This window comes from Furipterus horrens, unplaced genomic scaffold, assembly GCF_987537825.1.
Source record: "Furipterus horrens unplaced genomic scaffold, mFurHor1.1.pri manual_scaffold_1, whole genome shotgun sequence".
Lineage (NCBI taxonomy): Eukaryota > Metazoa > Chordata > Mammalia > Chiroptera > Furipteridae > Furipterus > Furipterus horrens.
The window spans coordinates 27,992,030-28,136,208 of NW_028327171.1; positions in this window are offsets into that span (position 1 = coordinate 27,992,030).

The following is a 144,179-nucleotide window of genomic DNA, read 5'->3' on the forward strand; positions in this document are numbered from 1 at the left end:
TACCTCTGAGCAAAGTAAGTGAACATTTTCAAATTGTTAATTTGAAGAGCTTAAAATTAAACAAAGCTAGAAGTGAAGACACATATCTCTGCCAAGTTCCATTGATAGACTTTGGGGTAGGGTTTGGTTTAAAGTACTTGTGTGATTATTATCATAGAGTACATATGCACAATAGCAATATATAATAATAATAATTACAAAAAGAGAACATTGTTTTCATTTTACCTTACTTCTTTCAAAACTCTGTCCCATAGACAACTACCTCGTTACTCCAGGTCTTGGTCAGTTGACAAAAATAATGCCTAAGATACTGCTCCATAGAGTTGTGAGGATTGAAGGACTTATAAAACATTTTTTTAATTGAAAAATCCTTTATAAATGTAAGATATATTTATATTTATAGTTATTTTATTTTACATTTATTTTATTTTTATGCTATTCTTTGCTAGTTTAAAGAAGATTCTTATTCAGTATTTGGCTAAATGTAACTTTGACAAAATTGAACTCATGAGCAAACCTTCTGCTTAGTAGCTGGACTTCCAAAACTAAGCAGAGAATTTTAAGTGTTCTTAAAATGTATCTTCTCTTACACATGTAAATTTGATGTATAAGCAAATATTAATTGAACTGCAAAATGTTATATTTATTCCTTAAGGTTCTCAAAAATTAACTGGAGAACTTTCCAAGGTAGAAAAAAACTTCATTAATATGAAACAAAATCTAATTGATAAGCTTTATTTTGATAATAGTGTTTTTAAGTAAAAAAATACTTTTCTCATTAAATAAAATACTGTAATATTATGGTATGCTATGAATAATTATCGTATTTCTTGTAAAATCACCAACAAACAAATCTTATACAGATATAATAGTTTGCTATGTTTCCTATAACAAAGTACCACAAACTGAGTGGCTTACACAACAGAAATTTATTGTATCACAATTCCTGAGAATAAAAGTCCATGATTAAGATGTCAGCAGGGTTAGTTCCCACAGAGAGCGGTGAGAAAGGACCTGTTTCATGTCTCTCCCTTAGCTCCTGGTGGTTTTCTGACAACCTTCAGTGTTCCTTGACTTGTACACACATCACCCTGAACTCGGCCTTTATTTTCACATGCCGTTCTCTCTATGCACCATGTTTGTACTTTTTATGAGGATGCTAACCATATTAGATCAAAGCCCACCCTAACAAGAGTCTAAATTGATTGCCTCTGTGAAGACAAATAAGGTCACATTCTGAAGTGCTGGGAGTTAAGACTCCATCATATGAATCTGTAGGGACCCACCCATAACAGCAGATCATCACTTTAAGAACTATGATACTATGAAATAGAACCAACATCATTTTAAATAAATTGTCAAGATTTATTTTACAAAGTGCAAAAAATTGTTGGAAGGCACAAGAGTTCTAAAAATGCTATCTCTTTGTCCCTTTTACTTCAAAATAATAATTATTTTATTTATTTATGAAATATTTTTGAGCATTTACTTTGTATCATGAACTGTCTAAGTACTCATTTTTATCAGTAGCAAATACAAAAATGTTTTGTTTTTATCCTCATGGATCTTATGTTATGGCAGAAAATGTTTGTTATTCTAATTTTGAAACTTTGAAGTTTTGCTAGAAATTGAAGGATAGGTACTAATTTTTAATGGTGTGAAACTATTTATTCAGGATACCAATTACCCATGCTCTTTTATAATTGTCACATAGAGCTTTAACACACATTGGTCCAGATGATTTTATTTATTAGGATGTCAAATAATAAAGACTGTGCTTTAATAATTAATTTTAGATTTGGTTATTTTTCTTTGTTCTCGTATTTGTACATCACATGTTTTTATGCTTTACAAATTAATATTGGGAAAAAATAGTGATTTTCCAATTATACCTGAAGCCATTGCATGATAATGTTTTATTGAAAATTACTCCCGAAACAGACTCTTAGGCATTTACTCTTAAACCTGAAAAACAAATACGGAATGTGTTTTTAATTCCCTGGTGAAGTTTCTATAATATTTCCATTGCTGCCTTTATGGAAACTTCAAAGATGTATTTCACCTCTCAAGCAATGACAGAACTCCTAATATTTCCTTCTATTACTAAGGCTGGGGCTAGATGAGGTGAAGTAAACTGGCTGCCTAGGGAAATAGCATCATAAAACATGGGGGCTCAGCTCATGTTCTAGTCCTTGGTATTTTGAAAGCTTCTATTATCATAGTTGTCCTTAGCACAATATTGAAATTCATAGATACAAAGATAAGAATGTAGGAAAGAGTCAACTGGGGAATAAGGTTACTTTTCATTTTATATCTCACCCATATCTGTACTTAAATACCATCTCTTTCTTTCTTTCTTAATCTTCACACAAATGTTTGGAATGACAGAACAATTAGAAGGAAACCAGATCGCAGTATCTATATCTGTCACTGTAACTAGACCTGGGCTGACATAAATTCCCTCTGATTTTGCTGCAGTGTATTAGCTGAGAAGTAAGCTAAATCTTAACCTAGTTTTATCAATGTAGCAGTGCATTTAAAAAAAAAAAAATAAAACCTTCTTTCTTCATCCTACTCTGAAAGTTGCATTTTTTCCCTACTGTATGGTAGATTTTTGATGGATAAAATTTTACTTATTTTGTTACAAAAAGTTACTATATACAAAAAAAAATGTAGAATGGTTGACAGGCAACTGTGCTGCACAGTGGACTGTGTGAAATTGACCAGAAATGTCCAGATAATTTCAGAGAACATGAAGACAAGTTTCTGGGACAGTGAAAATACCAGTGCTCTCTCTGGATCATTAGTCTCAGTCCCATTTCCAAAGGCAGTGGCTCCATTGGCTATTGTTGCTGCCATGATGCCAAAGTATATTTTTATCAGCTTATACATAATATTATGACAGCCCTGCAAACTGAGTTAACTAAAATATTTTTTTGCACAAATATATATAACTCTTAATCCATTGGAGCCAAAATTAAAGTGAGCATTTTTGTATGAATATATTAGTAGATATAAACTTAGAAATCTGTGGCTTCAGGAAATAACACAAGATAGCCTTTTCTGTGTGCCTTAATTAGCTGATTTAAATTTGTCATAGGTTTTAAGAAAAAGTCATCTCCCTCATTTTCCACTTCTCATCATAACATAAATTAAATGTGGTTTGATTTTATCGTTGAAAGGATAAAGGTGATTACTTTTAAACATAATGAAAGCTATGGGAATCAAAACTGTTCATCAGACATCAGGGTACACAATGAATATTTTTGATCCTGCAAGTTGGATGTCCATAGCTAAAGAGCTTTTCCTAGTCATCCAATTAAGAACATAGCAACTGTTCATAATTTACATATATCTCATGCATCATCAAGTCCTTTGTTCTTTAGTTGGAGGTATTTGTTATCTTGTTGTTTATCTATTGCTTTGGATTGAATATGCTTCTATGTTTTAGCTTTGATCAATATTTCTGACCTCTTCCCAGGAAATGGCAAGTAGAATTTCCAGGCGCTTTTTCTTGCTACAGAGGTCTCTACTGTCAGCTGCAGCAGGAACATTAGTGCTCAGTTAATTGGTGCAGATGGCTGCAGCGCTGATTCTACCATTTCATTCAGCAGAGATCTGCAGTCTGGAGCTCGAACGCAGATGTCAGACCAGGGGCTTTGCTGGTATTAGCTGGTGTTGCTTTCAAAAACCATTCTCTCTCTCTCATGTCTCTTCCTGTTTCTCGTGTATCATTTCATCAATTTAACACAGGAATTTACATGCTTAGAGATATAGATATGGCTCATATACATCCATAAATGTTTTTTAAGTATACATTGATTTCTACATTTTTTCAGAATATTCTAGATATAATAAATATAAATTAAACTTTTACAAATTGAAAAATACTGTGGAGAAATAAAGAACACAAGTTACAAATGAAGCAGTCCCTAAGTATAAGGGAGAGATTCAGTAATTTGGAGTTTAGGGGTACACATTTTAGAAGTAGTGAAATATTTCAAAAGATTAGTTAACATTTAGAGCCTTTAATTCAAAGAGAGAAAGAAAAAAAGAGAGAGGGACACATGATTCATGGCAGAACGTCTCCTATGAAAAGTGCTAAAACATAAAAAAGGAGAAATGTAATAACTGGCCAGAGTAAAATACAGTCACTCAATAGAAAGGAAAGTTTTGGAATCAAGAATGAAGGGATAGGGTGGGCTTTGCAAGAGAAAGGGTAGGATGGCAAACCCACTAGACTGGTGAGGAGTTAGTAGTTAATGGCTTAAGAGCTACCACTGTAAAGCTTGGTTAGTGTTAGTTTAGAGGTTTTGAAGTTCTTGGTTGGGAATTGAAACTTTTCCCTTAAGTCATTAGTAATTCATTGAGGGCTATGGAAAAAATTGAAACACGGAAAGAGAGGCTCTAAAGAGAGAAGCTATAAAAGTTATAATATGTATGATAGTTACATTTCTTTTTTTAGAGGAAATTACTTGTTTGATTCGGTCATCTAAGCAGGGAATAGGAATTCTATCTGTGAAGGACCAAGTAGTAAATATTTTTGTCTCTGTAAGCGATACCGTCTCTGTCACAACTACTCAACTATGTAATTACAGCATGAAAGCAGGCACAGACAAGACAAAATGAATTGCTCTGACCGTGTTCCAATAAAACTTTTATTTATTACACTAAAATTTAAATTTTATAAAGTATTTCTTTTGTTTATTATTTTAACCATTTTAAAATTTCAAAATCATTAACTCATGGGGCTGTATAAAACTAGGCAAAATGCCATCCATTGCTGCCCCAAGCTAAACAATAAAAATTCTTCTCTTTCATTATATTTCACATTATACCTAGTTTTTTAAGAAGACGTAAGCTTTCTTGTTTTGTAATAATACTATATTTGTAATAAAACATGCTTTGTAATAAATATTAAGAAAATTTCTTAGAAAATTATCTTTTATCTTAAATTTTATTTAATTTTTGGATAACCTTGATATAGTTATTAATTTATTTTATTAAACTTTTTTCTTCTGTACTTTATATAGCTCATATATACACGTATTTGCCATGAATGTATGTTATGGAGGTCTATTTCACTAATGAAAAATCACTTGGAATGCAGCAGGTGAAATGCTGGCAATATCTCATTTAACTTCTTCCTAAAACATAGTTTTGTTTTGTATAACTAATGGCATAATTAATTGCATTAGAATGCATTATTAATGCTTTAAAACGAAAAAAGACTCATTCTCATGCCACTAATATTTTGAAAGTAGTTAACTGTTATTTACGATCAGAGTCGCTTTTCGTTTCCTTACATGGTTCAATACAGAATATATGAAATGAGTTGGTTAGAAAAACCAAAACAAATAGCTTATGAATCAACTGATACAGTCACTCAGAGAAAAAGCTGAACTTTTATTTATTTCATGCAATAATGCTGTCAGTGCCTTGAAAGCTCTTCTCACCCAGAAACACTTTTTCTGGCTCTCTGACATCGATACAGGTAGCTGATAGCATCTTAACCTAACTACATTCACTGAGGCTCTTCCATTTGTTAGCTGTCAGAAGTTGAATGAGTTGCTTAAAACAAGTTTCCTCTACTTCATATGTAGGATGGGGATGATATTGGTGACTGCTAAATTGTCATTTTAAGAAGTCAATGACATAATACATTCAAAGTGCTAAACATGGTGTCTGTTACATGGCAGCATACAACTGTTCTCTGTTGTGTTTATTCTGTTGTTACCACATATATTCATTTGATCTTTTTTAAAAAATATATTTTATTGACTTTGCTGTTACAGTTGTCCCATTTTTTTCTTCTTTGCTCCCCTCTGCATGGTACCCCTCTTCTCTTCAGCAATCCCCCTCTACTTAGTTCCTGTTCATGGGTCATGCATATAAGTTCTTTGGCTTCTACATTCCCTATACTATTCTTAACATCCTCCTGTCTATTTTGGATTCATCACTTATGCTGCTTAATCTCTGCACATATTCCCTCATTCTCCTCTTTCCCTCAACCAGCTGATAACCCTCCAAATGACCTCCATATCTATGATTCCATTCTTGTTCTGGTTGTTTGCTTAGTTTGTCCTTTTAGATTCAGTTTTTTATAGTCGTAAATTTGCTGTTATTTTAATTGTTCATAGTTTTTATCTTTTTTTTTATTAAATAAGTCTCTTTAACATTTCATTTAATAATGGCTTGGTTATGATGAACTCCTTTGGCTTTACCTTGTCTGGGAAGCACTTTATCTGCTCTTCCATTTTAAATGATGGCTTTGCTGAGTAGAGTAATTTCGGTGTGGGTGCTTGCTTTTCATCACTTTGAGTAGTTCTTGCCTGCAAAATTCCTTTTGAAACATTAGCTGACAGTCTTAAGGGAACTCCTTTGTAGGTAACTCCCTGCTTTCCTCTTGCTGCTTTTAAGATTCTCTCTTTATCTTTAACCTTTGGCATTTTAATTATGATGTGTCTTGGTGTGGTCCTCTTTGGGTCCAACTTGTTTGTGATTTTGTGCTTCCTGGATTTGTATATCTATTTCCTTCACTAAATTAAGGAAGTCTCTTTCATTATTTTTTAAAATAAATATTCAATTTACTGCTCTTCCTCTTCTCCTTCTGACATCTCTATGTTTCAGATGTTGGTATGTTTGGAGATGTCTATACTATTCTTGATTTTTGAATTTTTTCTTCTTCTTGCTGTTCTCATTGATTTTAATCCCAGATTCCTCCCCTTTGCTGTTGGTTTCCTATAAGTTTTTCTTTATTTCACTTAATGTAACCTTCATTTCTTCCTTATGTTCGATGAATTCCTTGAGCATCCTGATTACCACTGTTTTGAACTCTATATCTGAGAAATTGGTTATCTCCATTAAATTTAGTTTTTTTTTTCTAGGGTTTTGTTCTGTTCTTTCATTTGGGCCATATTTCTTTGTCCTCTCATTTGACAGCCTCCCTGTGTTTGTTTCTGTGTATTAGGTAGAGCTGCTTTGACTCCCTGTCTTAATAGTATGGCCTATTGTAGAAAAGGTATGTGCAAAATGTGTGGGGCAGAGCCTTAGGTAATAATCAGGGCAAGGCAACCTGCTTCACTGCTTTGAATCTCTGTGTGGGGGAGGGCTTAAAGAGGGGACAGTGCCACTGACTGGTATGTGGAGGTTTGCCTGCACTCGTCCTGTTTCCAGTCACTTCAACCACTTCCCTTGTGTGACTGGCACCCTTCCAGCTGTTGCCCTGGTGATGAATGGCAGAGTGGGTGGGTTTCTGTACACTCTAAGACCATGCGGGTCTTTTAAGTGGAGTCTCCTGAAAATCTGATAGTTTCTTCTGCCACTCCAACCCCCACTGGTTTTTACAGTCAGAAGTTATGGGGATCTATCTCCCCAGTGCTGGAATATCAGTTTGTGTGTTTTGGCCTGGGGCTGGGATTACGTGTTCCCTCAGTATCCCTGCCATTTTTTATCCACCACACGTGAATGTGGGACTGCCCATTACACTGCCACAACCACCTCCTCTCTGTGCCACACTGTATCTCCTCACCTCTCTGCCTGTCTCTGTTTCTGGATGAATGTGGCTTCTTTAACTTCTTGATTATCATATTTCCATACAGTTTGATTTTCTGACAGTGCTGGGTGTTGTTTGTTTTTAGTTTTAGCTGTAATTCTCTCCGTGGTTGTGTAAAGAGGTGAAGCATGTCTACCTATGCCTTCATCTTGATCAGAAATCTGATCTTTCTTATGTGCCTCAGACAAATACTCTAAGTGCACCCTGCCACAGCTTTTGCTCTGCATCTGGAAATGAATCTTAGAAGCTCAAGTGCTTCATAAAATTTTTATTAAGTGACAGTAAAAGTATAGTCATTCTATGTTCATGTTATGACAACATGTACAAATTTAAATGAAAACCACACTTTCAAGGAAGTCAACGACTTGAGTGCAGGATTCATGTGTACAGACCCTAGGATAAAGTCATCACACTGCTGAGGACATTTGATCAATTTTATTTTGTTAAGTGTATATACCCTTTCCTTCAGGAATGCCTATTATCATCTGTGAAAATATCGGCCTAGAGATATAAATAGTTAGAACCCATGCTGATCGTTTGCCTATTTGCTCTCCAATCCATTCCTATCTCAACCCTTTCCTTCTTGGTATCACAGTGCATAGTAGCACTGCACACTATCTTTCCTGCCCAGTTACTGGATATTGCCAATGAAATAAATGGCAGGACATTGGAGGGTAAGAGGAAGGAAAAACCAGAACATTTTTTCCTCTCTTGTTTTGTATGGCATTTTCCACAGCAGCTAATTACTCCTTGATTCTATGTATTTCCCAATAGTTCTGGTCTTTACTGTTGCAAGCCACACTAAAAGTGGTCTTTCTTTCTTTCTTTCTTTCTTTCTTTCTTTCTTTCTTTCTTCCTTCCTTCCTTCCTTCCTTCCTTCCTTCCTTCCTTCCTTCCTTCCTTCCTTTCTTTCTTTCTTTCTTTCTTTCTTTCTTTCTTTCTTTCTTTCTTTCTTTCTTTCTTTCTTTCTTTTTTCTTTCTATATTTTTTCCCTCCCACCTCTTTTGTGACCAGATGCTCATACCAAATGCCTCTATTAACTAACTGGATTGTGACTTATAGCGCATCAAAGACAATGGGTCACATTGGTTCAAGCTCAATTTGAACTTAAAGACATCATTATCAATCAGCCTGGATTCATTACTTAAGGTTCCTAATTAACAACAAATACATGGATGATGACTTACATTTTGAAAATACATTGTATTTGTCTATTCTGTCTTTCAGAAGGGAGATACAAGACTTACATTTATTCATTGACATGGTGAGCCAATAAAATACATAAACAATCATGCTAAAATCAAGAATTCTATCCCTCCAACCTATCATCTTTTGTTTAAAAGATATAAGAAGATGACTTTTTAAAAAGTTTTGAATACAAACGAACTTCACATCAAAATTCAGATTTCTGATGCAGAAAGATTTCTTGTAATCTAATAGTATACATTCAAAAAGGAAGTACTGGATTATTAATTATCAAGATATAAAATCTGTATTCTTAAATGAATTGAAAATCCTTGAGTTATTAAAATGAAATGTTTCAAAACAGAAAAGTATTCTAGAGTTTAGTGTATCTGCATTAAAAATGATAGCTCCAAGGTCTATAGAGGACACAAAAATATCATACAATTTCAAGGCAATATAAGGAAAATATTAAATTGTGAATGTATATTCATAATTGCTATTTCCATAAATATTTTAATTAGCCTTGTGTCATTTCCCTCCAGAGATTTCTATTTCCATTAAGAAATTATATTTTGTTTTATTTTTACACAAATGTTTTATTGTTTAACATAAGTTATAATTTATTTAATATGCTTAGTGTTTCTGGGGCAATGTTAATTGTTAAAATAGTTACATCATGTTGGCTATTCTTCTTCAAATAATAAATATGCATCTAATTAACTATTATAAAACATGAGTAAAAACTTGATTCATTAGTTGTTGCAGTAAATTAAATACTGTTACTTTCAAATGTGATATATGAAATGAAAATAAGAACTATGGAATTAATAACTGTGTATTTGAAATCTTAAAAGAAATTTCTAAACAATTAAAGTGGAGAAAGAACTTAAAAACATAAAGGAGAATAATACTAATTTCTACGGCTTAATATTATTATAGCAGATATTAGAAATTCAACATCATTTTTAGAAAATAAAGACTCAGGCATAAAGGATTTTTAATTTTTTACTTTTAAAATATATATATATATGTGTGTATATATATGTGTATGTATATCTATTTCCTTTAATTAAAAAAGATTTCTATTAAAGTACCCTTGCTTTGAAGAGTTTCAAGGCGTAAAAGAACAATTTCCTTTAGATACTTTAGTAATAATAATATACTATATGCAATGCATTTTTTTCATCCACAAGACATGCTATTGTGCATCAAACTACTACTCTTAAACACATTGGTTGATTTTTACAGAGAATTTTATAATTATAATTTCTTTTTACTTACACAAATTTCTGGGAATATTCAAGATTACCATATATAAAACATCTATACTAATAAGTAGGTATGTTATTCTCTATAATTGAGATTTATATGGGTGAATAAATATGTGAAATAGATGAAGGGGTAAACCAAAGAAATGATTTCCATGCTATCTTTTTACATATTTCTAATCCACACAAGTTTAATGCCAAAAGCACTATACATCACTCTAGGCTTTACATTATAAAAGTGCAATAACTAACTTCCGCAGACATTTTATCTCAAAGTAAACCAGATGCTTAATAAGAGAAAGTAGAAGAGAAACAAAGCATTCTGACCTACACCCTATTATATTACTTTTTATTTACTTCTAGTTTTCTAATAGATTATAGTTTTCTCATCTCATTTTCAAATTCTTATGACCCTTGCAAGAAATCGGTGAGGCAGGTGTTATTACCATTTCTCATGTTAGAAAACTAAAATTCATTATCTTAATTTTTCTATCGTAAGTTAACAAACTGAACAATGTTTTTTACTACAGGTGACCATAGCTATTATATGTTCAGTGTTTTCTATAAATTACACATTGTGCTAATCCTGTTATATAACATTTAATCCTCCCAACAGTATAAGTTAAATTTTAAAGTTACCATTTTACAGATAAATAAATAGGAATTTAGAGACATTAAGTGAAGTTTCTCTTCTTATAAGTGGTAGAGATGTTTGGAATTAGATCCATCTGACCAGAGAGGAGTTTTGTTAGATCTATTTCTAAATAAGCTTTATAGTTTGTGGTCTTCTATTTTTTGTATTTGATAAAAGACAAATACTTACAATCCAAATATTAATTTTTTTTATTATGTTCTAGGACCTGAGAACTTATATCATGACAGATAGTACTACTGACTTTGAACAACTTTGTTCTGATTTTATAAATAAGAATTTATAATAGAGTAGTACAAAATGTATTTTTAAAGATCCCAGTATATATATGATTTGCTCAACTCTGAGAGTACTTTGGTAATAAAAGCTAGATCATTGGTCACATTCCATATTACTTCATGGACATGGACTGTGCATCTAATTTCAATTCAACTATTTAGAAAATGCATACACTTGATTAAGAATGTAAATGATCCATTTCATTTATTTTTATGACTTGGGAAACATTCTAACTTGAAATACCTATTGATGGTAGATTAATATTTTTTCTACATATGAAAAACAAGTTAGTTTAAGCAAGAGGAATAATCACCCTCCATAGTAGAAGTTACAAATGCAAGTGCAAAACCACATAACTACCAAAGGAAGTGTCATAAGTAGAGATTTACACTATTATCTACCCCAGTACATACAGAAATTAACAAAAAGATGCAAAAATCGTGGAGAAAACATTATATATTTTGAAACTAAGAAAAGGTTTAATTTGCATTGCAAATAACAAATGCTCACAGAAATGCAGAATTTATATCAAATTATTAGGGAACTTTGGGGGCATATGAAAAAATTATAAGCAACTGCTGTGAAGCAGGAAATGAGGAAACTCAGATGGCCCTACTAATTTTTACCAGCACAGAGTGGTGAGAGTTGATCTTTTTTTAAGGAGAACAATAAATGCCCTATTTCAATGCAACACTAATGATTAACAAAACAATGGGCTGGACAAAATCTGTGTGTTAAGCAAAGGTTGGAGCTGGTTGATCTGGTAAAGCAGAACTTTGTTGCCTTTTTTCATAAAGCAGACTTATTGGAAGGCTGGAGAATACCAAGAACCCTTGGGAGAACATGACAGTCACAACAGTTACCTTCAGGCTTCATTTGAGGCAGTCAGCCTGCTGAATAAAGGGAGACTTCATTGCAAGAACATTGGCCCTTCCTTATTGTTCAGAGGGTCACAGGTAGGATTGTCCTGGGGAAATATGACGAAAATCTAAACAATTGCTGACAAGACCCATACTAGGTGGAACAAATATAATTATTCTACACCTTTATAAATATGAGTAAATAACAAACCTCATTCTATCCTGATTTTTATTACTATTACCATTGTTATACCCTGGCTGGTTTGGCTCAGTGGATTGAGCGTCGGCCTGCGAGCTAAGTGTCGCTGGTTCGATCTTCCAGTCAGGGCACATCAGAGAAGGAAAACTGACTCCAAAAAACCTCCACTGCCTTGCGGCATACCTCTTCAGGGGAAAGGCTAAGGGAGTAAACCCCGACAGAAAATCCGGAGTCGGAGTCCCTAAGGCGGTTCGACGTTGTAGTCAACACCGGCAACTCCTGCGGCGCACCTGAAGCCAAGCTGTATTGACTCTGTCTTTCCCTTGGACCCTTCAGCTGCGAAGAGAGGGGGGGTCTGCTGCATGGGCAACAGCAGACCCTCCATATCACCCTGCCCAGGCTCTGTAGCTTCAGCTTCACTGGAGAGGACACTCCAGCGTCATCACAAGATGTCGATTCAACACGGGAGGAGACAGATACCGTGTCACTTCCGAGTTGGACTGCACAGCCATTCTCGGCGGTGCAGATAGACTCTTAAGAAGCTACACCATCGTCTCTCGAGACGGACGGCTGCCAACAACAACCATTGTTATATATAATAGAAATCAGTTAGCTGATATTTTCTTTAGGATTTTTACCTCTTTGATTTCAAGTACAGTAGCCCTGTGATTTTCTTTGTTCATACTCTCTCAACCAAAGTAACAATAGTTTTTAAAAATAAATTGGGTAATTATTTCTCTTGTATTATTTTCTGTATTATTTTATGTGAAATAGAAATTGCATAGTCCTTATGCTTTCGGGAAAACTAAAGTGTAAAACTATCTCAGTTTGGGCATCTCTTTGGTATGTGAAGTGATTTTTGGTTACCATTTTAATTTTTTATTTATGAATCTATTCAGCTATTGTTCTTTTATATTTAAAATTTTTCCGTTTTCCATTTAATATCAGTTTTCTAACATTTTATTGATTTTTTATAGCAATGTTGTGATATAATTTGTATGAAAGCATCCATTTTAACTGTAGTTTGTTGAGTTGTGAGACACACACACACACATCCCTAAATAAATACCTCCACGATCAAGAATCCTTCAAACAAAAAAATTCTCAGTCCTACTCAGCCTAGCCAACTCCCACCCCAAAGAAGGCCTAAGAATATACTGAACATTTTTCAACCATCACCAAATCCCTTTGTCTTTTCCAGAGTTTCACATAAATATTATCATATAGTAGGCATTTGCGGGCTTTATTCTCTCTCATAATGCTTTTGAAAATTATACAGATTGTTGTATGTATATATATTTTTCATTTTATGGCTAAAAATTCCATTAAATTGGTACAGCACAATTAATTTATTCTTTCCCTTGATGATAGACATTTAGGGGGTTGTCAGTTTGGGGTTATTAGGCATAAAGCTGCTATGAGCATTACTACATAAAGATTCATGTGTGTCTTAGTCAGTGTGGGTTGCTAAAATAAAATACCATACAACAGACAACAAAGTAGGGAAGTGGGGTTAAACAACAGACATTATTCCTCACAGTTCTGGAGGCTGAGATATCCAAGATCAAAGTGCTGGCAGATTTAATTCTTGGTGTAATATACAGTAAAGTATCCTCTTTATACCACATTGGTAACTTGGGTAGTCCTTTTTCTTGATCACTCTGACTAGAGATTTACCTATGTTACTGATCTTTTCAATGCCTTTTGATTTCATTGATTTACTCTTGTTTCTTTACTATCTCATTGATTTCTGCTCTAACCTTCATTATTTCCCTTATTTTATGTAATTGGCTTTAATTTGACTTTTTTCCTGATTATTGGTTAAGAATATATTTAGTTCAATTATTTCATTATACAACTTTTAATTTTTATATAGTATTTTTTATAAGTATTTATTTTTTAAATTTTTTCTAATTATATGTTCTACTATTTTATTCATTGGGACAACTCCATAGTAATGATACTTAAAATGTAGGCAGTAGAAAGTCAGACTTCTCTAAGATTTTAGAGGTTATTTGATATACAGTGTGATAATTATGGCCATATTTAATTGTCTAATATATGAATAATTGCTTGTTAAAAAAGAAAGAAAACACCTGAGAGTTTCTGGCAGTTTAAAATAATGTTGAGTTTTTGTTTTGTTTTTTTTTTCACCTTAATATTTACTTTAAAGTAATGTGGCAGAAACATGAAACTTAGGTCCAGAAAACTCAAAAATCAGTCTGAATATATTTTTGGTGCCTTTGACTCTTTTTAACTCTCCATTATCACTGTGAACAGGTATAATATACTCATTTCGTTTTTCCAATCCTGTCGTTGTAGTCCACTAATAAAGTGATAAAAGGATTAAGAAACTGCATGTCTCAAGGACAGTCATGATTAATTAATTAATTAATTTAGCTTTTGCTTCTGGGATTAATGGCTATAAATATATAAAATTTATTTCTATTTTTTAGACCATCAAATATTTTATCATCAGATAAATTAAAAACATATATTTGCAGTGTATATTTTCTATTATGTTATTTTAAGCATATATGTAAGTCAAAATTTAGATTTTATAATTCAACAAGTACTTATTTTGTGTAGTGTATGGTTGGAGCTGTTTTAGATACTGGGGCTACAGTAGCAAATTAAACGATATCACCCTGGCCCTTGTGGAGCTCAAGTTCTAGAGGAGAAGAAACATTATCAAACACAGTAAATTATTTAAAAAAACAGACTGGTTTAGAGGGTGAATAGTGTGTGAAGAAAAATAAAATAGGTGATAGGCACGAATGGTGAGGGGAGATGAGATCGCAATTGTTCATGAGGTGGTCAGATTCGATTCCATTGACAAGTGGACAATCAAGAAAACACATGAAGGAGTGGAGAGACAGAGCTGTGTGCATATCTGTGAGAACACACTTAACCAGAGGAAGCATTAAGTTCTGTCTTTGAGAAAAAGCTATAATGCCAATGTTTCTGGAGAGAGTGAAAAAGGGGTCAAGGGAGTAGTAGAAGATTAAAAAATGGGCCAGCTCTCTTGGGTTATGTGAAATTCGTTGTGTGCTTTTGGACCTGATTTGAAAGAGATTAACTTAAGTTAAAAGAATGGTAATAAAAAAGGTAGTCAAATTAGGAGATTCTTGAGTTATTACCAAGTATGGTCACATATTTTTCTCCATCCAAAGTTATTTCCCCAAATAAATGTGGATGCCATTCTGATACTAAAAGGCTCTTGAAAGCTATTGTTATATAATTCTTTGTAATATCTGTCAAGAAGATTATCTTATTTTTAGATTTTATTGGCTTTTTTATTTTACATTTTTATTTTACATCTTATTTTTAGACTTTTATTGGCTTTTTTATTTTATATTTACTTGTCTATATCTGCACTGTCCAATGAAGTAACTACTAGTCATCAACTACCTAGGGCAATTAAACACTTGAACTATGACTAGTCTGAATTGGGATCTGCTTTAAGTATAAATTACATGCTAGAGCTCAAATATTTAGTATAGAAATAATTAAAATATCTCATTAATAACTTTTTATATTTAATTACATGTTGAAATGCAATTACATGTGAAAATATTTTGGATATGTTGAGTTAAATAAAATATATGAATAAGGTTAATGTCTTTAGCTTCCTTTACCTTTTTAATGAAGCTATTAGAAAGTTTAGTTACATACATGGTTCAAGTTATATTTCTTTTGGATAGTGCTGGCCTAGGTCCAAAGTAGTTTTCAAAAGTATGATACTAATTTAAGAATAATAAGTGGAATAAGATGCAATAATAAATAGACATATTTGGGGATTATGTATATGGTAATGACAGCATAAATAATTGGGAAAAATAAATTTCTCAATTAGTGATAAAGGGACAGACAGATGGATAAGCATATGTAAAACAATCTGGATCTCTATATGAGAATCAGAGTTTTCCATAGTATAGCAACATTTAGGGAAAAAAAATTAAAATGACATGTCCTAAGGAAAGAAACTTGAGACTGACATATTTTGGACCAAGAACAATTTCATTATAAGCTATGGCAGCAACAAATGGTTTCTATTTTTTTCACAATTTCGTTGGTATCATCCTCCATTTTTATATTTTAATGCTTCATCATTTTTAGAAGTCATATCAATGATCTCAAAGGACTGCCTTATTTAAAACTACATGCTGAATTAAATTAATGTTATATCCAGAGTGGGTCAAAATATTCTATTGTTTACCTTGTATCACCTAACAAAGCATTTATTTAAAAAGTAACTTGAATAATATTTTAAGATGAAGGACTCTATTTTATATCTGTGCACATAACCCACTATGGGATGCAGTTATGGGCAAGATGGAAGTGAAAAAAGTAATAGAATAAAATAATGAATACAATGTTTAATCATAATACCAATGTATGACAAACAATAGGGGGAAACTGGAACTGACTAACAAAGGTTATACTTCTCACTAAATGGAAAAATCAGTGGTAGACCTAATGTTACAGTGTTGGAGAGACAGAATTGGGGCATAAACACCAAATTCTGTCCAGAACCTTGTTTCTGTCTTACATTGGAGTTTATCAAATTATTCTCAGCTTCTTAATATTCTGGCATCAAGTATCCCACAAATATTGGGTTGGCCAAAAAGTTTGCTTAGTTTTTCCCATACAGTGGCTCTAGTGGTGCTTAGTTGTCTTTCACTTTATTTGAAAAAATTTTGTTAGATTGTATTGTGGCAGATGTTATACCAGTGTGCATTAAAAATTACATCAAAATTGGTGAATTTTTGTGCAGTAATTTTAATATTGAAGATGGAAGAAAATATAAAATGTTTTTTGGCATATTATGCTTTATTATCTTAAGAAAGGTAAAAATACAACTGAAACACAAATAAAAATTTGTACAGTTATGGAGAAGGTGCTGGTAGTGATTGAACATACCAAAAGTGGTTTGTGAGGTTTCTTAGTACTATTGATATTTTGGCCAAATAATTCTTTGCTGTGGCGCTGTCTTATGCATTGGAATATACTTAGCAGCACCCCTGGCCTCTATGCACCCACTAGAAGCCAATAGCGGGAGATAGCCGACATACTGAAAATATCCAAATCAATAAAGTTATTGGTGAAAATAAAAAAATGTGTCTTACAGAAAAAACTATATGAACTCTTTGGCCAACCTAATATTTCCTCTCACTGGACACTTAGGTCTTGGAAAATCCTTTCTGTGCTTCCTATAGAAGCTTTACTTTTTAACTCTGCTATATAATATGAATTGTCCACTCTTTCAGTGTCTGTTCTTGCCCAAGGTACAGACTTCAGGCTATCTATGTTTGGTACGCCCTCTACAACACTGGCTTCAAGTCCATCCTCAGTTCTTAAGAATTCAACTATGAAGCAAGTAGAGCTTGCATGTGGAGAGCTAAGGTTAGTGTTCAATAGTGATGATTCATTGTGTTTGGTAGCATTTTATTACAAAATACTTCACATACTTGGTCTCACTGGCATGTCTTACACAAGTTTTCAGTCGTAGCAGTAAAGGTTTTAATCGTCTCACCATAGACAATAGGACAATAAAGTCACAAAGTGGTTAAATCCAATGTCAGAACATTATTTAGTAATGTTCCCTGAACCTGAATGATTGTCTTCGGGTCCTTAGTGCAGCACTGTTTTCACCATATATTTTGTCTCTACCAAAAAATAGAAACTAGATTTCAATTATTTTATTATAAAATTTTGAATGTTGCTGTATATAATATAGTTTTTCAGTTGATCATCTGCTTATAGAAACTCACATCTGTTTTTAATACTCATGTTAATTGAAGAAGCAAAATTTCTAGCTATGTAGCATTTTGAGGGAATTCCTGCTTCATCTAGACACAACTATAGGTCAAATTATTTGTAGCCTAGATGAAATGAAGAAAAACATTTTCTAAGGAAGTAGAGAGGAGTATAATGCTAATATTCAAGTACGTAATGCTTTCTGCAAGATGAGGAAAAATAACTTCCAAATCAAAGCATCAAAGATATCATGTCATTTTTTTTCCCTTCAGCAGTTTTGTTCATAAAAAAATCTCCCTTGGGCATTGTGACCTGTTTGAATATAATAGAGCTAAGTGGGGAACAAGTTTTTATGTAGAAATGACTGACAAAGAGATATTAGCCACAACTAAAGCATCAAAAGTAAGCACTAAAGTGGAAATGTGGCTTGAGAATAAATCACCTGTAGAGTTTTATAATACTACTTCTAAGTTTTTTGAATACTTCCTATGTAGATCATTCAATCTAATGGTGCATCAAGTATGGTGACATGGAGTGTATGCTTCACATTCTATTTCTAGCCAGAGTACAGATCCAATGACAGCAATGATGAAATTATATCAATTTGTTCAAGATCCCACCTCATTGTAGATGTGGCTCCAGCCCAAGTAAAGGAACAAATTTGGTCTTAGAGTATTTCATGTAGGGTGTAAGAGCCAGATATATGAGGAAACCTTAAACATTTATGCTAAGCACTTCAGTTACACAAGTCCAGATTGTGAGATCGATACAAAGTGATAGAGCAGTGAAAAGTTACTAGTCCAGGAAGTCTTCCTTAAAACCATTTATAATATTTAATACTCTTTAAATATAATTTATGAGAGCATGTAAATTTTGAACTTAAAATTTTTATCACTGTTGTATCAAAAAGAAACATAAAAAATATGCCAAAGAAATGGAATACTTTTAGTTTTAAATTTGGTGCAATATATTAAAGTGACTTCACAGGAAATGAGGAAAGATATTTTATGGCGGACAATGTGTCTGCTCCCAAGTCATCCTGGAAAATCATAAACAAAAAAGCCACATTCCTTGTCTTACTATGATTTCTAACAGTAAATATGTATTTTATAACTAGATAAAGCTAGTTACTTTTACCTAAATATTTGAGTTCCAGTAATTATTTGAAAAAAGCAGCCAGAACATATGGGTTTCTGGAATCATATTGCAACACAGCAACCATCATCTGGGACTGAGCTGTGACAGCCCCTGTTGACAGGGCATGTATCTCCCTCTCATCATAGTCTTCATTTTTCTTACTCATATGTTCTTATTCATTTCTCATACTTGTCTCATAACTATTTATATTTTTATTGCCTAATGCAGAAATTCTAAAGGGAGCTTCTCATCTTTCATTATGTTTGATTTATGAAGTTTCTGGTTAGAGCACATTGAAATCTACAATTTTATGCTATTTTTCCTATAGCTAAAATGTTTTCAAATTAAAAACAGGTAAATCCAATAAAATGCTTAAATATTAAATGCATGACTTTAAAAACAAACTATTGGCTTTTAAAATGAATTGAATAAAAAATACTGAATGTTAATTTGGTTTGCAGGCCAGCTCTCAATCCACTGAGTCACATCAGCCAGGTTGAATGTTAATTTAGATACTGTTAATGCAATATATGTTGTTACAATGATTTAAAGTCTATAAGCTTAAGTTGAGCTAACGCAACTAAATTTTGTCAAACCATCATGTGTTTTATCTAATTATAAAAATGGTCTGCGATTTTAAATAAGTAGAAGGAAAAATGTAGCTAACTTGCATGGAAATCTACTTATATTCCCAACACATTAAACATACATTCTGTTTTACCACAGCCTGACCTCCTGGTCCTCAGATGCATTACCTTTTGCTTTCTTTCCCTGCCCTGCACTCAATATGATAACAATTCAGACTATACCATTTGAATATGTTGTTGGTTGCCTTTCTTACCGCATTCTACCATCATTTCTTATGCAGTTATTAAGGATAAGAAGAGCATCATATTAAATAATGGTATTTTCCAAAGTCCAAAATTTAGGATACCACATATTCCAAAGGAAAAGTCATGAATATAAATGTTTGAGGCATGTCCAGAAAGTATCCAGCCATGTACTGTGAAAAAGAGACATTTATTGAAGAAGATGCAAGATACGGGCAACGTTGTCCATACAATGTTTCAGTCTCCTTCAAAGTTATGACCTTCTGTAGGAAATCAAGTTCTTTGGTAATGGTTTGAGTCAAGTCATTAGCCACGGTAGCACAGTGTTCCTTCTGCTCTGGTGGCAGAAGCCACAGAACAAATTTTGCCATGAAACATTTCATGCCAAGATCCTGCATTAAAATATCAGACACTGTAGTGTTTGGAATCCCCAGATCAGCTTCTAGTTCTCACACCGTCAGTCACTGATCTTTGTTGACTGCAGCCCATACACATTTGACATTCTCTTGTTCTGCTTGTGACAGGCCTTCCACAATGTGGATCACTTTCAACAGATTCTTGACCATCTTTGAAGCATTTGTGCCACACTTTCACATGCGCTGCACTCATTGCATTGTCCCCGAAGCCTTCTGAATCATCTGAATAGTTTCCGTGGAGGAATATTCAAGCTTAATGCAAAATTTGATGCAGATTCTTTGCTCTACTTGCTCAGTCATTTTAAATGCAATGGCCACACAGAACACATGCTCACTCAGCAGTCTACCACCCCCACTGACTAGTACAGTGAAGCTGTCATCATTCATGCATACACGTTCCAGTCCACTTTCCTTGGCAGCCAGGTCACACTGATGTCACGCAAACCTTTCTTGTCATGTTAACAATGACTGGACTTTTTCTGAACAAACCTCGGTATAGATTTGGTTTCTAGTCTTGCTCATTTTATTAGTTTCCTGGAGCTGCTGTAACGAAGTATCACAAACTGGGTGGCTTAAAACTACAGATCTTTTTGTTTGTTTTAACATTCTGGAGACTAGAAATTTGAAATTAAAATGTGGGTAAAGCCTTGTCTTCTTGAAGATTCTAGGGGAGGACACTTCCTTGCTTCTTCCTAGCTTCTGGTGGTTGCCAGCAACCTTTGCCATCCCTTAACTTGTAGATGCATCACCGCAATTGCAGCCTTTGTCTTCACGTAGCATTTTTTCTGTACTTCTGTACATCATCCTCCCTCTGTGTGCATCTGGGATCCATATTCTCTCCTCCTTATAGGATTATGGATTAAGGATTACGCTAATCCAGTGTAACCTCCCTAGTCTTAACTGGGTTACATCTGCAAAGATTATTTCCAAATGTAATCACAGGTTCCAGATAGTCATCAATTTTCCTCGAGGAGGGGACACTATTTAACTCAGCACAATAACTAAATATCTCACACTGGGTAGGTATTTTGTACCTAAAATTTTTCATCTATCAAATGAAAACTAAAATAACTAACAACTAAATAAAGAAATAAAATGTTCCCATTTATATATGCACAAATACACACGCACATAGACATGCAATTATTTCTTAAAATTACTATATCCCAAGTCTGATTTTACTTACCCAGAATTTAACTATTCTTCCTATATTCTCTTTTTCCTCTTTTGTACACTGGAGGAGTGACTTTCTAACACAGTTGAAGAATGGGTTGACATTAAGGTAGTGAAAGGCCTGAATTCAGTTAATTGCTTAAGTAAGTTAATTATCTGGATAAATAAAAATAGATGTACACTTCTTCAGATATTTAGCATAGAAAGAATTTCAGAGATCTTCCCTTTCCCTCTTCTAAATCATTGTCAAAAATTATATTTTCCTAGAGATTAAAATAAATTACCATTAATACAAAGGATAGACTAAGATAGTAGAAGGAGATTCCTTCAGAGATTTAAAGTTATATTAGCTCATGAGTTTATGTTAATAATCACTAAAATTTTTGATAAGTAATCACATATCAATAATCAAATTTAATTGAAGAAAATATATGATAATATTCATTTAATATTTTATAAAACATCATTTTGTAGACTATACTACCCCATCTCAATACCACCTAGGGAAGACATACTAATAAATCTTGATATATGAGAGTTTAATTGTAATAGGAATTTATTTTGGTTATTATGCAAAAGTGAAAAATAAAACAATACAGTTGGAAAAAACTGAAAAATTAGATAACAATGCTTATCAATTACATAAATAAATATTATCTAAGAAAGTCAAATAAAAATTTTACTTGAGATGTGAAGTGCTGTGATATACTCAGTGAGTCTATTAAAAATAATTTTTATCATTGAATATTTAAATTCTGTTATAATCTCAAAGGATGAATATTTTGTGGAAAATTATTTTAAATCAATTTTATATTATGTGTTTTTTTCTTGGGATCTTATCATGCATTCCTATACATTATTATTGATCTTTGGGTCAATAAATTAGTTTTATTGGTTTAATAATTAGTTGAAAAATTTATAATTTTAGTATTTACTTTTGCTTTTAGGTATAAAATATTAAAATATGTTAATCATTTATAAAGAAAATAATTTTTTAGATATAAATGTATTTTCCTAAGGATTTTACTGAAGTTAGTGCACTGCCATAAAACATTGACATATTTTACATTAAATTTCACAGATACAGGTATTCTACCCTGCTCAGCAGACCACCTACTTTCCTTTACCTCTCTACTCAGCAATTGGTGTATATAATTCTTGTGCAACTATTTCCTTTATTTTATACTGTTAAATGCATGCACATTCCAGTCCACTCTCCTTGGCTGCCAGGTTACATCAATGTCATGCAAACCGTTCTATTTATAATAACAAGGCTGGGCTTTTTCTGGACAGACCTTGTATAAGTATAAATCTGTAACCACATGTTTTTTATTTAAGATGGGCTTACATTTAGATGGGCTATAATTAGAATATATTGATATATTCTATATATATGGTCTGATAAAGTAGGTCTAAACTACCTTGATCTGAAAAAAATTCTATAGTAATTTAACCTTAATGTTTATCTAATATGTTTTGAATAAATTGGTACTTTTCGAAAATAACTCAGTTACATGTCACATCACCAATCCATATTTCAGCTATTCAAAGATGGTTTCCTTCCAGGTGTTGACATGTATTAGAGAGGAGAACTAAAAATATCAAAAATAATTTATTGTATTAAAATATGTGAGGAGTGGGGAGTAGAGAGAAGTATTTTTTACAGTCAATGTTTCTCACTGATGCTTTCATTACAGTCATAGAAAATTTCCCTCAAAAATATTTAGTAAAAATTGTCTAGAGAAGGAGGAAGTAAATAAATACTTCCTTAGGGTAGGTTATTGAAAGAATTTATTAAAAGTTGTCTGAGAAAGGAAGAGAAATGTTTTTAAATTTAAAAGGTCTTATTCTACCAACTACCATATATTTATGTATGTCAAACATACCAACTCAGGTCAAGATGCCCCCTTTGCTGTGTTAAACCATAACAAAAATTGTTTAAGCACAGACGAACAACTAAATGTTTGTAATATTGTTATCAAATACTGAAGAGACTTTCCCTTGTTTAGAGCCTGGAAAATAATCTCATGAAAATACAGCATGGTATGATCTGAGTTTGGGGGGTGATATATCTTCTTTTTGTCAGTGACTGTAGGCTATTTAAAAATCATAAAACTTCTCAAACAGATGAAATTTAGAACAGAGTCCATATGAAAGTTGAAGACCTAGAAAATGATATCCTTTATTTAAGCAAGTTGTTTTTGTTTACATATTTTTCTTACTATTCCTTGAAAAGTCTAGTTTTGTACACCCAGTGTTCTGCATTTCTATATTCTGGTTTAAAGAATTTGATTAAAGGTGCATGTCACTTTATATACAGAGCATTAATCTGTAGCACTGCTTTTTTTTTTTTTTCTTATAAGAATTGCTGAACATTCTAAGCTAGGTACATAAATATTGAATGATGGAGTGATTCAAAATTGGATTTTGCTGGGTAGCTCAGAGAAATACAAAAGTGCAGTTGTTGACATTGAAAAAAAAGTGATTTGAAGTAACATACCAAGAAATTGATGAGGCTAGAGTGGAGGCAGGCAGATTCTGAAAGATTGAGAGAACATGGAAGAAATAAAAACCTGACATTCCTGTGCGGTGAAAGAAAAGGTCTCTTACAGTGACTAAGGAAGAACCAGAGGAGGACAGCAAATAGTGTTTTTGGAAAGTGGCGTTGTCCTCTATGTAACTTTTCAGAAATGGAAGTTTAGAAATAGCAAAAGTGCTTTGGTGTGGCCACGAGATTGGGTGACTACAAAGACACAGAGGAAGTAGTAGAAAATAAATGAGAAATTTAAGAAGCTAAATAAAAACATAGGCCATTGTGTGAGCTATGTCTGAGTGAAAAACAGAGCTATGGAAAAGAGGAATACCATGAGTCAGGGCTAAAATTTCATCTCTGAAAGAGAAGCAGTCATCAATCAGTAATGACAGGACAGGTGGAGTTCCCAGCTGGCCTCAGAGTCAATGGAGGAAGATTTTAATATGAATGTTATGTGGGAAAAGTCTGAAAGAAACTCTCAGGACAAGGAAGACACTGACCATTCCTTTGAAACACGTCATGTAGTGTAAAAAACTTCTACTCTGGGAAGCTTTGGAAAAATCAGTGACCCCAGGAAGGAACCAGGATCCAGTAAAGGCAAGAAAGTGGTAGGAATTCTCAGTAGAGTGGTCAAGATGGAAAAAAATTAATTATTTTTAAAAAATACAACTTCTGCAATAACAAGGAATGTTTTAAGAAATGTGGTAAAAAGTCTAGAAGAAATAAGAATTGGTCTAAGGAGAAGGAAGTACAGATTATTTTGAGGATAAAACATCAGGAAAGACAAATGACTGGGGACATTTATATTTTGGACCAGAATCAAGACCTGCTGGATTTTATAACTGAACAAATGTCTAATAAAGTAGTAATCTCTGAAATACACTGGCAGACTGCGGTGGCAGCCTTATTTCTGGTGCTCAGGGCACAGAGGGTGAGGTCAGTCAAGTTCCTGGCTGTTCTCTGTGATCTTGGAAATGAATACCTTCTGAAATCCCAGTGGTTATGATACCAATAACAAAATTAGCAGAAAGCCTAATAAAAAGCTTCCTACTGTAGATATGGATGGAATAAACAGAATTCAGAAGGTATAGCTTCTCCTTTATCAGTAAAGAACTATGCTTGACAATAAATGTCTTGATTCTCTAGATTAGCTCTAAGTGCTTTTGAAGATGCTTCTAGAAAGATGAACACCAGCAGCTTATCTTCTGCCTAAGGTGCTCACCCTCTTCATGAAGTAGTCTTATAAAAGCCATGGCATGGCTACCTTTACAGAGCAATTTATTCTCAAATGGTTGTGCCCAGAACTAAAAGAATTAATACTAGAAATTATATAAAAATAATTGAGAAGAGTTATAAATAAGGTAAGATGATATTCTTTATGAATAGAAAAAAAATAAAAGAAAAACATGTATAACTTGTTTTCCCTCCAAATTTAAAATTTATAGATGTACTCTATACTAACTATTCAGGGCTTGATGGCTATGAGTGAGAAAAATTAAAGGGAAACATCTACTATGTCACCATCCTCATGGAGGTTAAGACCTCATGTACTTACCTATAAACTGAATATACATAGTTATATATATCTAAGGCTTACTCTCTGAAATTAATGATTCTCTTGTGGGAGAAAATCAAATATTGAACTAGTAGCATAAATATTTATTTGAGAAAACTCAGACATAAGAAAGCTTCAAAAGAGCCAAGGATCTAACTGGAAAAGTATTGGGGGAATATATTTTATTCCTTCAGTAAGAGAAAGCCAGGTGAAATTAGGCTAGTTTTCAGACTAATTGGTCAGGGGTGATACTCAGAAAAGGAAGGAATTGTTTTGAGATGAGCAGCCATTGTTTGGGCTGTTGGAGTTTTATCAAGGACAAGAGAGAAGGAGAGTTCCAAGCTAAGGTCATGTCCTAGTGTGATGGGAAAGAAAGGAACAGCTACAAGGACAGGGCCTATAAGGGCCATGGTAGCTATTTCTTAGTTCTCAGTCTTTCATTCTCTTCTACTCATATTTTGTCCATGGCTAAATTTAAAAATAAATAAATTAGCTGATCTCCTCAGATATAAACCAAAATCTTCAAGATTTCTTCATTTTCTAAAAATTTTCTCCATTTACTAAGTTATAGGGTTAGTTTGAATTTATGTATGGTATAGATTCAATGTCTGAGCCAATCATTCATTTATTATTTTATTCAATGCAAAATATTTATTGGAAATGTATGTTCCAGGCTGTTTATTCTAGGCATTCAATAAACAAGAGATAATGGGCGGAGGGTGCCCTTAAGGAGCTTGTATTTTTAAAATATTAGTTATAATATCTTGTCAAGCACAGTGACTTAAAAAATTAATATTACAAGATATAATAAACAATTGCTACTTTAAAAGTATAAATTTTAAGTTATTGATAGGTAAATAGAAATTTCAAGTAAGAACTGATCTTTAAATGTGTAAATCTTCCTCATGTGGCTTATATTTGTGGAGTCTCTCCTTACTCTAAGAAGAGATTTAAAAATTAGGGAAAATATGAGGTCATTGAACATTTGAGGTCTGTACAGAAAAAAGCAAGTCATTAATATAATGAGAACAGTGTGTGCAGCTCTGATGTAACCTGGCAGCCAATGAGAGTGAACTGGAATGCACATGCGTGAACAATGATGACTTCACTGTACTAGTCACTGGGGGTGGTAGACACCATTGAGTGAGCATGTATACTCTGTGACCATTGCATTCAAAATGACTGAGCCAGTAGAGCAATGAATCTACAGATGTTGCATTAAGCTTGAACATTCCTCAGCGGAAACTATTTAGATGATTCAGGAAACTTTTGGGGAAGATACAATGAGTTAAGCACAGATAAAAGTGTAGCACAAATGCTTCAAAGATGGTTCAAGAATCTGTTGAAAGTGATCCAGGTTCTAGAAGGCCTGAAACAAGTGAAACACCTTAGAATGTTGAACATGTATGGGCTGCAATCAACAAAGATACGTGACTGACAGTGCTAGAACTGGAAGCTGACCTGGGGATTCCAAACACTACTGTGTCTGAGATTTTGATGCAGATTTTGGCATAAAATATGTCACAGCAAAATTCATTCTGTAGCTTTTGCTACCAAGCAGAAGGAACATCATGCTGCAGTTGCTGATGACTTGACTGCTACCAATAAACCAGATTTCCTCAAGAAGTTCACAACCAGAGATTAATTGCAGGTCTACAGCTCTGATCCCTAAGTAAAGGCCAGTTGTCCTAATGGAAGGTGCCTGGTTCTCCATCCCCCAAAAAGACACAGCAAAGTCACAGCAAGATCAAGACCATGTTAACTGTGTTTTTTGATTGGCAAAGTATTGTTCATCATGAGTACCCTCCTCCAGGCTAAACAATTAATAAGGAGTACTACCTCAATGTTCGTCAGTTAAGAGATGCAATACGATGAAAAGGTCTGCAGCTGTGGGCAACTGGTGATCGGCAGCTTCATTACAACAACATGCCCACTGATGCATCACAAAGCATGCGGAGTTTTTTTTTCAAAACATGAAATCACCCAGGTGACTCAACCTCACTACAGCCCAAATTTGGCACCTTTGAAAGGGAAGAGATTTCAGACTGTTAATGAGATCCAGGAAATTAGGATGGGGCAGCTGATGGAGATTCCCACAAAGAATTTTACAGAATGTTTTGAACAGTGGAAGAGACTCTGGGAGGACTGTGTGAGGTCTTAAGGTGCCTACATTGAAGGGGCTGAGGAGTCATTGTCCTGTGTACAGTGTTTCTTGTATCTTGTATCTTCTTCAGTAAATGTCTCTATTTTTCATACTACAGTACATGGATGTATACTCTCTGGGCTGTCCTGGACTAATCATATGTAGCAATTTGGAAGAACAGGGGCCACATGCAAAACATGACATGATCAGGGGAGGCTTGTGTGACAACCCTGCAAACTCAGACACCTAACGTAACCACAGAGGATGGTCTGATATGGAAACCTTCTAACTAAAAGCAGTTCGTGACAGGTAGTCATGTCCAGGCAGTATTTTTCCCTAGCAAAGGTCAATCTTTACCCTAACTGAGCCTGTCTGTTGTCTTTTGCATCTAGGATAACAGACCTTTGGAATGTCAAATTTCCTTTTTCCAGATCCCTCAAAGCACTGGCACCACACCACAGGGGAGAGGGGAGACCACACATCCCCTCATTGTTTTATTATTGTGCTAATTGTTGACTATCAACTATCCTATATCCACCCGTGTAAAAGTGTCTATTGTTTTAATTTTGATCCAATCCCAGAGATTTCCCTGCTTTACTTCTTCTCACCCCCTTAATCTATCTCCAGTGGATTTATTGTAACCCCCTTATGCCTTCTCTTTTGGTGGTAATATATAAAATAAGTTGCTAAACTGCCATTCTCTGGAGTATTTTGCTTCCTGGCAATTGTCCTCAGTGGCTCAAATAGATTCACAAAAATGCTCTACAGGTTTGAGTGTTCTTTATGTAGACAGCACCAAAAATTTACTTAGTTGCAATATGAATATTTGAAACAAAATTTATGACAAACAAATTTGTTGTTTACAATAAGGTGTCCTCAGTTTATCAAAAAATCTGGAGTATTTTTAAATGTTCTTTAATAACAATTTTGAAAGAAATATGTGTAACAAAAGCTAGAAAGTTGTGAGAGATTCCAGTGGAATGTAGAACCCTCTGGAAAGGTATTATTCTTTTTAGGAAGAAGGGGAAACATATTGTAAAAGATTGAGTAGACCAGAGGGAATTCTAACTTGCGTGACAAATACTCACTGACCTTGGCTCTATTATTGTGTAAAGGTCACATTTTATTTTTGTACAGTTAAACTGTTAAACAAAATCTGTAATGCATTGGGAGAAAAAACATTTTTCTGCATTTTTTTTTGCTACTATAACCACTCTTCACCCCCTGCTCAGTGATGTGTTTATTTCTTTTTTCATCTTAGAGCAAGACAGAAATTCAATGAGAAAATACAGTCCATACTTCTTACCATGAGTGAGATATCATAAACAAAATTTTTCTAGCTGAAAATCTTAACTAATTCTTTAACCTAAAAGAAAAAAAAGTCTTGCAACACTTTAACACATCATCTATACATTTTATATTTAGCTTCTTTTAGTGAAAATAAAAATTATTGTGAATATTAAGTCCTCTCTATTTTATTAATGCTAAAACAGAGTTTTTCTTCATTCGGTGGACCACTTTTATCTCCTTATCTCCACCCATTTTGACCATTATATATAGAAATTTTTTCTCACATGTCTCTGGTTCCAAACTATAGTTTTCTAATAGAGAGCTGTATAAACAAATGGTGTTCTCAAGTAACCAGTGGAATTTTCGCTTGAGAACATACAAATTCAATAACCCTCTAGGAGCGTTTCTTAGAAACTGAAGGGTAAAAGTAAAGGGATCCAATCACATTAACTGTGCACAGTAGTCTCTGAAATCATCAAATCTTAATGAGGGCAGGAATAGCTAAATAGTTTAGACTCTATTAAAATTTTGGTGGAGAAATCTTTGGCTCCATTTTATTAGCAAAGAACACAGTTAGCAATGCCAGGAAGCTGCAAGAATAATTGTATATTTCTAAGGGCAAAATATGGTTTTTGATAGGCTGCCAGTTGAGTTCTATGTTAATCCTATGATAACTCAGAGAGTCAGAATAACCCTGACCTCAATTTATTTCCCTTGTGCATTCATGTAATGACTTTTCAGTCCTTGGCATTTCTTGAATTTTCAGTTATATGGTGACAATAGTTTCCTTTTTGCGGTTTTTTTTTTTTCTGAAGAAGATTATATATCTATCTTCATAACATTCTATAAACCAATCCTTACTGACTGATAGTTAAAATGGTAATAGGATTAATAAAAGACTGAGTGTTTGTTTGTTTATGTTCATTACTTGTATTTTCCTGCTCTTTTATTTAAGTTATTATAGAGTTTACCAATCCTGTTACTGTGTTATGTACAAAACATAAGTGATTTTCATCCAAAACTAACATAAAACTTTAATTTAACACACGTTTCTTTTAAAATATATGATTGATACTACCATAATTTTCATTTCTGGTGCCTTCATTAATAGTCTGTGAACACTTTTAGTTAGCACACATCCGTTCTTTCTGTTCCTTTATCATAGGAGTGACAGAGGTGAGGAAGAAATGAAAGATGAAATGAATGTTGATTTGTTTCTCAGTCTCTTAGAATGACAGGACAGTTGACTCCTCTTGTTTATATTGACATTTTCAGCATTGAATTTAACTATTATATCTTACTAACTTGTCAGTTTAATATCATAAACATTTATTGAACATATACTAAACGCTAATTTACTGTGCCATAAGGAATAGCAAGTTCAGAAGTTCATGATTCATCTTGCAATCCTACTTCTGGGTATGTATCCAAAAGAAATAAAAATAGAATCTCAAAGAAGTATCTGCATTTCCATGTTTATTCTAGCATTATTAACAATAATCAAGATAGCAAAACACCTAAGTTTCTATCTATGAATGATCATATAAAGAAGATACAATGTCTATGTATCTACATATCTATCTATCATCTATCTATCTCTCAGCATCTACCAAGAGAAAGAAGGAAATTCTGTCATTTACGACAACATGGATGGGCCCCAAGGGCATTATGCTAAGTGACATAATTTCAAAAATCACAAATACTCTATGATATTTCTTATATGATATCTAAAAAAGCCAAACTCATAGGAACAGTGAGTAATAGTTACCAGGGGATAGAGGTGGAGGAAATGGGGCAATGTTGGTGAAAGGGTACAAACTTCCAGCTACAAAATGAGTGGCATGAGGATCTAATGTGTAGCATGATGATTACAGTTAATAACACTGTATTAGATACTTGAAAGTTTCCAAGAGAATAGATCTCCAATGTTCTCATTACAAAAAAGAAACGATAATTATGTGATATGATGGACGAGTTAGCTAATCCAAGGGTGTGGAGGGTGACTTGTATGCATTGTTCTACACCATTTTAATTAAGGAACTTGAGCATCCCTGGATTTTGGTATCTGTGGGGGTCCTGGAAGCAATCCACTGTGAGTACCAAAATCAACTGAAGTTTTGGAGGAATCAAAATTATATGAAAATTTTTGACTGTGCTGGATCAGTGCTCTAACCCACAACTTATTCAAGGGTAAACTGTACAAATATATCAAATCAACACATTGCACACTTTAAACTTACATGGTGTGTTATGTCAATTATATATTTATAAAGCTGGGAAAAAAGTGCAGATCTAAGTGAGAAGACAAAGTTAAAAATAAATATTATGATTCAACAGATATACAAGGTCTGTTCAGAAAAAGTCCAACCATTGTTAATATAATGAAAATGGTTTGTGCAACATCAATGTAAACTGGCAGCCAGAGAGAGTGGACTGGAATGTGCATGTATGAACAATGACCACTTCACTGTACTAATCATTGGGGGTGGTAGACATCATTGAGTGAACATGTTTACTGTGTGGCCATCTCATTCAAAACGACTGAGTAGAGAGACAAATATGCATCAGATTTTGTGTTAAGCTTGAACATGGTTCTGTGGAAATTATTAGGGTTATTCAGAAGGCCACAGTTATGGGCAACTGGTGATTGGCAACTTCATCATGACAACACACCTGCTCATGCATCTTGTCTCTTGCAGAGATTTTTGGCAAAACATTAAATTATCCAGGTGATTCAGCCCCCAGATTTCATGCCCTGCGATTTCTGGCTTTTACCAAAACTAAAGTCACCATTGAAAGAGAAGATATTTCATACCATCAATGAGATTCAGGAAAATATGACAGGGCAGCTGATGGTGACTGGGAGAACTGTGTGAGGTCCCACAGTGCCCACTTTGAAGGGGACTGAGATGTCATTGTCTTATGTACAATATTTCTTGTATCTGGTATCTTCTTCAATAAATGTCTCTATTTTCATATTATGTGTCTGGATAGTTTGTAGACAGACCTCATATATCACAAAACTCTATGAGAGTGTTTAGTAGAAAGAACTCAATTTTACCTGGAAAGGTTCTAAAAAGGCTTCATAAGAAGGGAGGATTGAAGTGCTCCATAGTCTGCACCCTGCTTTTTATGCCACATCCTTTTTCAAATTCAGAAGGCCCATTGATAGCCATGTTGATTTGTCCTTTCACTGAACAATGGTGTATTCCAGAGTCAAGTGCTACTCTTTTATGCGTGGTTTTGTATGGAAGCTGGGATTCCTAGGAAAGATGATTATTAGCTAAGTCCATCAAAAGTATTTCTTACAGGATACAGACCAGATAATATTGAGGTAGTTGAACTGTCAGTAAAGAAAGGAATTTGAGATATCTATTTAGAATCAAAATGCAAAGATAGATGAACAGCAAAACTATTCCTCAGAGCTGCCTTGCTTACAAAAGGCTTTGTTTCATTCCATAACATAAAGAGCCCTAAATCTTCTGCTATTTGCCATCAAAAGATGGCTTTAACTCAACCTTGTATCGTAAGAGTGATTTATTTGTAATAGATTAAGTTGCAAGACATCATTTTAAGCAGAGCCTATAGCTCCAGTAGGAGTATTTCAAGAAAGCGTGGTTGGACAATACAAGGAGGTCAGTAAATTTTGACAAAGGGTACATTGAAGAGTGATGTAGTAAAAAATGGAATGGTGGGTCGGGGCAGTATTGTGGAATTGTTTGAAGAAATGTATCCTTTATGTAATAAGTAATCACTTAAATGTTTATTGAAGGCCTGTGGAGAAATAGAAGTAGAAACACAGAGGGCATACATCTTCGTTTGCCTGGAAAAATCCACCTTTATGCTATGGTTCAAGGAGAAGTATTCTAACTCAATTGACCATATAATTAATCCTATAAATTATAATATTTTGGGGTGACCTCTTTCATTCTCAAAAATATTCCAGTTTGTAGGATTAATTATATGGTCAGTCTAGTTAGAATAATTCTACTTGGGAGGCTATTTATTTTTTCTTTATGTTTTCCTGTGGATAATGTATATTAAAGTAACTATAGCTAGTTTTCTATATAACACCATGCAAATTAGAATCAATATGAATAGGCAGATTTCTGAAGTTCTTGCTGTTTGGTTCCAACTGCTTTGATGCACTTACTGAAAATGCTTAATTTCAAAGCACATACTGGTTCTTAGGCAATTTCTCAGCATAATAATTAGTCAAATTTGGACAATAAATGGTCTCACTAGTTACTCCTTTAAGCATTTGCAATACAAATATCTATCTGTAGAATAGAATTTTTCAGCTGCTAATAAATGTGTAGGTGATAAAAGAGAGAGTTGTATATATCGTCGTCGGCAGCTGTCCGTCTCGAGAGACGATGGTGTAGCTTCTTAAGAGTCTATCTGCACCGCCAAGAATGGCTGTGCAGTCCGACTCGGGAGTGACACGGTATCTGTCTCCTCCCGTTTTGAATCAACATCTTATGATGACGCTGGAGTGTCCTCTCCAGTGAAGCTGAAGCTACAGAGCCTGGGCAGGGTGATATGGAGGGTCTGCTGTTGCCCATGCAGCAGACCCCCCCTCTCTTCGCAGCTGAAGGGTCCAAGGGAAAGACGGAGTCAATACAGCTTGGCTTCAGGTGCGCCGCAGGAGTTGCCGGTGTTGACTACAATGTCAAACCGCCTTAGGGACTCCGGCTCCGGATTTTCTGTCGGGGTTTACTCCCTTAGCCTTTCTCCTGAAGAGGTATGCTGCAAGGCAGCGGAGGTTTTTGAAATCAGAGTTTTCCTTCTCTGATATATATATATATATATAGTTGTTAACAATTAACTTTTGTTGCCCTGAAATAAATACACTGAAGTGTTGGTGGTCAGAGGCTGAAAGTCAATAAATAACCTTCAATATCATATGGATTACAAAGAAGGTAGGGATTGTACAGTCACCTTTCCCACCATGCAACTTCCTAGTATGGTCAGAGGCATTTTTTTATTATGCAAATGCCCTATTTAAAGATAAAATGTGTACAAAGGAAAGTAATGGAAGGTCATTTCTAAGACTGGACAGATGGAAGAAAAATTCCACAGAGTGCTTTGCCAAGCACCTGGTATTATAAGGATGACAGCTGATGATTAGGATCACAAAGAACAATTTGTATTATCACAGGTGATAGTGTGACTAATTGAGGAAGTTGCTTAATACAGAATTGGTCAGTTTCTGTTCAGCTACACTCAAGTTCCAAGTGCTGCAGAAAATGAATACACAGCACAGAGTGTTTTTGTAGGGGAACTATATATAAAGGTGGGAGGAAGAGGGCAGGAAGTCTTGCTGAGGGTGTAAAGACTCACAGTCGGCTTTAGATCTGTGTTGCTGAGAAGATGCTCACAGCAGCTTCAAAGATGCAGAGGATATAAGAGATAACATACCTTTAAGACAATTTTTATGTATTTCTTAACAACACTCGACCCCAACTTCTTTTGGAAGTATGAAAAATCCAATGGATTTGGGCCTCATTATGATATGTATCACTGTTTTCTAGATAATAACATGCCAGCAGGCATCTTGACTGCAGACGATGACAGTGCAGGCTTATAAGTATCTGTGCCTAAATCAGAATATTCAGAAATTTCACCCACCTTTCAAAGGGGGTTTGCCAAAGGCTTCCGCAAACTGCACGCACTGCTGTTTTGTCTCTCCTTCATGCCTTATTGAATCTATTAGAAGACAAGTATCTCTCAGTTATCAGACTTCTTGCTGACAATACCTGTCAGTCTGTCACTCCACTGCAGAGAGAGATACTGTAGGGTGTCATTTGTCAGAATTAGAAAAGAAATAGGAAGAAACATATCTGAGATAATTATTCTCACGGAATGAATAACGTAACTAATATTATTTGAAAATAAATTCAAGGAACTACCTAAAAATTAATGATTAGAATGATTTTTATCATAAATACCGATCAGTGGTGTTACAAATCAGGTTAGATTATCAAATATAGTCAAGAGACAAAAAACTGAGATGGTTTGGATCAATGATTGAATATCCTTTTTCAAAATGCATATTTAAGGACTCATAGCATGGACAACAGTGTGGTGATTGCTGGGGAGAGAGGGGTATAAGGAGACTAAATGGTAATGGAAAAATACAATAAAGATTAAATTTTAAATAACCATATTTTAAAGGGCAAACACTCTTCTAGAAATTTTTGTAGAGTTAGAATATTAAATATTTGATTGTGAAAACAAGCTTTAGAAAAGTAAGCCATGTCAGAAAGGCTTTGAGAATTAATCTTACATAGCAAGTTAGAGCTTACTAAGTAATGTACATCCAAGAGTGATGAATTTAAAAAGTATTTTTAGAGATTTCTAGTATTGGTTATTTTTAATTAGTTTATCTTTTATTCAATAACTAATAAAATCAATCTTAATATAGCATATTTTACAATTTTACCTATAAAACAGAAAGGAATTACTTAAAAATATGTAGTTGAGTTTCTCTTCATTGTTTTACAACTACTTTCCTTAAAACCAAAGCATTACATAATCAGCTAGTTTTAACGTCAACACACACACAGATATTTGAAGCTCTTATGTTTAATTCTTATTTTTCTCTGTTTTGTTTGTATACTTTACTTTACATTTTATGACTATTTTAGATAAGAGAATTGAATAGGAAATATTAATTTAACCACAGATGATAAATATTTTTCCACATATGAGTCATGGAAGAATGAGTGGGGTTCTCCACTTATGCCTGTGATTAAAATCTTTTTATTTTCTAATTTTTTGGTCACAGTTTCTTGAAGAGGAAAGGTCAACCATAACTTCCATAAGAAAAAAAATGTAAATGAATGAAAATAAACCAAAACAACCTTTGCAAAGTGGTCTTTTTTGAAATTAGAATTTTTTTCATAGAACTATTCCTATTAGCTATGGTTTTATTATTTATTATTAGTATCACACTTAACTTCAAAGTAGATAAAATATATTTGTTACACATGTAAAGATCTTTCCTTAGTTCTTATTATTTTCAACAGAAGAAAATAATGCCAAAAGTTCATCAAATTAATGACAATAAATAGTTTTTAAATTCATGTATGTAAGCCTTGAAGATCCCTAATGTTGCTCTATGTTATATATCCTTCATTAAAATAATAATTGTCAAAAAATGTCTTTCCTTATTTTTTGAGGAAGTGTTTCTAAATCTAAAGTTGCCTACTTATTCTCAAAGTACATTTTTTAATGCCATTCTTCAAAATAAAACCATTACCATATTACCTTACTCCAAAATAACTTCCAAAAAATAATTTCAATTGAAGAAGAAAAACAAACTTTCTTTCAAAATGTTCTATATCAGTGAAGCAGAATCAGAATCATGGGATAAGGAATCCAAGAGCTTGCCTTTAAAAATACTTGTTAATTCTATTGCATACCAGTATTTCGCATTTACTGATCTAAAGAATGTTCCTTTTCTTTTACCTTTAATGTAAATCTCACATCAAATGTGCTCTTTGAAGGTAGCTAGTTTATCTTCATTTCATCTGAATATTGTTTTTCATTTGGTTTCTAATTTCTCATTGTGTTCTATCTCAATAATACAAAGTTTTGTATTTTGAGGACTGTTTTTTTAAGCTCCTTTTCTGAAAAATGGTCATTTTTCCTAAGTTCCTATGGGGGCTATTTTTTAGAGTGATATTTTTTATTGTTTGTCTTTTCTTACCTTCTATGGAGACATTGCTTCTAGATTTTTCACAGCTCTAACTTTGGGCATATATGATAATTGAAGTGGAGGCGGGTAGATGTCTTAGTGTGATGCAGGTGCTCATAGTGTCATTAACTTGAAACCACAGGTCATTCGAACACATCATTCCAGTACCTGCCACTGATCCATATCACCTCATCTGCTCCCTGACATTATAGAAAGTCTTATACCCATTTATAACCCATTACATCACTTATTTACAGGAAACTTTTTATAGGATGCTTTGGATATGATGAGGTACACTTTCAATAACACTCTGCAAAATAAACATATAACAAGACCAATAATAATATTGTGGAAATGTGAAGACTATTAAATGACATAAAGCCTTAGAAGCACCAAGATTTGCATCAATCATCAGCTTTAATGCTTACATTTTGACCAAGAAGAAGTTTAATTAACATTTTGGAAAACCATAAAAGGATAGGTTACATAATTAATTATTGTTTTTCCAAACTATAAATACTATATATTTTTTCTTTAGGAAATACTATTTTGGAAGTATTTTTTGATGACTGATGTTACCTATTTACTTTAGGAAAGAGTTGAGGCAATTATGTTTAATACCTGATATAAAGTGAACATAGCATGTCGACTCTGAATATTTCAAATCATTTTAATTACTTGACAGTATAAATATCTAAAGTAGACTTGAATTTTTATTCTACTTTCTTCAGTAACTTTGATCATTTTATTCACTCACTGTGCAGCAGGTAGCATGTCATGGGATGATGTTAACATTAGGAAGTTAAAATAGTTTAAAAGAGAAATATGGGTGACATTTGACATTAAACATGAAGAAAATGGTTGAAAATGTGGTAACTTTTTATTTGTTGAGAGAGCTTATCTTATTTTTTTTGGCAAGTGATAAACTAATTTTTTTGTAATTCTAAGGACACTAGACACATTTTTAAGTTCACCATTAAGAATGAACTTAATTTAAAAAAATGATTCTTAGTGGAAAATATAAGTACCAAGAAGAGAAAATATATATCCTCAAAATAAAAATTAAAAAAAACAACAGAAAAAGTCATGAGGCTGTAATAGAAAATACATAAAGTAAAATTGACTTTTATATAGAATTTTGGAGGAAAAATAAGTTTACAGTAAGAAGAGAAAAGTTGGTGATAGTACTTCAGTTCAAATAACAGCAGTAGAATAGAACTCCCATTATGAGATATATTTTGTAAGAAAAATATTTTTTTCCAAAAATTATAGACAGTAAAGTGGACTTCACAGAGACCATTTGACAGGTGGTCACAGGAAAATGCATGCCTTTGTATATCATTTTTATCAATTCTGACACCTAAATAAAAATTCAAAGACATTTATAATTTTTTTTTTCAATAGAAATTGCTTTAATTATTATTTTGAAAAGGAGAATTTACATTTAACAAAAGTTAAAATAATAAAGCACTGGTAATAGTAGAATTGCAGCACTTGAAAATTAGTTGGAGAAAGGCTGTTTGGGGAAAAAGGAGTACAAAGAGAGGAGTGAGGGTAAGGCTTTTAGAATCATGTCATTCAGGATATTCCCCCATTCTGACTAAATTAATTCAAAATGATCCCTAAATATGTCCAGTCATCACAAATCTCTTCTTGATTTAACCAAAAAACCAAAAAAACAGAAACCAATATATGCAAAATTAAATGGAACACACAGCTATAAGCTATTTTTATTTATCTATAAAGGCTCCTGAGTCACTATCATTTTTTTTTTTAAAGTATATTTTATTGATTATGTTGTTACAGTAGTTCCAATTTTTTCCCCTTTACTCCCCTCCACCCAGTATCTCCCTCCCCCAGCATCCCCCCCCAAGTCCGTACCCATGGTTCGTAAAAAATAACTATCCCTCCCTCTCAGATATTAAGACCCTTTGTAATCTTGTAAAGGACAATGGGCGAAGGTCTCAAGCTCCTCTAGCTGCTTCAAGCTGGACATGGTCGTCGTCCTACCTACCCTTGGGTCCAGAAATCCCTAATAATAGTGGGGGTGTGGAGGGGAGGGTGGCCTTCCCACATGGGGAAGGATTGTGCAGACTCCAGGTCAGTTGGCTGTCTCCGGACAACGGTGTGCTTGGTTTAGCAGGTTGGCATCCTTGTTGTGTTCTGGGGGGAACAGATTTGGCAAAAAGGGTTAAAAAGCATCATTCAATCCATAGCTACTAGGTGACAAAAGGCAGGGATTAATTTTTCAATGTTCCACATTAGGAGAAAAAAAAAGGGGGGGGGGCTTCTTTGGAGGAAGGTGTGCTAGGCACATCTCGCCTGTCCAAAACCCTTTTGCCCATTATATTTAGTTTGGGCTGAGGGAAATAGTTTATGTTTCCCCCTTCTCAGACCTCTGGGCCCTTTCTGTCCAAGCCATTAGGATAGAAAAGAGAATTCAGTTTTAAAGTGAAGCCCACAGACCACCCTATTCTTCATCAACCCAGCCATTTAGTTCAGCCAAACCGTTGAGTCTCAGGAGGCAGCGCTGCAGAGAGGATTAAGTGAGCCTTTTGCGTACAGACAATCACTGAGGTAATGCGGTCATAGGCTTATGCCCTTTGAAAACAGAAAACACATGTTAATTTATGTAACATAGCCAACAAACAAGTCTCTAAATCTGTAAGACTGTCTTATTGGGAAGACATCCAGTTGCAAGGCACTTGACATTCTACTTGCCTGCAACTTGAATCTCTTTGGTGGTATCACAGATATGGTTTAATTTTCAAGTGAAACCATTTTTTAAGTGAGAAGAAACGTTTAAGACGGTTAGCTGCCCTACTTTACAGTCTGCCACTGATCATTGTGATTTTCCTTGAATAATGATTTTTCTCCCTAAGATTACTCTCCTTGTCTTTAAAGGGGCTACATTAAGTCCATTTTTAATTTATCCTGTTCGTTTGCATAAACATAACAAGAGCAGCAAATGATCACTTATGATCTTTAGTTCTGTTTTGCTGGAACTTACCCAAGGAACATTTAGGGTGGCCCTCAGTCTGCTCTTCAGGGCACAGAAGCTGGGCCACATACCTGGCATTCATCCTTGCCTGTACACACCTGTCCTTTCCAAGTCTTTCTGGTTTTCCATTGTGCCTTAAGGTCCCTTCTAGCCATCTTTCAGGAAAACAACCTTCATTCTTTCCCTGGAGAGATTGCTGTGGACCGCACAACCAACCATGGCAGCAGGCCTTTTATTTCGCGGGCTTTTATTACCTTTGAAAGTCATTCCCAGTCATTCCCATGCCCATTTGCTTGAAATACTTTTTTCCATCCCTTTACTTTCAGTCTGTGTAGATCTTTTGTTCTAAGGTGGGTCTCTTGTAGACAGCATATATGTGGGTCATTCTTTCTAATCCATTCAGCTACCCTATGTCTTTTAATTGGAGCATTTAATGCATTTACATTTAAGGTTATTACCAATAAGTACTTATTCACTGTCATTTTTCCCCTTTGTACTTGTGTTCTTCTCTGTCTCTCTCTGTTTCTTTATCTTCTTAGAGCAGACCCTTTAGCATCTCTTGCATTGCTGGTTTGGTGGAGATGTATTCTTTTAGCCTTCTTTTGTCTTGGAAGCTCCTTATTTCACCCTCCATTTTGAATGAGAGTTTTGCTGGGTATAGTATTCTAGGTTGTAGACCTTTGTTTTTCATTGCTTGGAATATTTTTTGCCATTCCCTTCTGGCTTGTAGTGTTTCTGCTGAGAAATCTGATGATAGCCTTATTGGAGTACCCTTGTATGTTATTAGTTGTTTTTCTCTTGCTGCTTTTAGGATCCTCTCTTTGTCTTTGAATGTTGCCATTTTAATTATGATGTGTCTTGAGGTGGGCCTGTTGGGGTTCATCTTCATTGGGACCCTCTGTGCTTCCTGGACTTGCGTGACTCTTTCTCTCGTCATGTTAGGGAAGTTTTCTGTCATTAGTTTTTCAAAGAGGTTTTCTATCCCTTGCTCTTCTTCTTCTCCTTCTGGAATTCCTATGATACGGATATTATTACGTTTCATGTTGTCCTGCAGCTGTCTTAGAACCTCTTCAGTCTTGTTCAGTCTTTTTTCATTTTGTTGCATTGTCTGGGAGTTTTTGTGTAGGTTGTCCTCCAGCTCGCTGATCCGATCTTCTGCTTCCTCTAGCCTGCTTTTAATTCCTTCTACTGTGTTCTTCAATTCAGAGATCGTATTTTTCATTTCCTCCTGGCTCTTATTGATAGCTTCTATGTCCTTTTTCATGCTCACGTAATTTTCTGTGAGTTCCTTGTAGTTTTTCTGGAGTTCTTTGAAGTTTCCGCTGAGCTCATTCAGCTTCTCCATAATCCATGTTTTGAATTCCATATCTGATAGTTCGCTCCCCTCTATTTCATTTAGCACTCTTTCTGGGGATTCTACCTTTCCTTTTGATGGGAGGTTGTTTCTCTGTCTCCCCATTTTTTTGACTCCTATTGTTTGTTGGTGCTTCCTAGAATGATCTGCACTTCCTGGATCTGCCTCTGGTGGCGTCAGATCATGTACCAGTCTGGCCCTAGGCAGCCTGTTGGAGACTTCCAGGGATCTACTGCTGTTGTCTGTCTTCTTTGATTGTTAATCTGCTCAATCTGTGATTAGCTGTCAGGCTTAAGGACTGTGGGTGTGGCAGCTTAATTCCCGTCGGCAGGGCTTTTGCTTCCCCTCAGGCTGACGCCACTTGGAGGGGAATGGTCCACCCGCAGTACTGGGGATGAGTCAGCACTGGGACCCAGTCGGCTGCTCCTCCAGTTCTTCCCTCAAAGCCACCGCGCCAAACTCTCCCCAAGTGTCTCCAGTCCTCTCTGCCTTCCCTCTGCTTGAGCCCAGGGTAAGTGGTGGCCAAAATATTTTCGTATGTGATCCACTTAAGAGCTCTTTTTCTCCTGCTGTTTCTCTCCGGCTAGCAAGAAACCCTGTGGCTTTTCGCTTTTCACAGCTGATACTGTTTTACTTTCCACTCTGTTGCTGTAGGCTGGGAAGCCCAGCTGGGGGTTTAGACCCTGCCCTTCTCAGGGGGAATCCCCGGCTGCTGAGCTGTTTCTCAGTCCCTTCAGCTGCCACCCATGTGAGCCCAGCCAGCCCTTCCGCGTCTCCGCACTCCCTACCGGTCACGTTGTGATGTAGCGGCCTTTTCTGTCTCTCCGTGTTTATAAGACTTCTTTCCAGCTAGTGTTCGTTGGTTGTTCCAGATGATTTCTCCAAAATTAAGTTGTAAACCCAGACTGGTCCTGGGAGGAGGTTAGTGTAGCTTCCATTTACTCCTCCGCCATCTTGGATCTCTGACATTTATAATTTTTAAAGGAAAAATTGCAAGGTATACATACTCTAACATTTATTAGACATAGCTTTCTTCAAACTTCAATAGCCTAAAAGTATCTTTGGGCAGAGAGTAACTGTTCTTGCCTGCCGAAATGCATGAAATTATTTTTAGTAAAAATTAAAAATTGTAAATTTTTATATAGAAATCTGCTAAGCCTAGATATTTACAAGTATTAGACAGAAGTTCTTCACAGTTACTTGCAGTAGTTTAATGGAAGGGACCATTGTGAAGGGAATTCATTTTTAGTATTGAACTTGATGTAAATCAGATTATATCAAGTTTTTAAACTTCATGTACCCTTTACTTTTTGTCAGACATTGTATAATATAGCTTTGTGGAGCAAGTAGTAAAGAGAGGACATCTTCTTTTGAAGCTGCAGAAAAGAATAAAAACAATGACATCATTCTGATAGCACTAAGCTTCCTGATGCAAAGGAAGCTGTGAATCATTACTAGGTCCCTACTATATACAGAATAATGTTTTGCAATGAGGAAATATAGTAAGAAAAAAGAAGATAAACTAAAATGTGTGTTCTTGAAAAGATTGATGTTAGTAAGTCTGCACCAACCTCAAATTCCTTCTTTTTACTGACATATACTCCACTATTTCTGACCTTTGAGCCTTCGTGCATGAAGTGACCTCTCTTTTTATTAGCCTTACTTATACCAGTCCTCTTTACAATCGGGTAACTCTCACTTACTCCTATTTTTCATCTCACGTGATTCTTAGGAAACCCCATTTTCATGCTCCCATTCCCTGACCTGTGGCTGGAGACATCCGCTCCATGGGTCTCCCTCCCTGTGCTGTGAACAATATAGAAACAAAGATATTGCTTCCTCACATTTCTATCTTCAGTATCTAGTCCAGTGCCAGGCCATGACCAAACAGTGCCCATGGAAGGAGGGAGTGAAGGCATGCATGGAGGATGCCTCCCTGGCATGCACTCTGGGAATGCGACACCATCCCATTCTTCCAGGTCAGAGAGGAGTTCACAACCATTGAGGAAAATTTAAAGTACATGTCACCCTTCTGCATGATATACAAATCTTTCTATCCTAGGCTTTTTAGGTTTTTTCTTTAACTTCTCTTTACAGCTTTGGCTTTTAATTTTGCCCAATTGAATGAGAAGGGGAGGAGGGTGAATGTGAGTGATATCGTTAGGAGAGGCTGCCACTTGCCTTGATAGAATTCTATCCAGAGGCAAGGCAAGCAACAAGTACATCTTTTCTCTCATTTTTCAAGTGTATGGTTATGTGTTTTTATCTTTTTGTATTAGAAGCTTCAGAAGGGCAGACACTGTTTCCCCTGCAGTAGTTGGGGTCAGGGTGAAGAAGGATTCAAAACCAATCAAAAATAGTATGTAAGAATAGGCGTGTTGGAAATGGCTTTCATGTTCTGTTTCTTTATGACTCTGGGTATAGTCAGACATTCAATATGTTATATTGTCAGTGCTTTTGAATAGAAATGAATTAAACTGAATCATATGCCCTTGTACAAATTGCACTGGAAATATATTTGAATAATGTGTGTGTGTGTGTGTGTGTGTGTGTGTGTAAGTATACAGAAGGAAGGAGAGAATGAGAGATTTTTCTCACTTTTTAAATATCGAAATATTTTAAAAGTTTTAAAAATTTAAAGTATTTAAAATTTTAAAATAGGAAAATCTGATTATCAAAAAAAACAACATTAGTTTTTGTCTTTAGTGGCTCTGTATAGACTTGAGTGCACTTCAAAGTGTTATAACCTCTGATGTAACTGATGAACCCAAGAATAGTCAGGGAAAAGAAGAAAGAAGAGTGGCTGATGGTAATAAAGAATGGCTGTTTTAAAAAATTAAAATATTAAGCTGCCACTAGACTTCACTGTGGATTTCAATGAGCACATGTCAAATAGAGACTTGAGGAGGATATGTGCGTCAGACTTTTGCCTCATCCACTACACTATTTGTAGTCTGTGGAATATTGAATGTCTACTGGAAGACCACACGGCAGTGCTTGTGTGTCTGCATATAAATCATAAATGGATTTTTTTAAAGACAGTAGATCATCAATCCTGTAGTTGCAAGACAATGTTCTTCATCTCCACTCTCCCAACATCATCCTTCACTGCCCCTAAAAAGAGAGAAAGATGCATATTGTGTTTATTGAAATGTTGCAATGCTTTTGCCTGAAGTAATATTTTCTTGATCATTAAATTAAGAACAATTTTTTTGTGTGTGCCATAGTTGTTAAAAGTTGGGTTGAAAATACAGTTTTAGCAGATGTAAAATTTAAAATAAACCTACATGTCACATCCAACCTGAATTAGGTTCTTAATTTTGGAAAATTTGCTTTACCATGCTAAGCCTCAGTTTTTGTGAAGATTCAATTAAATCATTAAAAAAAGAAAACATTCAGCCAAATGGTAGACATAAAGTGAGTACTTAATAAAAAGAATTACTGTATTTTTCGCACTATAAGATGCACCTGACCATAAGGAGCACCTAGATTTAGAGGAGGAAAACAAGAAAAAAAATATTCTGAACAAAATGGTGTACTAAAACATTTAATAAAATATAACAGAATAATGTTTCAATCATGTAAAGTGAACAGCAGTCAACAGCGGTATTAAGAACCATCATCACTGTCATTAACAAATGAAGAGAGACTTTAAGTTTCAAGTACTCTTCTAGGTTTGGGAACCCCAAGAACTCATCATCGCTAGTATTAGAATTTATGAAGCTCAGTTGCTCACAATCACTGATATCACTTTCTTCGCTATCTTCATACTGACCAGACGCCCTGAGATTCAGCAGTAAAGTGGGACATTTAAGTGTCCCCAGGGGTTTCACGTGGGCTCCCCACTTCCTCTTCTAACAACTGTTGCTACCACTGACAAGTCAGGTAATACACATCATGGTCTGCATATTTGCTCCATATGATGCACAGACGTTTTCCTCTCACTTTGGGGGGAAAAAAAGTGAGTCTTATGGAGCAAAAAATACAGTAATTATGGAAATTATAAAGTTACCTGAAATATCTTTAAACAAAAGGATAAAATTAGATATCATATTATTACTATATTTTAGAATAAATTAATACTCATAATAATCCACATGAGTTTTTTCATGTCCTCTACCAACTTCCAATGCAAAGTGCAGAATTAGATGTAAGGTCAGGCTACTTATAAAATCAGCAAATATTGTTTATTTCTTTATGTACCAAAAACGACAAAAATAATCTCAAGAATATATTTGTTTCCCTATAAGGTAGCTCCTTTTTATGGTCCCTCCAAGGACAATGTTATAGACAAAATAAATGTTATTTCAAAGAATTTAAATGTCATAAAATTTGGATAGGAAAATAAAGACTGAGATCATATTTTTGAGAAGAATCTTATACATAGTCATTCTTTGTGTGATTTTTTTAAAGAAGAAAAATAATTATTTAACTGATCTCTTTGAATTATTTTGGACACAAATCTGCTCTTAATGATTTTAGAATCTATCAGATCCCTTGGCCCACAAATCATGCTGTCCTGGAATTCTGTTTGAATGTACATTTAAGAAACTTCAGACTAGTATGTCTACTTTGGTAACTGTTTTTCTTTCATCATGGTTAAGATAATATGAGAGAACTGTTTCCTCATTCTAGATGGTTGACTCTTTTGCATTTCATGATTTATGTTACTTGAAGCACTTTTAAGTTATGGTCTAGATACTCTTTAAAACATTTTTCCACCTATAGATTATTAAGAAATTACAATATTAAATTAATTATAATTCTATGTGCTAACTGTTAGTATCATGGTCTTGCAAGCATGATGAGCACTATAAAACTGCTTGCCAGTCCCATGAGACAGCTTTTGAAAGCTGTCAGACTGAATGCAGAAAATCATTTTGTTTGCCATACAGAATTCCCGTGATTGCTGACTGCACACGGGCAGCAGAGTGTATGCTGGCATTGGCCTTCCCTCCTGGGTGCAATGTTTGGAGTGTTGCTGCCATTTAAATGCTTGAAATACAATGGATCAAGTTCCAAGTGGCATGATTGGTACAGGCAGTGCAAGTTTATTAGAGAGACTGAGGTTTGCCCTTGGTCCTGAAAGAACTAAAGAACTATATTACTTAAGTCTTAAACAATCTTTATTGTTGTGCGAGGGAATGATGTCCCTAACATCCATTTTGTGTGATAGTACTGTAATAACAAGAGGCAGAATGCAGCAGCATGCATACAGATTGCATGATTTAAACTACTCAAATAAAGCTTAACATGACGTTGTTAACAAAATCAAAGATGGATGTATATTTATATCCATGTTTAAGCAATTTAATAATGAGAGTTTTATATGCATTTAATATATTTCTGTTATATGAAAATGATCATGGATCTTGCTAACAATTTTTAAAAGTCCATATTGAGTTGCTTTCCTTTGGCACAAGATGGCACTTTAACTTCAGAGAACCAGTGTAATCTCCATGAGCTTTCTCCTTGCAAAAGGAAAATACACTGCTCAGCCTCTGAAAGCAGAAACCAGTTAGAAACAGGCAAAGAAAAGCAGAGAACAGTTTTGCAATAGAGACAGTGTTTGCATTATGATACAAGAGAGGCTGAGCAGGGCAGGAAAATAGATGCAAGAATCTTTTGTTTAATGAGTTTGAAATTTGAAGGCTAACTTAATGTTATTTCACATGTGAATGAAGAACACTTCCAGAAATATTTATTTTCATTTTAAAACTCATATAGCCTTTTATAAATATAACTTTCTTGAAACATGTCTTAAGATACTCAACTGACAATAAAAATCCCATATTTTATGTTTGTATTATGTTACTTGATGAGGTACTTGTGGTCATACCACCACTACTGCTGTTGCTGTTCTTGGTTTGCATGTGTCTTCTTTCTTTTTTATAAGCAGTGACAATTTTTGTCCCTAGTTGATTGCTCTGGGAGTTGACTGTTCTTGTTTACATGCATGGTCATATTTCTGTATCAGCACACCCTATTACTAGATATCTCTATTGTCTAATGCTATTTAGACACCCCTGGGGGAAAGGAGCATTGAGTGGTGCTGAAGATAAGATGCATGAGCTTGTCAGAGTCACTCTTGCCCTTCTCATTTTCATAGTTAGCTGAAAGCATTGCTAATTCATGGCATTCTTTGCTCCTCATTTTATTGAATGGTTTCAGACATGATACTTGAAATATTTGGCACAAATGTGTCCTATTGCTGTGCCCAGTAATATCCATTATACAATAACTTATCCATTATAAAAAATAGTAGAGCTAAAAAAGGCTAAGAACCTAGTATCCTTGGATTTTCATAAAATATATGCATATTTTGCTTCATCACTTTTTAGAAACAAAAGTATAGAAATTATTTAAGGATATGTAATAATCACAGCAAAAATCACACCACCTTTCCACCTTTTATTTATGGAGTAGATAAATGTGTAATGAGCATTTTCATATGTATCTTTTCTTTTGAAAAATTTTACACCTACAGTTGTCAATCCTTAATTGCAACGACTGAGTTCACGCTTGTAAATTTAAGCACATAGTGGTTTATGGCATAATATCTCATGGACTCTGCAATGGCTGGGGAAGCCAGGCATGGATGTTATGTTCAGGTGAGAGTATCACCAAATCTGCCCACCACACCACAGATGCTGCTCAGGACTGATCACTGTGTGCATATATAGAGTTACACCTGAAGAAGCAGGTACTATTGCCACCATGCTTGCCAAGTGAGTCTCCCACATCCACATTTAAGGAAGTCAAGTGAGATTGAAAAAATTTAAATCATATGAATGCTAAAAGGAGTCTGGGAAACAAAGTTTTTTTTTTTTCTCCTTTTTCTCCCTTGGCAAAGTGGGTGCACAATATGTGAAGTGTGACAATATAGAGAGGTGTTTCAAAAGGTTTTGGGAAGATATGAACTCGAGATGGTTATTAAAATTTTATTTTTCTGTTGTTTCAGTTGAAATTAATTGAAACTCAGAAATTTTGAAGTCCAGTTCTTATGAAGAATACCAGATCAGCCCTGCAATTAACATAGTCAAAATTAAAATACTTTAATATTCAAATTATCTGTATTTTTAAGACCTCTTGGGAAATCTCTGCGCTAACTGAGCTTATTTCTATGTATTAGAAACATTCATTTTAAAATGTGAAACCTCAGTTTCATTTTAGTAGAGATATGCTCATTATGTATATCTATCCCTAAGGCTAGAAGAATTTCTGGCACAAAGGCAAAATCAGTTGGCCCTAGCATGGGCAAAAAAAAAAAAAAAAAAAATTTAAATCAAACTTCTTGCCAGAATGTTAGCCCTGGTGTTTCAGAAGGAATTTCTATTTTAAAAAATAATTATTTGACAGTATCTCTTGTATAAAGAAAAAAGCAATAGTCTAAACTATGAAAAGTTTTAATTCAAACACTCTCCAGTGCTACTTTTGGTTAATTATATCCAAATCCTAAATTGCTACTATCATTTTTTATGATTTCTGTCCCACCCCTGTACAAAGATATTCACTCTGATCTTTTCCTCCCTTCTTGGCTTTGTCTGTGAAGTCATTTGTTTTTTATTTCATTTCTTTTCTCTGTCTCCCGGCGGTGGTTTTATGTTTAGTGTAAGGAACAGCCTGGAAGTTCCGCCTTTGATATAGTCAGACCTCATTAAAATCTCAAGTTTTAGAAGGGTATGGCAATATCTTTTGTAGGCACTTCTACATCTGCTTATTTCTTAAATACTGAATTTTTATCATTGGCAGAAACCTAATGCAATAACAATTTATGCAAAATGGAAATGATCTGATTCATGAAGGTGGGGAGAACACTGTCATAACTCAGAATGGAAGAAAGAGCCTCAAGGATTGGAACAAGGGTCTCAGTGCTACCCAAATCTTTGCTCTTTGCTCTTGGATTCATTTTGTATACCGTCTCTGTCCACATGGCAGTGCCATCTTCCCATCACTCAAGTAAGTTGCCCCAGAGGGAAAAGAGTGTCTTACTCTTGGCAAGCAGATTACCAACCTCAGAAAATCATGTGTTTGAAGATGTTTGTGTTACTTCCCAATGGACCAATAACAATTATCAGCCATCTGGGGTACTAGAGTTTTTGGAGCCTGTGTTAGATAACCATCACTGGGAAAATAAATACTATGACTGACAACCCCACTAGGACCACAATAAATGAAGGAAATCTTCCCAAAAGAAAAAAAAACAACAACACTGTGCAGAACACTAAAAGAATGAGATCACCACAATATTCCTCAACATTGTGCCCTATGCTCTTGCATTCTACAGACTGATGAGCCTTCTCATGCCATAAGTACATGCTTCAATGTCTCTGGTGCCTCTATCACCTTAGCAAGTAATGTAGTTTTTGCCAATAGTTTTTAGGGAAAGTTTATAAAGAACAGAGATAAGCTATGTGAGATACAATAACTGAATGCCCACTAAGTGAAAGAAAACATCAAAAGTGGTAAGAATTACTTCTACTGCTGCATTTCTTTAATGCTTACCTCTCCATGAATTTGAGGCAAATTTAGGGGTAGCCATTTTATCATTACCTTTGCCACTGAGAAATACAGGATTCTATCCAACTTCCTTCTCTATGCTCCCGCAACACGGTTTTAATGTTCATATCCAAGGAAGATGGAGAAAACTTGAAGTTCTTAGTACTTGTTGTGATGTTTAGCCCCTTACCCTTCCTACCTATATAAAGGTAATCAAATTAAGTAGTGCATAAAGTTAAGACCCAAAATGAAGTTTAAAAACAGAAAAATTATTGTAGCCTTCCCCCTTACCTGTAGTAGCATGAGCTACTTCTTATGAATGTGTCTTATTTGGATGAATGTCCTATAATGCAGAAGTGGTGGGCAAAGATTTTCTGGGACACTTCCTCAATGTCTTGGTGATATAGGGTGATCATGCCAATTAATTTTAGCGTATCCTAAAGAGCAGAGTCTGAGTGGCATTCTGAGATCAACAGCAGACACCTATCAGTTCAGCATGATTAAGGGTTTATATAGTTTTAGTGCTGATATTTGACCTGGAGATTATAGACATTCTCATATTACGCAGAGCAAAGCCTCTAGATGTCATCTATGGGAGTTTTTTGTACAGGGGAAGGGTGAGTGGAGGAAGTCTAAAAACACCTTTCTCATACACACTTCCTATATGCACAATCTTACCCACACATCTTCACTTTATTGCACAAGCCATTTAGACACATGTTCCACACTCAGGATGGTCCAAGGCATCAGTGTTCAGTGGTTGGTCAATATTTCACAAATTCAATTTGGACTGTGATTGAATATAAGCTATCTAGTAATTTCTGTTCATAGAGGAAACCCATGCATGATGCATTGACAATAATTAATGAGATACATCTTCAGGTTAAATTTATGTGTGTGTGATCATTTGGTTCTTTGACAACCTGGTATATAACCTTACAGTAACATTTATAAAATGTTTATGTCTGTTGCCTGTGCATCCTTATCTGTCACTAGCTTATAATACATATTTTAAAAACAGCTTTATATTAGAAGGTAAATATGTATTCAAAGATTATATGAAAAATAGGCTTCTGTTAGAGATTTAAGAATGAGTTATTGTGCCTTGTCAAGTATCACTTAGCATAATATTGAGCCCAGGGTAGGGTTTTAGTAAATGTTTATTAAACAAACACATTTTTATCAATAATAAAATCATAAGCATTCTCAGTGTTAACCTAGTGAGTTCTTTGTGTTTCTTTGTATTTTTTTGACTGGCAAAATAACTCTTATTTATTCCCTTAAGTGGGTTTTCAAGTGACTCTCAAAATGAGTTGTAATTATCATTAGGACTTTTAAAAAATATTCCAGTTCTGCCTTTTCTACAATCATGGTAGAATTGTACTTTCCCTGCTCCTTGGTATATACATGAGAGCTAGAGACTTGTTTTGACAATAAGAAATGAATGGAAGTGATATGTGTCATTTCCAAGTGGTGGCACTAAGAGCTTGGGTTTGATTTACCACATTGATTTCTAAGTTGAAATTAACTTTACTATAGAAACCATGAAAATAAGATAACCAATTACTAAAGAATATCATTGAAAAAAATACTCATTTATGAGTAAGACTTAGAGAAATAGACTTTTAGACATAGTTGGTATTTATTAAATTCTCAATCATAATGTGAAATTACAAATAGACTATTTTTTTTTTCCTTAGACATGACACTTAAGCTATACTTAAGGCCATAATAGCTTCTTATTCTAGCTGTTAAGTATTGTTTACCTTTTTAGAATAACCTAAAATTGTTGCCAAATTATAAATGGTCACTTCATTATTTATAATATTTCCATTAGTCATCAGCTATAAGCTGTTGCAGTGATTCCTTATACAGTATTTACAGTTTCCTTTGTACGAGTTTTCTCTCTTTTGTTGTTTCTTCTTCTTTTCACCAAATACCAACAGGGGAAACATCTCTTTCTCAGGACTTTTCTTCATTTCTACAGCCTTCTACCTTCAGAAAAATCAGTTATCAGTACAATTTCAAGCATAGGCAATTTCTAGTGTATCTTCTCATTAAGCTCTCCCCTGATGACTTTAATTTTTACAAATAAGACATGTGTTTTAATAAATATATTCTTTCATAAAGAAGTTGGTGATAGCCTACTAGTAATTTTTAATTCCCATGTGAGATATTTTTAAACGATTTTCATAAAATCTAATACCTTACTCACTTTCATGTGGGTATGAAGAAAAACTCTTTGTGATCACAAGGATTTTTGAAAAAGAACTTCTTATTCAATATGAAGTTCTAACATTTGTTCTTCCAATGTTGTTTTTACATCCTTGATTAGGCAAACCTAGAAGAACTCACCAATCTAGTTCCATGAACCATATATACAGTTAGCTTCTGTACAGCAGATAAGAATCAGTTTTTTTCCCAATGCTATTAGACAAAACTTCTCTTCCAACTGTGCCATACCCTTTACTTTGTTCCATAACAATGAAATTAGAGGCAGAGCCTGAAAGTTGGGGCAAAGTTTGAGCTGTTAATTTTTTCAATGTTGATGTGATTGTTAAGAAGTTAATGAAAATATCCTAGAGAAGAATTATAAGTGCTGTAGAGAGTAATTAATGACTGATCACCTTTAACATGCTTCATTGGATAGTTCCCAAAACCATTCCCAGGTTTCATGATTCATTAGGAGGATTCATAGGACACAACATATATTCGTTGTAAAACTTTATTACAGTGAAAGGATATAAAGCAAAATCAGCGAAGAGGAAAGGCACATAAGGTAAGGTCCATTGGAGACTAGGCACAAGCTTCCAAGAGTTCACTCCCAGTGAAGTTACACAAGATATGCTTAATTCCTCATGCAACAAGTTGTGACATCAGTGAATTGTCTTCTCCCAGAGAAGCTCGTGGGAGACTCAATGCCTAAATTTGTCAGGGGTCATATAGGCACTTTTGGTCTATCATGTACCAGACTCCCAGAAGGAAAGCATCAGTACTAATCACATTATTTGTACAGTTTACACAAAGTGATACACTCTTATCCTATCATTGTGAGTGACTTGTCACCAGTGAAGTCCCCAGGCATAAGCCAAGGACCAACTCTTAGAGCAGGATTTTGAATGGCAGCATCTCAGGCCTGTTGTGAAACTTGTTTCTGTGCATGTATTTTGTCCCTTTCCTTACTTGCAACTCCCTTTATTTATTTCCTGTTGTGTATGAATTGGTCTGTCCTAAATTATTATTTTTCTAATTACCACCATCAACTTGTTCTACTTTTATTTATTTATTTATTTTTAAAAATTTTATTCTTTGGTTTTTCAATTACAGTTGTCCCATTTTTTCCCCATTGCTCTCCCTCACCCAGCCCACCCCTTCTCCCACAATCATATCCCTCCCCATTGTCCATGTCCATGAGTCATTTATACACGTTCCTTGACTAAACCCTTCCCTTACTTATCCTCCTTCTCTCCCTCCCCCCTCCCCCCATTGACTGTTATTCTGCTCCTTGTTCTATTTAGTTCGTTTGTTTATGTTGTTCTTTAGTTTCCTGTATTAGGTGATATCATATGGTGTTTTTCTTTCTTTGCCTGGCTTATTTCACTAAGCATAATTCTCTCTAGTTCCATCGATGTTGTTGCAAATGGCAGGAGTTCCTTCTTTCTTTCTGCTGCATAGTATTCCATTGTGTAAATGTACCACAGTTTTTTGATCCACTCATCTACAGATGGGCACTTAGGCTGTTTCCAGCACTTAGCTATTGTAAACAGTGCTGCTATGAACATAGTGGTGCATAAGTTCTTTGTTCTGTTCTTAAAAGATAACTTTTGGGCACAACTTTTCTTTTATGGGTGATAAAAATATTTTGGAATTAGTGGTGATCATTGTGCAACTTATTAAATATACTAAAAACCACTAAGTGATATACCTCAAAGAAGTGATTTTTAGAGTATGTGAAATATATGTTAAACATTTTTTTTAAAAAAACACATTTTCTTTCAGATCCATGATTGGTTGGTTGTTGTTTTAACAGTCGTTTTTTTTTTCAATAACAACACCATTTAGCTCCCCTGGTTTCCGACTAAATGTTTTCCAGTCTAAAATGTTTCAGAAAGAAAGGTATTCATGAAGGCTTGACAGTAGTGATACCTGTTTTGGCACATATTTTATATTTCATAAAGAAAGTTTATGTACATAATTTAAATTCATCCCCCAGTCTCCCTGTTCATTGGGCAATTGGAGAATCAAACATATAATATAATTATTTATTAATGTGATAGGTTCCTCAAAGGGCATGACTAAAAATTTGTCATTTAGAGACGTCTTCAAAGTCTGATGTTAAGACAGGCCTCTGGCTTTTTACAGATTTGTGTGAATTGCTCTGAAAAAGCAATTTATGTTTCTCCCAGGTGGGGACAAGGAACAGTTTATCCAGACTGCTGAAAATGACACAAAGTACTCTGTCATTGTTCTGGTTATTAATTGCTGCATAACAAATTATCCCCAAACAGAATGGTTTAAAATGGAAACCACGTTATATTATCTCATAGTTTTTGTGGGTCAGGCATTTGGAAAGGGCTTGAAGGGGTGATACATCTACTCCATATGGCATGACAGAATAAACTTGGTGCTATTCAGTGCACTGCTTGTCTGGACTGGAAGGTCTCTACTGATTTCACTCAAATGGTGGCATCTTGGTCGGGACAGAAGAAAGACTGGGTTCAGCTGAGCCCTTCTTTCTCTATATATAGTATCAGGACCTCTCCATCAGGGTAGTCAGACATTTTACATGGAGCCTAAAGTCCCAAAGGACCAAGACAGAAGGCTGTCAGTCCTCTTGAAGGCTGGACCAAGAGACTCACAGTATTATTTTGATCAACCTGTACAAGTCAAAACCATCACTGCCAGCCTAGACACATGGGGAGAAGACAGCCACTACCTCTCAATGCCAGAGGTATCAAAAAATCTGTGGTCATAACTAACTTCACCACCATTACTCACAGAGGATTTTGTGGCTTTGATCATGCTTACCTTTGGGGTGGAATCTCGGCGTTTTGTTCTGGCTCCTCAGATATTCAACTGCAGCCAGAGACTTGAGAGCTGAGAACTTTTCTAGCATATCCTTGGTAAGTAACAGGGTAAAATAACATAAACTGGCTATAAAATTTTCCTGCACAGTTGCTAAAATAAACCTTTCAGACTCCCATTTGCTGACCTTCACTGTTGCCCCCAACCAATTATTACCAAGCATTGATGCCAACTCTTAAGTGAAAATTTAGAATAAATAATTCAGTGAATTTTTCCTTATAGCTGGGTTAAAAATGAAAGATTTATTAAAGATTGGATAAAATATACCTAGTGCATCAGGGACCTGTCTTCTCTGTAGTGAGTGAGGGATTAGTTTAGCCCATGACCTTTTGGGAACCCTCGAATAGATGAGATAAAGGATGAATATATTTTAAAGGAGAGGGAGTACAGTGAGAAAAGTGAAGTACAGCAATTTATAATTTATGAAATGAGAATTCTGCGTTAAAAAAAGAACAGTGTTCAGGACAGATATTTGTATAGGAATTGTTTTGAAAGAGCAAGATTATGAAGAAAACCAAATTTCATTTATTGTATACTTTTAACTATAATATTCTCTGGCTGTGATCTGAGGTAAAATACTATTACTTAGTATAAATATTTATATTATTCAACATCACATATAATAAATGGGGATATGATCATTAATTCTTCCCTATTTTAGGAGTTTTGAAAGCCTCAGAATCAAAGACTGTTTTTGAGTCATTGATGTAACTAGTCTTTGACTATAAAATAGTACATGTATCATGAAAATATTTCTTGTATTGACTTGTTATATAATTTACTTAATATATATTAAACACTGTTTTCGAGGCCTTGTAAAATTAAGTTGAAATTGGAAAGTTACAATGACTATATAAATTGTTATCTTTCCCTTTTTCATTTTTATATTTTATCTTTATTTTTATTTTTGGAATAGAATTAGCCTTTTAAAAAATATTTGACCTTCTTCAAACAGTTTCCTGTCCATTAGAGAGACCTAGACCCCATAGCTGATACCTGGGACTTTGAAATGTGCACTTGCCTAAGGTGGCAGAATTACAGTTATGTAGTGTCTGTAGACATTTAAAAATAAACATTTTCAAGTCAGAACAAGTGGAAAAAATAGCTCCCCCTGCTGCACCTCCAGATCTCTTCTCTGTTTGCTGTCCAAAAGATCTGCCTGAGGTTGAAACGCTGACTGGTTCTCAGATACGTCTAAATGCATTTCTTACTGTGAAGCAGAATGGAAACTGGATGTTCTCATGGTCTGAACTTCCTTGCAAAGTTATTAACTTTCAAATTTTTTTCCCAAAAGCTACGATAGAAAGGAAGAAAAGAAATAAAGTGCATCTTTTGGCATGCATCATATTGTAGACTTTAATTTCAACATCTTTCTCCACAACTCCTTGTGAACCTATGACAATACAATCTTTCTTGAAAAGTTTTCCTTCATGTTTTATCCAAGTCTTACTTCACTCAGATTCTATTACAGTATTCTACTTCATACTCCATGTACCACTCTTAACAGTATTTTATCTCCACTCTTTTCCAAATTCTTGGAGGCTACTGAGTTATTATTTCATAAAAATTTATGGTACTTGATTATCAGGAGAGCAAGGATCCAAGCATGGCCTTTTCCCAATAACCTTACTGTGCATTTAAAAACAAATAGTTTGTGAGCTAAAAACAGCAATACATTAAAAAAACAATTAAAATCTTGTTCACTATAATAATTATATATGTGTATATGTGTGTCTGTGTATAAAATGGGCCAAGTGTGAAATTGTTAAAAATCTCTGAATATGTGTACAATCTAAGTTTTATATAATGAATAATTGATGTTATGAAAGATAAAGCTGAGGTTATTAAATGTTTAAAGGCTCTGTAGAATGTCTAGTCTCATTTTCATGATCCCTAGTTGAAAGAACAGTGGACTATTTGGAATTAATTGTAAATCTTTAGCATATAAATATAAATGTCAATGTTGCTGTATACTACTTTAGACTAAATGTTGGGTTTATGGGTAGGCACTTGAGGACACAACCAATATTGCTTCTTCTCTGAATCTACTCTCCCTGTGCTCCTGAGCTACCTACATTTGCAAAAACCAGGTTCTAAGGAGTGTTGCAAAACTCCAGTTCAACTTCAGACATGTGTCAATATAGGAAATGTCTAGTTAAAGAATCAGTCATTGACCTTATGATATCTGGAACATATCAGTGATCTTTTTAAATGCAGATCATATTGCTTAATTAGGGAGCCAATTTGGTATAAAATAAGATGGACTGGAAACCAGATATAAGCTCCCAGGTGATGGAATTGGTCAATATACCAGTATCCATCTGAATGCCCAAAATACAGATATCCTAAAAACACAAGGATAAGGATGCCAAATATTCATGTATTGACTTTGAGAAAACCTAAAATTTATCTATATCTATATACATTATATACATATACAAATGTCTATATATATCAAGGTACTGTGCTAAGCACAAGTGATGAAGTAATAACTTTTGACTCATATTCTCATGGGAGACATAGACACTGAATATATATATATCTGTAGAGAGAAAAATTATAACTTTATATATAAAACAAAAATATATCTACTTATCTGAAACCATAAGGATTTTTTTTCACTTAATTATTGAATGCTTGCTAACTTTGAAAATATCATGGATCCATTGCCTTTAGAAATAGAGTACCATGTACCTGTTTTTAAGCCCCTTTTGCTGAACACTTTTTTGTTGCCAGGCCAGGATTATTGGGTGCTGGTGAGTTGATTGATTGTAACTGATTTAAGACTGAAGATTTAACATCACTGGTTAAATCCACAGAAAATCACGTTTTCTCATGAAGAAAGTTTTTTTCAAAATTTAACATATGATTGTATGTTACAGAGGGCTATTTTTCTGTTTCTTATCCCACTTCTATGTCCTTCTTCATTGCTTTTTCTTGTATAAGCAATTCATTCCCTTTATTACCAAGAATAAGTGGCCTACTAATAATCATGTGCATTTAGAAAACATTCAAATTTTGCTTTAAAAATTCCACATAGACATTGTAATCTTCTACCAAAAGTCAATTTTTAAGAATTTTGTTAAGGTCAACACCATTGTTAAACTGCTTAAATAACCATAATCGCTCTGATAAATTAATCTAAGGTACCAGTTGAAATAACATACTGCCTCTGTTAATGACCTTTACCTCTATTAAAATTGGTAAGGTAATGAGTTTGAGGGATTTTGTATTGCGACTAGCATATAGGTTAAAAAATTAATACAATGATGTCAAAATATGTATATTTCTTCCTTAATACTTAGATATTAATGTTTTAATCATTACACAGTGTTTTTACCTTTCCCTTCAGAATGTGTGATTAACATCTTAAGCAGAAGTGGAGAAAATAATTATGGGTAACTTGGTTTTTGTTATGTCACCTTCCATTATAGAACATGTACAGAAAACCTCAGTGTGCCTAATCATCCCCAAGAACAAGAATCACTTCATGTTTTTCATTAATTCACTTTCACAGTTTTGCTTTGATTAACCTTAAGGTACTTGAATGCTGGTTTCATAGGTGTACCAAGTATCTTATAAGTTGCTGGGCCATGGAAATAGTATATACGCTTTCAGGTATTCTTAAATTGCAATGTACAGATTTAAAAAATATCAGTACTTTAGTGACAAAACTGTTATTTATATTAGATTGAGACAGTTCTAAAAAATTTACTATCAGGAATAATCCATTTAAATAGTTTTTTTTTGCAAGATAGAAATATTGTATTTTAAAAACCCAGTGAAATTATTAAAAAGCAAATAGAAAGTGATATCAATGAAGAAAATAAAGTATTATTTTAAATGTTATTCTACCAAAATCTTTTTAGAAACAAAACAGCACATACACACATAGTTATGGCACAATTAGCAATTTACTAATACCAAGAAGTAATTAATGAGCTCAGCCTAAAAGCAATAATAGAAGACTTTACGAAGTTGTGGATGGAAAAAGCTAAGTGATTTAAATTCTTTTAGAAGGCCATATGTTTACTTTTTTTTATTTTTTGATTTTTCAATTACAGTTGTCATATGTGTACATTTTAATATCTCTTGAAACGTATACTAGAATGATTTTTACATCTTCATCTATATAAAGAAATGAGGATCTAAAGGACAGTATGGATTAATTATAATGCATTATTACACAATTAAATTTAAAGAAACATTTCAAAATCAGCTTTAATTCTTTAGATCCAAGATGGTGGAGGAGAAGGTAAATCTAAACTTACCTCCTCCTAGAACCACTCTGGAATTACAACTAAATTTTAGATGAATCATCAAGAAAAACCAACTGAACAATAGCTGGAGAGAAGCCTTATAACCAAGGACAGACAGAAGAAACCACTGTACCACAACTTGACTGGTAGGGAGTGCAGAGATGCAAGAGGGCTGGCTGGGCTCCCACAGGTGTCAGCTGAGTTCTGGAGGAATATTTCAGCAGCCAGGGGAATCCCCCTGAGAAGTGTGGGGACTAAACTCCAAACTGGTCTCCCCAGCCTACAGCACCAGAGCAGGAAAGGAACCTAGAAAATATCCAGCTGCAAAAAGCAGCAGGGTTTCTGTTTGCCAGGAAGAGATGGCTGGAGACGTGCAGAGACTATTAAAGGGCCAATATACAAAATTTTGTTTTCAGCTACTTACCCTGGGCTCTGGCAGAGGGAGGGCAGAGTGGATTAGAGACGTTTGAGGAGATTTGGGGGAAGGTGGCTCTAGGGAGAGAACTGAAGGAACACCTACCAGCATCTCTGTGCAGAGTCACTACAAAAGCAGTCTTTCTCTGACAGAACACTCCTAGAAAGCCCTGCCCACAGGAATTACTCTGCTCCATCCTGTGGTGCTTAAACCAGACTGCTGATTGCAGCTTAATTAGATTAACAAATTATTAGTTTAACACCCAAGGCAGAAAATACAAAGAAGCAGCAAAATGGGAAGACAAAGAAGCAGACCCCAAATGAAAGAACAAGAGAACAATTCAGAAGAACCAGGTGAAATGGAGGCAATCAATTTATCAGATAGAGAGTCTAGAGTAAAGATTATAAGGATACTCAACAGGATGAAAAAAAGACATAGACACCACAAAAAAAGACCAGTCAGAAATTTAAAAAATGCAATATCCTAGATAAATAATACACTGGAAAGAATAAACTGTAGGTTAGATGAAGCAGAGAATTGAATCAGTGTTCTGGAAAATAAGGTGGAAAAAGGCATTCAAGCAGAGGAGCAAAAGGAAAAAGTAATTTTAAAAATGAGTAGAGCTTAAGAAACATTTTGGGCAACATGGAATGTAACAACATCTGCATCATGGCAATACCAGAAGGAGAAGAGAGCGAGCAAGGAATTTGAAGAAATAATGATGGAAAACTTCCCTAATCTGGTGAAAGAAAAAGTCACACAAGTTTAGGAAGCTTAGAGAGTCCCACATAATTTGGACCCAAAGAGGCCTACACTGAGACACATCATAACTAAAATGACAAGGCTTAAAGACAAGGAACGAATCCTAAAAGCCACAAGAGAAAAACAGGTGGTTACCTACAAGGGAGCACCAATTAGAATGGCATCTGATTACTCAACAGAAATATTTCAGGCCAGAAGGGAATGGTATGAAATATTCAAGGTGAAAAAAATTAAGGACCTACAACCAAAGCTACTTTACCCAGCAAGACTATCATTTAAAATAGAAGGAGAAATAAGAAACTTCCCAGACAAGAAAAAGCTAAAGGAGTCTGTTAACACCAAACCAATACTACAACAAATGTTAAAGAGCTTGCTTTAAGAAGAAGGAAAAAATATCAAACAAAACAAAACAAATGAAACCAAAAAAAATCAGGAAAACAGTATAACAATAAAATGGCACTACATATATATCTATCAATAATCAACTTAAATGTAAATGGCGTAAATGCTCCAACCAAAAGACACAGAGTAGCTGAATACATAAGAAAACAGGACCATATATATGCTGCCCCCAAGAGACCCATCTAAAATAAAAAGATACACACAGACTAAAAGTAAAGTGTTAGAAAAAGATATTTCACACAAATGGAAAAAAAAAAAAAGCTGGGGTAGCAGTACTTATATCCAAAAACATAGACTTTAAATCCAAGGCTATAGTAAGAGACAAAGAAGGACACTACATAACCATAAAGGGAATAATCCAACAAGAGGATATAACCCTACTAAACATTTATGCACCTAACACAGGAGCACCTAAATATGTAAAACAAATCTTGATAGACATGAAGGGGAAAATCAATAGAAATACAGTTATAGTTGGGGATTTTAACACCACATTGACTTCAATGGATACATCTTCCAGACAAAAAATCAACAAGGAGACAGCAACATTAAGTGACACACCAGATCAAATGGATTTAATTGATACCTTCAGAGTATATCACCCCAAAGCAACAGAATATACATGCTTTTCAAGTGCACATGGAACATTTCCTAAGATGGACTACAAGTTAGGACACAAATCATTCTCAATAAATTTAAGAAGATTGAAGTCATATTAAGCATATTCTCTGACCATAATGCTATAAAATTAGAAATGAATCACAAGAAAAACATTGAAAACCATGCAAAAACATGGAAGGTAAATAACATGTTATTAAACAATGAATGGGTCAACAATGAGGTCAAGGAAGAAATCAAAAGATACCTTGAAACAAATGAAAATGAGGATACAATAATCCACAATCTGTAGGACACTGGGAAAGCAATCCTAAAAGGGAAATTCATAGCTTTACAGCGCTATCTCATAAAAACAAGAAAAATCTTCAATAATCTAACTACACAATTAAAGGAATTTGGAAAAGAAAAACAAATAATACTGAAATAAGTAGAAGGAAAGAAATAAAGATCAAAGTAGAAATACATGAAATAGAGTCTTAAAAAGTGATACAAAAATCAATAAATCCAAGAGCTGGTTCTTTGAAAAGATAGACAAAACTGAAAAATCCATAACCAGACTCATCGAGAAAAAAAGAGAAAGAACCCAAGTGAATAAAATCAGAAATGAAAGAGGAGAAATGACAACTGACACCAAAGAAATATGAAGGAAATATTATGAACAACCATATACCAACAAACTGGACAACCTGGATGAAATGAAAAAAATTTCTAGAAATGTACAATCTTCCAAAAATAAATCAGAAATCATCAGAAAATCTGAATAGACAACTTACACCTAACAAAATTGAAGCAGTAATAAAAAAACTCTCAACAAACAAAAGCCCTGATTCAGGTGGCTTCACAGATGAATTTTACCAAACATTCTGAGAACTAACACCTCTTCTCAAACTATTTTATAAAATTAAAGAGGAGGGAAAACTCCCAAATTTATTTTATGAGCCCAGCACTATTCTAATTCCAAACAGATAAAGACACTACAAAGAGAGAAAATTATAGGCCAATATCCCTGATGAACATACATGCTAAAATCCTAAACAAAATATTAGCAAGCTGAATACAGCAATGAACCAAAAAGATCATACATCATATTAAGAATTTATTCCAAGAATGCAAGATTGGTACAACATCCACAAATCAATAAATGTGATTCACCACATAGACAAAAGGAAGAATCAAACCACATGACCATATCAATAGATGCAGAAAAAGCTTTTGATAAAATCTAGCACTTATTTATAATCAGAACTCTCCAGAATGAAGAATTTTTGTGAATGCAATTGCTTCAAAAATAATAAAATACCTAGAAAGAAACCTAACCAAAGATGTACAAAAACCTATACACAGAAAACTGTAATTCTGAAGAGGAAAACTGAAGAAGATACAAATAAGTGAAAGCACATACTGTGTTCATGGCTAGGAAAAATTTACATCATTAAAATGTCTATACTTCCCAAAGCAATTTATAGATTCAATGCAATTCTTATCAAGATTCCAATGATGTATTTCACAGAACTAAAACAAATATTTCAAAAATTTATATGGGACCGCAAAAGGCCTCACATAGCAACAACAATCCTAGACAGAAAAATAAAATTGGAGAAATCACACTACCTAATATCAAACTATACTGCTGGCCATAGTAATCATAACAGCCTGGTACTGGAATAAAAACAAACACATAAATCAATGGAACAGAATAGAGAACCTAGAAATAAATCCACATTTTTATACTCAATTAGTATCCAACAGAGAAAGCAAGCACGTACAATGGGCTAAAGATAGTTTATTCAATAAATGGTGTTAGGAAAATTGGACAGATACATGCAGAAATATGAAACTAGACCACCTTTTTACACCACACACAAAAATAAATTCAAAATGGATCAAAGACTGAAATGTTAGACCTTAATCTATTAAAATCCTAGAAGAAAACACAGGCAGAAAAATCTTGGACATTGCTCATAGAAATTTTTTATTGGATGTATCTCCCCAGACAAGGAAAGCAAAAGAAAAAATAAGCAAATGGGACTACATAAAACTAAAATGTTTTTGTACAGCACAGGAAATCATCAACAAAATAAAAAGACAATCCAGAGAATGGGAGAATATATGCACTGATACATCTGATAAGGGTTTAATATCCAAAATTTATAAAGTACTTACAAAACTTAATACCAAAAATCAAATAACTCAAAAAATAGTCAAAGGACCTGAATAGACACTTCTCCAAAGAGGACATACAGCTACCAATAGACATATGAAATGATTCTTAATGTCACTAATCATCAGAGAAATGCAAATTAAAATCACAATGATATATTTTGAAGATGATGGAGGAGTAGAGGGCGGCTGCACCTGCTTGCTTCCAAGACCTGTCTGTAGTTTAGGCTAATTGTGGACAGAACATCTCAGTTAACAACTGGATACTGGCAGGAGTTGAGCCTTGGATCTGCTGGATCAGATAGGACCTTCTGAGAGCGACCTGTCTGGTGAGGATAGAGAAGGAGAAAGGGATGAGGTGGGATTTCTGACTGGGTTGGCTCCCCAAGCTGTGGCCGGGAGTACGCAAAGATTTTTTAGTGACCTCAGGTTCCCCAGAGAGGAGACGGGAGGAGAGCGAGGCTCTGCCCACTGGCAGCGCCAGGAGTGGGCTGGGTGGCATCTGGCTCTGAGAGGCAAGAAACAGCATACTGCTGTGTTTGTACAAATGTGTTTTTCCTTTTTCTTATTTCCTTTTGTTTTTTGTGGAGAAGAGAGGAGATTCTGGAGGAACACAGGTGCAGAAGTGCACTCGCCCACTCCCTAACCCTCAACCAGGCTTGCGCCAGCACACACACGGAAGTGTCCCAGTCTGCTCACCCAGGCACCCCCTGGGCCCGCCCCAACAGGTGTGAAACCAACACGCCAGCTACTGTGCACAGGCACCCCCAAGTCCTGCCCCAATAGGTGCACAACAAACCGCTTACTGGCACACAGAGGCTTCCCTTTCCACCGGAACAGGCGAGCAACCAGTCAGCCTTGGACCAACCCGCCACGGTGTGCAATGGGTCAACCCGCCCCTGGCCTGCACAAAGGGGTGCACCCGCCCCTGGCCTGCACAAAGGAGTGCACTCGCCCCTGGCTGAGGCCAAAGGACAGTGAAGTGAACTAGAGGAATTTTGTAATAAGTTTTGGGTGCTGGCTCTCGACAAAGAGCTGGGAGAGCAGCGAACTGGATCCCAGTACAGAATCATTCCCAGTGCTATGGGAGATATTACTTAAGCAGACTGCTCCCCTCCAAGTGGCTTCAGCTGGAGGCAGCAGCTCAACAACTGTGTACAAGGAGGTCACACACCATAAAGGCAGAAAATAAAAGCAGATCAATCTAAGAAGTAGAAATAAGACCAGGGCCCAAAATGGGGAGGCAGAATAACACCCCACCAAACAGAAACAACATCCCACCAAAAGGAAAGGAGGAATTCCCAGAAGGAGGGCTAGATGAAATAGAAGCAAACAAAATATCAAACATGGAATTCAAAACACTAGTAATGGGGAATCTCAATAAACTCCACAAACTCAAAGAAAACTACAACGGACTCCAGGGGAACTACAAAGAACTCCAGGGAAGCTACAAGGAACTTACTGAGCACTACACCTGCATAAAAAAGGACATAGACACTATCAATAAGAACCAGGAAGAAATTAAGAATACAATTTCTGAACTGAAGAACACAGTAAAATCAATCAAAAGCAGGCTGAATGAAGCAGAGGATTGAATCAGTGAGTCAGAGAAAAACATAGAAAAGAGTTCCCAAACAATGCAGCAAAATAAAAAAGGACTAAAAAGAATGAAGAGAGTTTAAGAGAACTGCAGGACAACAAGAAATGGAACAGTATCCATATCATAGGGATAAAAGGAGAAGAGCATGGGATAGAAAACCTGATTGAAAAGTAATGACAGAAAATTTTCCTAACTTGATGAGAGAAAAAGTCATGCAAGTCCAGGAAGCACAGACAGTCCCAATGAAGATGAGCCCAAAAAGGCCTACTCCAAGGCATATCATAATTCAAATGGAAACATTCAAAGACCAAGAGAGAATCCTAAAAGCAGCAGGAGAAAAACAGCAAATAACATACAAGGGAGCTCGATAAGACTATCAAGTGATTTCTCAACAGAAACACTACAAGCCAGAAGGGAATGGCAAAAAATATTTCAAACAATAAAAAATAAAGGCCTACAACCAAGACTACTCTACTCAGCAAGGCTCTTTCAAAATGGAAGGTGAAATAAGGAGCTTCCCAGACAAAGGAAGACTAAAAGAATACATCTCCACCAAACCAGCATTGCAAGAGATGCTAAAGGGAATGCTGTAAGAAAAAGAAGAAAAAGAAAGAGGGAGAGGAACACAGGTACAAAAGGAAATGAATAAATACATGTCAATAATAACCTTAAATGTAAATGGATTAAATGCTCCAATCAAAAGACATAGAGTAGCAGAATGAATATGAAAACATGACCCACATATAAGCTCTCTACAAGAGACACTCAAAACAAAAGATCTACACAGACTGAAAATGAAAGGATGGAAAAAAATATTCCAAGAAAATGAACATGAAATAAAAGCTGGGGTAGCAATACCTATGTCAGACAAAACAGATTTTACAGCAAAGGCCATAAAAAGAGACAAAGAAGGACATTTTATAATACTTAAGGGAAAAATTCATTAAGAAGATATAACCCTAATAAACATATATGTACCTAATATGGGTGTACACAAATATATAAGAAAAACCTTGGAAGACTACAAGAAGGATATCAACAGTAACACACTCATAAATGGGGAATTTAACACCCTATTGTCAACAATGGACAGATCTTGGAAGCAAAGGAACACCAAGGATATTGAGGCATTGAATAACATTCTAGATTAAATTGACTTAATTGATATATATAACTTTTCACCCCAAAGAAGAAAAATATACATTCTTTTCAAGTGCACATGGGACATTTTCAAAGATAGACCACATGGTAGGACACAAAGCAAGACTTAACAAATTCAAGAAAATTGAAATTATATCAAGCATCTTCTCAAATCACAATGCCTTGAAACTACAAATAAACCTCAAAGAAAAAACACAAAGACATTTAAATTCATGAAGAATGAATAACATGCTATTAAATAATGAATGGGTTAACAATGACATCAAAGAAGAAATCAAAAAGTTTTTGGAAACAAATGATAATGAGCACACAACAGCCGAAAACCTATCGGACACAGCAAAAGCAGTCCTGAGAGGAAAGTTCATAGCAGTACAGGCCTACGTAAAAAGGATATAAGAATCTCAAAAAACAAAACAAAACAAAACAAAAAACTAACCCTACAGCTGCAAGAACTAGAACAACAACAACAAACAAAGCACAGAGCGAGTAGAAGGAAAGAAATCATCAAGAACAGAGCAGAATTAAATGACATAGACACTAAACAAATAATTCAAAAGATCAACAAAAGTAGGAACTGGTTCTTTGAAAAGATAAACAAAATTGACAAGCCTTTAGCCAGGTTCATCAAGAAAAAAGGGGAGAGGACCCCAATAAACAAAATCAGAAATGAAAAAGGAGGAATCACAACTGATAGCACAGAAATACAAAGGATTGTAAGAAATTACTACAAACAATTATATGGCAAGAAACTTGACAACCTAGGTGAAATAGACAAAATTCTAGAAACATGTAATCTTCCAAAACTAAATCAAGAAGAAGCAGAAAGCCTGAACAGACTGATAACAAAGATTGAAATTGAAACATAATAAAAAATCTCGCAGTACACAAAAACTCTGGACCAGATGGCTTCACAGGCGAAATTTACAAAACATTTAGGGAAGAACTAATGCTATCCTTCTCAAAGTATTCCAAAAAATCCAAGAAGAAGGAAGACTCCCAAACTTGTTCTATGAAGCCAGTATTACCCTAATTCCAAAACCAGGTCAAGACACAAAAAAAGAAAGAAAACTACAGGCCAATATCACTGATGAGCATAGATACTGAAATCCTCAACAAAATATTGACAAACCAGACCCAGCAACACATTAAAAAGATTACACCATGATCAAATGGGATTCATCCCAGGGATGCAAGGATGGGTTAATATTTGCAAATCAATAAATGTAATACACCACATAAACAAAATGAAAGACAAAAGCCACATGAGCATATCAATAGATGCTGAAAAGGCATTTGATAAAGTACAACACCTATTTATGATGAAAACACTCAGCAAACTGGGAATAGAAGGAGCATACCTCAACATAATAAAGGTCATATATGAGAAACCCAAAGCCAACATTATATTCAATGGACCAAAACTGAAAGCATTCCCCCTGAGATCAGGAAGAAGACAAGGATGCCCACTCTCTCCACTCCTATTCAATATAGTATTGGAAGTCCTAGCCATAGCAATCTGACAAGAAAGAGAAATAAAAGACATCCAAATTAGAAAAGAAGAAGTAAAACTGTCTTTATTTGCAGATGACATGATAGTATACATAGAAAACCCTTTAGGCTCCCTGAAAAAACTACTTGACCTAATAAATGAACTTGGCAAAATAGCAGGGTACAAAGTCAATATTCAGAAATCAAAGACATTTCTGTATACCAACAATAAAATGTCAGAGATAGAAACTAGAAAAAAAATCCCATTTACTATAGCAACAAGAAAAATAAAGTACGTAGGAATAAATTTAACCAAATAGGTAAAAGACCTGTACCTGGAAAACTACATAACACTGAAGAAAGAAATTAAGGAAGTTAAAAATAAATGGAAACATATACCATGTTCAAGGATGGGAAGAATCAACATCATTAAAATGTTCATACTACCCAAAACAATTTATAGATTCAATGCAATCCCTATTAAAATACCAGCGACATATTTCACAGACTTAGAACAAATACTTCAGAAATTTATATGGAACAAAAAAAGATCTTGAATAGACAGATGAACCCAGTAGGAAAAATTATAATACCTGACATCAAACTATACCACTGTAATCAAGATAGCCTGGTACTGGCATAAGAACAGACCTATAGATCAATGGAACAGAATAGAGAGCCCAGAAATAAACCCAGGTCTCTATGGTCAACTAATATTTGACAAAGGGGAAGAAACATAAAATGGAATAAGAAGAGCCTCTTCAACAAATGGTGCTGGGAGAACTGGACAGGGATGTGCAAAAGAATGAAACTAAACCACCAACTTACACCACACACCAGAATAAACTCAAGATGAATCAAAGACTTAAATGTAAGATGCAACACCATAAAAGTCCTAGAGGAAAACATAGGCAGGAAAATTTCAGATATCCCATGTAACAATATTTTCACTGCTATATCTCCTAAGGCAAGGGAAATAAAGGAAAAAAATAAACAAATGGGACTACATCAAACTAAAGAGTTTCTGCTCAGCAAAAGAAAACATCAGCAAGATGAAAAGGGAACCAACCATATGGGAAAACATATTTGCCAATGATATCTCAGACAAGGGATTGATCTTCAAAATATATAAAGAACTTACATGTCAACACAAAGAAGACAGACAGCCCAATTAAAAAATAGGCAAAGGAACTGAACAAACACTTCTCCAAAGAGGACATACAGAGGGTCCATAAGCATATGAAAGAATGATCAACATCACTAGCCATCAGAGAGATGCAAATAAAAACCACAATGAAATACCTCTTTACACCAGTCAGAATGGCCATCATCAACAAATCAACAAACAACAAGTGCTGGTGAGGATGTGGAGAAAAGGGAACCCTACTGCAGTGTTGGTGGGAATGCAGACTGGTGCACCCACTATGACAAGTAATATGGAATTTCCTCATAAAACTAAAAGTGAAACTGCCTTTTGAACCAGCGATTCCACTGCTAGGATTATACACAAAGAATCCTAAAACCCCAATTCAAAAGAACCTATGTACCCCCATGTTTATAGCAGCAATATTTACAATAGCCAAGTGCTGGAAAAAGCCTAAGTCCTCATCTGTAGATGAGTGGATTAAAAAACTGTGGTACATTTACTCAATGGAATACTATGCAGCAGAAAGAAAGAAGGAACTCCTGCCATTTGTTACAACATGGATGGAACTAGAGAGAATTATGCTTAGCAAAATAAGCCAGGCAATGAAAGTAAAATACCATATGATATCACCTGATATAGGAGACTAATGAACAACACAGACAAATGAATAAAATTTAACAAGGAACAGAGTAACAGTTATCAGGGGGGACGGGGGAGGGAGAGAAAGGGAGTAAGTAGTGGAAGGGTTTAGTAAAGAAACTAGTATAAATAACCCATGGGCATGGACAATAGGGTGGGAATTGACTGTGGGAGAAGGGATGGGCTGGGTGGAGGGTAGCAATGAGAGAAAAAGTCAGACAATTGTAATAAAATAAAAGAAATTAAAGAACCACTATGAGGTACCATCTTACACCTGTCAGAATGGCTATCATCAATAAATCAACAAACAAGTGCTGGTGAGGATGTGGAGAAAAGGGAACCTTCGTGCACTGTTGGTAGGAATGCAGACTGGTGCAGCCACTGTGGAAAGCAGTATGGAGACACCTCAAAAACCTAAAATAGATCTGCCTTTTGACCTAACAATCCCACTTCTGGGAATATATCTGAAGGGACCCGAAATACTAATTCAGAAGAACATAAGAACCCGTATGTTCATTACAGTGTTATTTATGATTGTCAAGACATGGAAGTGGCCCAAGTGTCCATCAATAGATGAATGGATAAAACAACTATGGGCTATTTACACAATGGAATTCTACTTGGACTAAAAAAAGAAGAAAATTTTACCCTTTTTGACAGTATAGATGGACTTGGAGAACATTATGCTAAGTGAAATAAGCCAGTCAGAGAAAAGACAAATACCCTATGATTTCACTCATATGTGGAATCTAATGAACAAACTCAACTAACAAGCAAAACAGATACAGAGTCATAGAGGGAGGTCAGAGACAGCTAGTGGGGGGCGGTTAGGAGGTGGAGGGATGAGCAAAAAGAAAAAAGTCCTCATGGACATAGACAGCAGTATGGGGATTGCTGGTGGAAGGGGTACATAAAGGGAATAAAGTAACAGAAAAAAATCACTATAAAGATTAAATCAAAAGGAAAAAGGTAGGAATTCTTAAAGAGGATTTAATAACATTACAAATACATTATAATTATCAGCTCTTGAGAAGAGTTGAGAGAATATGTTATAGATAGATACTTGTTTTAAAGAAATACTTAAGACTGTCGCTTTTAAAAATCCTACAATTCACCTGGTCAGGTTTACGATTAGTTAGACATGTGGCAGTAAGTGAGAATCAAAAGTGCATCATACGGATTAAATAAGTCTCTCAGTTTTAATGAACATTAATTTTATTCTAAAATAGAGGGTGATGGAGGGAGGAACAATTTCCTATGAAGTTATAACAATAGTAAAATTTTAATAAGTTGCTTATAACAAATATACTTGAGTTCTCTTAATGTTCTTTTTAAGTGCAGTTTATATTATCAAACTGAAAATATTTTTAGAAAATATAAATATAGATTAATTTCAATTCTTGATTCTAAATGAATGAAGATTAGGTTGTATTGAAACTCTGATGTCATTAAAGAGAAGTTTGATTACTTTGTTTTAACAACAATATAAGATATACTTGGAAATTGTAAAATGTTATTTGCAGTTAAATTACATTTCAAAAATACATGTTTACTATGATAACTAATTTACAGAACTCATAATATTCTTATAAATACTGACATAAGTGGCATACCTTTCTTTGCTGACATTTTAGCCTTCAGTTAGGAAAAAGAAAGTATGCCATTTTGAGAAATCAGGAAAATTTCATTCTAGCCCTGAGTCATCTTTTGTTTTAAATCTAATAATAGTAGCAATATTTTTTAAGGACAGAGAGTGCACACACACACCATTATGCCCATCAATCAGAGCAACTGCTGCTTTCCTAACTTGAACTCTCAGAATTTCAAAGTTTTTTTTCAAATTCAATTACAAATAACATAAAGCTACTGAGTACAGTAGCATTTGTTTTTACAAAGATTTTTTTGGGGTGAAGGTGACAGGAACCTAGCAACATGTTCTTTTTCTTTTTAAAAATTGATGTGGAAAAGTTAAATATAAGATGGTTAATAAAAAAGCCAAATAGAACAAAAAATGTACATTTGCTTTAGCCGTACCTTTTCTTTCTCTCTATCATAATATGCTATTTACTTTTGTATGAAAGCAGGTGCGGTAAAGCATTTTATATATCTATGTAAGTAGGTATGTTTATATGTATGTATCTTTATATACACACATTTTATATATATTGTTAAACACATAATTTTAATATCAAGTAGAAAAGTTTAAAAGTACAGGAAAACTCTGACCTCTTTAAAATATGGGAAAATTAAATACTAATGAAGATATCAAGTTGGAAAACGACGAGGACTGAAGAACAGGAAATTTTTCAATTTTTACAGTAAAATTCTAATGTTCTCCAAGGAAAAGATGTAGAGAGGAAGAGATGATAGTAGATACTAGGAACCCAGTGGGTGGGTTCCTATGGAGGTCTGAACCTTGAGATCATTCCCAAGGGTAGGAAAAGAGGCATAAACCACCTATGCTTGATGGCAGAACAGGGCAGAAACAAAGTTCAGAGCGCTGTGGAAGTTTCTTGGATTTATAAATGAACACCCCAAAATCTCAGTTTAATAGAGCTAGATAAAGCAGTGGAGAGTATTTTGGAAGCATCATAGCGGTAAGCTAAATTGTTCAAAGGAGACCATAGATTCATAGATTGTCCAGGTACTTTTGAGTAATCCTGAAATTTTACCCAAGTGAATCAGACATTAACTAGAAATTCAAACACACACACACACACACACACACACACACACGTTTAAGTGGGTGAAAGGTGAAAAAGTTGAAATAGTGTTGCATTTGTGGAAAATGTCTTATCTAACTCTAGCTAATAATCTGAAAGTAAAAACCAGTGCTGCATGGACAGAGGCGGTAGCTACCTGATGTTCACATGGAGTCTCCAGAGGAAGTGACCCGTGGCAGGGACAGCAACCAGCAACCCCATCAAATTTCAAGAATATTAAATTCAGAACAGAAAGCCATAGCATTTCCTTTTAAAGACCAAACGGATATTTAAGAAATATATATTAAAGTATCTTTGTAGTGTGAAAAGTTAATTATAAATTATAAATATAATTTTAATTATATTTAATTATATTTATATTAAAATTATAAATATAATTTTATAAGTCAGTCAGGTTTAAACATTTTTTCTTGAAAATACTCAAGTGTATTTTAATTTTTTCATAATTATATTAATACTAGTCTTTTAACTATGTTTTACATGCTCAAATTCATTAATTATGATCTGTTTAGGATGGGCCTGGGATTCATATATTTATTTTGGCTGAAGAGCTTTAAATCATCCTCTTACGTGTTTTTTTCCCCCACAATTTGTTTAACTTGACTTATTTTGTAAATAAATGGTTATGTAGGACTTTTAAACTTGCTCTAATAAGCCATTGACATGGGTCATATTTTTTTTCTTTGATGAATAGTATTTTCTTAAGGTGTTATTGTAAAACGCTGAGATCTGAAGCTTAATCAAGGGTGTATTGTGAACAGGTTACAGTTACTTTCTTTTATTTTTCCCTTCTCTGGTGAAGCCTGAGGTAGAGCAGAGAAAGGAGCAAATGGCACAGTCGAGCTATGCTAACAGGTATGGGCTGTCCCAGAATATGGGGCAGGCAGGGCTGGTGTGGTGATGCCCCTGAAGCTGCTCCAGGCAGGTTGCCAGCCTCAAGCCCAGTGGTCCTGGCTGCCCACAAAACTCAACTGGAGAATATTTAAAAATACTGATGTTGTGCTCCATCCCTTGTAATTATGATTTAATTTTTCTGATGGTAAAGAATCTAATTAAATGAGTCTTGTAGAGCAGATTGCAGGACTAGTGTTTTCTAATTTCTCCTGGAGTGTTCTAATGATCAACAAAGTCTGAGAACCAGGACTCTGGGAGAAGCTCTGCAGGGGGTCATGTCTGGCAAGAAAGAAACATTAGCGTAGCAGTGGTGTGAAGTGACTGGCTATAAGTTCCTGGCTTCCCAGACCCTGTGTTCAGGGGTCTAGATGTTCCAGTACTCCTTGGTGAGGAGGGCAGAAGTGTAGATCAGACTTGTATTTCCCAAAAGTCATTTATAGGATCTGCTCAGGCAGGATCTCAATGATAAGGAGCAGTGATGTGATAGGATGTTAGTAGCAAATGCCATTAAAGGGCATGAAGAGAGGGATCATGGTTTGGAGAACCTAGTCCAGGGCACCCACCTCTACTTCTCACTCACACTCACAGGTAGAGATGACACATGTGGACCCTGCCACTCAGTGTACATAGTGCACATGGACTTAGAAACTTTGGTGCACTGTTAGCCTCCTGGATAGGAACTTCTATAACAGTTTAGGGGGAATGTCTGCGTCTGTACCCGAAGAATCAATCCTGAAAAAGAGATCATTAAGGCCCCCAAATGCTGAGATTCACAAATTTAAAGCTTGTTTAATAATAGCTCTTTCCTCCACGAGGTAGGGAGACTCAGAAGAGAGACTAGAAAGAAATAGCTACATATTTATTGTATTATAGATATAACAGTTCTATACATCTATATTCCCAAAATAAAATTCTCTTAGATTTCTCTTTAATCTTGGAGTCTGAGATGATTTTAGTTGATAAGATTCAATGTAAAGCTTGCTGAATTTCAAGCTCTGTTAACTGGGGAAAAAATTATTTTGGAGACTAAAAGAACGTATCAGCTTCGCTGTTTGCTAATGATGGGAGTTCAGCTACATCAATCCTAAGTCTCCACATTTGTAAAATGTGAATGACTGTTATTTTCCAAAATGTTTTTGAAAACTAATTATGCTAATATTTATTAAAAATAGACTATTATGAATAGTATATAGTATACAAATGTTTCAATTATATCATAGGAAATGCTGTTTCTACTTGCCACAAAATAGTAAATTAACTATACCATATAGTAGTTGGAAAATTTTTTGAATTTGCTTTATTTCAACTTGGTAAGATTATAAGCCTCAACATAAGTTTTTTTACTGGCTATAGAAAAATCTGCAAGGCAATCTTTTATATGGGTAAATAAAACAGGCTTTAAAATTTAAAGTAGAGTGATTGCCTTCAATAGGAGGGAGGAATAAATAAGAGGAACTCTTCATAAAGAATTGGCTTAGGCCAAGGCTCTTATGACTGTATCAAATTTGCAGTCCCAGAAAACAATTTCTTTGTTTCAATTGGCCACAATTTTCCTACTATTTCTTGACTGCAGTAATGACAGTGACCTCAGCAATGCTTTTCATTAAAATCCATGGAGATACAGAGAGAGGGAGGCAGGAGCTAACTGTATTGACAGAATTACTGGCTCTATTCCATTCTACAATGAACACAGAGTTATTTTACTTTCAGGCATTTAGCCTTTCCTTCCTATTCCTCATATCATTTACCAAATGCGACTGCCTTTCCTTTAAAAGGCAGAGGGAACGCTCCAGCAGTATTCGGATAGCTGCTTTACTGATTAGTGACATATCGCTCTGCTGTGCACAAGAATTAGATGCCAAGTATGGATTTGAAACTGGATATTATCAACATCAGTAGCAAAAAAAAAAATATGAGGAGAAGGAAAAGTTAAGATTAAATTCTGTTCAGCATCTAGTTGAAATATAAACCAACCCTCCCAGATAAAGAAACAAACCCAGTTCAATAATTGGCTTTCAAACAAATCTATATTATGATTTGTATGTTGACTTAAACTTAAGACACCTACGAAATTCTGATTATACACCTTTCATTCAAAGTTGGCAGTAAAGCTTTTCAGCAAAGTACAAGATAATTTTTAAAGAGCAAAGCAAACTTTAAATGAAAGTAGAATACAGCAAAGATTATTATTTCCTCATGGTAGAATATTGATTGTGAATATGAAGATTTCATTACTCTTAGAACCTCAACTTGACACAGTACCTCACAAATTTCTTATTGCTTGCCCCAATAACCACGGTATTTGATATCTGTAGATGTATTATACTGGCCCACACAAAAACTACATAATTTTAAAATTTCCTAATTTTTGTTTAGAGAAATCGAATGAATTCTCTGTGTCTCCTTAGGGCTTTATTTTTTCAGAGAAAAGATTAGATAAAAGCTTAATAAATGTAGAAAATCATGAAAAGTTAATTTTCTATTGCTAAGTTATTTGTAAATACATTCCCCACATTCACCAAAATAGTGTATTTCACATAACTTATTATATGAGTTAAAGAATATTTGAATCATAAGTGATTCTTGAGCATGATCTCATAAAATTGGCTCATTTAATTGAGAAGTGATTGTAGGCAGAAAGGTGGCGTGACTTCACTGACATCACAGCATTTATCAGTGACAGCCTTTTGGTTTCATACGTTCGTTTGTGCATGTATTTATTCATGGTTATATATTTATTTTGGAGAGTTATTAGGAAATAGAATATCACTATCACATAGGCCTTTGAAAGTCTCTGTATACCTGTTCATAATCAGACCCTACTCTTTTTAATCCAAGCATAATCAGTAATTTGAATACTATCACCCTTTTGTTTTACTTTATAGTTTACTACATATGTATTTATTAGTAAAACACATGTTGTTAATTTTGCACATTTTGGAACTTTATATAAGTAGTATCATACATATAGTATTCCTCTGAGATTTCTTCTATCATTCAACACTATTTTTAAAGTGCTACTAGAACATGTAGGACGCAGCCATTCATTTTTACTGTATTCTATTTTTGGATACCCCAGTTCTCATTCTTCCATTCTCCTTTCAGCATGTATTTCAACAGTTTCCAATTTGTTTTTATTAGAGGCACTGTTGTTATGGTCATCCTTGTCCCTGTCTTGTGTTAACAGGATCAAGGGCTTCCGTAAGTTACACACTCGTGGATTTGTCGGATCAAAGAATGATCTTATTAAGTTTTACTAGGTAATGTAAAATTGTTTTCCAAAGTGCAGGTTTTCTCCCACCTGCAATAAATGAGTGTTTCTGATAATTTATAATTGAACTACTAATTTCATTGTCTATTATTTTAATGTTGCCAGCCTGGTGGATTTATAATGATATCTTGCTGTCATTTTACTGGCATTGCTCTGAATTCTAATGATATTGATCATCTTGTATTTCCTGGCCATTCATATTTTCTCTTCTGTGAAAAAAGATCTATGTGTTTATTTTAACTATTCTATTGCTTTATTTCTTAAAGATTTATATGAGTTATTTATTTACAATACAAATTATTTATTTGGTAATATATGTGGCAAATATATTTCCCTTCCTTTCATCCTGATCAGTAACACTTATAAGGACAACCACTTTTTAAATATACTCATTCTATGTAACTGAAGCATCATTAAATCTGTCTTAATTTTTCAAAAAAAATTATTTGCATCTGAAAAACAGGGTACTTAAGAAAGGAAATAAACTTTCTCCACAAGAAAACTTGTATAGATATCTTAGAGCCAGCTTGAAATTGTTAACATTAAAATGTTTCATTTTACTTTGTGCTCAATGCTTTATATATCTTGATATTTTTAAGTAATGAACAGCTCCTGAAAAATAAATGCAAGAAATTAGTAGCCAAATTTACATTATAAAAACAATAGCAGATATCCACCTGCTCTTTACCTCTCCTTTAAAGGAGAATTTTGGCTGCATCCTACTTTATTTTTCTGATGAAAGCAAATGTCATGGAAGACTGAGGAAATCTGGTTATTGGCAAATGTTTAAATGGAAGATTTTCAGGTTTGCAGAAATCCCTTTCTGGGTGAACTTAATTTTTACTTCTTTTTATTTTTGTACAGAATTTCTCTTCAGCCCCATTAACTCCTCACCCCCAACACATATACACATTCTGAACATTTTTCTTTTTTCAAATATGGAATCTTTATTAATTGTGAACACATTTTCTTCCTCTGGTTTTGAGAGGAACTTTTCTGGTTTTGAAAGGAAAATACCTGATCATCATTTTATCTTTTACTTTGTAACTGAAACTTTTTCTGCAAAGAAAAATGCTGAATCTTACTGTTTTTAATTAAAAACAAAAACAAAAACACATAGCTGTGAGAATACAGTGATTTTCAGTCAGCATTCGGCTTGTAGGGATTCAAACTAATGACCTGAAGGTGATAAACTTGAGTCTCTGTTACCCCGTAGCAACCCTTAAAGGTTTTTTTTTAATCATTTTATTGCTTAAATGAAATTAGTAACAGTCTATCATTTTTCTGTCAAAATATATCTGTCTTTGCAACTAAGACTTTTAAACCAAGTAAAAATATTTTTACAACTATCTCCTATATAAATAAACATGTTATCAGTTGGATTTTAGCATGTTTAGGGAATATTGATCATCATCATTGCTATAAATCAAGTTTAAAAAAATTTTTGCATTATGAAAACATGGGAAAATAATTAATATAACAATTTAATTCTGTGAGTCGGGTATATGTTACACAAGGCTTTGATTAGAACACAGTTATTTAAATGACCTAGACCCATACACAAATATTGGCTCCCCACATATCACCTTGATGATGTCGGGAAATGTGTAAATTTCTTTGAGCCTTGTTTCCTAATCAGTAAAAAGAGTTACTGTGAGGCCTTACCACAGAGTGCTTTGCACAGGCAATGCATATGAACTGGCAGCTCTGAGAGCAAGAACACTTCCGTGTTTGGTATCAGCAGACAGTTATAGTTAACAGTTTGCAGGCTAAAATTAGGAAAAACTAAAATGTCCATCAGTAAGGTAATGCACATTCAAAATATCAGATGTTCTTGTTATGAACTACTACCTGCAGTTAAATGAAAGAATGATTTTACACTAACATTAGAGATAGAAAAAATTTAAGGTGAAATAAAAAAAAGCTGATTAATTGAATAGACTCACAAAAACATACACACAAAAACTCTCCATGTAGTTTCTGAATATATTTGTATCTGGCTGAAATACAAAGTTGGGGACTGAAGGGACGTTAAATTTATTAGAGTTGTTTTTCAGGGATGTTAATGAAGAAATAAAACTGGGGGTGAGAGGCAAAGTACTTCAGTGTTCTTGTGTAATCTTTTGTTTTTGTTTTTGTTTGACTTTGCTTGGGGGGGTGGGTGCACAATGCAGTGTACAGATGATGTTTTATCGAGTTGTACATTTAAAATCTATATGGTTATATAAAATAATATATTTAATTTTAAAAGTTTGAATAAAAATATATATGTATATACACACACATAACTGAAATATGTATATGCATATATGCTTATATATGTATATATACATTTAAATACTGTTTGTATATATACATATGTGTATATATAAAGAACGAAAAGCTATAGGACAAGACAAAGGATTTGAGGTTGAAACCTAAAAATGATAGTCATAAAGAAAAAATTCTGATCCTCTCTTCTTATGTTCTTCATCACTCCTTTCTCACCTCCTCTCATTCCTCCTCTCTCCTGTTTCGCTTCTTTTACTTCATAGTTTTCTTTTCCAGGCAGTATAAATTATTCTGTTTCCACACTCATTTAGTAATTTAAATCCATTCCTTTTACCTTTTGTATAATATTTGCTTATGCAAATTTACCAGTGTATTCTCAACATCCTCACCAACAATAGCTATCAGTATTTTCATTTGACCACACTGGTGCTGAGAAAGTACATATATTTTTATTTTTATCTGCATTTTCTTAATTAACAGTGAATCTGAACATATATGAATTTCTTACATTTATTCACCATTTAGTTTTTTTCAGTAAATTGCTCTTTAATATCTTTACATAAATTTTTCTTTCAATCTAGAATATTCTCCTCTGTCCTTTTTTAGTTCTTTGCTAAAGGTCATATTTTCAGGATGCACACTCTGATTATCCTATTTAAAATTGTATATCTCAGTTATCTATCTTATCTTTCTGTTAGTAATTATCATTGACTCTATTTTTTATATCTGTATGTCTATATCTTTTACAACAGTATGTCAACTACTTTGTACAATCAATAAATAAGTAAATGTTCAAAAAGTATTAATCTACTGGTTTGGAACAGAGTTTTACATAGAATTACCAGCTTATTTAAATTCAAATAGACAAGAATATGCAAATTATGATAAAAACAAATAATCACTTCATACAGAAGTAAAACATGAAAATAACTAACACAGAAATTTTTATTAGGAAGTTTGTCAAAAAAGGCACTCATATATTGCTGGAATGAGTGTAAAATATTACAGATTTTTTTGGAAAGCAATCTCATAACATCTGCTTAATTTAAAACCACTCAGTGTACATTTGCTTGACAATTGATTAAAGATGCATGTCATACTTTATGCTAAATTAAGTTTACAATTAAATAGAATGGAAAAGTTCATAAACATATCCACTATTAATAAAGACTAGATAAGCAGTGATTCAATATTAACACCTTACTTTTTAAAAAGATTTTATTTATTTACTTTTAGAGAGATGGGAAGAGAGGGAGAAAGAGGGAGAGAAACATCAATGTGAGAGAGAAACATTGATGGGTTATCTTTTGCACACCCCCAATCAGGGCCTGGCCAGCCAACTAGGCATGTGCCTTCACTGGGAACGAAACTGGCCCACAGAACAATGCTCAACCCACTGAGCCACACCACTCAGGGCAATAGTAACACCTTTCGATAAAAATGCCAAATTACTAAAATAAATTTGTATTAGTATTTCTTTTCTCTTTGCTCTATAATTAATGCTAATTTCTATAATCATTTAAACAGCTTTACTTTAAACTTATCTTCAGGAATTAATACATATTTTGGTTTTTGAATCATGTATCTTCTCTTGTCTGCTCTTAATGATCAGAATTCTGAAGTACCTAGATTTGTTATATAAGCAGGAGTAAATTTCTGGTATACTATTTCAAAATGTCAAATGAAAACAATAGAATTAATAATAAACTTTCTATGTTAATGACCAACCAATCAACCAACATTAATTTGACAAATGTTGTTGCTTTTGGCTCTTTTATCATACAGTGTGACATAACATATAATTGTATTTACCTAGGAACGATTTTTTAAACATATTCATATTTAATTAAAATAATGTAGAAACATTTCTATTTTCCATAGACAAGGTATGCCATAAATTTTAGTTTAGGAAAAATCTACATAAAATGTTTCTATATATTACATGTGTAAAATATAAGTGGATTGATATTTTGTATATTTTAGCTCATACTGGTTCTTAACCCATGACTCTGAGTTTAAGGATTGTATTTCATGATCTGCTGTTTGAAGCTCCTTCCCCAAATACCCAAGTTTAGGTAGAGAATTATTGTTAAATTTATTTTAAATGAGGTTCAAAATCATATGCAGAGGCTACTAACACATCACTAGATTATAAATGTTGTATGAAAAATATTTCAAAATTGTCTATAGCACGACCCAAAGTTCATTCATAGTTTTCCCTTCACTTGGTTCTGAAGGAAATAAAAATTTTTTAAATCAAATTTAAAAATGAAAACAACATGCTTGATTTTAATGTAAAAAACATTACTTTATAGAATGATATGAAAAAAATTCAGCAAATTCATCATTTATGCCCCCTGTTTTTCTTATTTCTCATCATTAGCTAGGCATAAGGCCTGAAATAAAATACATTCTCATCAGTCTTCCACTGACAAGCCACTTTAATCAACTGCATGCTGTGCTGGTATGCAATAGATCAGTATGTATGAACTTGACACTTGCATCATAAGACATAACACCTGTTGAAATGGTGTCTACATGAATCACAGAAACTATAATACTAAAATTATAGCAGGAGCTCTGATTCCAAGAGTTCACTACAGAGATAATTACATAAAGCTTTGTTCACCTTCAAAAAGGAAATTCCATCAACACTTAGAATGGAGGGCAATAAACAATAACAATAACATGGCATTCTGAAAAGGATGATGAGTTAATGTTCTTTTTTTGGAGGAATTAAAATTGAAGTGATGAGATGAGAATCCTATAAGCAGCAGCTCTTTTTCTGAATAGTGTAAGGATTTTTAACACTCCATTCTACCAAGCATTATTTTATTAATCACGTATATAGCAGAAATTCTGAAAGATTCTGGGATGCAAATAAGAATAAGACTTGTCCCTGTCTTCAGAGAGTTCATAGTCAGTCATGATAGATATTTAATTAGATATTAACAGTTAATTATAATTAATTTTTGACTGGTTGCTGAGAGTTGAAACATACTGTATATTGAATGCACTGGGAAAAGGGAAAAACATGTTTGTTCCAGAGTCTTAGGAATTGATTGTGGAAGGCCTCTTGAGAGATGTGAATGTTAAAAAGACGCCTGAAAGAATTTATGTAAAAATAGTAAGGAGCTTATACATTTCTGGAGTATTTAAATGAGTCTGCATTTGTGACATCTTTTTCCTCTTCTACTCCTCCTTCTCTGGTCCAAGGAACTGGTCATTCAGTCTATGATTTTAGCCGTATTGATGTAAAACCCCTGGGTATTGCGTGTTTCTGGAAAGGGATCTTGAGCATGTTCATTTAGTTCTAATCATGAGGTAGAATGTGACAAGTGGACATGTGCTGGAGCTGATATTTTAATCTTTTATGAACTGATTATGAAATACTTAGCATTATTAAATATTTGGCAAGTCAATTTTGAGAGTTTGAAATTTACCACGGTGGTGGCATTTACGTGATAAAAGTTGGTACGTGCTAATAATCAACTCCCCTATCTTTTCCCACAACTGATTTTCCAGTTCACCACTACCGAGTGAGTTCACAGTTGGTAGCCTAGGCAGATAATATTTGACACCTATTCAAACTAATATTCTTAATTTTTTCAATATTAATTTTGTGGAGATTGAGTCATTGGCCTACCTGCTGGAACTGTGTTGACTTCTGGTGACACATTTTAACTGATAAATATTCCAAGATAATATGTAGTGTTAATTGAGATGCCTATTTTAGTTTACCTTTTCTATGTTTCTTCAACATTACCAGATAAAATACAATATAATATTATTTATTATTTATCTGAAATTAAAATTTAACTGTATTTTTTAAATTTCTAAACCTGGCAGCCCTACTCCTCTCTTGTGGGGAACCGCTCCTTGTGGTTTCGAGAATTACGGCCCAAGCTGTGAGCCAGACTGCGCCCGCCCCGACCCCCACCCCCCAGGAAGCCTCTGAGTCTCAACAGAACACTGGAAGGCTGTGAGAGAGACAGGACTGAAGGCCACTCAGAGGGTTCCCATGGGAATAGGATTCAAAGAATGCTTATTATGCTTTGGAGCTTGCTCTGCATTTCTTATCTCTCAGTTAACTATGAACAAACTCTAGCAAGGAATGTATGAAACCTTGCACCTAATGCCACTGTGGCATCAAGATGTTTAATAGACCCCGACACAGACTAGTCACTGTGCCCTCTGTATTGATGCTTGTAATCTGTAACTGTCAACTGTAATCCAGGTGCCTAAAAGCTAATTGATGATTTATGAATTTTGATCTTGTATCTCCCATTCGTACCCTTCTCAATAAAATGCATGAGGAACGGAGGTCTTGTGCATTCCCCACTAGAGGGAACAGCCACCTCCTTTCCCCCTCAGACAAAATACAGTGTCTTGGATAAATTTGTTCCGCCGTGGTTGTGAAACCTCTGCTGGGACTTTGGAGGCAGTTCAGCCTCACTCTCTAAATTTCAGTCTCACCCCCAGATACCAATATAATTTTGGAAAGTTTGCAAGCTTTTCAGATTTATAATTGAAGGAACTGGAAATAAGTGATAGGTGATCTTTTTAATCTGCTGGTTCTCTGTGAAAAGTTGCAGAGGCTTACAGGCTCATCTCTAAAAGTTCCATTTTTGAATGTGTTTCCAGTGTAGTTTAAGTTTGAAAAGGAGAAATTAAGTTTAAATTGAAAACCATAAATATCTTTCTCAGAAGAAATAATTCCTCACAAAACAAATAATAAGAGTGAAAAAGAAAATAACCCAAACATATAAAAGTGCTGTATTTAGAAAGGACATTTCTAGGTCATAATGTGAAACTTAAATACAAAATTTTAAATATATGTGATACTTTCATATAATTATTTAAAATTCTGATATGTGAGGTTTGGAGCTTATTAAAATTTTTTTTCTTTTAAATTATATTTTATTGATTACTCTGTTAGATTTGCCCCAATTTTTACCCATTTACTGCCTACCCCCAACATCCCCCACTCCCTCAGGTAATCCCCACCCCTTTGCTCCTGTCCGTGGGTCATGCATGAAAGTTCTTCCACTACTCTGTTTCCTATATTGTACTTTACATCCCCATGGCTATTCTGTGACTATCAATTTGTACTTCTTAATCCCATCACCTCTTCACCTATTCTCCTACACCCCCACCCATCTGGCAACCATCAATACTCTCTCTGTATCCATGATTCTGTCTCTGTTCTTCTTGTTAGCTTAGTTTGTTTTTTAGATTCAGTATGTGTTTATTGCCATTTTCTTGTTCATAGTTTTGATCTTCTTCTTTTCATTAAATAATTCTCTTTAACATTTCTTATAATAATGGTTTAGTGATAATGAACTCCTTTAGTTTTTCCTTGTCTGGAAAGCTCTGATATATATATGCCCTTCAATGCTGAATGATAGCTTTGTTTTGTAGAGCTGTAGATCCCTGCTTTTCATGACTTTGAATATTTCTTGCCATTTCTTTCTAGCCTGTGAAGTTTCTTTTGAGAAATAAGCAGACAGTCTTATGGCAACGCCCCTGTAGATAACTAGCTGCTTTTCTCTTGCTGCTTTTAAGATTTTCTCTCTTTCTTTAAGCTTTGGCATTTTAATTATGACATGTCTTGGTGTGGGCCCATTTGTGTCCATCATGATTGAAGGAGAAAAAGCAAGAAATCGGAAATCTATTTGAAGAAATGATGAAAGCCCTATTTTGGTGAAAAAATAACTTCTTATTTCAGTATCTGTATGTTGGTTTCTTGGAGGTGGTTCTTTGCAGTGGTTAAAGTCCAGGCTTAAAGTTCTTTCTAGCTCAGTATGAATTCTATCTTCATTTCCTATTTACGATGTGCCAATGTGCAAATTACTTATTTTTCTGGGTCACAGTTTTGTCATCTCTGAATTAGGGGCTTAACAAAAGCACTTTATTTAAAGAGTTGTTGTGGAAATTGAATGTATACAGAACACATAGAACATTGCCTGGCAAAAGATTTATACTCAATGTACATCAAATATTATTATTACCATTATTATACCTTGGTAAAGGAAAGTAGACACCAACTGCACTGTGAAAAATGTGAAGGTAGTTAATAAAATGTAATTATAAATGCTTACTTTGTTAAAACACAGTATAGAATTTTCAAGGATAATGTTAATATTTAAACAGCAAGTCCATGAAATAAACTGGGAGAGTCAGGTGAAAATGTTTCACGCATCTGACTCAGACAGCCTTCCTGGTGTGTATCTTTTGTATCAGGTAGTGAAATATTGATGGAAAACCCAAAGAGTGCACTTTCATATTAGAAATGTTATTCTTAATTGAGTCAGTTTTTAAAGTACTATTGCTAAGGATTTATTAAACTATCTTAATAGCTCAGCATATTCATCCAACTTAAATAATATATTAATGGATGAAATGACTAGGCAGTCCATAATATCAATGTTTTTGTCTATTAAAATTAACTATAGAGTAATGCCAATCAAAGTACAAATCATAAATTGACTTACTTAGGAATAAAACAGAAGCCTTTTAAGTGGCACTTAAAAATCACTATTACTTTCAATGAATGGCTTTATAGAACATTAACAACCTGCTTTTGTTCACAGACATTTTTCTGATTTTAGCTAGAATTCCTTTTGTAGTGACTTCATTTCCTGCAGGATATATTATTTCTTCTATCAATGCATATACACAATATACAAGCAAATTGGACTTTTTAACAGCACACTAGATCTGTAGCTTCTTAAATAAATTTAACAACTACAGTAATTGTTAACATGGACCCACAATAATAAGGAGAGTGATATCTTAACACAGGCATCTTTATAAAAAAGGGATCAGCTTGTTCAAGATCATCTTTCCTTCCTTTGGTGATCATTGACTATTTTTCTATGCATTGTGGAAACTGACATGTAGTCTTATACTTTTAATTTAGAAAGTTTTCGAGTTGGTTCTACATATCTTGAGGGGGAGAAATGTCTGCTTTATCCTAGTCAAAAACTGAGTGGGTATGTAGTTCAAAATAAACTATATTATAGCTTTTAATGGATGACCTTACCTTTAATAAACATCTCTCAGTTTCTATGTCGCTTTCCATTCACTATTTTCATTTCTTCTTCCTACATGGCCTTTTCCCTTTCCTCAACTTAAGTCCATTCACTGTAAGTTCAAAAGCTCTGGTGGAGATTTTATTTTTAGCCATTAAAAGAAAACATTCTATGCTATAAAATGCAGAATTAGGTTAAGCTCATTTTTGTTCCTTAGAGTGAGTTACTTTGTACTACCTGGTTGAATATAGAATTATTTTAATTATCTTTGTTTTTAAAATGTTATTAGGATAATAATTTTTCATGAAATAAATTTAACTCTGTTATTTTCTTATTTGTTTATTACTGCAGCTAGAAGAGTATCTATCACATAGGTTCTGTTGAATAATTTACTGAAGGTATTAGTTGAATAAAACTATGCATTTGTGTCTTTTTAATTCATGAAAGCTTTACTAAATTAATCTTTAAGGTTTTCTGTCTTTACATTTTGTTTTTTTGGGTTTTTTATTTTTATTTTTATTTTTTTTTTGCTTTTTAAATAAGAATATTATTTTAGGAAAAAATTGCCCTCACTGTGAGTCATCTTCCTTTTTATTTTTCATAAATTTGTTCTTTTCCTCTGTATTACAGTAGAAATTATCAAGTTCATCTTCCAATAACATTTTATGTGCATTTCTAATATTTGTTGAAATATTTTAAGCACATGTAGGTTGAGAGAAAATGTCTTATACCACCTCTAGTTGCATTCACCAGATTTGACGATTTTCATAATGATCCATTTTGATTTGTTTAGACCATCAGTCACTGTTTCTCATTCAATCAATGAATTATTTTGAGTCAAATCACAAACCTCAGTTCACCTATAAATAGTACATTAACTTGCTAAAAGACTGAAACTCTTTGTTTCGAACTTAGCCCCAACAATATTGACACACTATCAATATTAACAATAATTCCTCAGTATCATCAAATTTCTCACTGTTGATTAATTTAATTGTATAAGAATATTTTTCTTTGGGAAGTTTTTTTCTTTTTCATTTTTTTTATGTTATAATGCAAATATCACAATCCAAAAAATTATAGTAGAATTATATGTAGATTGACATATTCTCCTAGAAATAAGTTTGTAAAAAGGGAAGTAACATCAATATATATTTCTTTCAGGAATAAAAGTGATGAAGAGAAAAAAATTAAAGTGGAAAATAAATTTTAAATAACATGATTTAAGAGAAAACACTCTGAATAAGAGACTTGACTTGGGGTGGTGAACACTGCTACATACAGATGATGTATTATAGAATTGTATAGCTGAAACCTATATAATTTTATTAAGCAATGTCACCCTCATACATTCAGTAAAAAAGGAAACTAGGAAAAAGCCATACATAGGAAAGATAAAGAATAATATTTATGTGCCACTTATCACCTGGATAAATGTATATCCTAACACGGTCATGTTTTTATTCTGTTCTCTCTGGAAATAATTATTATCTTCATTTTTTTAATTCTCAAGAATTGTTTTAGTCTTTTAATTTTATATAAAAGGGATGGTATTGTTTAAATTTATCTGCAAATTAATTTTTAACTCACCATTCTTTATAGCTCATTTATTTTCATTGTTATATAACAGCAATTTTCAACTGGTGTGTTGCAAGATTTAAAAATAAACATGCAATAGTCAGTGCCCATAATAGTATACTTAGTTATGGGCACTTGGGCACTGATCTGTTTTCCCTTAGATTTTTAAATTAAAAAAATGACAACAACCAACACAACAATAGCTATCCAGTATGAACAAATCAAAATTGTACTTATATTTTTGGTATACTGTAGAATTTTACTAATTAGTATATGTGTGCCATGAGATGAAAAAGATTGAAAAATCACCGCTATGTAGAATTTTACTTTTTAAAATATAGTACAAATATGTCTATTTTTCTGTTAATGTACATAATATGTTTTCTATTTTTTTTCCCAAGGCTTTGACTTATCTTTTCACATTTTTATAATTTCATTTATGATTCAGAAAACTTGAATTTTAATGTTTGATTTTATTGCTTTTTTAATATTTTATTTTAAAATTTTTGAAGGAATTCTCTCTACCCATACATTATAGAAATAAGTTCCTACATGTCTTTCAGAAGTTTTAAAGTTGACTTTTCATATTTAGTTTTCTAATCTGTCACTTACTGCATTGCTTAAAAATTCAATTACTTTCTTTTTTATGAATAAGCAATTCATAAAAGCATCATTTTAATGTTCACCACTGATCTATTACACTATATCTGTAATAATCCATGGTTTCATGTATATTTGGGTCTGTTTCTACACTAGCAAATTAGGTCCATTTGTTAGGTAGATTAGACAGCAAACCAAAGCAGAGAGGAAGAGGAAAACATGTCTCATTCATTGACCCAGCAGTCCTGAGCCCAAAGTCCCCAACTAGGAATGTGCAGCCAGAGGAGAAACAAAGGCAGGGCCCTCACGATTGCAATCTAACAAATAACTTAATACAGAAGGCTAAAGGCAGAGAAAGACATGTGTCACCTATTGACCCAGCAGTCTGAACCTTGTTTGAATAAGCTGCCAGGTATTCCAAACCAAAAGCAAAACTATGATAGAGCAAGGGGCGTGGGGAGCACTTGAAAGTCTGTGTATATCATCTCCACTAGCTAGGAAAAGGAAGACCTCGAGACTGTGTATGCATCCCAAGTCCTGGAAGGGGGGAGGGGGAAGGGGGAGAGGTCTACAGTGCCGAACGAAAATGTCCATAAAACAACTTTGGTTGACTGCCTAATGTATGCAAAATGAATAGAGCCTAGAGCAAAATAAGGATTCGGGCTAACAGACACCCACACATACCTACATTTGGATAGTCATGTCTCCCCTGGGGAAAGCTAGCACCATCTTTACCAAACAATCAATATGTAACTCCCTCACCCCTATCTCACTAACTATATAAGTCCTCAAAATAAAGGGCCTGCTCTCTCTTGGCTCTTTTGCCTTACGGGGACCCCTGGCTAACTGGCCTCTCTCCACCCTGCTTTCGCCACCCTTGCTTTTTCTCTCCCATTAGAAATTAGCACTAATAAACTTTGCTTAGATGCTAATAGATTTGCTGATCTGTAATTCTCACTGCGTCAGCAAGAAGAACTGAGTTTCTGGGAGTTTGTCCCATAACACATTCATCTATTTGTCTGTGTGCCAGTGTTACAATGTCATAATTATGATGGCTTGATAATGTTTCCTTATATAGTGGTTTGAGATTGACAAACATATGCCTTCCCTTCTAAATTGATTTGGCTCTTAGATTTGGCTGTTATTGACCCTTTTTTAGTTCTTATCAATATAAGAATCATCTTGTTAAGTCTACATGCATATTCAATAATTTTTGTTATTTTGATTGGAATTGCATTAAATTAATAATTAATATGGGGAGACGTGTGTAGGGCATTATAAATTATTGCTTTTTATACAATTAAAATGGCATGCTCAATATATTTAGATGTTTTCCATATTATGTTAAGACTTTTTCAACTTCCTGTTATTAATGCCTAATTTCACTTTGGCATTATTACTTCATTTGATCAAGCAAGTACATATTCTGCATGACAAAAAGTGAAAGAGCACTGATATATTTTGTATGCCTACTATATGCTAAGATCTGTACTAAATTCTTTATGTGGATTACTTAATTTAAACGTTAGCTGTTATAAGCCCATTTTTTAATATATGAAATGATCAAGACAGAGATTTTGTTTCCCTCTTAAAGCTGGTTGAATAGCAGAGCCATGATCCAATCTCAGTTGTGGTTAACAGTCAAGTAAGAGTTTTTAAAAAGATTACAATATGCGTTTCCTTCAAAGTTAGAGTTCTATGATCATTAGACAATTAAAAAACATTATTGTTACCTATGTTTAGAGGTTTAAAGAACAATGTTTTATTTAAATAAATATTTTCTTATGACTCCAATATGTGAAACAGAGACAGAAGACTCTGGAACTCTGCTTGTTTTAATAACTCCCAGACTGATGCCTGCAGCACTTCACTAAGGTCCTACGAAAACTCGGGTGTCTGCAAAACAGAATTAAAACTGACATCTTCATTTTACTAATAGGAAATGAGACTTATGGTGACAAAGTGACTTGCCCACAACTATTGTATCAGATGCTGACAGAACTAAGATCAGTGGGAATCCTGCTGAGAAGCAGGGTAGCCAACACTTTTTACAGAATAATTAATATAGACCATCTGGTCTTCATATTTTTATTCTCATAGATAAAATAGAACACACAGGCATTACTAAGAAAACTATTCCACAGCTGCAAGCAGTAACATGAACAGCTGTGAGCAATGTGCATTTTATGAAATAATACAGATGTTCTCCATTTTAAATATTGCTGAGATATTAAGTGCCATTTTAAATAAATATAAATTACAAATGCAATAAATAAAAGTGATAGAAAATGCACATCTTAGCTATGTGTAAAACATGTTGTTTTTGTAAAATACAGATTTTTTGAGCATGACAAGGAACTAATAAATTTAAACTAACTGTTGAAAATGTTCTTTTACTATTTTTCTTTTCATCTAATCATTGGGAAAAGACACTGATCTTGATGAGCATGAATAAATATCTAATTTTTATCAAACCTCTTGAATACATGGAACTTTAAAATCTGTGTTGTGTAACAGCCTGGCTTCTCTAAGTGCATCAAGGCCTTTGAACATCAATTGGTTATATTTTGTGAACTTTCACATGATGGAAGTATGCTAGCTGGAATGAGCTTCCCTCTAACCTGCACTACAAATGTACAAATGTCAGAATATGTCTGTGGTTCTGTTTTCTGAAAATGTTTTTGGAATGATAAGTAGCCAGAAGAGGGTTAAAACTAGACCTTGAAAATTGTTAAAATTGTGAAAGAAAACAAAATAATCAGGATAAATATGTATCTTTGAATGCAATTGGGATACCAAAAGAACAGTGTGCAAGAAGCAACCAGTGATTGTCTTATTGTCTAACTCACGGGTGTATACAATGAGCATTTTTTAAATGTCTATACCTCACTGAATTCTACATGAAGGACTTAAATAACTCTCTCAAATGTAACAAGAGAGGAAGGCTATTATACCCATGTGCACTAATAATGTGTGCCTCAGGTTTCTTTTGATCTTGAAACAGCTTGATACCATCTTGTGGAAATCAGTGCTATTGTAACAAATAAAGAGTTATTTTGACATTTACTGCAAATTTCAAACATGTTTTTCTTATGCATTTTCTCATATTATAATTAGACTGTAAGTGTACTAAAAACAGCTTTCTCTTATTTTTCTTCAAAATCTTAATCTGGAGCTTCCAAGTTCGGATCAATGTTTGAAGTGTCTTGCCTTGTGTTGGCCTGATCCCTTGGGTAGAAAATTTGAAGACACAATAGTAAAAAGATCTAAATAGCCAATAAAAATATGAAAGTTGTGCAACTTTATTAGAAACTAAGAAATGCAAATCAAACTTCCACAATGATACCACCAGAAAGACTAAAATGAAACAAAAATAGTGAAGTGTGATGGATGTGTATAATAGTCAACACAACATTTCTATATCCATGTGGGTGCATAAATTATTTTTAAAATTTTAGATTCTTTAGACTTCTGATAAAGATGGAGGCATAGGCAGGCACAGTTCACCTCCTCTCACAATTACATCAAAATTACAACTAAACTATAGAACAACTATCCTTAGAAACATCAGAAATGGGTTGAATTGAACTCTGGAAACTATGGAAATAAAGAAACCACATTCATCCAGACTGGCAGGAGATGCCATCCATATGTGGTGGATAAAAAGTTGGGTGGTATATCTTGGAAGTGAGAAATCCCAGCCCCATATTAGGCTCCCCAGCCTAGGGTTTCAGTGCCAGGAAGATAAATATCCATAACTTCTGATGGCAAAAAAAAAAAAAAAAAAAACAGTGGGGATTGAGTTGGTAGATGAAACTTCTGGAGTCCCAGGCAGTACCTCTTAAAGAACAAACACACAGACTTAATCAGACTCACTCCTTCTGGGCTCCAGAAGCAGCATAGCAGCTTGAAAGACACCAGTGGATTACAGGGAAGAACTGTAGTGTCTGGCATCCAGGAAAGAGCTGGAGGACAGCTTTCTCCCAGACAGAAGGGCAGGGGGAAACCATTGTCCCTTTTCAGAACCTTCCTCACATAGAGCCACAGAGCTGGAGACTCTTGCCATATTGGAGACTCCATGCATCTGGCTAACTCTTTTTGTCCCGTTCTGGAGATCTCCAGAGACCCAATGTATGGGCCCACCCAAGCTATTAACAGACACTTTCCTTTGTGAATGACTGAGCTTGGTTCATGCTTCATAACTTCCTAAATCCTCTAAAATCAGCAACAGCTGGCTTCAGTGCACTCCCAGGATCTGTACCTCCTGCTAAGTGGCCTCAGGCCTAGCACTATCAGTGGCCAGCCTATACTCACAACTTGGCTCTGCCTAAAACCTTCAAGCCCAGCACAAGTAACAGCCATCGCAGATTGCTTTAGAGTTCATACAGGATGGCCCATGGCAGAACACAGGTAAGGGCTAACCTAGGCTTGCACCACCCAGGAAATCCAAGAACTGGCATACCCAGTGGACAGCTATAGACCATGTCAGAATATCACCACCCTTCCCCTTTGCAGCTGATTCTCCAAGGAGGGTGGAGTGGGTGGTCAGTGGTTCCAGTCAGTCTTTATAGCTGACTGACTTGGATAAATCCCTCCTATTGACCTGCCAATAGTAATCATTACACAATGGCAAGAGAAGGAGGTACTAAACCCACATAAAGGGCACACCTTCAGTATCTAGCTTAGTTGATACAGGACATCTACTACATTAGGCCACACTAATAACATGGGGAATCATAGCAGCTTTACCTAATACATAGAAACAAACACAAGGAGGCTGCCAAAATGAGGAAACAAAGAATCATGTATGAAATGAAAGAACAAATCAAAACTTCAGAAAAAGAACTAAACAAAATGGAGATAAACAATCTGTCAGATGCAGAGTTCAGGACACTGATTATAAGGATGCTCAAGGAACTTAGTGAGGACTTCAACAGCATAAAAAAGATCCAGTCAGAAATGAAGGATACACTAACTGAAATAAAGAACAATTCACAGGGAAACAACAGTATAGTGGATGAAGCCAAGAATCAAATCATTGATTTGGAACATAAGGAAGCAAAAGACAACCAATCAGAACTACAAGAAGAAAAATGAATCCAAAAACAAAACAAAACAAGGATAGTGGGAGCAGCCTCTGGGACAGCTTCCAACTTTCCAACATTTGCTTCTTATGGATGCTGGTAGGAGAAAAGAAAGAGCAAGAAATTAGAAATATCTTTGAAAAAAGAATGAAAGAAAACTTCCTTAATTTGGTGAAAGAATTAGACATGCAAGTCCAGGAAGCACAGAGTCCCAAACAAGATAGATACAAAGAGGCCCACTCCAAGATACATCATGATTAAAATGTCAGAGATTAAAGATAAAGACAGAATCTTAAAACCAGCAAAAGAAAAGCAGTTAGTTACTTACAAGGGAGTCCCCAAAAGACGGTCAGTTGATTTCTCAAAAGAAACTGCATGCTAGAAGGGATTGGGAAGAAATATTCAAAGTCATGAAAAGCAGGGACTTGCAGCCAAGGTTGCTCTACCCAGCAAAGATACCATTTAGAATCAAGAGCAGATAAAGAGCTCCCCAGACAAAAAACAAAAAGAGAGAGAGAGAGAGAGAGAGAGAGAGAGAGAGAGAGAGAGAGAGAGAGAGAGAGAGAGAGAGAGAGACAAAAAAGAAAAACCTAAAGGGGTTTATCATCACTAAACCATTATTATATGAAATGTTTAAGGGACTTATTTAAGAAAAAGAAGATCAAAATTGAAAAATAAAATGGCAATAAGTACATATTGTCAACAAATTAATCTAAAAAACAAACTAAGCAAACAGGAAGAACAGAAACAGATTAATAGATATGGAGAACATTTTGATGGTTGCCAGATGGGAACGAGGTGTGGGGGAATGGGTGAAAAGATGAGGGGACTGAGAAGTACAAATAGGTAGTTACAGAACAGCCATTGGGATGTAAAGTACAGGATAGTAAATGGAGTAGCCAAAGAACTTATACGCATGACCCAGGGACATGAACAATGGTGTGGGGATTGCCTGAAGAAGTGGTGGGTGCTAAGTAGGGGGCAAAGGGGGAAAATTTGGACAACTGAAATAGCATTATCAATAAAATATTAAAAAGCAAAAAATTAAAACAATTAGGAAAACAGTTAACCAGCATTTCCTAAAGTTGAATTCCATACTTCATGATGCATCAATTATATACCCAACTATATGCCCAGAATAAATAGGTGTGTATATATACTTAACAAAAAAGATGAGGTAGAATGCTTGTAGCAATCTATTTATCACTGCCTCAAACAAGCAATTGTCCACATTCCCTGTAAAAGAATAATGGATAAGTTGTGGAATATTGACACGGTAAAATATTACTCAGCAATGAGAATCAATGACCTGTAACCACAAACAAAGATATGGATGAATCTTATAAAATGCTTTTTAGCCAAAGAAACCAGAGACAAAAGCATACATATTGTATAATTTAATATAAAACTATAATAAATAAAATTCAGATAAAACCTATTTAATGCTTTTAGAAGTCAGGATAATGAGAACTTATGGGCAATACTAATGACTGAAAATGACTAGTAAATAAGTCTCAAGAGCCCTGATAATATTCTGTTTCTTTTTTGAGTTCTGGTTACATAGGTGTGTTAAATTTATGGAAAGTTATCAGGCTGACACTTAGAATGTTTGTACTTTCATCTTATATTACAATTCAATAAAATGTTAAAATATATATGTCGAAGTACCTATAAGCAGACTTCTTTTTCAGTTCCTAACTCCAGATCTTATTTTCTGGCCTAACTTTTGTCTATCCCCAGATTCTACTTAATGTTTATCACTTGAACAGGGGTTTGTTCCAAAAAAGTCAAGCATGTTGCCTAGAGCTCTCTCCATCCCCATGAAGTTTCTTTCTTCACCTGGAGCTGGATCCTGCTTCTTATAAAGCTTGCACATCACTCTGATGGCCTTCCCTCGCTAGCAATAAGTAACTCTCACCACTGACATAAAGCCCTTCCGGCCATGACAATGTCGCCTGGTATTTTGAGGACTCGTAGGCACTGCGGTCTGGACTAGGCATGGGTTTGAATTGTCCTGTTAAGAGTTGGTTTGACCTATAAATTTCTTTCTCACAGCAAGACTAGCCCTTATTTCTTGTGAGTTTATGTTAGGCTTATTTAAACTACTTAAAAGATATTTCTCCTGCCACCCTCCCCCATAAGAAGAGCCCCATGAGAACAGCAATTTATTTATTTGTCTGAAAAGTTGTCTTGTTAAGTTAAGGTTGTAATTTAAATAGTAAGATGCATATAACTGGTGCCTATGTTGTTATTTAGAAGAAGTGAGGATTTATAATTTGTGTAATACTGTAACATTTAAAATTTAATATTTTATATAAAGCATTTTGAGACAGTATCATATAAGGATAGGAGTTTCTTTGACAGTATGAAAAGTAATCTGCTTATGAGAAAAGGTTCAAAATCACTGATGAATTGCTCTAAGTTATCTCTTAGAGTTCACCACATTTCCCATTTTACATGTATTGTTGGCCATCCATATTCGTGGATTTCATGTCTGCAGATTCAACCAACCATGAATCAAAAGTATTTGAAGAAAAAAACAATATTACCCTGTTGCTGATGTGCACTATGTAGTTAACCGTACAATGGTTGTGTCTGTACTGAACTTGTACAGATTTTATTTTCTTGTCATTCCTTAAACAATGCAGTATATCAATTATTTACATAACATTTACATTACATTAGGTCTTATAAGTAGTCTAGAGATGATTTAAAATATACAGGAGGATGTGGTTGGTTATATGCAAATACTCGTCGGCAGCCGTCCGTCTCGAGAGACGATGGTGTAGCTTCTTAAGAGTCTATCTGCACCGCCGAGAATGGCTGTGCAGTCCAACTCGGGAGTGACACGGTATCTGTCTCCTCCCGTGTTGAATCGACATCTTACGATGACGTTGGAGTGTCCTCTCCAGTGAAGCTGAAGCTACAGAGCCTGGGCAGGGTGATATGGAGGGTCTGCTGTTGCCCATGCAGCAGACACCCCCTCTCTTCGCAGCTGAAGGGTCCAAGGGAAAGACGGAGTCAATACAGCTTGGCTTCAGGTACGCCGCAGGAGTTGCCGGTGTTGACTACAACATCAAACCGCCTTAGGGACTCCGGCTCCGGATTTTCTGTCGGGGTTTACTCCCTTAGCCTTTCCCCTGAAGAGGTATGCCGCAAGGCAGCGGAGGTTTTTTGGAGTCAGAGTTTTCCTTCTCTGATGTGCCCTGACTGGAAGATCGAACCAGCGACACTTAGCTCGCAGGCCGACGCTCAATCCACTGAGCCAAACCAGCCAGGGCAAATACTATGCCATTTTATATCAGGGACTTGAGCATCCATGGATTTTGTTATCCACAGGGGTTCCAGAACTAATTTCCTGTAGATACAAAGGGACAACTGAGTTGAATAGGTTGAAGTGGGTACTTATGATCAAAGAATCATTTTATTTTTTCTAGATACTTATTTCAAACATCTTTTTTCAGACGCTAGTTTTCACACTATCACTGACATCTTAAACACATCCCATAATATTCTGTTTAGTTTTAGACATTAAAAAACATTTTCAAGAATTACAGTTTAAGAAAATTCTAAAACAAAGCTTTGTTCTCACATTTGTTTTCAGTCATCTCCTTGTTCTGCTTTTCCCAGGACAAGGAGTAGGTAAAAATCTGGTCTGTTTTCAACCCTCCTGGTTTCATTCAGTTCCTCTCCTTAGCCACTCACCCCCAACTTCTAGTTCGTGTAGAGCTGAAGTGATAAAGCAGCATGAGAAGAATAAAGACAAGTATATCACTACTTATCTGATATGTGTGGTTCAATATTAGCTGGTGAAGTCCCTTTTTCCAACACGAGTGTTCCGATGTTTGTTCTTTTGTTTAGGATTATTAGTGCATTCTTCCAAAGACTGTGTAAAGTCCCCTGAATTTCACTGTTCCCTAAAAATGTGTTATGCTGTGTTGCTGCTTCAAGGGTTCTGACACCCATGGGTGTCAGAATTAAAAATAAAATAGCAAGTGCTTATTAGCATATAAAATAGCAGTGCTTATTGGCCACTTCAGGACTATGTTTTTTCACAATGTCAATCACTAATATGATGGTGGTGTACTAACTCAAATCTTATTGATTAAAAGTATAAATTGTAGAATATCTTTGGCAAAGATGCAGAAATAGATAAACACATGATTACATGAAATAGAGACAAGCTCTCATTTGAAATTTCCAGGTTGGAGTTGGCATTTGAGTGGGCCTTTGAAGAATATGTATAATGTGATAATTAGAAGAGAGGAGAAAAAACAAGGAAATGCAGCTACTTATATGTTCTTACTGAAATTATTTGGGTGCCAAATTTAAAAGCTTAAACATTTAATTGAATCTATTTATTTCTCCTTTTGATCCTCACTATTCTTCAGCTCCACATTAGTGATTTGTCAGAATCAATCCTGAACTACTTGTGAACGGATCAAACAACTGTTAGTTTGTTATTTTTTGTCTGGAAGATTGCTTTTGAGATTACAGATGGAGATGGTAAAGTATTTGTTTGTTTATATTTACTTGATAAGGTCTTTATGATGTTACCCTAATCTTTTTCTATCCTTTACTACACATTGTACAGTTTAGACACTCAATCAATGCATCTGAGCTGAATAAATGGTTGATTTTTAGCAACTGTATCGAAAACTAGTTATCAAGTAGACATTAAAAATGGGATAAAGATTTGAGGAAAAATTGTGTATATTTCTTCTTCTAAATTAGTGATATAAACTACTGATTCTAAGCTTGAGAACAATCTGATTCTAAATATATGGATTCTAGAGTGAAGGAAGTAATTTTAGGATGTGATTTCATTATCAGAGTTTGCATTGTTTTGTTGGACTGTATTTGGAATTTGTAACATTTAGCTCAATTCCATTTGCTTTTAAAAGGTCATTTGTTCATAAGATATAAAATGCAGGATTTTGGTTATGTATATACTTTTCTAAAGCAGTCAAATAAGTCATTGGTTAATCAAGGATTACATTAGAATAATTTAATTATTTCTCTGAAAATGTATATGTCATTTTAATATACTATTAAAAATCACAATATCATATTTTTAGAACTGAATTTTTTATCTTCATTTTTGTTTCATAAATTAAGAATTGACATCCTATTTTTTTAAAAATGGGACTAAAGGTGTTATCTTAAACTCCTAGCCCACTTTATTGTTTTATCAGATAATGCATTTTTGTTCAAGCTGAAGAAAATAGAATGTTTGAAATTAGAATATTAAAACTAGCAGAATATAAAATGATGGAAGTTTGTTCTTATTTTCATGAAAAATTGTACATAGTCCTGTACATCTCCTACATCCCCTCCCCCATAAAGCAGTTATTTATAGTTCTGTAAAAAAAGACTTTAGATTATAAATTGCTCTGACCAGAAAATACTGTTGTAGGAAACAATCCTAAAGGGCCCCAGGCTAAGGCAGGATTAAGGTTCTTGAGAATGAAACAGGCTATGTAATATTTTTGGTGTTGGAATTTTCCAGACCTTACATTGGTGTTAAGTAAAATAAAAGAATGATTTTCTTTTTAAAATTTTATACTTCAGAGATATACTGGAAAGCTTCAAACACCAAATGAAACATATAATAAAGAATGACACTTATTTACCTTTGTAGCCCTGGGTTAAACCACTCATGTTTTAAAACACTAGCACTAGTTATTTTTTTAGCTAAAATATCTAAAAAGACAATTTCTGATCTTTATCTTATATTGCATGATTTGTTATAACAGTTGCAATGCATTTTAAACTACTTGATTTGGAGATGACAACAGGGGCAAATCACAGCTCTTAAATGTTTTAAGTCAATCCTGAGTTTAACCTTAGCACCCTTCATATGCTTTAGTATTCTCCATTTAGCATTCATGTCAGGAAGTTGCTAGGAGAAAACAAACAAAAAACCTTCTAATTCTTGCAAAAAAAAGTCAGAAAACTACATTTCTTAATCTTTTTCAATTATTTCCTACTTGTCTCTTTATCTGAAGTATTTCCTCTGAGCATACCTGGCATATGAATTCTCTTGAAGAACACACCTTAGTCTGTTGTTCTATGCAAAAATCTTCAATAATTCCTTTTTGTTTAACTGACCATGTTAAACATGGTCATGACACATGACATGAAAGTCTTTCTTCAGTTTCTGCAATAAACACATCTTCATTTTTTAAAAATAAAATTTAGTTTTCAATTATGGTTGCTGTGTAACATTATATTACTTTAAGGTGTACAAAACAATGATTAGACATTTATGTACAATATAAAATGATCACCCAATAAGTTCAGCATCCATCTGACACCAGACATGTTTATTACAATATTATTGACTCTATTTCCTATGCTGTACTTTGCATCCCTGTGATTATTTTTATAACTGACAATTTGTACTTCTTAATTTCTTTCACCTTTTCCTTCTATCACCTCAAACCCTTTCCACCTAGCAACCATCAATTTTGTTTTCTGTATGTATAAATTTTTTTCTGTTTTGTTTCATAGAGTGAAATAAAAAGTTATGCATTTTCGTTTTCCTGTCTGACTTATTTCAATTAGCACAATACCCTCTCAGTCTATCTATGTTGTCACAAATGACATGATTTCATTCTTTTTTTATGGCTGAGGAATATTTCACTATATATACAGTATACCACTTCTTTATCCATTTTTTTTATTGGTGGACACTTAGGTTGCTTCCATATCTTGGTTATTGGCTATAATGCTGCAAAGAACATACAACTGTTGGCACGTTTAAAGCTGTCCCAGAGGTTCCTAAGCCTCTGCTTGTTTTTTTTTTTTTTCAATTCTTGTTTCCTCATTCTGTGTGACTGCTTATTTCTTCCTTATGTTCCATATCAATGATTTGAGCCCCAATTTCCTTCCCTTCATCACTGGTTTTGTGTGGATGAATTAAGGAGGTTGGGATGATGGAGGGGAGAGGGGTACTGGGCAGAGAGGAGCAAAGGGAAAAGAAACTGGGACAACTGTAACAAAATAATAAAAAATATATACCTAAAAAAAACATACACATGGCCAACAGACATATAAAATGACGCTCAGCATCCATAATCATCAGGTAAATGCAAATCACCACCACAATGATATACCGTATTACATAGTAGAATGACTATATGCTATAAAATCTACAAACAACAAGTATTAGTGAAGAACTGGAGAAAAAGGAACCCTCGTGAACTGTTTGCGGGATGATCAGTTGGCGTAGCTTCTTTAGACATAGTACAGCATTTTCTCAAAAAAAAAAAAAAATTAGAAAAAAGACTCATATGACTCAGCAATATGGCTTTTTAATATTTATACAAAGTAATCCAAAATAGTAATTTGAAAAGATATACGCACCCCATGTTCATTGCAGCAGTGAAATTTTTACTCCATATTGATGTTTTGGTCATTATTTACTACTTTTTGTGTGTTTGTATATACCTCTTATTGTTGTGATTACACATGATCTTTCTAGTTTTGTTTTTTAATCTTTGTACTGGATTAGCATTAGTTAATCCACTGCTTTTATGTATCTTTGTCAGTGAAATTATTTTTTCTTTTCTACATTTTTATTTTTGATCTTTTATTTTAACTTAAAAATCTCCCTCTAACATTTTTTTTGTAATACTGGGAGCTTCCTTATATGTACCTAACTGCTTTTCTCTTGCTACTTTTAAGATTCTCTTTGAATTTAACTTTTGGCATTTTAATTCTGATGTGTCCTGGTGTGGGCCTATCTGGGTTTAGCTTGCTTAGAACTCTGCACTGAACTTCTATGTCTATTTCCTTCATCAGATTAGGGACATTCTTAAGTATTATTTCTTAAAGTAGATTTTCAATCCCTTTCTCTCTCTCTCCTTTTTCTGGAATCCCTATGATATGAATGTTGGTATGTTTGTATATTGTTCCCGATGTTCTTTAAAATATTCTTTAAAAAAAAAAACTTTTTTCTTTTTTGCAATTTTGGTTGGGTGTTTTCTGCTACCTTGTATTCTAGACTATTGATTCTGTCCTCTGCTTCATCTATCCCCTCTAGAGTATTCTTAATTTTGGTTACTGTATTCTTCAGTTTTTATTGGTTCTTTTTATGTTTTCCATGTTCTGTTTAATGTTTTCTATGTCTTTGCTTAAGTTCAAACTGAGTTCATCCATTTTTGTTCCAATTTCATTGGGCAGTGTTATTAACAGTGTTTTGAACTCCGTTATCTTATAGATCACTTTTTTCCCATTTTGATTAGTTCTTTTTTCTAGTGTATAAACTTTATCCATACAATAAAAATGGTTAAATATTTTACTTTCCTGGTTAATAAATGACTTTCTACCATCAAATTACATGTTTAGTTCCACTTCATTATTGATGTCTTTCTAATGAGAATTATTAAGATAATCATAAAATTGCACTGCTATTAGAGAGAAGGCACTTTAGAGTAAAGTTTTGCTTTCTTAAAACCTTCCCCCAAAACATCTAACACAAGCTCAAATATTCTGAGTCCACACAGCCTCATAATGAGACATTGCATGGAGCCCCACAGTGTGTGCTATCAATTAAATGCATCAATAATTTCAGCTTTTTTTCAACTATAGTTGTAACCCTGATTGTGGTCTTTGAATGAAAAATATTGGCAATAGTATGTGGGATCTTCTTAGCATTCCCATCTCTCCCTCCCAACCTCTCTGTATGATCATAAAATATCTGAGTTTTCCATTTATTCAATTCATTTTTATAGTAAATTATTCTAGAGCACAAAACACTTTGGGAAAATGCACTGCTCTTTCTAAATATATATTTTATTTCAGACTGATGTGTTTTTCTGTTTTCAGTTTACTACTCTTCTGTCTTTTACTTATTTGTCTATTGTCTGTTAAAATTTTCTCCACTATCTATTTTCAAGTTTGTTATGTTTCATTTGTCAGCACTATCCAAACATTTTCATTTATTCATAGTTAGCATGTGTAAATTATTGTTAACACCCATCCCACCTCATCAGAGACATGCATGTTTTTCTTCCTCTCTTAACTAGGTTAAGTAGGGTGTTATGTTGTATTTACTTTGTGGTTGGAGTTGGAGTGTTGTAGTATGCTACAACTTTGATTGACTCTGTTGTCATGTAAGAAAACACACACACACACACACACACACACACATGAATTCACTTCACCTGGTTGGATTTTACTCCATCATCATGGAGACTCTCTCAGTTTTAGGTAGATGTCTTGTTTCATAAATGAGCTTTTAAAAATAACAATCCCCTGTAACTTTTCTCTTTTGCCGAGATTCTGACCATCTGCAGTGGTTGCCACAGTTTGATTATTTTCCCAGATATTAGATAATATTAAGTGAGAGATATTAAGATTTTATTGATGTACTCTCTTTTTTCTATCTTGAGTGGAGGGAATAGAATAGAGTCAGGTGACTGACTCATGTCTGAATTTTGCATTTATTTATTTTTTCTTTTGTTGTTTTTCTTATTACTACAGTTCTTATTTTTTATGCTATACTCCTTTTGCAGTTTACTCTGAATAATAATTTTTAATGATTTCCTTATATTTCCCCAGTGTTGAAGAAGAGGTTAGCTATGATTCTGATTGGTGTGTATATGTATGTGTGTGTCTTTTTACCATCTCTACTTATCAGTTCAAATGAAACTTTCCTTATATTTCAACTCACAAAAAAATAATGTTTATCATTTTATGTTTTAAAAGTTTTCCATACATGAAAATTTCCTGATAGGAATTGAAATAAAATTCTTCTTCTCTGAAATCCCAGGCTTGATATGTAAACAATTGCCCATAAATGATTTCTTTAAAAAGATGATATTTTATTTTATTATCTTTACATATAATGTACAAACAACCTTTGTACAAAATTATTTAATACATAGGTAGTTTCAGAATGAGTGTTTGATAAAGAATCTTGAACTATGAACTAAATTAGCAGGGACTCAATGCAACTATCACATCATAAAAGATATGTATTTTAAAGAATGAATAGTATCTCCTTTTTAATTATCTACTTTTTATTTTCATAATACAACAATGTCAATACCCTGAACAATAGCTTCTATTATCTTTATACTCAGATACAAATAATGTAAGCATTAAGATAAATATGTATTCATACTATATTTTCTTGTGACTTATTTTCATTATTGTTCATCATTATTTTTTGCAAATTGGTGTTTTTATTCATTAATGCACCACAAACTTTCTCCATCCATCCATTCATTCCTTCAATGAGGTCAATTGATTTCATTTACTTTTAATTAAATGATTTTAAAGTATTTTATTTAATTACTGAGTAATAGGTCAATTGAAAATATTTGGATTCTTTCTTTTCTTTTTCTTTCTTTCACTATTATAAATAGTATTTGGATATACATATTTGTTACAATATTTATGCATATTTTTATTTCTGTGGTTACTTTCTTAAAAGTGAAATAATTAGATCAAAGAGTATGCACATTTGTAATTATAAAAGATATTGCTAAGTTAAATTCCAACAGCAGTAGGTATTCAATAATCTATCATACTGTATGGAATTTCTTAATTTATTAAATCTCATGGATGAAAAAGTGATATATCACTGCACAAAAACTTTGTATTTTCCTTATTGTTGGGTATTTCAGCTTGTTTTAAAATGTTTATTGATTCTTTGCAGATATTTATATTGGATTGTTTCTATTTTTAAAAATCAGATAGTATAAACTTTCTGAATATTAATGTCAACTCTATATTTCCTATGTACATTTCCCTGTTTCCCCAGGCTATTATTAATCTTTTAGCTTTTAATAATTCATAGCTATATTTGCCTTGCTTTTTAAAGAGTTTTTGGGATTCTGGATTGGATGTAGTCTTAAGTTCTGTTCTAAAATAATTTATCATTCTTATTATGTTGAAAATTTTAATAGTCTATAATAATTGTACGTGATATTAGGAGAAATGTTATTCACCACCTTTTTTCAGATCTCTAGTATGAGCACTATTTGCTAAACACACCGTTCTTTTCCGAATGCTTTGAAATGCCAAATATATATGGTTACTGCTTGCCTCTTATATGCTAACATTTCTTTGTGGGATATTCTTCTATTACACTGATCTATTACTACTTTTACTATTGCAATGATTCCATCGCATTTTTTCTTTCAGTGGTTGTGTAGCTTTTTGTCTGTTAAGATACTTTCCACAAATATTTGACCATTCTCAGGTGTTGAACTACATAAAGATTATTTTGTTTTTGCCTAGATAATAAAGTAGGGTCCATTACCGTGAGTTCAATCACTCATGGCCTTTCTGTGAAAATAATTTCTAATTAGAACTGCAGTGGACACACTTTAAACATGAGACAGATGCTGAAAAGGAAAAAAAGTTTGAAAAAGAGAAAACAGAGAAAGGAAGGTGTGTCAGCTACAGTGTTAATGCTCTCCATGTATTTTATAAGCTCACTTTAAAAAAAGGTATTATGTTTACTTTATGAATAAATGTGTAGCTTGTAATAATTTAGTAGAATATATACAACACTAATGCTTTTATACTATTGCACAGTGTCTTTGTAAGTATAGTCATATACTCAAGACAAGTAGTCCTAAATGTGTTGCTCAGGAGAATTGTTGACCTTTGTTAAATAAAGAAATCCCTGCTGCTATTTGTCCTGGAACATGATACACTGAGCTGCATGTGTGAGAAACAACTAGATTGCAATATAACTCTAGCATTTCTGAGCATCTACCTTTAGAAAATTTTTGGGTGTGAACTGGTTTGAAGTTGTACCTTTCCCCAATAGTGAATTTCATATATGCCACATGGCCTTACCTACATCCTAAGTTATACATTACCTGCAAATGGATGGGGGAAAAGCATCCAACATTGTTATTGTAATATAGTAAAAGAAAATGGAAAAGAATGTATTCTTTAGACAGTCTTAGTTTTTCTTATGATGACACATTTCACTGAAAGTCTGAACATAAATATCTAAACCATTTGATTTATACATGTTCACTGGAATAACAAAAGTAAATTAGTATTTACTATGGATGGCATTCTAGAATAGTTCAAGATCCTCATTCAACTTATTAGGAAAAGGCTTAAAAAAGGACATTAAAGATAACTTATTTAGACAGCTAAGTATAGTCCCATTTAAGAACTGGAGCTATATATATTTGTGTGTGTGTGTGTGTGTGTATGTGTGTGTATATATTTATATCTCCAAAATCATATATAAGTCATATATATATATATATATATATATGTAATATATATATATATATAATACTTAAAAATTTAAATTATTGTTTGGTATCCAACCTTTATATTTCCCATTGTTGCCATAAATATTCACATCTGAGCCTATTACTGGATTGTATGAACATATTCTAATATTATTTTTAAAACTGTAGAATGTTATAAAGTCAGTATAATTTACTACTTATGAGCTCTAACTTGGCATTAATTATACCTTCTGTTTGAATCTTTACTTTACATGTTTTTGAAGATTTAGATTCATAGAGATTAAGTAAATTACCCTGCCTTTTTATCTGTGAAGTGTAATAATACTTCTTACTGAAATAATTAGAAGGAAACTATGAGGTTATGTTCTTTTAAAGTAGTGTGCACTTATTTTTATGACAGTTGTCATTTTATATTTATTTATCATAAATATATTTTCCTATAACTGGGAGTGCAAAGTAGAAGTCTTGTGTCTGTTCTTAACATGATAGTCTTATTGTCTTACATAGGCACAACACATAGTAAGCCCTCAAAATTTATATATTAAATCTATGAAAATATGTAAAAATATATTTACACAGTGTAGTGTCTGACACATTATCTCTATTACATATCAAATCTATCTATTCATTATAAAATGCTTCATATATTAAAATGTGGCCTTTGAGCTTATAGACAGTAATTGCACTATGAGGACAATTTTTTTTAAGGTTAAAAATTTCAACTGGTTTAAAATAAATGATGAAAAAAAATGTGTTCACCAAAAAAACTCATTCACTAAATTTTAGCTTGAATCTGCAAAGGATTTCTTTCTAATCTAGTTGAATTAAAGGTATAAAAAATGGGGCTGCTAACAAGATACTGAGAGTCCATTAACTATAGAGATGTTAGAAGTCTACACAATAATAAATGAGATCAGTTGAATGTCATCATAGCTCTCTTCATTGACAGAGCTATTTTTAATTATAGCAAACACAGTGATAATTAATTACATTTCCTAAAACTATAAACACAATTTTTATACTGAAACTTGAAAACAAATCTGATATTTTATAGCAAAATACCAAGTGGCATTTATTGTTTTGTAAGTGCTCCCTGGAATAAGGTACTTGAACAGGATAAAGATAAAAGGGCAATGACAAAAAGATGATTTATTTCCCAATTGTTCATTCCTTTCCAATAAGCAAGCAACAATGCTACTCACTTAGAGAATTCACTATATTTGACAAAGGAAAAGAAATTTGTAGTTCACCATCATTTGTTTTATTTATTAATAACAGCTTTGTTTTCATGTAAGAATTCAAGTACATTTTAGTATTTTGAATGTCTGGGTCATCTGCATCTCTCTGAAGCTTAGCATTAGACTTAGTACATAGTATGTAAATAGTAAATATCTAGGGAAGGGCCAAGTGCTTCTACTTTTTAAATAAATGTTATCAAAAACAAGTGGTCTAACAGGTCACATAGGACAATGACACCTCAATCGTCTTCCACGTAGGCACCTTGGGACCTCAAAAGTTCTTCAAGTCACCATCAGCTGCCCTGTCATATTTTCCTGAATCTCATTGATGATCTAAAATCTCTTCACTTTCAAAGGTGATTTTAGGTTTGGGAAAATCCAGAAATCACAGGGTGCCAAATATGAGCTGTAGGGGGACTGAGTCACCTGGGTGATTTGATGTTTTGCCGAAACTCTGCACGAGATGTGATGCATGAGTGGGCACATTGTTGTGATGAAGCTGCCAGTTGCCCATAGCTGCTACCTTCTGAATCATCTGAATAGTTTCCGTGGAGCAATGTTCAAGCTTAATGCAAAATTTGATGCAGATTCATTGCTCTACTCACTCAGTCATTTTGAATGCAACAGCCACACAGTACACATGCTCACTCAGTGGCATCCACTGCCCCACTGACTAGTACAATAAGTCATCATTGTTCACACATGTGCATTCCAGGCCACTCTCCTTGGTTTCCAGGTTACATGAATGCAATGCAAACCATACTTTTCATATTAACAATGGCTAGACTTTTTCTGGACAAACCTCATATATATATATCTGTGTATGCATATATATGCATTATATGTACATATATAATACATAATATATATGAATAAAATTACCATCATTTTAAATGTTATGCAATTATGACTTAAAGATATCTTTAAAAACTTGTTCAAGGTCACATGAGCAAGAAGTATTAGATATCAGATTTGAACTCACATCTTTCTTTCACTAAAGCCCAGGTGATTTTCTTGTAGCACTAAAGGCACTGTGCTTCAGAAGAGGAAAGTAGGTTGACGGTCATTTGAATTCTTAGAACTGACCCTTCAGCAGTGTTTTGCAATTCAGAAAGCATTGTCATCATTCTGATTCCATTTGAGCCTCTCAACTACAGTACAAGCTGTGAATTATCTCTCCATTTTAAACAAAGAAGAAACTGAGTGATGTGGTCATAGGCTATGGACTAAGTAGGGGAAATTCCAAGTTCAATTAGAGGATTTAGAAATGACATCCAAAATGCTCTTGCATTTTATGTAGTGATAATAACAACTGAGGGATTCACTTTTGAGAAACTCCTACTATTGCAGCGTGTATTAATGAACAGACAACAGGATGAGTGGCTCCGGGAGTGTCAATGAGATGGCTGTCTTCTTTTTGTTGAATTCTTTTTGTGCCTTCAACCCGTGATGAGGGAGCTCAACTATGAACAGCCAATGACAAATCTATCCGATGAATTTGGTTTTTCTTCCTCACTTATCACTTTTGTTTTTCAGCGCATTCTTCATAAAACCTATTCTACCATGCATGTGGCCAAGGCCTTCTTGCTTCCACTGAGCTGATAGCATGCTCTGTTCAGCCTGCCTTGTGATTTGATCAGTTACTCTGTCTCAGACCAATTTTACACACTTAGGGTAATAAATTTATTCATTGTAACAAATATTAACCGGGTGGCCACCCCCTGACAAAACTTCATATTAGAAATAAATTTCTAGAAAAAAACTTCTTATTTAAAACAGCACTGATCATCATAATCATTATAACTAAATTTCTTAGGCTCTTGTGAAATATGGCATCTGAGCACTTCAATGTTATCTTCTTTAATCTTCATAAAACCTCCATGAGTTAGATATGATTTCCATCTTTCTTTTTTGTACATGAAATTCCTCTGATGCTTGTAAAGATTAGGGTTGCTGAAAGCCACATAGAAAGTGGTAGAGAAATTATTAAGAGTGATTTGTTGGATATCAAAGTCTGTATTTGAAACACTATGCCCTACGGGGCTGGCAGGCTCTGCTGTTGAGATTATACCTTCATTCACCCCATATGGGCCCATTTTGACCTCGTGGGGGCAACCCTGATAAATAATAATTGTGTAGAGCTCTAACGTGGGTTTCTAGTCTCTTTCTTTAAGCTGCAACCATTTTATGTCAGCTGATTACTCATGAGTTTCACATGGTGTTGGGCATGTGTTTAAGGTGTGTAGACAGCACAGAAGCAAAGACATCACCAAGTATTCGCACACTCAGGGCAGGGCTGCAGTAATGCAGATCAGCAGAGGTAGGGCCTGTGCCACCACTGGAAATTCTAAATAACCTTGCATCCCAAAAGGAAAGAGTGATCATCCCATAAAAAGGCCAACAGGCCTGCCCCATGACCATCCACCAGCATTAATATATTGTGTTCTCAAGTGTACATTTTTTAACATGTTGCAGCATGCATAGTCATCTAACCTATCCAGAACACAAAAACTAGGTCAAGTTAATTGCCACAAAGACTCCATGGAAGTCTTGAACACACTCCTGGTTCTTGGAGGCCCTGATGAATGATTACTGCTTTACCAGTTCACTGCTTGCAGAGGAAAGCAGTAAATGAACAAATCTGGCTGCCTGTCCTGCCCTGTCTGACATACCAAATAAGCATCTCTGTACATGCTGAGGTATCTCCTCCATTCCTCTATTCCACCCCCTAACAAGACATTCAGAAGGAATGGTTTTTATTGCAAAGCCCTTTAATGTCTGAGACCTCTGGAAACTGACTGTTATATGACAACAAATACAAGAAGTCCTCTTCTACATTCTTGTTTCTAAAACACCCTTTGGCTTCTCCCTGCCATAAGCTGTTCCAGACATCAGCCCATTGGCAGAGGCAGGCAGTATTGGACTCATTGCTCTGTGCCTTGGAAAAACACAGATTCCACCCTGTCATTGCAATGGCATTATCTGAACCATTGGGTCAGTCGCTGCTTTATCACACTTTGTTGTTACTTTTCCAGTGCATCTATCAACCTGTCAAACCTCATTTTCCTGGTTCTGACAATCACTGAGCCATGGCCAGAAGACAAATATGTATGGGGATTCTTTGTTTTAGGAGGAAAAAAGAAATCAGCCTTAATAGACTAGTTGTTCCTCACCCTTGAGGTCTAGCTATGCCACATACCAACTGGCTCCTGTCAAAGCAGCCATTCTTCCGGTTTAGGCAGTTCACGAAGGTTTCTGGGCCCAATACACACTTTTTTGAAATTTGTTGATATAGCCTGGCATCAGTTGAAAAGCAAAGCTCACCTTCTGTGACCCTTGCAACAAGCCTGTATTGTAAATAGCCATGGAACTTCGAGCCAGGATTTGGCTTGATGACCTGCTGACACTTCTTAGATGCAAAATGTCTATCAGGCTTCTCATTGCTGGGCCTGAGTAAATAATGCCAGTGAAAGAGGCCTGCCACTTGATTCTTTGGCCACTTATCTCTAACTCTTCTGTCCTTTTGTAAGATTATTTCTATGGTCATGTTCACTGTTTGCTTGTTCATTATTTTAATCTGAAAAAATTCCAAAAATATTACAAGTAAACCAATAAAGTGATCAGTGATACTTTACATCAGAAAAAGAAAAAAAATTACTATATTTTTTAAATTTTTTGACTTGAACATAAACTAAAAATAATAAATTGTCAGAAGTTTGAAAGCATTATTGAAATGTTAAATTGCATGCGGTATCAGGTCCATTTCATATTTCAGAATTAGATTCTAAATGCATTTTGCAAGTTACATGGAAATATTTTTTGATCCAATTAGTTTGCCTAAAGAAGAGGGATATTATGCATGATATCAACATCTATGGAGGATGCTATTCCTCCAATATATGGTTATGTCTGTGATAGAGGAGTCTCTCCTTAGCATTTCACATGCACAGAGTGGTCTTTTGTCATAACTCTTCCAAGTGCCTAAAGAAAACTTTATCCTAGAAAGTCAAAAGACCAAATTGAAATAAAACAAAAGTGGGAGATGGGTGTTTTACCCCTTGAACTTACAGTTCATTAAACATAACAAAAGTAGGTGTACAATACTCACAACAAGTATTGACTTATTTTAAGGTATGTGTGAATGTGTTTGTTCATATCTGCCTCCATGTTTTCTTGCATGCACCTGTTCACTTATCTTATTGTTTAGAGCTCAAACTTTTCCATGGACTATCACCTGTTTCTTAAACATTATGGAATAGTGCTGTAGTAGGCACTCTTTCAGCACTTGCCGAGGATCAGAAGACCTGATTTCCCTTCCTGACCCTGCTACTCAATAATTTTGTGACCTTGACCATATCACTAAATTTCTTAAGCACATTAATTTCATTCATTTTTATTGAAAAAAATAATTATCACCCCATTTTCCAGCTCTTTCCTATACCATTTTAGAAGTGATGTAATCTTTCTTAGTGTTTTAATTTCTGCAGTTGAATATGTTTATATTCTTATTACTTGGTTGGACAGCTGTAAGAGACATTTCTTGCCTTCCACCATGAGCGAGGCTATCAGAGAACTTCCCTTACTTGGTACATTTTTTCTCCCTTGCATTCTAATTTGTTTCTAGTTGCACTATTGTTACTGAACCACCTCAAGGTGTTGCAGAACACTTAGTGGGGTTCTACTGCTTGCAGCCTGTAGGCAAAAGCCTGGAGTCAGAAGTTTGGCCAAAAAAAGGAAAGAATTGTTTATTTAAAGATTTGGAACAATGGCAGGTTTCTGCCTCAGAGTCCCTCTCCATTTAAAATAACCAAAGAGTAATAATTCTGCCACACTCTGCCAGGCCAGGCCAGTTAAAGGAAGTGCCTGGAATCTTCCTTCACTCCTAAAAGTACCGTCCTTTGGGGATCACATATGTCTGCAGTGTGATCATTGAGGCGACTTAGCTGGTTCCCAGTCCCAGTTCAGTTCCAGGAGACTCTCAGGAGTCTGTGTGTCCCTGGATGGGCAGGGCTGGTCAGGGCTGGGCAGCACCAGCCAGCACTGCCAACATTTTCTGTGCTGGGGGAGCACCAGGAATGTTTCCAGACCACGTGGCCTCTAGGACGCACTGGCCTCAGGAACTTGGTCCCATAGCAGCAAATGGAAGGGAAAAGACTGTATATGGCCCAGGGCATTGCATTTTAAAGACTCATCCCAGAAACATATGTGTGACAGAGTGTGTGGCTTTTTCATCAATGTGTGCCAATGTCTGCCATTTTTGTCAACTCCTCCGGGTTTTTAGCTCTCTTCTGGCTGCCATTTTGTGGGAGGGGACAGAAGTTTCCCAGCCACACACAGGCACACAAGCATCTTCGCCCAAGGCGGGGTGTCTGGCCCAATGATTGGCTCAGGCTCTGTACAAACTCCCTTTGGCAGGGTCATGAGCTTGCCAGTTTTTTACCCTCCTCTTGGGTAAGGAAACCTTTTTTTGCAGGCTTCAGCTTCAAACTGCCACTTCAGGGTTTCTCCTTAACTCTCTCTTGCGGGAAGTGCTGGCTCTGACATCACTACTGGGGTCTCCTTCTCTGCTCCCCAACAATGTGGCCTGACTCACCATGTCACAATATCTACAATGTCGTTGGGCACTGTATATGCATTCTGATCTGTCACACTGCACTGAATTCAGTTTATGCACCGCAGTGGATCTGTGAATGTTTGCTTTCTGACTACAGTATCCCTAACAAGAACTTTCCTCTTCTAACAGACATGTAGTTAAGTTGTTATTGCTGCCGCAGCCTCTAAATACCAAAGGTTCTGCTTTGGTAGTTGCTCCTAGGTCTTTCCTGTCACATAGAGAAAACAAAACAGAACAAAACCCTAGTGGCATGTAGTCTGATGCTTGCTTCACTGGCCTCCCACATTTGGCTCTGGGGCTTTTCTATTGCTGCCAAAGCATGAGAAACAGCAGGATGTACTTGTCAGCCATGCATGCCAGGCCAGGCCCATTAGCCTGCAGGCAACGTGAGGCAGGTAGGGAGTTCATTGACCTGTGCAGGGCCTGGGATGGCTGAATTGGCCACTGGCTTTCACAGCAGCTGTTGGGGAGCATAGTGGTGCAATTCAGAAGCATGGGAAAGTTGAGCCCTGTAAAGCATACTTTGACTAACAAGGTAAATTCTTCTTCTTCCTTATCCTCAGGACAGGTGGTTCAGGGAACCAGTAAGGCCTCTAGGAAAGTATCCTCAGGGAAAGCAGCTTTAGCCAGTTCAGTGAAATGCTCTGCAACTTTGGCTCTCTCTTCTCTGCCTCATTCCCTTCTTCTCTAGTTTCTGCTCTCCTGAAGTTTTACCCTCAAATAACGTAGTTGTGTATTTCTTTTCATTTGGGATTGGTTTTATTTTGTCTTGAGGGCCCAGGTTACAGCACACATTAGTTCCCATAGTTTAGTCTTAATTCCATTATTTTCATGTCTTGTGGCTCATTTTTTAAATCCTTTTGTCTTGCCATTTTGACCCTGGATTCTTGATTTTCTGCTCTATGATTTTCTTTAATAGAAATGATTGAGCCTTTGCAATTGTGTTTTATTTATGATAAAATGTTGTTCATAATTTTATTGTACTCCGTGCAAATATGTTTTTGTTGAGTAACTTTACTTCATTGTTTTACTTTTTTAATTGCATTTCAAAAATCTCTTTCTCAGTTTGTTTTTATTTCTACTAAACAAGGAGTGGTCTTTCCTATGTGGTTATTCGCAGGAGGTTCTGGTGGGATAGGAAAGGGCCACGTTAGCTTTCTAGGCTTCATGCGTTCCTGTATGAAGCAAGAGATCAGCTTTTGCACTCCAGGGTCAGCCCCTCCCCTTCTGCAAGATAATTTATGTGGACAATTGTTATTACAGTTTGTTCCTATCAGTGCCTTTGGACATGCTTTGCTTCTTCTTTTATTTCCTTCTGTACATTTTCAATTTTTTCAGTTTTTACACATATTTTGGCATGTGCAAATCCTATCTGAAAATACATGGGTATTTATCATCTGCTTTATAGATTAGTTAGATCATAGTAAGTGTTTCCCAGTCTTACCAAAAATGAGAAGTCATATAATGGCAATTTTTGTTCAAGAATGCTAATATACCCTTTAGTAACCTATAGTTTAAAAGAAAAATATTTAAATACTAGGTAATAGGTTAAACACAATAATATATTGTTAAACTGCATGTTTTCCATTTAAGAGGCATATATATTCATTTCTACTTATATAGTATTTTTAATAAGGTAATAAAGTAACAATGTAAATTCACAGATTACTGTAGAAATTAATTTAATATATTCCATAGTTTATCTTACTCAAGACGTTACTTTCTAGAACCATTTTAATATCCTCTCAAAATTTCTGTTTGAACAACTTCCACAAAGTGGAATTCACTACTTTAGAAGGTCATACATTCCGTTTGTTTAGCTGTCATTTTAAAAATTTAATTAGTTCAAGCTTTTTAATCTTTGTGCTAAATACTGTGATAGGCTTATTAAAGAATAAGAAAGCAATTTTTTTTTCTCAAAGGAGCAAACTAACTAAAATTCAATATGATACTGCTATGATAAATGTATGAGAAACCAGTAACATATTTCCTCAAATTTTTGAGTATGTAACTAAATGTATATATGTTTATTATAAAATGTGTACAAAATATCTACATGTACATTTGGTTTTAGTAAAGTTGAAGCTCTTTCTATTGTTTCAGATAAAATAAATATAGTTTGTGATTCTCTCTGTGTGTATATGAATGTGTGTATTTAACATGTATATACACACATGCATACATAGTACAATACCTTGTGCATAAATGGTATATACTCAATGATTATGTAAAAATATGATGTGTTTTTAAAAAGTCAAGTTCATGACTGTTTTCTTCAAAACTGTAGTCTTAGAGTTTAACACAGTGTCCGCATAAAGTAGATGCTAAATAAATATCTGTTGCCTGACTAAACTGAATGAAAAAGTGTCAAGACAAAACATTAATACTCTATATTATTTCTGTCTAGAGAATTAGCAGTCTTTGTAGTAGCATTACACGATGAATTAGTAGCCGTAGGAAAATTAAAAATTTCTGAGGAGAAAAGCTGTTCAGGTAGAGGAGATATATCAGGCATTCGATTGCACTAATGCACACCCATATCTCAAAACAATTGAAGCTAAAAAAAGTAGAAGTGAGTATGTTTTTGTTGTTTATACATAGACAACAACATATAGAAAGATTCCTGGAATCTTTCATATAAATGAAGATAATTGGTAAGAGGTTTTGTTTCTGTATGCTATAATCTTGTAGGGGAAAAACTATTACATAATTTTTCTGTGCATTTTCCCCACTATGAAAGGTTTCTGATGAGAGTACTGTAATTACTGAAGTTAGCAGCTCTAACTGGATCTTCTGTATCTAGTAAATAAACAGATAATATATTTATTTTGAAAATTAGTTGCTCTGTTAACGTTTTTTTCTTCATTATTAATTACATATATTAATGTTCTTTACACAGAAAGTACCAACCAGATTTAAATTGGGCCTTTATGCACTCAAAAATCTAAGTATGTCCTCTTAACTGGGTTTTATGCTTCTATGTTTTTAATTAGCAAAATCGCTACTTTCTTTAGTTTGGCATTTTCTTATGTTAGATTGTTTTAACCAGGGATATTCAACAATACAAACAAGGGTTGATATCTTTTAAACTACTGCTGTATGTGTGTCTACTAGAGTAAGACATCAGAGTTTCAAACATAATTACATCAAAAGGAGCATGGGAAGTGTTTTATTGATGGTGATGGACGTTATGAAGTAGAATAATTCTGTTCTCTTTTGAAAGAGAATATATCCTTATCAATCATTTTCCTTCCGGATTGAAAATTTCATTGAGAGATAAGAAAGGTCCCCTACGATATTCTGTATTATCTTTTTCCTTCGGGTGTTGTATGTGATTTGCATCAAAGTCATCGAGGTGTTTATTAAAAGTGCCTGTTCTAGGCCTTTCCTAAGTGAACAAATGCTAAGTCAAAATGAACCAACTGTTGGAATCGTCAGACATAAACTATAAAGCAGTTTTAACTATGCCCTGTGATGTAAGAGTAAAAACTCTTAAAATGAATAGGAAGATGTATTTCACAAAGAAATGGAAACTGTAAAAGAGAAGGAAATGGAAACACATACCTGAAATAAAAATTTCACTGAATGTACAGAAAAGCAGAATGGCAATAATAGAGAAAAGAGTCAGTGAAATTTATAATATCTTCATGGAAATCATCCAGACTGAAGAAGAGAAGGGAAGAAATAGAAAACAAGAGAACAGATACTCGGTGTCCACTGTGATAGTATTCAAATATATGATACCTCTTAACTATTCATATATGTCTTTCTAGTTTCCAGAAACACACACACACACACACACACACATGCTTCCAGAAACAAACACAGGGTTTCTGAGTCAGAATTTCCAAATAGCTACATTATAAAGAAATTCCTCAGATGATTCTATTCATCAAAACAAGTTTGAAAACCATTGTCGTAAGAAGTATTCAACTTATATAAAGAAGATGGGTGTGTTAAACTTAAGGCAAAAACCTATTGTCTTCTTTGGGATGGATTCTTGAAGTAAACTTGCTGACTATAACAAGGCATAAACATTGGGTCATTGACTTGTAAACTCAGCTGAGAGAAGACTGAAGACTGTCAAATGAGAACATCTTGCACCCTTTGACTTTCTAGCTTCAGTTTTCACAAGTTCCACTGACTATATATTAATTTAGAAAAATAATAACAATATTTAAAGTTATAGAAAAATCAATCTACATGTATTTCCTCTTAAAACAATTCAGAATAAATTTTTTTATAAAGATGTTTTCTATGTCATTCCCAAACCCCTCTACTTAGGAGAAAAAAAATGAGTCCTTACCTTAATAAACTTAACAAGGGCCATCTTTCTTTTTGTCTAATTTTAAATAGTTATCACATAAAGAATATTTAAGAAATTATTGTGTTAAAAATTCAAACAAGAAAGAAGAGCTCATTATAGGAATTCATTATAACCAATACAATATGTGTCTAATCTATATATCATCTATATCTATATACAAAAGATATCTACAGGTAGATATATGTATATAATATATTTGATTTTGATTATTGGCTTTCTATCTTAAAACATGCCTTAGAGATCTTTCTATAGCAAGGTATTTAAATGTATTTCATTCATTAGAAACACTTTCTAATATTTTTTTAACCATTATATTTTGATAGTTAAAAACACTGGTGTCCTGAAGAGCAATAATATTTCTCTAAGCAGACATAATCACTGAGTCATTATAGGGTCATTCAATAATGTACAGACATGAGAACAATCTCTTTTACTATTGTCATGCTTAAAACACAAGATCTTAGGCTCAGCCCAGATGTGGTATGAGACAAAACATGACTTCCCTGCAGGGGAGCCCAGCCATTTTTCCTCTAGAGGAAATGGCTTGAATTTATGACGCAGACTAATTGATGTGTACAGTGGTGGGAAATCACCTTTGATCTTTTGTAGTTTCTATTAATCTTTAACTAAGGAAAAAATAATGATGCAATGAATTTACTTATGTGTTTCATGGTACACTCATGCCAGTATTTCTCTATACTATATACATTAGACATCAAGTTTTGACTACTTTTAATTTTAGGGGAAACTAAATTTCTACATTTAGTTTACACATAAACAAAACGTCTTCCAAATATATTTTATCATGTATACCCATCAACTTCACAAGGTATGAGATGAATGATTTCCCAAATATTCACCAATACTAGACATTATCAGTCTCTTTATTTTGGCAAGTTAGAGGTTAAAAAGGATATTTTGCCCAAACTTCACCTATACTAGATATTAGCAATCTATTCATTTTTGAATTATGAATGTTAAAAATACTGTTCTCATTTCAGTTTTCATCTTATTTTTTTATTTAATAAGCAATCTCTTCATAAATTTATTGACCATAAATTTTTCATCTATGGGAGTTGGTTTGTTTTTATTATTTGTATATTTTTCTTAGGTTTCTCAGCATTCCCATTTTAATTTCTATATTTTCTTTATATATTTTGGGTTTTCTCATTCTTTTTGATGTAAATACTCCCAAACTGTCACTTTTCTTCTATTTATCTTACTGCATGTTTATTATCAATAAGTGAATCTTTATTAACATTTATCAATAGTTTCTTATTTCTATGTAAGCTACAATAATTACAGAAAGAAATATTAATCAAAGTAAACTTAATTTATGTTTATTAAAAATAAAAATTAAAACTATTCTAAAAGAAAATCAAGATGACTATTCCAGAATAAAGGAAAACAAAGTAACCAGTTATTGGCTTTGGCCAAATTTAAGCCTTAGATAGACAAAATAGGATTGAGTCCAAAATGAGTTGAAAAAGAATTTGAGCAGGTGTTTGTATGCATCTACCCTCATTTGTAATGACCAAGAGACAAGATCTCTGATTCAAACTTTGCCTTGTAATTTATGCTTATTGGTCTTAGAAATGTAAATACATTGAACTCTCTCAAATTTAAGAGTTCAAACACTGGAAGCAATGAAAGCTTGTATTTAAAAAAATAGCAATTAAAAATAAGAGCTGTAGTGATGTTTACGTGGTTCTTTTAGGATTTAAAACATTATTTACTTGGTTATTAAATAAATGATTTATATATGTTAAAATACATTTTTATTTTAAAACTCTTGTAATCATGTGCATCAATTAGTGGACCTGGACTAACAGTAGAAGAAGAAAGTATTGCTAAGATAACTGAATTCTGATTTAAAATATACCATTGCTTCTTTTGAAACTTTGAAAAGAACTACAAATTTTATAACAAAAAATAGTTTTTATCATATTAAAATTTTTGCATATTGGATAAAAATATAACCTTTGGCAAGGACAAATCTCTTCTATGAATGCCAGATCTGCCATGCTAACATGCTATTTAATCTTCTAAGTCCATTCTCCCTACTTGTAAAGCAGATATAATAATGACTTAGGTCCTAGGGTAATTTCAAGGATTCAATGAAATGATATGTTAAGCCCTAAAAACAAAGCCTGGTGCATAATGATGTTAGTTGTTACGTATATATTTATTAATCTATTTTAAAACTTGCCCTCTCATTGTTCAGTTAAAATATTTTAAAGGCAATTTATTTTGAAAGTTATTTATATTAATTATTAAATTCTATTTGGCTATTGACAAATTTTTCAATGTCTTCTGACAAACCAAAGTGAAGAATTAAGAAAAAAAATTCATCCTATGAAATTGATTTGAATGCTAAGATTAGATGTAAGTTGTAATGAGAAATAAATTCATATTATTCCACTTAGTTTGTTGTCAGTTTTATCAGCTTTAGTACAATTAGGCAATTTTGCTTTTGTCCTGGTGTGAATAATTAATTGTAGTAATTAATCTAACTATAACAATACATTAATTGCAAAATCAACATGCAAGTGGCTTTCAATTTTTTCTTAACCCTTCGACTTCAAAGTAAATAAACCAACCATCTCACATGAACAGAGAAACTTGAATCATTTCTACACAACTGGTGCAACACTATAAAAAAAAATTATTGAACACTAGGATAAAGGCATTTTGCAAGCCTGCATTTGAATTTCATTAGAAAGTGAGCAATATAGTTCAAAGCTTATCAAAACTGACTTGAGTATATTTTCTTTTTTATTCTTGTATTTATATATTTGATATAATTTTATTTCTATGAACTTAGACTCTTTCCATGGGGTATATATTAGAAATAACATTGGAGATATAATTGTGTTAGAAGAATGGAGAATAATGTCTAATAATAATGTCTCTGACTTCCTTCTGAAGTAGTCCCTGAACAATTACCTAATTTGTGAGATCTCTGCTATCCACAAAGGAATAAATCTCCTTTCAGTCACTTACTCCTGAACTGCGCCCATCCCCTCTGAGGGCCTGGGGAGGTGTTTTACTTGTGTGCAAGCTGCCTTGCATCACGCTTCCTATTACCACATTCCTCCCATGAGGTTTAAAAACTTTGAACAATATGACTATTAGAACATAGCTGAGGTCTGCGGAGGGCCACAAGGACTCTTACTAGTTAAAAGGAGTAGAGAAAGAAGGTTGTAGAATGTGATTTGGTAAGGAGTCTGAACTGAAAACACACCAATTTGGATGACAATGTAACAGCAATTGGAATAAAAAGAAATCTGCTGAGACGGGAAGTGATCTCTTAAAACTCTTCAGAGAAATTATCAGGAAAACAGAAGTCTGTCTAGATTTAGAAGGAAAAGAATCTTAAAATGAGACTTGCGATTCTATTCACTATTTATTTTTATTGTTGCTATAGAAAAATAATGATAAAGAAAGCTGCAGATTCTGTAAAGGAAAAGGAATAGTCATGTTTACATGGCCTATAGCACAGTTCACCTACTTTTCTGCAGGTGGTTTAATTCACCCTTGAAAAGTCTTTGTGCGCACCATGTTTTACAATCTCTTTCTCTGTCTACAATCTTCTGTGTTTCTGCCCTTCATCTGATACCATTTTTGCTTTGAATTGGGAAAATACAGCAGGGGTTCCTAGAATTGGAATGTTAACAAATGGAGAATCTCAGCAAGAATTCTTGCTCTTGGAAGAATTAGGACTATTATAACATTGTGATGGTTTATTTGAGTGAGATGGGACTGTAGAAGTCTGATTTAAGAAGCTAGACAAAATAAAAAAGGTAACTTGGATCAGCCAGGGTCCTGATGAAAGACACATATCACAGTCAGATTTTGAAAATGAGGCAGATTGAACAAAGGAACTATTATAGAGACATGGCTAGGATTAATGGGAACCACCAAAGGTTGACCTAAACTTTCTGGAGCTTTGACTGCTCATAGACTTCAGCTGTACCTGGAGGGAACAGTCACGGAGATGGAGAAAGAAGAGCTGAGGCTTGAAGAGATGCGTTACCTCCCCTGACAGAAGCTGTGGTCTTTGGTACAGATATTGACAAACTCCGATGACCCTCCAGGGATGGAGAATGTGGGGATAAATATTTATTCCCATCTTCCAGTCTATTGCCAGTGACACCCGCTGATTGAATGAAACTGGAAGACAGAGGGCAGGAGAGCCCTGGATTAAGTCCATGGAGTTAGCTTCACATGGCACAAAGATAGTGAAGGGCGGCAAGTGGATCTTGGGGCCAACAGAAAATATCCAGGACACACACACACCCCAAATGCCTAGAATATAAAACCAGGATTTACAGTTCTTTGAGAAATATTTCTCTTATGTGGCAGGTACCCTTAAAGGTGTTGAGAACACAAAGATGAAAAAGTAGGCAGAGTCCTCTGCCTTCTTTGAATTTTATAAATTTTATGTTCTAGTGCATATATATATATATGCACTCAGGGTACATCAGAGAAGGAAAACTCTGACTCCAAAAAAAAAAAAAAAAAAAACCTCCGCTGCTTTGCGGCATACCTCTTCAGGGGAAAGGCTAAGGGAGTAAACCCCGACAGAAAATCCGGAGCCGGAGTCCCTAAGGCGGTTTGACGTTGTAGTCAACACCGGCAACTCCTGCAGCGCACCTGAAGCCAAGCTGTATTGACTCCGTCTTTCCCTTGGACCCTTCAGCTGCGAAGAGAGGGGGGGTCTGCTGCATGGGCAACAGCAGACCCTCCATATCACCCTGCCCAGGCTCTGTAGCTTCAGCTTCACTGGAGAGGACACTCCAGCGTCATCGCAAGATGTCGATTCAACACGGGAGGAGACAGATATCGTGTCACTCCCGAGTCGGACTGCACAACCATTCTCGGCGGTGCAGATAGACTCTTAAGAAGCTACACCATCGTCTCTCGAGACGGACGGCTGCCGACGACGATTATATATGACCCTGGCTGGTTTGGCTCAGTGGATTGAGTGTCGGCCTGCGAGCTAAGTGTCGCTGGTTCGATCTTCCAGTCAGGGCACATCAGAGAAGGAAAACTCTGACTCCAAAAAACCTCCGCTGCCTTGCGGCATACCTCTTCAGGGGAAAGGCTAAGGGAGTAAACCCCGACAGAAAATCCGGAGCCGGAGTCCCTAAGGCGGTTTGACGTTGTAGTCAACACCGGCAACTCCTGCGGCGCACCTGAACCCAAGCTGTATCGACTCCGTCTTTCCCTTGGACCCTTCAGCTGCGAAGAGAGGGAGGGTCTGCTGCATGGGCAACAGCAGACCCTCCATATCACCCTGCCCAGGCTCTGTAGCTTCAGCTTCACTGGAGAGGACATTCCAGCGTCATCGCAAGATGTCGATTCAACACGGGAGGAGACAGATACCATGTCACTCCCGAGTCGGACTGCACAGCCATTCTCGGCGGTGCAGATAGACTCTTAAGAAGCTACACCATCGTCTCTCGAGACGGACGGCTGCAGACGACGACGATATATATATATATATATATATATATATATAATTTGTTCATGTATGAATGTACTTTTATCAGTTACATGAATACATATATATGTATGTAGCTATATAAGGTCTTAGAGTATGTACTTTGGGGTTTTCCTCTCTTCCACAATTTCTAAATCTCCCTCTAGTGCACAGAAAAATTCACATTGCCTGGAGGCAAATTAGAAGTGTTATAGCAAAAATAAAGGAGGAAACTAATGTTCTGTTTTTGTTTATTTAAAAAAATTTCCTAAGCAACACCTTTGCAAATTAAATGGGAAGACAAGTTTTCAAATAATGCCCCAACAAGACTTAAAAGCCATAAAAGAGACATGTACACAACTCTATCCTGACCTCTCCTCCCAAGATGAAGGTCCCCAGGGATTTGAGGAGAGCAATATGGTGGCAAGTCCTGACCACTAAGGAGAGATAGGAGGAGTAGGTAGATATAAGGATATTGAAATGGCTGAGTGCATCTGGGGAAGTTTCAGGGTCTGCCTTGAGAATGAGAATGCCTGTGCTTCATTCTTTGTCATTCAAGTTATCATGTGACATGCTTCATGTGTAAACACAGAGGCCATTTTTGAAGTTATTGGGCAAGGATGCTGCCTGTGGGGTCTGCTTATTATCTGGAAGAATTTTATGTTCTCTGACATGTCCTCAACACCCATCAACTCTGCCCCATGTTAAGAGTCCAGAATATTTATTAGCTTCTTAAATCTTCTAAAATCTCAATTGAGGCACTTGAAGCACTCACAGACTGGACAGTCATGCTATAGGAAGAAGAGTCTCATTGTCCAATGTAGAAATGCTCCATGGTAGAGTGATATGCGAGAGGGTACGCAGGGGGTGTGTGAAGTCTCTGTTCATGCTGAGTTCCTAGCATAGAGTTTTGAAAAATGTAGTCACATACAATTCAGTCACTAGAACTTGTTTGATTTTTCCTTCTTGCTAATTATAATGTTCCTAGAAAATAACCAACTATATATTGTTATTTTTGACACTAATTGAAATAGAATAATAATGTCTTTTTATATTTATTTTTCAGGATTCATTGAAAACAGGCAACCATTGAAAGTAGTTCCTGGCTGTTGTTAAAAAAGGAGCTATTTAGAGATTTTGAAAAAAGTCAACTGAATTTGTATCTTGACTTTGAAATTGTTACTTTTACAATTTAAAGTCAACTGAATTTCTTTCTTGACTTTGAAATTGCTACTTTTACAACTTTAGGTAAGTTACTTAACTTTCCTAAACTTTACTTGTTTTCATTTTAAAAATAAGGGCAATAATGTCAAATTTCTGTGGATGTTGGAAACATTAAATTGTGCATAAAAATCTAATCCCACTGCTCTGTCATTTCTCCTTTTTACTCACCATCACTAATATGACAATATTTCTATGGGCCCTATTGTAGAGACTGAGCAGTGATACAGTTTTCTTTGCTTATCCAGTTCTGGATTGCCAATTAATGGGTCCTGTCATTCCTGAGAACCTCAGCAAGCTAGGGGTAATAAAGCTTGAACAGATAAAAAAACTAATTGTCCCTTAATTTGCTTCCTCTTGTTTTGGCTTATATCTTAAAGACAGAAAATATTGCCTACATGCAAATGTGGGTTTTTTCCCTCTTAAGTTTTCTTTCATCTGGACACAAATCTAAAGATGCCAAGCTTTCTGCATTTGCTGCCAGAATGATGATGCTTCATAAACAGAGCCAATTTTGAAGAAAGTCAAAGCCTTAATATAAAATCTGTGCCTTCCTATCCAAGTCTAATTTAGGGGATGCACATGAGAAATAGAGCATGTTGGATATCAAATCCAAGATTACTTAAGCAGACAAATAAAGGAAAAAACACAGAAGCTTTGTTTTATCTTACTTTCCCATCAGTGCTATAAATAATTGATTCTACAACTACTGGAATATGAAATTCAACCATACCATTGTCATGAAAATTGTAAAATTAATGGTGTAAAAAATTACCCCATAAATACTGTCATGCAAGTATATTGGTAACTAGTACTGGAAATGACAATGAAACATTACATTTTCAGTAAAATTCCAGGAGAAAACTACATAATGTTATTATATACTATTGATTTCCTGAAAATTTTACATGAGACACTTGCTCCAACTTCTTCAAGAACAGACACATTTCTAAAATGTTCTCTCAATGTGATATCCTGGAGGATATTTTTGGGCGCCTGAGATAATATTAAATTCATGACATTTGTATTAAATCTGGATGAACAATGAATATTTTCAGGTTACTTTTCAAAGAAAACTACCTTTAGAAAAAGTAAAGCAGGCAATCAAAGAATAATTATGAATGTATTATGATTAAGCTATTTAACTCTGTGAGTTTTTCTTTAAATGGGGGAGCTAATAAGGGTTTAAATTACATGAAAAAGGGAAGACATAGCTAAGATTCAGATATTTAACATACAGTTATGTATACACACATTCACACATGCACACACACTCATATACCTACATGTGTAAAAATATATTTATGCAAAACTTAAAAGTTTTGGAGAGAATTAACTTGTTAACTCAACAAGGAAGAATGAATAACTAATGCAAACTTCCTGCTTTTGATGTACTTTACTTATGGAAGATGTTACCATTAGGATAGGCTGATGGAAGGTGTATAGGACCTTTCTGCACCTTTCTTTGCAACTAACTGTGAATCTATAACTATTTTAAAATAATTTTTAAAAGTTGTGATAACGTTGAATTAAACTGGTTTTTAAAGTAAGAAGAGCATTTACAGAAAAACTGTGCTGTGGTTTTGAAAGCAAGATAATACTCGTCGTCGGCAGCCGTCCGTCTCAAGAGACGATGGTGTAGCTTCTTAAGAGTCTATCTGCACCGCCGAGAATGGCTGTGCAGTCCGACTCGGGAGTGACATGGTAGTATCTGTCTCCTCCCGTGTTGAATCGACATCTTGCGATGACGCTGAAGCTACAGAGCCTGGGCAGGGTGATATGGAGGGTCTGCTGTTGCCCATGCAGCAGACCCCCCCTCTCTTCGCAGCTGAAGGATCCAAGGGAAAGACGGAGTCAATACAGCTTGGCTTCAGGTGCGCCGCAGGAGTTGCCGGTGTTGACTACAACGTCAAACCGCCTTAGGGACTCCGGCTCCGGATTTTCTGTCGGGGTTTACTCCCTTAGCCTTTCCCCTAAAGAGGTATGCCGCAAGGCAGCGGAGGTTTTTTGGAGTCAGAGTTTTCCTTCTCTGATGTACCCTGACTGGAAGATCGAACCAGCGACACTTAGCTCGCAGGCCGACGCTCAATCCACTGAGCTAAACCAGCCAGGGCAAAGATAATACTAAGTGGTAGGTAAAAATGTATAAATAATTAGAGGCACTAAATTTGATCATAGGATTTAACATAATAAGTAAAAGACCTATAGGAATTTAAAAACTTATTCATCTTATGTAGAAATAGACAGTTATTTTATGCATTTACTTAGAGTTTATCATAATCACAATCTAAAATTTTATGTGGGAAGCATGGTAGAAAGAAATGAGAATATTTCATTTCTGAAACTGCATGAGATGATTTAAAACAAGATTATGAATTATGTATTCAGTTTCCCCCTCTTAACAGAAAGTCCATTTTGATTATATAAGAACATAATAAATACTTAATTCTGAGTTCACTAAACAGCTCAATTCTATTTGGTGATCTTAAAAAGCCTCAATATTTTCATCTAAAATCCAGGGCAATATACGTTTTTGATGTTATTTTTATATTCTTTAGCACTGTAAAATATTTGTTTTAATTAACTTATAAGTTAATAGAAGCACTGAAATATAAAATGATCAGATAATTAATGAAATGCAGCAGGAATATACTTTAAAACTGTATTAAATAATGAAATTAAGCTGCATGGAGTCATTCAAGTTATTAATTTATTTTCTTAATAGTAATTGAAAATGAAAAATAAACTCAATGCACAAAAATAGGTAATATAATTTTGTTTTTATAATTTTTTGTCTGAAGCCAATAAGGTTTATTTGTATAAAGTAGAGATAATGTGAGCTATATGAATTAGCAATTTTGAATCCATACCTGGAGAGTAGCAGAATTTCCATAATGAGCTGAAAGGATAACTTAAGCATATCATTGAAGAAAGAGCTATTCGAGTTGACTAGGTCACTTATATAATCTTCTTTCAGACTATCAGCTATGATCTCATCATCTACTAACTTCGGTTCCCCAATGGTGCATCATCAGGATAACATGGTTTGGAATTCATGTTTTCTATTTGCCACTCCGCTCTGATTATCCTGGTAAAAACAATACATTTGCTTTCAAATTTGCTTGAGTCACCTGATGTACAATATACACTGGTTTTCAGTCCACTATTTTAAAAAGAACAGTAGAGATATTTGGGCAGCTTTGTGAATGTATGTAGACGCTAATATGAAAGAAAAGTTGGAACAAACAGCATTTGAACTGCTAATTACCATCAGCTGTAGTGTTCAGAACTGGCCTGTGTCCACCCGATGCCTTCTGGTCCTGTGGTCTCACTGAAGGAAGCATTCCATATATTATCTTTGATCGAGTTACACTTGAATGATTTTGGCTTGAGATGGAACATTCTCCTGCTCTTCAGAGCTTTACTGTTACACTTGCTAATAAGCCCATGGAATTATTTATTTTCCTCTGTAAGTTAGTTCTGAATTATAATTCTGGATTTAAAATTCATAATATAAATTTTGACTTGCAAGAATAAAAAAATCCATAGTGTCTAGACATAATAACCTAATGCAGTATTATTTTTATTTTTAACTACAAAATTGAAATGCATATCTTACTGTCTTAGACTGCTAGGGCTGCTATCACAAAATACCATACATCGTTCTGGAGTCTGGAAGTCCAGCTCAGGGTGCCAGCATGGTCAGTTATTGGTGATGACCCACTCCTGCCTTACACAAAACCACTTTCTTTCTGTCTCCTATATAAAAGGAAGATTGAGAGGCAGGAGGGGCGCTAGTGCTCCGGTGTCTCCTATAAGAGCACAGATCTCATTAGAAATCATGAAGGTCCAAAGATTCTCATCACTTCATCTAACATTAATTACCTCGCAAAGGCCCCTGAATCCAAACAGTACCACATTGGAGATTAGGGCTTTAACATATGCATTTGGAGGGGGGGTGGCACAGACATTTAGCTCACAATATCTACTGTGTTAGAAGTTCTCTTGAAAAGATTTTTTAGCAAGGAGCAAGGCATTTTCAAATGTCCAAAAAGGTAGCATGGCACAATATCTGCAGCACTTAGCAACCCTTCTAAGGGCACCATACAGTTTTATACTGAAAATAAACTTCTAGAGTTTATGAAGGCCTTGTAAGTAATTGTGATACTTGATTTCAGAAAATGCTGGGAGACAGGGAAAGCCTACCCGTTCTTTTTTTAATTGTTATTCTATTAGAGTTGTCCCAGTTTTTCCCCCTTTGCCCTCCTCAACCCCTCCACCCCCGCTCCCATGCATCATTAATACATGTTCTTTGTCTAGTCCCCTCCACTTCTTTCCATCTATCTGTTTTTGACAGATGGTGAAACTAAGTCTCTAAGAGGTTCATGAGTGGCTAACATGGTACTAAGACAGGAACCCAAGTTTTCATGCTGATTTCATGAAGATTCCAAAGTTCTGGATAGACATTTTACTGTTCTGTAATAAAATTTTTCTCAAAATTTCTATTTCTTTTCTCAACATTTTCTTTTCTTATGAGCAGTGGAACAAAATTTTTGTCTAAACTTAGCAAATGTAATTTTTTCCTAGATTTTACTCTCTCACAGCTAATTTGCCTTTATTTAATAACTGTTTGGATAGTATTTTTAAAGGCATAATTATCTATCTAAAAATTTCAGGGTTACAGCTTTCTAGGAACCTAGCATGTGTGGATAACGAGTTTCTCTAACATATTTTACCAGAGTATTTTCTGTGGTTAGAGCAGTGGGAAAATTCTCACTATTCTGCCCAAAAGTTATTAAAAGAAGAAGCAAAACTGTGAAAACCAATTATAATGATCTATATATTTTCTTAGTTCTTGTTTCAATACTTCATCAAAATTGTCAGAGTGTATGTTTCTCTCAGTATGCAAGACCTCAAAGTAAATAAAAACATTTCCATAAGAATCTAATCTAGTTCAAATCACAGCATCTAAATAAGCACTTTGGAGTCAAATAGCATTTGGTTTGATCTTGAAGTGCGACTTTGAGCAGTTTAACTGTTGTTACATTAAATTTTTTAGCTAAAAAATGATAATCACTACTGTAATGTTTACTATATAGAATTGCTGCTAAGATTCAATCGATTAAATGACATATTTCATTGAGTAGCAGGCATATTTATGGTAGAAAGATAATTAAATACCTCTCTTCATTATTACAATTTTTGTACTAATTTCATGTACATAACATTGCTTTGAGGCCAGCATATTGTTTTCAGTTTTGAAAATAGTAAGGTTCACATTTTTTTCCATGTTCATGAGTTCTTTGTCTTTTTTTTTTTTTTTTTTTGATTTTTTGCTCAATTTCTCCACTCCCCCAAACCCACTGGAGGGCTGTCAGCTGAGGCACAATGTAAAAACATTATTGTTGATAAATGAGTGATGAATAGTAGTATTTTTTATAATATATTTTTACAAACGAAAATAAAAATGAGAGTCAATGTTAATGGTTAATGGGGACATCTACTTCAATGAGGTCTTAAGCCTCTTAGGGAATCACTATTTCTAGACTATTGACTATAATGATTAATGTCCATATTGAAAGATCACTGTAGTAGTTTAACCTGTATAATTTAAATTTCCATTTGGTTGAACTCACAAGCTATCATTAGGAGGTATCTCAGGGTTAGAAAGGAAATATAAGTCTGTCTTTCATTTGTATGCTGGGAACAGACTGGGGGAATAGACAATCTCAGCATGATGTATCCAGAATTTTAAGATTAGTAATTCACTTAAAAAACATTTTTATGTTAATATTTTATACTGACGTACAGGACATGATAGTAACATGGCATCAACAAATAAACCTATATGTATTTTTTTTTCAATTTAAGTACTGCTCATGATAATATCATCAAATACTATATTTAATGTCTTCTCTGGTAATAACTTTCTTTAAGTCTGACAGTGGCTCCTAGATATGTAGAAGAAAGATTCACTTTAAAATGGAGCTCAGTTCCTTATTACTCTGACATTCGTTTTTTTATAGCTTAGCCCCAGAACTTAGGAGTATACTGTGTTTCATGGATAGGCTAGAGGGGTAAATTGTGGAGTGTGTTCAGTTTGTAATTGATCAAGTACAGCATGATGGTAATTAATCTGAAATGGGAGGAATGGATGGAGCTTTCAGATCTATGAGCAACTGATGGATTTTATCCACACCCATCCAAGCCTGTTTTTAAGCACTTGAATAAATCAGTTAATGTTATTATGTATGCCAAGATGGTTGTCCTTGCTGAGTTTGATTTGGTATACTTTTAAAGTAAAAAGTATAATCAGGAAAAAAAAAGGGATTAATGTTATGTATTAGAATTGTTTCTTCTTTACACTATTTGTACATTAATTTCTTTGTAGTTAAAAGGAAATGTATGCTGAAAAATTAAAGACATTCTCTCTTAAAATTTTTATTGTAAATTAAATAATTTTTAGCCTAATTTATTAATTTTATATGCTATTTATTGTTATGTTGCGACTGAAAGATTAGTCCTGTATATAATTATTTAACATAGTAACTGAAGATTTGGATTTGAACATATAAAGTACAATGAGTCAAAATTTAAGAGAAAAAAATAGGAAGAAAAGCAAAATAATTATTAAAATAGATTATTGTTGGTGGAACTATCAAACATATACTAATTATGCATATTGTTTTTAAAATTACTTTTATATCCACAATGAAAACATTTTTCTTTCACTCCCACTTCCAAATTTAAAATTTGTCTTTAGAAAGTCATAATTCTTCTTTCCCCCACCACTATAATTTATTTATTCAATAAATATTTATAACATATATATTATGAGCTAGGCACTGAGGAGGCAGAGACTGAGTAAAGGTAGGCAAAGGAGTGAGGGGAAATGTGGACATCTGTAATAGTACCAATAATAAAATGAAGAAAAAAATGAACAGGAGAGAAAAATATGTTACTTTCATGAACACAAGTTTAGTTGCATAATTTTGTTTCAATCAAAAAAAATGTATAGAACACAATAAAGAAAACATGGATTCCCACTTCTCAATATAATTAAAAAATATTTTTATGCATTCCTTGTAATATTCTATGTAATTTCTTTGTTCTCTTTCTCATCTCTCTGTCTTTCTCTTTAAAAAAAAAAGTCAGGTCATGCTACATTTATTTTTCTCTCTGCTCTTGCTTAAACATGTTATTATCCTCTAATAATACATAGGTGCCCACAGTTTTTTTAAATATATGCTTTTAAATAATAGATGTATAACATTTAATTTATTTATGTATTTTCTTTTGTTAGTTTTTTTCTTTGTTGTGGCTATACCTGGTTTTGGAATTAAGATGATACTGACCTTGTAAAAAGAGTTTTGGAGTCTTCCCTCTTCTTGAATTTTTCAAGACAGTTTGAAAAGGATAGGAGTTAGTTCTTTAAATGTTTGGTAAAATTTGCCCATGAAGCCATCCAGTCCAGAGCTTCTGAGTGCCAGGAGTTTTTTGATTACTGCTTCAGTTTCACCATTTGTTATGGGTCTATTCAGACTTTGTGCTTCTTGTTGATACAGTTTTGAAGGATTGTATGTTTCTAGACATTTGTTTATTTCACCCATGTTGTCAAATGTCTTGGCATATAGTTGTTTGTAGTAATTTCTTACAGTCCTTTGTATTTCTGTGGTATCAGTTGTACCTTTCTGATTTTATTTATTCAGGTCCTCTCTCTTTCTTTCTTGATGACTTTGGTTAAAGACTTGTCAATTTTGTTTATCTTTTCAAAAGACCAGTTCTTGAGTTTATTGATCTTTTGAATATTTTTTTTTTCTGTGTCTTTTTGTCATTTAATTCTGCCCTGATCTTGATTATTTTCTTCTTTCTCACTCACTGTGGGCTTTGTTGTTGTTCCTCTAGGCATTACAGATGTAATGTTAGATTGTTTATTTGAGATATTTCTACCTTCTTTAAGTAGGCCTGAATTGCTATGAACTTCCCTCTCAGGAGTGTCTTCACTGTGTCCCATAGGTTTTGGGCTGTTGTTTGTTCACTTTCACTTGTTTCCAGAAACTTTTTAATTTATTCCTTGATCTCATTGCTAGCCCATTCATTATTTAATAGCATGTTAGTTGGTCTCCATGAATTTGAATGTTTTTGAGTCTTTTACTTGAGGTTGGTTTCTAGTTTCAAGCCATTGTGATCTGGGAAGATCCTTAATATGATTTCAATTTTGTTGAATTTGTTGAGGCCTGTTTTGTGTCCTACCATGTGGCCTATCTTTGAAAATGTTCCATGTGCCTTTGAAAAGAATGTATATTTTGCTCCTTTGGCGTGAAGAATTCTGTATCTATCAGTTAAGTCTATTTGATCTACAGTGTTCAATGTCACAGTATTTTTGTTGATTCTTTGCTTGGAAGATCTATCCATTGTTGACAATGGGGTGTTAAAGTCCCGTACAATGAGTGTTCTGCTGTCAATATTTTTCTTGAAGTCCTCCAAGATTTTCCTTACATATTTGGGTACTCCTATGTTGGGTGTGTATATGTTTACAAGGGTTATCTCTTCTTGATGGATTACTCCCTTAAGTATTATGTAGTGACCTTCTTTGTCTCCTTTTATGGCCTTTGTTTTGAAGTCTATTTTGTCTGATATAAGTATTGCAACCCTAGGTTTATTTTGTCTTTTTTTTTTTTTTTCAAGTCTGTTTGCTTGGAATATTTTTTCTATCTCTTCACTTTTAGTCTGTGTAGATCTTTTGTTCTGAAGTGGGTCTCTTGTAGACAGCATATATGTGGATCATGTTTTCTTATCCATTCAGCTACCTTATGTCTTTTTATTAGAGCATTTAATCCATTTACATTTAAGGTTATTATTGATAGGCACTTATTCATTGCAATTTTTTTTTCCCTTTATACCTGTGTTCCTCTCTTTCTCTCTCTTTTTTTTACTCATCTTAAAGTCTTTTTAGCACCTCTTGCAATTCTATTTTGGTGGAGACACATTCTCTTATCCATTTTTTTTTTTTTTTTTGCCTGGAAAACTCCTTATTTTGTCATATTTTAAATGAAAGCCTTTTTGAGTAGAGTAGTCTTGGTTGCAGGCCTTTGCTTTTCATTACTTGGAACACCTTCTGGCTTGTAGTATTTTTATTGAGAAATCAGCTGATAGTATTATTGAAGCTCCCTTATATGTCAAGCTGTTTCTCCCTTGCTGCCTTTGAGATTTTTTCTTTGTCTTTCAATTTTACCATTTTAATTATGATGTGTCTTGGAGTGGTCCTCTCTGGGTCCATCTTTATTGGAAACTTCTATGTCTCCTAGACTTGCATGACTTTTTCCCTCATCAAGTTATTGAATTTTTCTCTCATTACTTTTTCAAACCAGTTTTTCATCTCTTGCTCCTTGTCTTCTCCTTCTAGTATCCCTATGATACGAATATCATTGTGTTTCATATTGTCCTGCAGCTCCCTTAAGCCATCTTCATTCTTTCGAGGTCTTTATTCATTTTATTGCTCTGTGTGGGAGTTTTTTTCTTACCTCATTCTCCAGCTTGCTGATTTGATCCTCTGCTTCATCTAGCCTGCTTTTAATTCCTTCTAGTGTATTATTCATTTCAGATATTGCATTCTTCATTTCCTCCTGGATCTTATAGTTTCTATTTCCTTTTTCATGCTAATGTATTTCCCCATAAGTTTCTTGTAGCTTCCATAGAGTTCCTAGTAGTTCTCACTGACCTCTTAGAGCATCCTTGTAAACATTATTTCAAACTCATTGTCTGATAGTTCGCTTTTCTCAATTTCATTTAACAGTTTCTGGGGAGTCCTCCTTTCCTTTCAATTAAGGATTGTCTCTTTGTCTTCCCATTTTAAGTGGCTCTTTTTCATTTTGTTTTTGTGTATTAGATTAATCTGCTTTGAGTCCCTGTCTTCATGGGGTGACCTTCAGTAGTAGGAGACCTGTGGGACTCAGTGGTGCAGCTTCCTTGATCTCCTGAGCTGGATGCTCTTAGGATGCCCTTTATGCCATTATGTGAACTCACTGTTGTACTTGGGTTTTGGTTGTTGTTGGGTCAGTCTTTGGTGTGTTCTTTCCTCAGGCTGGCTGTCTGAGAGTCATACCACCCACCCTGTCTCGTATGCTGTTCTGCAGCTGCTTCCAGAACAAACAAAACAACCTAGGAAACAAAACCCACACCCACAGTATGAACCTCTACCCACAATCACACTATCAACAGCAAATGAGCAAATAATAATAAAGGTGTAAAGATATTAAGACTATTATAAGAAAGGAAAAACAAATATAGATGACTAACTAAAAGAAAAATAATTTTGAGAGGATAGAGAGAGGATAAATAATAAAATTAGGAAACAGAAACAAGGTGAAGAAAGAAACAAAATAGAATTTACATCATAATTTTTAAAATGGGGGAAGAAGGCAGAACAGGAAAGAAAAGGGGAGAGTATAACATAAGCTTTTAAGAAATATTAAAAACAATAATGAAGAAAATAGGAACCAAAGGGTTGGAGAAAAAGATTCACCACAGCAATATCAACAACAAATGAGCAAAGATTAATACTAGTGGAATGAGAATAAGAATGAAAAAAGAAAGAAAAAATGCTTATGAGATATATGGAGGAATTAAAATTGATTTTGAGAGGATACAAGGAGAAAAAAATACTAAGAGTGAAACTGAAAACCAGGCTAAGAAAGGGATATAATAAAATTTAAAAGAAAGAACTGGAAGAAGGCACAATAGAGTAGGATAGGGGAATGATAAAATTTGAGATTTTAAATATGAAAATAGTGAAGATCTAGGAATAAAATTGAAGAACTGCAACAGCCACCATATCAACAAACAATGAGCAAAGATTGATAAATGTGGAGGGAGAATAAGGGTATTTTAAGAATGGGAAAAAGAATGTGAGATGACAAATGACAAGAAAAATAATTTTGTGAGTCTGGAGGAGGGAGAAATAGTAAGAGTTCAGAATAGAAACAAGTTGTAGCAAGAGAAAAAATAAAATTAAAAACAAAAATAAGAAGAGGAAAGAGGAAGGTAAAATGGAATAAGAGAAGGGAGGAGCAAAATATGACATATGAAATAAAATAAAATACAGAAAAACTAGTGAAATAGTAGGTACAAACTTGAAGGAAAGAAATGACTGTTAAAAAGCTACACAGGAGAGAAAATAATACAAATAATAAAGAAGACCACAGTGAGATTTGTCTCAGCAGAATCCAGTGTTTACCATTGTTTTTCTGGATCTGCCGTGGTATTGTCAGATGGTGTCCCAATCTGGCCCTGGATAATCTGTTCAAGACTATAAGCAATTCAGTCTATGGCTGTTTCCTTCAGACTTGGTTGGTTCCCAGTGTTCTTCCCTGCTGGCTTTCCATCAGCCCGGGACCCAGAAGTGGTTCATTTAATGACTCAAGAGTTCCTTCTCTACCTGCCTGCAGAGGGGGCCTCTGGTGCAATTGGGAGGGTGGGAAACCCACATCAGCCCCTGGGGGATGCTGTTTAGTCTTCAGGGAAGATGGCGGGAGTGTTTGCCTGCCCCTCACCACACACCTTGGTCTGTCCTAGATTCTTTCCAATAATGTGTGGTTTCTGGTGAATTCGCTGTCTGTTTCCTGTGAGGGGCCCATCTGTGTAAAGGGGGAAGCTCTTTCCGGCTTGGCATGGACAGCAGCTCTCTCTAAGCACCAAGGCTGGGCAGGGCCCTGGTTACTCCTTGTTGCACTTGTCTCTAATCTCTCTGCTCTGCTGGTTTCAGTGGATCAGGGACCACAGAACAATGTAGCTTGTAGTGTCTGCTAGAAAGGGACCTTTCATAACTTTTCCTTCTTTTCCTTGTAGATATGTGCCCAGCATGGGGCTTCTGAGCCTGGCCTCACTGACCTGCAGAGCCTATAATCCCACAGGTGAGGGTTGGGCTCGCCTGTCTGTGAGGGGACCTGCCTGGCTGTAGCAAATCTCAGGCGTTCAGCTCCTGGCCATCCAGTCCCCAGCCTGCCACTCTCACAAGACACTCAGGCCCGAACTCCTCACTCTACACAGTCCCCTGCTTGCCAGCTGTGCTGGATCATGTCCCACAGTCCCTTCGGTGTAACTGTGTCACTCTGAGTTCTTGGCAGAACCACTGTGCACGCATGTTATTTAATACATAAAAGTTAGGATTGATAATTACATAGTGAACTGGACATTTTAGTATTATGAAATAAGTCTCTTTAGCTCAAAAAATTAAAAAGTCTGATACAAATGTAATTACAACAGTTTTATTTTGTTATTATGTACATGATATATATTTTCCCATCATTTTATTTCAACTTTTCTGTTTCTTTATATTTAAGATGACTCTCTTTAGTAAAAAATGTTTTTGAAAATCTTGCCTTATTGTATTTGTCTTAGTATTACCTATAATTTATTCAAATGTAAAAGATTAGTTTTGGATTTATACTTGTTCCATCAGTTTTATGTTCCAGTTTTGCTACTTTTTTAAAAAAATGTTTTCTCAGTATTAATTTTTTTTACCATTATTTTACCATTATTTTAGTGAGTAGTCTAGAAATGGAAACATATATTCTTAACTTATTAAAGCCAAATACAAATGACTTTCACCATGCGCCAGACAATACAAGAACCTAGTATACTACATTTTTATTGGATTACTTTTTTGTATATTTTTTGTTATAAATTTCAATACAATATATACTTTATGTCCCATGAGCATATTGTTTTATATAGATTTACATAACTATTTTAGTTTCCTAACGCTCTTTATTTTCTCCTGAATCTTCATGCTTCCTATGTGCTATCATTTTTCTTATGACTTAAGAACTCCCTATGTAATTTTTATTGTTTTATTTTCCGAAGCTCCCAAGTGTGAAATTTTATAAACTGTATTTAAAAAATTTTATGTCTTCCTTTTTTATATTTTTCTTTACCTGTGATCATAGGATTTTAGGCTGATGCTGATTTTTACTCATTATTTTAGATACTTTTTTTTTAAACTCTCTTTTTTAATGTTAGTTTTCATTCTTTTTTTGTGTTCATTTGAGGGTACTATGTCTTATCTTAACCCTCACTTCTTTTAGTATTTCTACTGGGACTTGTTGGTGACAATTTATATATATATATATGGCTTTAGCTACAAATTTGATTTGTTTAAATATAAAAGATAAAGGCACAAAAGACTCTTAATGAACCTATACAAACAACTGTATTTCTATGTAAAGAGGCTCTTTAAATGTGTTTATATGATTCAAATATACTTTGATCTAATAAAAATCAGTTATCATTCAAAAATATTTCCATCAATTTACATAGCATAGTATACCATACTGGTTCTACAGCTTCTGGGAATTAACACAACTTTATAATCTTACATATTTTCAAAATTCCAAAAAGCCTTAGTTTATTTACTATATTTATCAACAATTACTATATAAATATTAAGGTAATACGTTCAGTAAGTAAAAATATTAATAATAATTATGAATATCACTCATCAAAAAAACTAGTAAGAAGACATTAACACTTATTTTTGAAAATTTAATGTTTACATTAATAGAAAACAATTAGATTATCCTACCTGCTTCTGCATTGAATCTGTTGCAATATCATAAATTGTATAGCTTTCTGAAAGCTCCCCTTTATATTCAAGAAAACATGAAAGTGAAAAACTTAGATAACATCTTAGTTTTATTATGAAAATCATTTTGACTTAACAGATTTACTAAAGGTGTTTCTAACCACTGAATGTTAAATAGATAAGGAGGAAGAGAAAGGGATTTCTTATATATCCATCAGGAAATAGATAGAAATTGGCTCAGAACAAATAACCAGCTAACATCAACTAGAGAGAAACTTATTATCAAGGATAGACAGAGCAAACCACTTCACCACAACAAGACTGGTAGGCAGAATGGAGGAGGTGCAAGTGGGCTGGGTAGATTCCCATGAGCAGCAGCTAAAGTTCCAGAGGGATATTTCAGCAACCAGGGGTTCCCACTCGTAGGTTGGGGTCTAAACCTTAAGCTGGGCTCCCCAGCCTATAGCACCAAAGCTGGAAAGGAACTAAATAACATCCTGGCGTGAAAAGCAGCAAGGTTTCTCTCTTCCAGGTAAAGACATCTGGAGATGCAGTGAGCCTCTTAAAGGGCCAACACACAAAATTTAGTTTGCAGCCACTTACCCTGGGCTCTGGCAGAGGGAGGGCAGAGTGGATTAGAAATGCTTGAGGAGAGTCTGGGGCTAGTGGATCTGGGGAAAGAATTGAAGTAACAGCTACCAGGATCTCTGTGCTGAGTCATTCCCCATACTGAAGAAGCCATCTTACTCAAGAAGAACACTCCTCTCTTAGTGACATGAGCCTGAGGGGAAGCAATAGCCCTGCCCACAGGAATTACTTTGTCCCCTCCTGTAGTGCTTAAGTTGGACTGCTGATTGCAGTTTGATTAGCTTAACAACTAAGGCAGGAAATATAAAGAAGCAGCCAAAATGGGAAGACAAAAAAAAAAAAAAAAAGACCTCAAATGAAATAATAAGAGAATTCTCTGGAAGAACTAGGTGAGATGGGGGCAAACAATTTATCAGATAGCGAGTTTAGAGTAATGACTATAAGGATACTCAACAGCATCAAAAAATACATAGAAACCACAAAAAAAGGATGAGTCAAAAATTTTAAATGCAACATCTGAAATAAGTAATACACTGGAAGGAATAAACAGTAGGTTAGATGAAGCAGAAGACTGAATCAGTGTTCTGGAAAACAAGGTAGGAAAAAACACCCAATCAGAGTAGCAAAAAGAAAAAAAATAATTTAAAAAAATAAGGAGAGCTTAAAAACATTTTGGACAACATGAAATGTAACAACATCCACATCATGGGAATACCAAGAGAAGAGAGCGCGCAAGGGATTGAGAATCTACTTTAAAAAATAATGACCAAAAACTTCCCTAATCTGGTGAAGGAAAAAGTCACACAAAGTCCAGGAAGCTCAGGGAGTCATAAATAAGTTAGACTCAAAGAGGCCTACATTGAGACACATTATAATTAAAATAACAAAGCTTAGAGACAAGGAGAGAATCTTAAAAACCACAAGAGAAAAGCAGGTAGTTACCTACAAGGGAGAACCAATTAGACTGGGATATGATTTGTCAACAGAGGCATTTCAGACCAGAATGGAGTGGTGTGGAATATTCAAGGTGACGAAAAGCAAGAACTTACAACCAAGGCTATCATTTAAAATAGAAGGAAAAATAGCTTCCCAGACAAGAAAAAGTTAAAAGATTTTGTTAACACCAAACCAGTACTAAACAAATGTTAAAGGGCTTGCTTGAAACAGGAGGAGGAGGAGGAAGAGGAGAAGGACGGGGAGAAAGTGAAGGATAAGGACCAGGACGAGGAGAACAAAAAACAGAGGAAAGCAGTCTAAGAATAAAATGGCACTACATATGTATCCATCAGTAATCACCTTAAATGTAAATAGCTTAAATGCTCTGACCACCTGACAGAGGCCTCCAAGAGACCTGTCTCAGCACAAGAGAAACAAAACCAAGTGGGTCTAGAACTGGAAACAGTAAAAAAATGTGAAGAAAGAAAAAATAAACATAAACAGAGTTAGTAAGTTAAAGTTCTAATGTCTCCTGGGAATAATTCTGGGAGTCAAGACAAAATGTGAGGTCAGATGCTGCTCTCAGTTAACTCAGTGTAGTAATTGTCTCTTGGCTGGTAAGTCTCCTTTTTAGACATTCAAAAATCTGAAGTGTAATTTCAAAAGTTAAAAGCATAACTACAATGCAAACACAGAACAATCATGTTTTGACACTATTATTCATCTCATTAGGCCCTGGCTGGTTTGGCTCAGTGGATTGAGTGTCGGCCTGCGAGCTAAGTGTCGCTGGTTCGATCTTCCAGTCAGGGCACATCAGAGAAGGAAAACTCTTGACTCCAAAAAACCTCCGCTGCCTTGTGGCATACCTCTTCAGGGGAAAGGCTAAGGGAGTAAACCCCGACAGAAAATCCGGAGCCGGAGTCCCTAAGGCGGTTTGACGTTGTAGTCAACACCGGCAACTCCTGCGGCGCACCTGAAGCCAAGCTGTATTGACTCCGTCTTTCCCTTGGACCCTTCAGCTGCGAAGAGAGGGGGGGTCTGCTGCATGGGCAACAGCAGACCCTCCATATCACCCTGCCCAGGCTCTGTAGCTTCAGCTTCACTGGAGAGGACACTCCAGCGTCATCGCAAGATGTCGATTCAACACGGGAGGAGACAGATACCGTGTCACTCCCGAGTCGGACTGCACAACCATTCTCGGCGGTGCAGATAGACTTTTAAGAAGCTACACCATCGTCTCTCGAGACAGACGGCTGCCGACATTCATCTCATTCATCATTGAAAGAACTGGTAAGATGATCAAACTGATTCAAAGAATTATTCAATGAATAGAGATTTATATAGTCAAATGATTCCTGAAAAAAAAATTGAAATAGAAATAAAACTGTTAAATATTCCATAAGCCTTAAAAGTGAACCTCTGAAAACTTTTGGCTTTTCTTTTCTACCTGACAGAAACTTATAAGTTAACATTTAATTTCACAGTTTCAGGGCTCTAATAAAATATAAATAGCAAAGCAAAACACAGGTGCATTTCTCCTAGATAATTAAATAATTTGTGAGTAAGCCTGTTAAACAATGACCTTGAAAGATCATGAAGTCATTCTCCTGCTTTATTTCCAAGTTATGGATTTTTTTTTTAACAAAATAAAGGTAGAAAAAGAATCTTGCCACACATAAAAGGCTTAAGCAAGGTCATTCAAGTACAGAAAGTATTTCATTTTAACTTTCACAATCTGGCATGATATTATAAATATCACAAGGGAACTATTTTATCAACTGCTAACAACTACACATGTTAAGTGAAAATGAGTACCTAGTTCCAGCTTACATCTTTTATTAAATATGTAAGTTATTAGTAATAAATATTAAAAATAAATTTAATTAAAAAAATAAAAAGCCAAAAACAAAACAAACAACAAAAAAACCAAAACAGTAAATTAAGAGCAACTTTAAAGTCATGGTGTTTCTAATGGGTGTGGAGTAAACAGCTTGTTGAAATTGACTGGGACATCAATTATGTAAGGAGGAATGATTGTGAAGTTAGAGAAATGAGATATTCTGAAGGTTTCTAAATGTAAAACTAAAGAGGTCTTTAATTAGTAAATACTCTAGAATTATCTCCATGATAACATGATTTATATGGATTTTGCAGAAATTAACTTTTTGCAGAAACTAACATTAGATATGATGGATTGGAATATAGAGACTCCTTATGTGGAGAGGGAATCCAGGATCTAAAATTGGATTAGGAAAGTTTCCTTTCATTTTTTTTCCCATATAGATTACCAATTTATTTCTCTTTCTCTTCTCCTTCTGGCACACCTATGATACGAATGTCAGTACACTTGAAGTCCCAGAGGCTCCTTACACTATCTCATTCCTGAGTTAACCCTCTCAATTTTTATCTGCCACAGCTGGGTGTGGGACCAGCCCATTCTGCGTCTCTCCACATCTTCTCATCTCTGCCCCTCCTACCAGTCTGGATGGTTGTGGTTTCTTTAATTCTGTAGTTTTCAGACTCCCATTCAACTCAATTTCTGACAGTTCTGAATGATGGTTATTCTAGTTTAGTTGTAATTTTGATGTGTTTGTGTAACATGCGAGTCCAGCAAGCACAGAGAGTCCAAAACAAGATAGACACAAGGAGGCTCACACCAAGGCACGTAATTAATATGCCAAAAGTCAAAGATAAAGAGAGAATCTTAAAAGAAGCAGATAAAGGCACTTAGTTCACTACAGGAGAGCTTCCATAAGAATGCCAACTGATTTCTCAAAGGAAACTTTGCAGGCTAGAAGAAACTGGCAAGGAATATTAAAAATGATAAAAAGTAGAGTCCTACAACCAAGATTGTTCTGCCCAACAAAGCTATCATTTAGAATCAAAGTGTAGATCAAGAGCTTTTCAGGCAAGAAAAAGATAAAGGACTTCATCACATCAAACCATTATTATATATAATGTTAAGAGGAATTATTTAAACAGAAGAAGATCAAATTACAAACAAAATGTCAATAAATTCATGCCTATCAATAACTGAATTTAAAAAACAAACTAAGCAAAAAGCAGAACAGAGACAGAATCATGGATGTGGAGGCCATTTTGATGGTTTCCAGAATGGAGGAGTGTTTGGGGGAATGGGCGAAGAGCTGAGACAATTGAGAAGTACAAATATGCAGTTACAGAATAGCCATGGTGATGTAAAGTACAGTATAGGAAATGGGGTAGTGAAAAAACAAACACATGACCCATGGACATGAACAGAGTTGTGTGGATTGCCTGAGGGAGTAGGGGCTGCTTTAGAAAAAAGAAAAGAAAAGAAATTGGGTTAGGGAAAAGATAATGAAATCTTGACAGAGGAGGTGGCATTGGGAATGGGAAATAAAATGTGGATTTTGAAAATAGTTCTGGTTATAATTTGATGCCTAGATGGAAAAATGTTTTACCTACTATGTAGGCACATATTCTATGTTATTTTATTTTTTGAAAATGTAGCTGGTTATCTTCTAGAAAGGGTCACACCGGAGTAAAAAAATGGAATCAATTAATTGTTTACTTTCTTCTAGTACCTAGTTATCATTAGCATAATTCCTCTTTGTTGCATTTGTAGAGGCATTTTTCAGATTCTTGGTTTAGAGAAAGCCATTAAGTTCTTAAGACTAATAACGCTGCTTTATAGAATATGAATATTCAGCAAAAATTATTAAAATATATTTGATGTTCAGTGTTTTTTGAAATAACTTTTCCATATTTATCACATTTCAGGCCAACTTCCCTCCCAATTTAAATTCTTACATTTTTAAAGAGCACTTTTTAAAGAACACTTTCTATTTTCCACTTAGAAACTAAAAAGGTGTCAGAGTGATGATATTTAGCAAAATTATACTGAACATAACTATAAAAGAATATCTAAACTATCTTTGCGTGAATTGCTTCTGTTTGACTCATTTGTACATACAGGTAAATTGTATTGCAGGTACATGAAGATTTACTGTATTGAAACTACATTTGCATGTGACAAGATCACAAGAATCTAAACTTCTGAGGGCGTTTTTAACTAAAGTAATTTGTTTTTAAATCTTCACCAGAAAAGATGTTTATTGATTTTAGAGTGAGAGAAAAGGAAAGAGTGAGAAAGAAACCTCAATGTGAGAGAAAAACATTGATCAGCTGCCTCTCTTATGCACCCCAATTGAGGATCAACCCCACAACCTTTGGTGTATTGTACTATTCTCCAACCAACTTAGCCACCCAGCCAGAGCTAAAGTAATATTTAAAAAATATTTTGTGTCTACATATACATATTAGGTGAAAGGACACTTTTAAAATTGAAAGACATTTAAAAGTAAATGACATCTCATTTAAATTAACTTCTGATTGAGACTGATTGAGATATAAGAACAAATATATATGTATATATATATATATTTGCATCATTCTTAAAGTTGTGCTATATAATACAGAAATATTTTACATACTTAGTATTTTACCCTGTGGTTTTTTAAATTAGCTCTTCTGAGATTTTATGGTCATTTTAGTTACTGAAATATATTTGATAATATGTACAAAGCACAAAATTACATGACATTTCTGACTACTCATGAAATAATGGTGTTAGATGGTATATGTTTACTTACAGGATTTGTAGTTACCTTCTAAGATGAATTTTTATTTGAATGGCTCATTTTAGTATGCTTACAACCCTTGGAACATTGATATTGTTAGTAAGATACTATCATTCTACTTAACTTGTATAAAATATAAAGATGAAGTGAACTGACTTATCTAAAGAGTGAAGTGGGTGGTTTCACCTATCTGGGAAGGAATTAGAAATAAAAAATGAAAGGGAGCTTAAATAATAAGCAATATGAGACTAACTTATTGTTTCTTTACCTAGAAAACAGCTGTGTGTGTGTGTGTGTGTGTGTGTGTGTGTGTGTGTGTGTGTACTGGATGAAAGTTCTACATCAGAAATTGTTCCAAAGTTTATGGAAGCAGTCCCATTATGCAGAATTAAAGAATCAAGATATTTACATGTGAAAATGTTCCATCTTTTTTGTGACAATAATGAAGAGTTTTCCATATTAGCATCTGAATAGGACAGAGTATATGAGGTCAACAAAAAGAAATTTCAATGTTTTAAACAAGATAGATTATTATTCATCATGTTCACTCCAAATCTTTAACACTACTTTGTTTTTAATACTTTAAAAAATATTTAACCTAGATAACCTTTATAAGTGAAATGTATTAGGGTAATCGTTATGTAATAAGTCCAAAATCTCAGTGGATTTACACAGAAGAAAGCTTTTCTCACTTATGTGAATTCCAATGCAAATATGCCTGGTTGAGATGGCTCTCTTTAATGGAGTGACCTAGCAATATAAAAATCCTTTTATTTGGGAATACTGTCCCTCACTGTGTGACCTCCAGGGCAATCAGGAAGGAGAAGAGTGAAGATCATGCATAGGAAATTTTTCTTCATGAAACATTAGCTCTGGCAAAAGCATACATAATTGTATGATGTATTTTTCCTGTAGTATATTGGATACAACTATTTATGTACCTTATCTAGATTCAAGGATGCAGGGTAATGTCTTCTGTGTTCAAAAGGAAAACAGATAGCCCTTTGAACAAATAGCATTGTACTTCATAGTCAACAAAGGGCTTGCGCCTAGTTTAGGTCAGCAGGTCACAGACGGTGTAACCAGCATCTGAGAGTGAGATGCTAGTGGTGAATATAAAGTGGGCAATGCCTAAAGAAAATATAAAACTTAAAGGAAAAGATAGAGACTAAGCCATCTTCTACACTTTAAACATAAGTATTCATTTAACAACAGTTATATCTTAAAGTCTAAAACTTTGCTTATTTACTATCGTTTTTTTTTTCTTTTAGTTTCATAATGCTGTGCAAATCATTTTATACTGCCAAGAGAATAGGAGCTTCTTAATAAAATTAAACAGCATATTTTCAAAGTGATTTTTAATGAAATGGCACTACTTACACATATAATATGTTTCACAACAATAACATTTATATTTGATAAACATTTGTATCAGAATTGGATTTAAAAATTTTTTTCAAATTACATTTCAATGTGTTATGTGTGCTTAATTTTTTTATATTTATGATTTGTGGTATTCAATTTTCAAGATGAATTAATGTATTTAAAAGTGTCTTTTGATTACCTTATAAAATTAAAATATACCACTGCACCTTATTAAAGTACCAAAAAAGCAAAAAGGACTGTACTTATTCTAAAGGAATGCCTATGTTCAGTAAAGTAATAGATTGTCACGTGTGACCTTAATTAATATATTCAAAGCAAAGATCAAATTTTATTTTTTTGAATTTAAACACAGAAGGAATAAG